This window comes from Podarcis tiliguerta, assembly GCF_965153285.1.
Source record: "Podarcis tiliguerta genome assembly, chromosome: 9".
Classification (NCBI taxonomy): domain Eukaryota; kingdom Metazoa; phylum Chordata; class Lepidosauria; order Squamata; family Lacertidae; genus Podarcis; species Podarcis tiliguerta.
Window position 1 is genome coordinate 40,613,816 of NC_139542.1, and position 133,644 is coordinate 40,747,459.

The following is a 133,644-nucleotide window of genomic DNA, read 5'->3' on the forward strand; positions in this document are numbered from 1 at the left end:
TGAACAAAAACTGGTGCAAATTATGTGATTCTGTTTGTACCAAGAGACACTTGTTTATTGACACTGATTATGTTTGGAGGCCAGAACTGCTAGCCTTTTCTGATGTGTTTCAGGTCCCAAATTATTTCCCACCCCACTTCAACCAATATAGCACAATTTAGTTTCATTTTCTGCACGTCAATGGCTGTAGCACGTCACGTGATGCAGCTTCTCCACATACTGCATGTATCCTATTCCTCATGTGTACAAGAGGTCTACATCAACTGCCTCCCAGACAACAATGTATTTCCAAGGTCACTAGCCCAACTGAGCCCTTTGCCATAGCATCTGGCTGTACATGCTCTTTTTAAAGCTACTCTGTGGTCTTTGCTTCTTCTCATGTGCCTACATAATCTAATTTAAACCTGTGTGCTTCTTCTTTCTCCTACTCCAGAGGCTAGGACCCGAACCAATGCATTCAAGTTGCAAGAAAGGAGATTCTGACTAAACATCAGGAAGAACTTTCTGACAGTAAGAGCTGCTTGACAGTGGAACAGACTCCCACAAGAGGTGGTTGACTCTCTTTCCTTGGAGGCTTTTAAGCAGAGGTTGGGTGGCCACCTGCCATGTATGATCTAGTTGAGATTCCTGCATTGCAGGGAATTGGCCTAGATGATCCTCAGGGTCCCTTCCAACTCTATAATTCTATGATTCTATAAATTGACGCCCACACTTAATTGACACCCACACTCTCTATCTTCCTCAGCCAACAGCATCCTTTGAAATCAGAACTGCTGGTCAAGAAGGACAGTTTACCCACACGCTTTCTCATATTATCTCACCCACTCTTCTCTTTTTTATTCTAGGCCTCACCGTAGAAAGGTGTTTAACATTCACTCTAGACTAACAAGCTTTGATTTGCTGGTGCCTCTTCCCTCCCGCTTGCCTTCTGTCCTTGAAGCTTCTCAAATTTCCCTTCTCTGGAAACTTCTATCTGTAAATAAGGCTGGTAACCTAGCAACAGCAAGTGAATAATACATCCTCCCTGCCGAGTAACACTGATGCATAATCAAATCACCCCTTTCTATTATTTGAAGCAATAACATTCTCTTTAAGCTACCCTGTGCACATTTATGCATACCTTCTCAATGGGAAGGGTCGAGTCGGGCATCCATTGTGTGTTCTAGGGCTGCTTTCCCCAAAGTTTTGAATGAGTTATATAATCCAGCGCAGCTCACAAGCAGGCAGGTCTTCAAAGCACTTCAGTCCCAGAGCTTTCAGGATGCCTCTTGGATTCCCCTTTGCTTCAGAATATGCCCTTCTTGTTTAGCACTAGTACAGCATGTATCCCCAAGAGAACTACTGCTGTGTCCAATTGAATAAGAGAAAGCAGAGATCAAGACATTGGAAAGCTATCATTCTTATTGTTGAAGACCACATATCTACGTGTAAAATGGTTACCAACATGCAACCCATATATAATTTCCAGATGGATGTGTCAAACGGCTAATGAGGCACAATGGTCATATGGGTTGCTTATAGACTATTGCTGTTTTGCAGGAAGAATTCAAGCGTATACCATAAAGGTTTGCACAGTTGGATTTAAATTCTGTCACCCTAGAAAAACAAACCCAGTTGAAAAAACAGCTTTGATAGGGATATACACTAAAATATAGCTAACAGAAAAACATATAAATAACACCCCATAAGCAAATCAGAATAAATGCTCATTGCCCTATAACCAACCTACAAAAAATCGAAACAAATGCTCATTAACCTAACCTTAAGCTTTCTGCAAGCAAATCAGGATGGATAGGATAAATAGGTCAATTCTGGTTCCTCTCAGTTTCTCATTTTTCCAACCATGCCTTTCAAAATCAGTTTGCGATTTTGTTTTTTAAAAGTCCTCATGAAAATTCATCAGAATTGGTGTACACATTCCTCCTGCCACACACATTTTTATATGCAATTGTGCCTAATATATACATTTTCAGAATGCCATTTCCCCTAAGATAAGACATGTTTGTGTGTTCATCTCACTAATATAAGCATTCATATTTAGGCTTTAGTATGTACATTTCTGTACACATTACTTGTCTGGAGAACTGCACTGAACTGCAAAAATTAGATAAGAGTGGCTGTGTTTCAGTTTGCATATTGTTTCAGTAGTGAGCTAAGTTTAGCATCAAATTTCTCCCCATGCCTAAATTTGCTCTCTCACATGGTTCTGCTTGTTTTATAAAGTTAGAAGGGGGCAAACAGAGCACCAAAGACTGCTTCCATGGCACAGTCATATGTAAACCCAAGACACCAATAGGGTGCATTTTCTTGAATCCTTACAGGATGGACGTGGAGTGAGTGTTTGCGGGAGGAGCAGGGGAAGGAGCAGAAGAAAACAGAGCAGGTTGTGAACAATTACACCTTGAATCATCACTTGCAAGGCGGACTTCATCCAGGCCAACAAAGGCCAGTTGTCAGAATTTTTAGAGAAGCGGCATAGCTCAGTGGTAGAGCAACTCCTTTACTTCTGATGCTTTTTGCCCTTGTATATTAAAATACCCAGAAATGGCTTTCTGTAGTACCAAAAAGAAATGACAACTTGAATCCTTATACTAAGGAAATTTCCCCTACACAATCCTTCACAGAGCTTTCATTCCCCAGACTGCCTTACATTCTTATGCTTTCATTCCTATGTGGGTTTTTTGTGGTCAGAGAACATCAGTATGACGACGGATGCCTTTCACACACTTTACAAAATTATACAGTTTCTCTCCTGTGTCTACGCTTTTATGTTCTGTAAGCAGTGAACTATGACTGAAGCTTTTCCCAAGGCCTGGTTAGTTATATGTCTTCTCTCCTGGGCAGGTTCTCTGATGCATTATCAAATGTGTTTTCTTTCTGAAACTTTTGCCATAATTGGAGCATTTATATAAGGGCTGCTCATGGACCCTGTGATCTGCCCTGTGGCCCCAAGAGGTGGCCCAAGGATTGGGCTGATGTGCCCTGTGCCACCCAGCAAGCCACTGACCCAGTAGCATTCATCCCTGCAGCATTTCAGGGGGTGGGGCTAAGGATTTTTAAAGAGTTTTTAAAAGCTGAGTTTAACATACGGTTAAAATGAGGTTTAAAAATATGGACAGGAAGGGGTTTTAAGCCGGGGGATCAGATCCTGCACCTTGCTGCTCCTTCATGAGCTGCTTCCTTGTACACAAGAGAAGCCGCTTGCAAAGAAGAAGTGACTGGCACTGCTCATGATCAGATCATCTTGCTTAACACCTGTTACATTGGAGAATCCAATACTGTACTGCCTGGTGTTGATTCAAGGGGGGGAGAGGAGGAGAGGCCTTGCTGGGAAAGTCACCTCCCACCTTCTCCCATGAAGATGCAGCCTGTTAAGTTATGGGTGAACATATCAGATGACACAGCGATTCTTCAAACAGCTCTTGTTCAAACAGGCCAGAACTGAACTGAACTGAAAGGTTCAGCCAACCTGCTTATATAGAGCTCCACTACAATGCAACTGTAACACTTTCCGTAACTATCCAATCACTGAACGTCACTTTCAATCCCTTATTTGCATATGTGGACCTGAGTGAAAACTATCTACAGTATCCCCCCTGCTGGCCCAGGGTGAGAACTTCAGTACATAACACAGCCACACTCTTTCCCACAGTTTCTCCTAATTGCTGACTGCCCAGGATGGCACTGGGCCACTCAACCCATCCGAGGTTGTGTCAACACAACTTGAAAGACACCTGGATACCACCAAATGGGCCTGATTTGGCTTCAGTTCTCAGCTGAATCCAGTGCAAAGGTCTAGTTTATAGAGTTCTTCTCATGTATGGATTATTTGTATAATATGGTTTGCATTTACAGCTGCGTTGCTCCTACCGTGTAACTGTGAGTAATCACCCAGAATGCCTCTATATGTTTTCCTGTTGCCATATAGATAAGATAATGAAGAGTATAGAGATGTCTCCCAAATGTTTTGTATGCAGAAGCATCCCGAAAGTGTGCTGATATTATGCAGTAGTATCAGGAGAAGAAAAATTTTTTTTATATTTATTATGCTAATCATGTGTATGTGTAGCCCTTCTGAGTTCCACTGATGTAAACAAGACAGGACAGCTTGTGAAACTATTTTGATTTTAAAGTGCATCAGTTGGCTGCATTGCATCCTTATAAATTTTTTGAAAGTCCTTAAATGTATGTATAGCTTTTAAAAGGGACAATAGTTATTGTATAACTATGTATGTATAACTATGTATGTATAGTTATTAAAAGGGACAATAGGTTATTGTTCCCAAACTGAACTTTCCTATTGAAGTATCACCCTGAGTTACGATAAATCAGGATCTGGTTTTCATTTGCAAACAATAGGTACCTACTTCATACAAAGAACTATTTGCTGAGCTTTTTAGAGTCCCCTTTATTGACCATGAAAAATAATGTTGGTTTTCCTTGCCTCCCTTCAGAACTAAGGGCTCTTCCACACTTCCAGTTGTCCCATACCTAGAAATCACAGGTCAGAGCAGTTTTCCACTTGACACATGCTTTCTAGGCAGTGGTCCAAGCGGTTTTCTCCTTGCCCCGATTCTTTCACAGGGAAAAGACTGGGGAAGCCCATGAGAGCAAAAATGATAGGAAGCTCCATAGGGCAAGCAGAAGCCCTTGCACAAATCATACACCTTGGTTGGACCACCAGTAAATAAATGATATGTTTGGTTCTTATATTCGCATTTCTCTCTCTCTGTTACACACACACACACACACACACACACACACAAATCGAATCTCCATACTTGTATCTGATTCCCTGGCAAAACATCATATTTCATTTGGATGAGTTATTTAACAAGTCTGAGCACATTCCATGCGCACTGGTTCAATTTATTTTGTTTCCTCTCCTGGATTATTGCCAGTCACAGTGCATATTTGTAGGTAGCTGCTAATTCCAGGCCAGAGAAGTGGAGCATGGATCTTTGCCACCAGTAACCACATTATATTTTGTTATCCTTTATTAAACAAACCTTTATACTAGGCAAAAGCACAGCATGCCAAATATAACAAGCCAAGAGCCAAGAGGGGCATCTTAGGCACTATCTACACAGGAACGTCTTACCTGCTTTTCTAAGCCTGTGGCTGAAGTGCACCTGAAATTGTGTGGGTCAGAGTTTCCTCCTCAGCCATCATTACTTTGCCAATGAAATGAATTGCACAGGCCTGCTAAGCCCATGATCCCTCTGTCAGCAGTGCCGATTTATGCATGAGATCATTGCAGGCAGAACACAGAGACTATGCAATATGCAGTGATCCATATTACCTGCAGGAGCATATTTGCGAACTCGGATTGCCAGATGATCCCATGTAGTTATGTGGATTGTTCTAATCTGCAGGCTACATTCCAGTGCCCTTGAGCATTTCCTCTTGACAAAAGTGGAAGTGCTCCTGCTTCTCTGGAATAATAGGCGATTCAGTCCCCCTGGTAGCTGTCCCTTGTTTCCTTCATGCAGGACTGTGTTGTTTTATGCTTTACAAAGCAACGTGGCCATCAGCCATCTCTAAAGAGTTGGTCCTCTTGTGAGAACACACATCATGGATAAGTGGCTCATATTGGAGGGAGATGCTAATTTGAAGTGAGAACTATGACAGGAAAGCCATAGCAATGGCAGCTCCTTGCCAGTGACAAGAGCATCTTCAGGCTTTGAAATCACTCAGACTAAGAAGGAAAAGAGAGGGAGCTGAGAAGCCAAGGAATAATGAGGAGAGAGGACGGTTCAACACAAATTCTGGGTTGGGGCTTGCGGTATAAGGAAGACTCTGGGGTTGCCTTGAAGCACAGGCAGGGCCAGATTTAGGTTTGATGAGGCCCTAAGCTACTGAAGGTAATATGTGATATTTAGGGGGCAGGCTAGCAGGCAGGGCCCATTACTTACATCATAGGAGCCTACACAACACAAAATACTGTTGCTGTATGTAGGTTTTATTGTATTTGTTTTTATCTTATATTTTGGAAATGTACATCCAGTTTTTTTCCCCTTTAAATTTTTTTTGGGGGGCCCAAGAGAGTGGGGCCCTAAGCTATAGCTTGTTTAGCTTATACATAAATCAGGCACTGAGCACAGGGGTAGGAACTTGGGACAGAAAACTAAAATGGCAGAACCAAACTAAGTACAAGGCATAAGGTAACCCTGCAAAAGGTGGTGCAAGATATACTCTATGTGGCATAAGAGATGCAGCCATGATTGTTAGATCAGGAGAATGACATCCAGTCACCCAATCACTCATCTCAGAGTCTAGGCTCACTGTTGCTTTTAAACAGAGTATTATGAACCAACAGGAAGGAAAAGAGCAAAGCACCAGTCATGTTGCATAAGGAATGATGGAAGTCTCAAACTCAGTGCAGAAGAGAGAAAACAATAAAAAAAACTGCTGAGACTGAAGAGGAAGAAGGCAAGGAAAAGCTGTAACACGTGCTATTATTTGTTATAGGTATAGAAAAGCAAGGTCACAAGAATACATATTACACTGTGTAAAGCACCTTTTCGTCAACACCATTTAACTCAAGGGTTAATTCTTTGGTGTAACTAGGCCTAGAAATCACCCTTTTTGATTTGTTTTGAACAGTAAATTTCACAGGGCGGCCATTTTCCTGTCTTCATTCTCCATCTTTAGGTTTCATTTGTAGGGGGGGGGCAAAAGCAAGGGGTGTCATTTGGACATCTGCTTTGTGCAAAGAAGTGTGTAAGACTGATAGTGTATTCAGTTTGACCTGCTAACTTCATTATTTAGACTGAGCGATGTTCCAAGACTAGATAAGATTTTAAAGGTGTGTTATAGATTTTCTCATAAAAGAAGAAAGCCTTAGGAGAGAAGATACGGGGGGAGGCAGAAATACAATGGAATCTGATTGTGCTTTCAAAAAAAAAATCAAAACATTGCACAGGTTAAAGAAAGATAGGTATAAATTGGGTCCCTCATCATGGACACAGAGACCGAGAAACATGCTGTGACTATAAATCTAAGCTGCAGCCTCCCATTCTCAGCTCTCAGTGGTAAGGTGGGTGGAACTTAGCAGGTGTTTACTTCAATAACATCCTCCCCCAAGCCTGTTTTTGTGTGGGTTTGTTTTTGGGTTTTTTGCATAGAAGGAAAAGCGTTCAAAGAAAATGAAAACGCTTGACGAAAAGAAACTGTATGAATTCCAATTTGAAAAGAAGCCAGAATGCTTTCATAGTTACTCACACCTACTCAAGCTACGTAAAAGCTTTAAAATGGAAGCTGAAACATTGCTTAAAATGAATGGTGATAAATTGCTCTTGTTTGTTAATGGGGCGCATCCCCCCCCCCAATCTTTATTATGCCAAATATTTGCTATTTTCTGGGTTGTTTTCTCGGCGCTGTCATTCTTCAGTGCTGCATCGCCCTCTAGTGGTTGCAGCTATGGGCTGTGGCTTCCATTATGCATGAACATTGAGAGAAAAGACACCATTTTGCACTGCGAAGAAATACGGCATGGAAATGCAAAGACCTTCACAACAATTTGCTGTGCTTCCAGCAAAACCTTTTCATCTGGACTGCAGAGTGCCAAATCTTCTGGTTTCCTTGCAACAAAGAAATCAAGGACAGGGCATGAGAAAATGTGTTACAGACCGCTTTGAAACAAGGCCACTATCAGTTTGATGAAACTTTTCCACATTATCCCAACAGAATTGACATCAGACAATTAAAAGTCTACCCAAGGAGCAATCATTACTAGACACTTCATTCAGTTCACTAGGACTTACCTCAGAGTAGACATTGCTAGGATTGTGACCTACCAATGAAAAGTCTTAACCTACAAGGAAGAAAATCTTAATTAGCATTGCCAAGAATCTTTGGTGAATGGCACTTACAACCAAATATTACTGGTGCAGTTTGACCATTAGGCTCAGTTAAGTAATTGTATAGGTCCACCATTTTAATTCCACTTCGAGCTAATTGTGGGAATGCAGTGCCTCAGCAGTACAAAAGAGCTTCAGGGTGAAAACAGCTTCAGAAACCAGAACATGTGGAGTTGCCAAACTAGGCCAGCGTGAAATATGGGACATAACAGTGAGAAAAGGAACTATGCTGCATAAAAAAGCTATATATGGGTGGTTCTAGATAAGGGCTTAGTTTTGCATACAGGTCATTAACAGTGCTTTTTTTTTCCAGGGGGTACTTGAGGGTACGCAGTACTGGCACCATTTTGTGGTTGTTAAAAAGTGTGGCACTTAGTGTAACAAATTCATGGTGAGTGCTGGAACCTATTTTTCGGGGAGTGGGGGAGCACCGGTAATTTAGATGTTCCAAACAGATGTGTGAACACTGCAAAACACTTGCTTTCCTGAGTAGCACCAATTGCACAATAAACACCCATCTGGAAGCACCCTACCTACAAGTCCCACTCTGACTTCTGTGCTGCGGTCAAAACCACCATTCCCTATTTTCTTCTCTAATCCAGATGCTCACATTACATGGCCCTTGTCATACATTCCCAAATGAATGTGGGAAGAACAAGGTTGACATGGATGTGCCACATTATCAAATATCAATGCACCCATCAGTCACACCACTGCCAATTACACATTTAGCAGAAATGTGAAGAAGAGGCCCTGCACAGAACTCTTCCGTGCATTCAGCAACCAGTGGCAGACCTTGGGGTCTCAAATTTCAGCAGCACCCTGTGTGATGCCCAAATTCTGTGCCCCCTGTCATTCTAAAGCATGGGTAAGCAAACCGGATGCAGCCCAATCGCCTTCTAAATCCAGCCCATGGATGGTCCAGGAATCAGCATGTTTTTACATGAGTAGAATGTGTCCTTTTATTTAAAATGCATCTCTGGGTTATTTGTGGGGCATAGAAATTCGTTCATTTCCCCCTCGGAAATATAGTCCGGCCCCCCACAAGATCTGAGGGACAGTGGACTGGTGAAAAAGTTTGCTGAGCACTGTTCTAATGCATAGGTGTGGGGTCTCCTGCGTCATCCCCCAAGACTCCACGCCCTGTGCAGCTGAACCGGTCATGCTCCCCGAAATCTGCCTCTGCAGTAACCCTGATGAACCCCAGTGGAGGTCTCAGCATGTACATCTGTATACATGTATCATCACACTTCTGCCAAGCACACAGCCAATGGATGGGTTGCTCAGGGTCCTCATTGTCATGCAGGAATGCATGCCAGCATGCAGGAAGTCTGGCTAGCAGTTGGGATCTAACTCCCCACTCAGATGTTCATTGAATGCTTGAGGCTCATCATGATGCAGGAACAGAAAGTAAAGGGGAAAGTCCTTTTAATAAGATGCAGAACAGGAAATGGGGTACTTCAATAACCTGGGTTGATATCATTCATGTAGAGAGAAAGAAGTGTGCTGAGAACACCACGGGCGACGATGGCTTTATTGTTCCATATTCAGTGCTCTTCAAGCTAGTCTCCATTTCCACTCATGGCTCCTCAGGTGCCCACTGAAATCAATTGGACTTTAAAAATACTTAACTTTGCCAGCATTGCATCTGATGTTCGGGCAGCATAGTGTCTGATTTTTTTTTTTTTTTAAATGCCTATTTTCTTCCACACAGCTGCTTTCATCCAGGGAAGCAGGGCATTATTCAGCACCTGCAAAATAGGGCAGTGTTAGTCACTACATTTTCAAATCTGTTCCATTTTTAAATGGGTCAAAAGAAGAAGACGACTTCCGAAACAATACAGATGCACAGACCTGCTTGGTAGAGGGGGCTAGGATGGGAGCAGAAATACCCCTCTGCCAGCGGAGAGACATTCCAGTGGAGTGAAGGTACCTCTGACCTGGAGTGTCCAGCTGCAAACAGATCCACAGGCATAAATCTCCTGTTGGTAGTAGCCCCCCAAATATTAGTGCTGCTGCAGGACAAGGGCATAGGTGGCCTAGGATCTGCTGAATCCAAAGCTCTTCAACTACAGCAACCTAGATCTCCCCTTGGACACAAAACCAATAAATGCAAATTTATAAATAAAGATGAAGAAAACACCCCCAGTTTTTACCCCATCTAGCATGAGCCTGTTGGGCTTCGAAAGTAGGAGAATTACCTGCCACTTCACTCTGCCCCCCTAACTCCATTGGACTGCTCTGTTACTCAGAATGCACCAGAACCTATGCCAAACCTCTTAGGCTACAGAACTATTAAAGGTGCAGGAGGCATTGTTCAAAGCTCCCATTGTTCTAGGCACATTTTGCGACAGGAAATTTCATTGGCGCAGGCAGTTTCTGAGTTCTGGGCGCACTACTGCTCCTGAGATTTCAGATTAAATCTGCAAAGTAAAGGAGGGCCTTTTTCTGCCTCCCCACTTCCAGCTACTCTCTGAAGACTGGAGAAGAGACCCTCTGAAGAATATTAGGGGGGTGGGCAGGGAAAAGACTAGACCATGGGGAAAATGAACGTAATATTTTAGCTGCAGTTCATTCATTTTCAGCTTTGTTATTTAAAAAAAGCGTGCCTAGACATTCCGTTATTGTGCCCATCACCTAGGTTGAAGGGGCTGTTTAGCTCCTAGCTTTCATATCCCAGTCTCTACCACGGACAGGAGTATCTCTAGAGATGCTGCGTCACATCATAGAACTGCAAGATGGATGCACAGCCATGTTCTAATCTAAAACATCATTCCTTCTACATTCCTAGTCTGCTCTGTGTGTGTGTGTGTGTGTGTGTGTGTGTGAGAGAGAGAGAGAGAGAGAGAGAGGGAGAGAGAGAGAGAGAGATTTTTTAGTTCATCCCCATTCCGAGGGATCAAGAAGGCAGCTAACAACTTAAAATAGCATGTTGACGGGGTTGTTGCCATCTTTGTTTCTGTGTTTTAAATAACTGTATGAGTTGTAGAAATGTTTCAGATGTTGCCGCTTTCCCCAGCATTGAGGTGCTTCGAAGAGGAAAGTGTCATCTCTTGCATGCATGCGTGTCTTGCAGCTGCCAGGTTAATATCAAGATGAGGTTAAAACCTGAAATCGATACAACATCCACCTAAAAACCAGCCCATGCAACATAAAATAATTCTAGAAACATTGTATAAGCCCCCACTAGAAATCGTTAGTATCCAGGACTAAACATGGTTTTAAATGGTCTGGGAAAATAAAAATTAGAAAGTCTTTAATGAAAAGAAAGGCATTAGCATGCACACCAGCAGGCAAGCCTTACTGGAAAGGAGATTCCATTATTGGGATGCCTGCACCAAAAATGTCTCCTCCTTAGTTCATAGAACAGCAGCAGCTTTGAAAGCCTCACACCATCCTGCAATTAAGCCAACTAGAAAAACAAACTCTTCCTCCACTTCAAAAAGCCGTATGGTAAAGGTGCTCTAGGTCTGTTTTTTAATGAGTCTCTCTTTCACCACTGACAGCATCTTCCATAAGTATCTGTCTATTTGCTTTTATACAAAGATGCAGAGGTACGTAGGTATGTAGGTACAATTACATCTGTGTGTGCAATTGGTAGAAGAAACTAACCAATATTTGCAACACTAGATGGCAGCAAACTTCATAGAAGGTAGACTGAGATATATGGCCTAAATTAAAATTTCTTTCAGCTGTGGTGTCTCTATGGGACTTCCACAGCTCAGCTGTTGTAGATTTCCTGCCAAGCAGAGCCGATACTTTTCCAATTCTGCACTTAGGGAGCTGCAAATTAAAGATTTGCCAATCATGTTGAGGAAAATGAGTGTTACTTTATTTCCTGTAATAATTATTAAATGGCATGCACTAATATCATACAGCCACGGTTACAGTAAAGGGCTTCAGACTACAATCTTAAACATGATTACTAGAGATTTATTTCCAAGTAAACATGTATAGGACTGTACTGGAAGCGAGACTGGTACATTTACATTTATGGCACAGAAGTAACTAGACCCTATTAAATCACATTGTAAGTGATGCACTGCAAAGAACCCATTATTCACATGATGTGAAAAACCAGGACTTCTATTAAGCACTATATAGCAACCTAATTTTATAATACAATGTATTTTATGCATAACCCCACCCAATACATTTCCCCCAGTCATCACAAAGCATTTACACGAGCATCTCTGCATGTAATCTTCCTAATAAAACTAATGTTTATATTTTTACTAAAGCAGAACTTTTATTTCAAGCTGCCAGCCTCCCGTGTAGCAATGAAGCAGAAGTGAACCAAGAGTGGAAAAGCCAGCTGCTTCCCTAAAGATTTGTATCTTTTAAATGTAGGTAATAATTTAGGACGTCTGTTCTGCACTCTTTTCGTTGCTTCATTTCTTACACAGTTTGAACATGCTGGGTTCATTTATCAAAGGACTTGTTTTCATGTGTGCAACAGCAGAGATGACCAGTCATGAAAGTTGGTCAGCTTCTAGATCCCAAACCCAGTAATTTTTAAGGAGAACAGTAATGTTTTTAATTTACTTCACAGAGCTTTTTTTTTAGGGCAAAGACAGTTACAAAACCGGGTTGGAAATCGTTATATAAGAAGCCACCAGACTCCACAAGTAGAGGAATAACGCAGCTGGAAAGATCTTCTGACCACTTCAATGCATTATGCAGTCCCAGCAGATGCAAAGCCAATCAGTTGACTCCAACATCATGGACTGAATTAGATTCTTGGCATGCCACCACAAACCATGCTAAGGCTACATTCCTCTTTACACTTACCTGGGAGTAAGCCCTACTGAGTGGTGTTATAGATTTATAACCCCCCCAAACCTTATAAATTAATAAATGCTAGGATTGGGGTTATTTGTGATATGAAGGGAGAATGCAAGCTGCAAAGGAATTCCTGGCCTAGTTTATGCAAAGCAACCTGGCTGAGCTACGGCTATCAAAAGAACAACAGAGGAACATTAACAATACAAGTGAACTCCTTCCATCTTGCCCCAGGTGTGAACAGAGACTGGAGATTTGGAAGGTTGCCAAGGTAACTGCTGTGGGGGGAGGATTGCTGGAAGGAAGAAGGAGGAAGAAGAGCTGAGATCCATCTTGGGCAGGCTGGCAGAAGGTTGCCTGTGCTGCTGTGGGCACCAGCGCCTCTGGAAAGGACTATGCTGTGATATTGGGACTCCCTCCATGCAGACTGAAGTTGTAAAAGCCACAACAGTCTCTGCAGTCTCTTCCATTCTCTAAAGGGACACAGACCCTGTGTGGGTGCTTGGGACCCCATGGGTTTTGCCACCGCTTGGCCAAAAGAGGGGCAGGCACCCAGACTTTTGTAGCTATATTTAGTTCTGAGTAAACATGCACAGGGGCGAGTGGGTAAACAGTAGTTTTCCCGAAAGTTGGAATTGGCACATTGTTCCTGGTAATCATGAAGACTAGCTCGGGTTAAGCAGAGACTAACAGAAGCTGTTTTATCTCTCCTAACACCAGAAACTAACCTTGTGAGTGCAGAAAATTTTACACGTAGGAAAGAGAACTTGCGGCTTTGCAGATTGGATTCTGACTCCCAACAGCCGCAACCAATATCACCAGTGGGTCACAGGGGCATAGCTAGCTGCTCCAGCACCCGCAGCGGCTGGGGCGGGGTGATCTGCCCACGGGGGCGCTGCAGCGGTCCTCCCAGGGGGGCACCACAGTGAGCTGCGTGGGGTCCTGAGCCACCGCGTCACTCCAACTTGAGACACATGGCTCGGGCGTGCTGCAGGCCAGGCCCCATGGTAAGTGCCGCCCCCCGCAGTGTGCCATTTTGTCACCCCCTCAGGGATGACACCCGGGCAGAATGCACCCCCCACACCTCTCCTTCCTATGCCCCTGGTGGGTCAGAGGGATGGGAGCTGGAGCCCCTCAAGCTAGAGAGCCACAGGTCTTCCACCCCTGATTTACACAGTAGCCAGGATTGGTTCTAAGGAGGCGGAGGAGTTTAACCTCCCATGCAGCCATCCCTCCTTGCCATCTGCACTCACTGCAGGCTTCTGCGCAACCTCTCTTCATGGCAGATGGAGGTGACTGAAAGAGCAGAGAAATTCATGTAGCGTGTATAAATGGCTTTGCAGTTTCAGCACAAAATGTCCAGGAGAAACTCTGCCAGCTTTTTAATGCTCAATCTCTGCCCCCAAACACCTTAGGGTGCTTCCAGACTGTAGCTGTTTTCAGGATGTATTCAATCACAGACTAGCAAATTCAGGTTGCAAAGTTAAAGCTGATTTGGAGCTCTTGCCAACAAACTTACTTTCCTGAGACTGGACTTTTTGCAATAAGAAAAGTGAGATAGAAATGCACTGAAAAATGGGTCAACACTTGCTTGGCAGCAGCATTTATCCTCCCCAGAAAAACAATTACAACGAATACTCACTAAACAGTCATCACTACTGGGCCAAGTTCAAGGTGATGTTAGTATTAGTATTATTATAGATTCATTTATACCCCACCTTTTTCCCTGACAGGGACTCAAGGAGTCTTATTAGCTGTCTTGGGTTGCCATTTAGGATCAAAGGGGGACATAAATATTTCAATAAATAAAACATACTTTAAAAAAAATAAAACCATAAGATGTTCTTCCAATCCATTTTGTCCTGTATTAGTGTGCAGTTAGATTGCCTAATTCTAAAAAGAAGCCTAAGAAGAAGACAGATTTGTAGTGAGGAATCGTCCAATGGTTGTTAGTGAGGAAAAGTGAGACAGACCCAGCACAAACTGTCTGCTTTAGACCTGGACATCTGGAAAGTCTACTTCAGTGTGAGGACAAAATGGGGCTTCAAAGATGTGTTTCTGGATAAATAAATCCCAGTGTCCCATAGCAGAAATTTGCACACAGGAAGCCATTCATGGCAAAGAGTGGACCCAGATGTTCCTTCAAAAAAAATATGTTGACAAGCTCCAGCAGAAAACTAGAACAGGGAATGTGGCAACAGTAAGTACATAATGGATATTGAAATACCACACCTATAGTGGCTAAGTTTTTGTAGTTTTTGTCTACTAGTATTTTCCTATCCTAAATATTAACCCTAAAGTGTTATGTATAAGAAACCATGTACATTTTAAATGTTAAAGCCCTCTTTCAACTTATTAATATTTCTTCAGCAATATTTTATAAAAATATGTGAAGTTAAATGCACTACTGTATGCATCTGCTTATGTGCTGGCTGTTTTAGGAAACCTGGAGTGTATATGCATATAGTATTATCTGATCATCATCATCATCATAATGCATATCATATGGGATAATCGTATTTTTAGCATAACTCATTTCTTGCTAAGATTAAGAACCAGGATGGAAATCTTAAAAATCTGTGTGGATAAGCCTGGCCTCATGATTTTCAAAGAATCCATCCCTTGCTGCTACTAAAAATGCCCTGTCCTACATACCTCTGATGCTGAGAGAACGTGGAGCATAACTTCCATAGATAACTTACGTGTATCAGACAGCAGAAGCTTTCTTGAGATAATTTCCAAGGTGCTATGATGACACACAGGCAGGCAAAGCTGATCAGTACAAATAAATAAAGAAGCAGAATTGGGAGTCTTCCTTCCCATTTGCCCACAGTTTCTGTCAGCTGAGAAAACACTCATCACCCATCTCTAGAAACTTGTCTCAAATGAATGAGACAGCCAGATTGAATGAAGGCCTTTTTGTGCTTCCTTTGATTCATAATATTGTGCTCATTGGTGGCAGGAGAATCTCAGCAGCATCTTCTTCCTGACAGGTTTGAATCATCAGATTCAAAAGACCATGAGGGTCATCTGCCTGCAATGCAGGAATCTCAACTAAAGCATCCATGACAGATGGCCATCCAGCCTCTGCTTAAAAACCTCCAAGGAAGGAGAGTCCACAATCTCCCCAAGAACTATCATCAGAAAGTTCTTCCTGGTGTTTAGTTTGAATCTACTTTCTTGTAACTTGAAGCCATTGCTTCAGGTCCTACACTCCAGAGCAGGAGAAAACAAGCTTGCTCCATTTTTCATGGGGCAATTCTTTAGATATTTGAAGATGGCTCTCATATCTCCTCTCTGTCTCTTCTTTTCTAGGCATGTAACATTAAACCATTGTTAAAAGTAATATATGGTTTAATTCAAATGAGTAGTGTGATAATACATGCTGCTATAAAGTGCTTGGTTTGCTCCTCCCATACTGCCCCTCAACCAGACTTGAGGAAACAAACTAGCTTAGCATTATACGTGAGCTACTACTTGTGGTTTGTTTCCTCCTCATGGGTTAATGGGATGAACAGGGGGAAAGCCAGCTTTTCACATTGATATTAAACCATAGTTTATTTATAACGGTTGTTCAACATTACATGCAAACTGGGGAATAGCTGGTCTTTTTTTCTGAAGGTTTTGCATTTAGCAGAAGCAGGGCAAGCACTGGTTGTTATATCTATGTTAAAGACACAGGAACCCTTCCAGAAAAAATAAATGCCAACCCTAACAGCTTCCATCCTTCAGTTGCAAGCTCCTTTCTTCCTTAGCCATGCTTCTGACAATTAAGTCTTTTTTCTCTCTTGTCATGCTAGTTTTGCATACACAGGGAGATTTTGAAGCTGGAGTCCTTTCAAACAAGCTATCCCTTGTGTCTGAAATGGTAGACTGTATCAAATGGTAGGTCTGTTTATTCTTTGAGCTTGCAGTTCATGAAATCTATGTGGGCATGCGGGAGAAACAGAGGCCCAGTTATTTAGTTTTTGATTGAAATATTTATACCCCACCTTAAGTATGAATCCTATAAGGGCAGCCAAGAAACAAACAAACAGATAAAATGATAATAAACTGAGCTGATTTAAAAGCAGAGACAAGTAAAAAAAAAAAAGCCTCGTGATAGAAAGACCCAACAGTCATATCCCCAGAAACTAGGCAAATCCTCCTAGAGGAGACCATTCAATGAGAGGGGCAGCACATCTTAAAAGGCCCTCTCTTGGGTCGCAGCTAGCGATGGAAGAATCTGTAAATTTTTGTTCTCTTAGTTTCTCAGTTTCCCGATCTTAAATTGAAGCCTCCACATATATGCAGCAATTTGTAATTTTTAAAAAATATAAAAAATAAAAATAAATAAATATAATCCAGATGAAAATTCTTCAGCATTTTAGTACAAATTTCTCCCACTGAACACATTTTTTCATGCAGGTTTTCACTAATGTACAATTTTTTGTTATCAATTTCTGTGGTGGCTCCCCATTTTTGGAATGCTCTCCTCAAAGAGGCACGTCTGGGGCCATCATTACATGCCTATAGGTGCTAGGAGAAAACATTCCTCTTTCCCCAGGCCTTCAGCCATTAAACAATCTATGGTATTTTAAAGTGGGGGGAGTGTTATTATGATTTTATTTTTCTATGATTGTTTTGTTATTGTTTTTATTATTCTATGTAAATTGTTTTTGATGTTGTACACTGTCCTGGGATCTTCGGATAAAGGGCAATATATAAATTGAATAAGTAATAAATTAATAATAATAATGACTGTTTTTCATACAGAATCTGCCCATCTACTGCAGCAAGGTGGTGGTACATTCAATTACCCTTCTGGGGCATGTGGCTTTGCTGGTGGGCCGTGGGGCCACACTCGTGAACCAATGTATGGCAGGCTGGATCGTTCCCTGCAGCCCAATTGACCAATGGTGGCAGGGCTTTGTCGGTATTTCTTTGAGCGGCAGGGCTTTGTGGGTATTCCTCTGAGCGCAGAATCGGCTACCCAATGGGGGCACTTGGCCAAGCACCCAGGGCCAATATAATAGGTGACCTGCAAGGCCATTCAGCCTCATCTTGGTGGATAAGCATTAGGTAAGCTTAGATCTTGAATGCAGGGGAGGCTGTAGCCTCCACCAGCTCCTCCACACGTAAGGGTATCCTGTTAAAAATATCCGGAAGGAGTGGCTCCTGTCCAACGCCCAGACGGGGGCTAGGGCCATTCCACTCTTCCAACGGGAACCATTTGGGGGACGCCTCAATTTGACGTAGGTCATAGGGCATTCCCTGTCAATTGGCTTCACCCTTACTGACACTGCCAGCAGATGGGCTAGAGCGATATTTGCAGTTGCTTTCCTCATTGCTTATGGCCAAAACCTACACATATGTAACCAATAAAGTTGTGGCCATAACACCAACCTATTGTGCACTGTCTAGTTATTTATCCCCTCAGGGAACAGGGTGGCCACGGGGCCTCGACATGCAACAGGGAACGGGGCCTTTGTATAGCAGCATCCTGTCTGCCAAACTCCCTGCCAAAACTTCCCCTTTCCCTCTCTCTTATTTCCTCCCACACTCACCTGCATTCCAGTTCTGATAAGAAACAGTCAAAACTTAAAAACTCCCACCAGGCGTTTAAAAGGATGGGTCTGAATGAATAGCTAACAACACTGTATTTGTCAGAGTTTACATTCTAAGTTCCTTTGCTTTATGTGGCAAACAATGCATTCAAAAAGCTCAAGGGAAAAAGTGACACTGATGCAGCTTCTTATTGCCAGAGCTATTTTGGGCAACACACTAGTATGAGGCATCATGATAGCCATAATATTTCCTTTGGAGGAATGTGATTGTGAAGATAAGTGCTATTTTCTTTTCCTTAGCTTTCATACATCAGCAACTTTTTAGCCTCGTAGCCTAGTAATCTTTCTAAGCATTACAGACTGTGTCTATTTTTATTTGGAAATAGACAGTTGGAAAGCAGCCTGCCTGGGCATTGCACTTTTTTTCCTTTCCTGCATAAGACCTGCAGAGTGACGTTTCCTGTTTAACATTGGAAAAATCCACAGCAAGCATGTTACCCACTTGGGTCTTGCTCTTAATAATTACTGGATCCGGTTTATTTCTGATTCAGTTTCAAGAATTCTCCACATTGAGAATCAAGCACAGAAAAGTGTTCACTTCAGAAAATGAAAACATACAAACAACTATTTAAATTAAAGCAATGATTGTACAGTGCAGGAAATAAATATCAACTCCAGATTATCTTGACTGACATTCATTTTTTCCGGTCTTACTTTACCAAATGGCTGGTTTTCAGAGTAAGGTCTGAACAGAACCAATGCATGCACAACTTGTACATGCCTTTTTCAGGGTCAATTGGGTATATAATCAATTGGCTATATAAGGAGTGAGATGATCTTTCAGGTATTCTGGTCACAAACTGTGTAGGGCTTTATAAACTGGAACCAGCACCTTGAAGTTGGAGCAGCAAAAAATGATGGTGTTATCCTGTCCCAGTAAGCAGTCAAGCCATTGAACTTTGCACTAGCTGCAGGTTTCTGACCAACCTCAAGGGCAACCCCACACAGAGTGCATTGCACTAATCCAAGCTGGAGGCTACTTAGCAGGAATGACAGCAGTCAGGCTCAACAGCATATGAGGAGTTCTTCTGGATCAAGCTAAAGGCTCATTTATTCCAGAATCCCATTTTCACAGTGTCCAACTAGATCCCCATAGGAAACCTGCAAGCAGTGAGCACAACAGTACTCACCTACCTTTGATTCTCTGCATCTGGTATTCAGAGGCATCCAGCCACCGACAGTGGGGACAGAACTTAGCCATCAAAGCTAGCAACCAATGTGGGGGGGTTTCTTCAGCTAATTGCCCATTGCTTTTTCAACGTAGGTAACATGTGTTTGTCAAGAGCTGGACGGTGCCAGTGCAGTCAACTCTTTATTCAAAGAAACCAAAACACCGCCGGCCTAGTGATCCCAGCAACTCTTCCCAGTAGGTCTTGCTCCAACAAGGCAGTTGTGAGGACTGAACGTCGCCGCCTTCCCACCACTCCCTAAGGTTCCTCTCCAGGGTTCTTTCTAAGCAGTCGCAAACTGCATACGCACACAATCATTCTCTGCTCTGCTTTTTTCATTTCTATGCATGTTCTAGGGGACCAGGCTTAGGGGAGCTGGTTGCAGCAGGAGGGGGAGACTCCCTGGAGCCTATCTCAACTCTGCCTCTTGGCTAACCTCCTCTCCAGCCTCTGCTTCAGCCTCAAAGTCTGAACTGCACTCTGCCACAACCTCTTCCTGCTCACTAAACCCTGTTATCTCTTCAGCTTCCAATACCTCATTCTCCCAGTCTGTTGCTTCTTCTCCCTCTGACCACTCATCACCGTCACACCACCACTCCCCTGGCTTTGAACCTTCTCCTTGGGATTCCCTTTGGGGTTCCCACCACACCTCCACATCCAGCCAGTCCATGACACTGTTTTAGGTCAGAACTTTAGATCTTTCTCAGAACTGCAAAGAAAGGACAAAATGATCTTTGCATAAGAGGTGGAAGGAACAGGGGCAGTGGGGACCATCCCTCCCGACTAACTAAAAATGTTGCAAGAGTTATGATCAGACAAAAATGCAGAAGGGGGGGACTAGCCCAGGGATTTGCCTGTCCCAAGCTTGAAAGTATCTGTTGCGGTAATGGGATGGGGAATGAAAACAGCTCTCAGCCTGATGACCAGGGCAACCAGAAATAAATGGAAGAGTGCTATTGTTCTAGAAAAACACTGGAGACAGATTCCAGGTGTTACTGCAAATAGAACAGGGGAGGTCAGAAAGATGCCACCCAAAAAGCACAGGTGTTTGTTTGTTTGTTTGTTTGTTTGTTTTTAAGTTACTGTTTTTTTAAGTGACTCATGGGGCCTATAACTCCTCAGCAGCCTGCTCTCTCTGCAAAGGTATATCCAAAATGCAATCAGGGAAGGATTAAAAAAAAAAAATCTTTGTACAAATGGTCCATTATTATGCAGCATCTGTTTGGAAACTTACAATGTAAACTTTTATAGGAGTTGCACAAAGTTCCTTTCGCAGCTCCATTTGTCTTGCCATTCCTCTGCATCAGGATTTTTGTTACGCAAGCAAGTCATGTTGAGGCTGCAGAGAAGGGACTAGGTTTGTTAGCACTCCAGCCTCATTGGGAGATTCCTCCTTAATAAGAGCTAAATAAGCACATACGCATAGGAGCAATCATCCATTGTGGTGCTTAAACACCAATAAATATCCTGTTTAATATGCCCCAAACTGTTGTGCATTGATGAAGAGGCCTGGACAAATCAAAATTTCATTTTTAATTCATGGCGCTGTGGACACTATCCAGTTAGGTGCCTGTTACAGCTGCACAATGATAAAAAACGGTGCTTGCTGGAGAAGGTTTCATCTGGTTTAGACATAGGAAGCTGCCTTATTCTGACTCACATTGTTTGTCCACCTTGCCCAATATATTGTCTATGGCTACTGACAGCAATAGCCCCCCAGGGCCTCAGTGCTCTAAGCAAGCATTGAAATGACCTGATTGTAAATATGGAGTGGCAATGGAAAATTGATTTATGTTGACCACATCCGCTTCCCAGTTTCCTGGCATTTTATTGTTGTCCCACTGTAACCCTTACACTCAGGCCTTGACAAAGAAAGAGATATGGGGAGAGGGGCAGCTGGGAAATCATTCGCCTCTCACACATTGCGCATGCATGTGACTCAAAATCTGCACAAATTGATTCCCCTCTCTGCGCATTGTATTCCTTATTCTTTTTTGAAAACAGAAATGCTAAACCAAACTCCTGCCACAGAATTTGTTCTTCTGAGATTTTCTGGTATCACAAAGCTACAACTTTTGCACTTTGTGATATTGCTTGACAGCCTTGATGAGGAACATACCTTCCGCATTCTCCTCAGATTCTTGTCACACCCTTTTTCCTGATCTCCCTTTTACACACTTGTTGAGAATGTGGATTAGGCGGGGGAATCATTTCTGATCCTTCTTAATCATAACTGTTAAAGTTGGGATAGGTAAAAGTAAAGGGACCCCTGACCATTAGGTCCAGTCATGGATGACTCTGGGGTTGCGGTGCTCATCTCGCTTTACTGGCCAAGGGAAGTGGCATACAGCATGTAGCCAGCATGACCAAGCCACTTTTGGTGAACCAGAGCAGCGCACGGAAACGCCATTTACCTTTCCGCCGGAGCAGTACCTATTTAGAAGGTATGGTAGACTGAGTTCTGGATAGCCTTGGTTTAAGTTGTTCCATGCATTCATTTCATCTTTCATCGTGCATTCATTTTATCTTTATTTAACTGGCATAGAACAAGAATCACTTACTTATTCTACATTTTACAGCCATGCAGCCTATGCATGTTTACAAAAATTAATTTCAGCAGGACTTATTCCCAAGTATGTATTCATAGGCTTAGAGTCTTTCGGTTTGTGCACACTTCTGCATGTCCTGTGGTCTGAGCAGTTTTCTACTTGTCCCATGCTAGGCACGGGCCTGGACGGTTTTTCGTTTGCCCCATCACTTTCCCCAGGAAAACCTGCTCTTTGCCAATCAATTGGAGCAAATGTCAATCCATGGAAAACCCAATTGACATTTGTTCTGACTCAGCAGTAAAGAGCAAGTTTTCCTGGGGCAAAGCAGCAGGACAAGAAGAAGTCTGGATGAGCCCTTTGTTTAAAGGCTGGTTGGCGAAGCAGATTCTTTCCATTACAGTGGTACCTCGGGTTAAGTACTTAATTCGTTCCAGCGGTCCGTTTTTAACCTGAAACTGTTTTTAACCTGAAGCACCACTTTAGCTAATGGGGCCTCCTGCTGCTGCTGCGCCGCCGGAGCACGATTTCTGTTCTCATCCTGAAGCAAAGTTCTTAACCCAAAGTACTATTTCTGGTTTAGCGGAGTCTGTAACCTGAAGTGTATGTAACCTGAAGCATATGTAACCCAAGGTACCACTGTATTATACAAATGAGAGAACATTGAGTCTTCATTGAACAGGTTAGCTAAAAAAAATCCATACTAAATGAAAAGAAAACTATCAGAAAATTGATCAAGTCTAACTGGATGGTCACTTTATATAGTATATAAGCAGAAAGCAGACAACACATTTGATTTCTGCCGCCGCCCCCTCCCCCTTACTGATACACCTCTTATATGTGGTGTCACTGCTTCAGGTTTCTAAGTGAGTGATACTACAATCTGTAAAATGTTGTTCTATATATTTCTTTTATGTGAACTATCCTGCTAGTAGTGTCTAGATGAGAAGTATGGTTCCAAGCTGTGATGCAGCAGATCTCAGTGAATTATCATCACGGCTTCTCTAGGAAAACTATCCCTTGTTTTTCTAATAAGTAAATGGATTTTCAAACAAATCTCTTTTGATTCCATTCCCCCAGGAACATGGGTCAACGCACATGCAGTGACCTAAAGTACCCATTTCTGAGAAATACACATTTTCTCCCCCAAAAGATTCCCACAAATATACATATCTCCTGTGAGTTCTGGCCCCAATCATTTGTCTCTGTCTGTTTTGAGATTTATGAATCCTTGTTATGTGTAACAGATGTGTCTAGCTACATAAGGCGAAATTAGATGTGAAGCATTGCAGTGGAATACGCATTCTTTATATGGAATGTTATAAAGAAAAAAGCCTTCCCAAATCTCATGGTATAAGGAATGTGACCTCTGTATGAAAATAGTCCACACTTTTATAAAGACAGCTCTGTGCATGGAACTGTGAGCCACACAAACCCTTACATACACTGTGGAGAGAAAGGAGGAATAACAAAATAATTACAGAATTTCTGCAGACATTTAAAGGCATTTCCCCATTAAACGGGGGCAAATCAGAGGTGAAGCTACAACCACAGCATTGTTTTCTGATTTGCTTTGTACTGTTCATCAGCTGCCCTTTTGACCCAAGGACAGTTTTCTGCTCTCCAATATTTCAGTCATCAGTTACTTACAAAATTTCTGGAAAGCATCCAATATCCCATTCATTGAACATATTCAGCATGTCAAGACACATGTCCAAGGAAAATAGGACTCACATAAAATGGGGAATGAAATCAGTTCCAGGTAATATGAATCTAAATGCATCAGGAAACTGAACATATGAATTTGGGGTAGTATTATCAGCTGAAATGAGCTTCTTAAAAGAAGAAAAGTTCACAGTAGACAGTGCAAAACATGATACACAGAGGGAAGAAAATGCTGTGCATCTCTAGCAAAGGGTGATATGAGACTGGACACTTGGAGCTGTTGACTCATAACTTCTGTTATGGTTTATTGTGAACATCTGAGCAAATGTTATTTTATGTTTTTATATGTCCATTCCCATTGTCTTATCTAGCGTCTGTTCCATGGCAAAGGCTAATGAGCTGACGGAAGCTGCATCATGACATGACTGGAAAATGAGGTAACTAGCCTTGTTTGGAACCTTTTAATTTAGAGAAAAAGCAATGATGAGGTGACATGATAGAAGTTTACAAAGTTATATGTGACATGGAGTAAAGCTTTGCTCCCCCTCTCGTGAAAATGCAATGAAGCTGAATGTTGGAAGATTCAGGACAGAAAAAGTAAGTAGGTACTTCTTCGTGCAGCACTTAGTTAAACTATGAAACTCACTCCCACAAGGGGCAGCAATAGCCAGCAACGTGGATGGCTTTAAAAGAGGATTATACAAATTCAATATTAATTTAAATATTTAAGGTTTATTTAATAGAATGGTAGATGGAGCTTCCAAAATATTACATTAAAATACATCATCATTGATAAATAAAGTTCATTAAGTTTCATGAAGATGTTCTTGGAATCAGCTACCTTGCAGTGTAAAGCCAGCAGAAAACAAAAATTTCTACAGAATATTCTAAAATATACCAGCTTTACATTGCCGCATAACAGTAGCCGCAAAAATAAGGAGCTACATGCACAGTCACTATCTTTTCAAAGGCAAACTTCAGAATCATGACTTTACAAAAGTCAGAGCTTGCTTAGAGTTTCATATCCTTTTCAAAAATATTTCAGTAGCCTCTGCATCTATCTGATATACTGAGGCCTATAAAGTATACAGGAAGAAACATGCCACTTAATCCAGTAGGATTGGTAATGCTTTCCTGTGTGCCCAATAAAAATAGATCAAAGAATTTAGCACTTGTACAGACAAATGTTAACCTGGCAAAAAATGAAACAATATTTGAGAGGCGCTTTCTGAAATGAAGAAGAAAACCAGTAACTGCAGATCAAACCAACACAACAGATGTTTCTTTCATCTTCCCATTAGGAGATCTGCAAGTACCATCTGCAGTAGAAAGGTTTCCCTTTTACTCTAGAGAAGGCAAGTAAACTCAAGTAACGCCTAATTTAATATTCCACATTGAATATAGGGCTTTCTAAGTGGAACAACATGGTAAAATAGGTATTATGACGCCATATGTGTGTTGGGTAACAGATGGGGGGGGGATTGATATCAGTCCACATTTTAATACAACTCCACCTGATGAAAATGATGTACAAAAATGCAGTAGATATTATATTACATGTAACATTATATTGCTTATTACTGATATGCTTGCTGCCCTGAGCTACAGAAGTCTTGCAATGTTCTCTTCCTTTGTTAGTAGCTAAAACACCCATGACGGGCATCATGCAGTCTCCTTGCAAACCTTCCTATTCCACTTTCCAGCTTTCTGTCCTCACTCCAGAGAACAACTAGGACTAATTGCTCTCTGACTGAAATTAGTTACGTTCATTCCTCACTGAGTTGTTTGTTCCCTTGCTGTTAAATCTTGGGAAGGAACCAGCAGTAGCCTCATGAGAACAGAAATAGCTAATTGGAAAAAAAAGTACTGTACAACATGTACAGGAAATTCGTGCTATGCATAATGGGATATTAATGTAAAAATAGGAAGTACTGCCTTGCTGTCAAGTTGGGGATTCATCAGATAAACTCATTTCTGAATCTTGGCCAGAAAAAAATCCATTTTTAACATTGCCACACTACTATGAAAACTTATCAACACCCTCCATTTCATCCTGCCAGTGCAACTTCTAATGGAACATTATCTATTTTCAGATACAGTGGTACCTCAGGTTAAGTACTTAATTCGTTCCGGAGGTCCATACTTAACCTGAAACTGTTCTTAACCTGAAGCACCACTTTAGCTAATGGGGCCTCCTGCTGCTGCCACGCTGCCAGAGTACAATTTCTGTTCTCATCCTGAAGCAAAATTCTTAACCTGAAGCACTATTTCTGGGTTAGTGGAGTCTGTAACCTGAAGCATATATAACCTGAAGCATATGTAACCTGAGGTACCACTGTACCTGTTTGGTTCAGAGCGTGACTTCTACTATGCAGAGATGGTAGATCATGGGCTCACATTCAGAACATTCAGCAACAACGAAAGTGCAATGAACAAGACCCCTTTCTCCCTTTCTTCAGAGCTGGCAACCACATTTAGTTCCTGTGCTAAAGCTTCCCATACCCGTTGTGTGAGCAGCCAAGGCTTTTGCAGAAGAAGGAAGGATTTCAGATCCAGGAACAGCCCTGCTCTTAAGGAACAGAGGCAATTGCCTCAGGTGGCACAAGCTGGGATCTGTGCCAGTTGGCATCCCCAGTCCCACCACTTGCCTCTCCTGACCTGACCAGCCTGGCTGCTACCCCATTGCCCCAAAATGCACTCCTCCCTCACTGGCTTGCTATAGAAAGGGCCAATGGGATCCTTCCTCAGAACAAAGCATTCTGGGTTGGGTGGCCAGTTTGGTGTGGTGGCTAATAAGGCCTAAAATTAATTACTGCAGTGTTGAATTCCCACACACCATGTCTCGTATGCATGCTCAAACCTTCCATAGGCTTGTTTGGTAGGCAGAACTATTTCAGTGAAGGTTTTTTTTCCTGCATACTTTTGGGATTCTTCCAACCTGCAAGGTGGCCAAACCTTCCCTCTCCCATCACGCCTACTTTCTTAAGCTCCATTTTACTAAGAGAACAGATTATATATTTCTTTGGCAATGTCTAACATACACAAACATTAAACTACACACCCTTTGGTGGCCTTTGAGTATGAGGAGAGACGTGACTTAATTTCCTATTTTCCCCAATCTCATGAACATTACAAGGTTTCTATTCATTAGCCAAAAAAAGAATTTCTTTTATAAAGTGCAGGAAGGAAACAATGTTTGGTGGGAAACCAAGTTTATTTTCCATGGAAACGGGCTGAAGAAACAAATAATTGTTTAGGGCAGGGGGAAGCTGTTTCTCCTGTTTTCTGCAAACACATACACAACTATTATTGTGCATTTTGATTTCAGTTTTGACAGTTTTATATACTGCACATATTGATTCTAACTGTTGTTGATGCTGGCCCAAATCTAGGGAAAGTTAAATAATAGTATCAATTATGTTGTATTGATTTCAGTGGAACTAAATTAGTATGCCTTTCTTGGGATTTGGGCCAATATGTTTTTATTTATTTTCATTTGTAATACAGTTGTGCAAATCATAATGGCGGACACTATGAATACTGGTACATATTCATATTAGCAGTCCACATGGCATGGATACATCAGTGGTTATATTCCCATATTCTAGGTTCAACTGATTCAGCCTTCTTCAACCTGTTCTTTGGGACTACATCTCCCATCAGGTTCAGTCAGTATGGCTAACGGTTAAGGGGGATGGGATAAATGGTTGTCCAAATACTTGGAGGGCACCAGGTTGGGCAAGAATGCATTAGTGTGTCATCAAAAGCATGCTACATACGATCAGCTTGAATACATGGAATTGTGGGGGCAGAAAAGTGATCCTCCCTTGTCTTGAGCAAGTCCTGACTCCATGAACAGATCAAACATTCTTGCTTGGAACCAATTTATTTCTTTTAAAAAATATTTAAATGCTATGGCAGTCATATTAAAAAGAATAGGTCAGGAAGCAGAACCAATTCAAAATGCTATAATCTGCAGCCAAGAGGACTAAAGAAAAGTGGTTGGGGAGGAGAGAAATCATCCAAGAATCTGCCTCTATAAAATATGAACGGATTATCAATAAGCCATGGTTCCTCCTTTCCCAGAAGTTACAATACAGCCTATGATTTCTTGCAACAATGCCCAGCCTACAGAAGGCATAAATGCTAGCCAAGATATTGCCTCTTACCCCGCTTTCCAAACCCTTAGGAAATAATGTGACAAGTGAATACAGTGGTACCTCTAGTTACAAACTTAATTTGTTCCAGAGGTCCATTCTTAACCTGAAACTGTTCTTAACTAGAGGCCTGCTTTCACTAATGGGGCCTCTTGCTGCCGCTGCGACGCCGGCACACGATTTCCGTTCTCATCCTGGGGCAAAGTTCTCAACCCGACGTAACTCTTCCAGGTTAGCGGAGTTTGTAACCTGAAGCGTTTGTAACCTGAGGCGTTTGTAACTCAAGCTACCACTGTAAAAAAAAATGGCATAGATTTCTAGAACTTTCTAAACAAATGTCTTTTGCTCATAAAGAATTAGCCTGCTTGTACCAGGCTGTTTCTGCAACACTCATAGAAAAAAGGGTGAAATAATAGAGAGACATCTGAAATGGCTGCCACACAGCTGTGGAATTCTGTCCTTTGAAGACTTGCAAAGGCCCAAATATGGACATTTCTTGGAAGCAGTGTAAAACTTTATAAATAAATTTGGTGGCACAGACTGAGACAATAAAGGGCAATGTTTCAATACAATTAGGTTTTCAGTCTTGAAACAGTTTTTGATTAGATCATTGATACTACTGTACCACATCCCAAGTCTTAATAATAATAATAATAATTTTATTATTATTTTTATATCCTGCCCATCTGGCTAGGTTTCCCCAGCCACTCTGAGTGGCTTTACAGCATATATAAGGCTTCTTAGAATTCCTAAGCAACACTGGATATGAAGCTAGCTAATAGTAATATGATGCCTATGCTGAACACATCAGCAAAATAAATGAAATAAATTAATGAACCTGCATGATTGATGTTTATTATCTCCAGTAGATTTACTCTGAGTAGGGCTAGCATTGCGCACAACGCAAAATTGCAATTTGATGAAGAAATGAGACACGCTGAATTTAAGATTGGGAAAATTAGGACCTGAGAAACAACAAAATTGGCATGATTCATCTATTTCTATATAAAATAAAGTCACATTAAAGCTGAAGGCAGGCTCAAAAATCCACAATGCATGAGAGACCAGGTGTTCTTCCTGCTTTGTCTTTCACGGGAAACCTAGGAGGTCCTGGTGGGCAAATTGGAACCTGCAGAGAATGAGTTAGTGACCCACACACTGGAAAGTGCAAGATTATAACCCAATTTTGTGTGAATAAACAATCCATCTGGAAACCCCGGTATTCATGCTCAAAATAAAACAAAGCAGAAAGTTCTGATTCTAAGGGGATTTAAACTTCCTTCTTTGCTCTTTTCTGGCACTTAAAATGCATCAGCACTTTGGCTCACATGAACTTTCTTCATCAGCTTAGTTTTGCTTGTGTAGCTGTTTAAACACATTGCTCTTTTACAACTAGAAGTAAATATGCTGGCTCTGTAGAGTATGCTACATGGGTCAAATATTCCTGAACTTAATCATTTCAGTGGCTTTCGATACCATCAACCATAGTTTTCCTTCTGGAGCGACTGTCATAGCTGTCAACGTTTCCGTTTTTTTAAGGGAAATTCCCTTATTCCGAATAGGATTCCTCACAAAAGGGAAAAGTTGACAGATATGATGACTGTCCGAACTCGGGGTGGGTGGCACCGCTTTGTGGTGGTTCAAGTCCTACTTGGATGGTCGTTCCCACAGGGTGTCCCTTGGGGAATGCTTTTCAGCCCTGTGGAACCTTCAATGTAGGGTTCCGCAGGGCTAAATCCTATTCCCCACATTGTTTAACATCTACATGAAATTATTTGGTGGGGTTATCGGGAGGCTTGGAGTACATTGTCAGCAGTATGCTGATGAGACTCAGCTCTATTTCTCCTTTACGTCTTCAGGTGAGGCAGTGGAAGTGCTGGCCTCAGTAATGGACTGGATGAGAGCCAACAAACTAAAACTCAATCCAGATAAGACTGAGGCACTGTTAGTGGGTGGTTCCCTAGACCAGATGGGTGGGAGATCACCTGCTCTTGATGGGGTTATACTTCCTCTGAAGGAGCAGGTTCATAGCTTGGGGGTACTCCTGGATCCTTTGCTGTGGCTCGAGGCTCAGGTGGCCTTAGAGGCCCTGAGTGCCTTCCCCTATCTGGAGAGGGATAGCCTAACTACTGTTGTCTATGCTCTGGTAACCTCAAAGTTAGATTACTTCAATGCATTATACATATTGCCTCTATAGACAGTTCAGAAACTTCACTAGTGCAGCCAGGTTGCTCACTGGAGCATATTACATCAGTCCTGGTCCAACTGCACTGGCTACCAATTCCATGCCCAATTCAAAGTGCTGGTTTTGACCTATAAAGCCTTAAATGGCTCAGGCACTCAATACCTGAAGGCCCGCCTCTTTCCATATGAACCCAGAGATCATCTTCTGAGGCCCTTCTTCCTGTGCCTCCTCCTCAAGAGGTCCATAGGGTGGCAATACGAAAATGGGCCTTCTCTGTAGTGGCTCCCCATCTGTGGAATGCTCTCATCAGGGAAGTTCGCCTTGCGTCTTCATTATACTTTTAGGCGCCAGGCAAAAATGTTCCTTTTTAACCAGGCCTTTAGTTGATTTGATTTACATCCTATGCCCTTTTAAAATGTGGTGTTTCTTTGGGGGGGGGGAGGCTATTGGGTTGTTGTTTTTAGTTTGATTATATTTTTTGTGGTTTTATATTTTGATTTTATTCTGTGAATTGCACTGAGACCTCCAGTTATAGGGTGGTATATGAATTCAATAAATAATAATAAAATCAATAAATAATTTCCAAATGACAAAGAAGCTGTGTTGGTTATATGCGTAATGTCACATGAACAAACATTTCCACAAAGGAACAGTCAGGGTTCAATGTCCTCATGAAATGTCTAAATACATAAGAGAGCCATCCTGTAAAGCAGGGGTGGTCCTCCAGATGTTCTTGGACTCCAACTCCCATGAGCCTCAGCCAGCATGACCAATAACCAGGGATGATAGGAGCTGTAGATGCGCAACATCTGGAGAATCACAGTTTCCCCACCATGGCTGTAAAGGGAGAAACGGAGAGGTGTGACAGATATGTTTTTCTGGTAGCCAATTTGTAGCTTACTTTCCTTGGTGTTTTTCCCATTTTGCACAGTTTTGCAAAATACTTTTACATTTTATGGGGAATACATTGTCTTTTCACAAACTTTCATTTTTTTCTCTTGATAGCTTGTTTATAGCTTAAAGGCCTGCTTCTTATATCCTTATTTCCTCTTATAGAATTTGATAACATTGCAAGTCCAAAAGTTAATTTTAGGTCACTGATATTTTCAGTTTTTTGGGTTTGTGCTTCCTTTTGGGGAAAACAGGAAGGCCATCATCATTTTCTTTTCTTTTCCTGAATTCTGTTGCATCTTCTTTTTCTGCTCTTTAGGGTCAAGGGGGTGCAAGGCCTAAGAGGATAACTCTGTTTTTTCAACATTCCCAAATTAAGAAGGCTTTGCGTAGGAGATAGCTCCCACCATCTGTCAGACATAGTTCTCACACTTCAGGCAACTGCCTTAAACACTGGCATACTTTCTTCTGTGTTTGTTATGAATTGCTGCCAAATCTGGACATGTTTCACATGGCCCAACAAAGAATATCACTGATAAGTCAAGCTCACATTGCTCGGATGGCCTTCGAGGAATGCCAGATTAATTCCTAACGGGAAAATATCATTCCTCAGATGACGCTAATATGACACAATGAGATCACAATTGCAGCACAAAAGTCTTGCAAGGAAAACTGGGAGGGGGACCATGGTTCATGGTATGCATGCAGAAAGTTCCAGGTTCAATCCCCTGGCATCTCCAGTTAAAAGGATCAGGTAGCAGATGACGTGTGCGATCAGAAATAAGTTTTATTTCTGACAAAGAAAACAGAAAATGGAATTGCTAATACATTGTATTTGGAGGGAACTGAAGATGATTTCAATACTAATTCTATATTTTAGCTTGCTCACTCCCCATAATCAATTTACATATTTATAAATAGCTAAAATTAAAATGCTGCAAGTCCCCAGACCATTTTCACAAAATTGAAAAAATCTGTCCTAGAGGTTCTTATCTTACAGGAAAACTGGAAAGCTTTCTTTCTTTCTTTCTTTCTTTCTTTCTTTCTACATTTCTGTTATAACATTTCTTTTGCTGGTCCCACTTTTATATTTGGTCAATCCTCCCTAAATCACTGATCATAAGTTGTCACTCTGAAAGGACAGTCAATGAAAGTATTATTTGACTGTGTCAAGTTATCCCAGAGCTAAACAGATTCTGGAATGCAAAACCTCTCCATGCTTATGAATGCAAATACATTACTTCACAAAGGCATAAAAAAAGAAAAATGTTGGCACGTTGTGGAAAGTAACAGCTGCCTTCATTTTGTCATGTTTCCCTTTCTGTTAAAAAAAACAAAACATCACTCTCTTATTCCATGCTGAAATACAGGCAGCTGTTCTATAAAGTGGAACTAAAGATCTGTTGGCAAACAGGGTTTTTTTCCTTCCAGAAAGTCTGCAATTTAGAGCTGCTTTAATATAGATTTTTCTGTGGGAGGAAAATCTTTTTTTATCAGTTTTGTAGAGGTATAATTTGTGCATATATCTGACTTGAAAAGCACTGGGGAATAAGCCAAAAGGGTGCTGTGTTTTGTTGTATTACTTATTATTTTATCTATTCCAAATGTATATTTTCCCAAGGATGTTTCCTTCCCCCAGATTATTGATTTACTGGCAGCCTTAATGTTACTTGGGAATTCTAATTAAAAAAACAACCATTGCAGTTTTGAAATCCGTGATTAACATCAGTGCAGATTTTGATAGGTTCAGTGTGCCATTTTGATTCAAAATGCTGTCCAATTATATCCAAACCTTGTTGAAAACCTGCTCCTTGAACTCAGGATCTGTATGCAAAAAGTTGGTTACAAGCTGAAGAGGTGTCCAAATTTATAGTGAACAAACAACTTTCCAAAATATATATATTACATTTTTCATGTCCCTGTTGTAACTTCTAATATATCTGTGGCATTCAAGCTACAGGTCAGTCATTCCAGATTTAGAAGATAGAATTTGGGTAGCCACAGCTCTGAGTACCACAATTCTTAGAAACTGGACTTCTTTGTCTTCTCCAGGTGCTTCAAAGCAAATAAGAAGCCCTTCATGCAGTTTTAACAACTTAAGAAACTTCTGGATCAAATCATAGACCAGATTGAGATTAAATCCTCATTTAATGTATTGGTGCTAAAGAGCAAGAATTTACCCTTTTCTAAAATCATCACCAAAGGGCTGGCACTGTAGGTTAAACCACAGAGCCTAGGACTTGGCGATCAGAAGGTTGGCAGTTTGAATCCCCGTGACGGGATGAGCTCCCGTTGCTCGGTCCCTGCTTCTGCCAACCTAGCAGTTCGAAAGCACATCAAAGTGCAAGTAGATAAATAGGTACCGCTCCAGCGGGAAGGTAAACGGCATTTCCATGCGCTGCTCTGGTTCGCCAGAAGCGGTTTAGTCATGCTGGCCACATAACCTGGAAGCTGTCTTCAGACAAACGCCAGCTCCCTCAGCCTATAGAGCAAGATGAGTGCTGCAACCCCAGAGTCATCTGCGACAGGACCTAATGGTCAGGGGTACCTTTACCTTTAATTATTGTTTTTCTTCTATGTTTTTAGTTGTTATTTTTATCTGTAAGCCACATTGAGTGGGGAAGAAGAAGAAGAAGAAGAAGAAGAAGAAGAAGAAGAAGAAGATTAAGACTGAATTAAATTTCTCCCCATCCCCTATCCCAAGCCTAGATGGCTGGTGTGTAAATCCATAACTACAGTAGAAATGCCACTAGCTTTGGGAGCAGTTCTGATTCAAAACACATGGTATTGTTACAATCCAGTCAAGATCTGTTTTCATAAAACAGTGCAGGTTCATTTAGTAAGGAAAGAGGAGGGGACCACAACACTCCTTTAGCAGCACTCTGTTTCATATGATGTCCTTGGCTCTTCAAAGAAAGTGGACACAAGAGGCTTACACTCCTCAGTTACACAGCTGCTCATAGTAGATGTTGTCCTTTAGGGGAAGATTGTTCTTCATTTATCCTGGTAGCTGGCCAGTTGTGGGGGGATAAAGGAGGCCCTAGTGAAGTCTGAGAGCCAACCTGGTGTATTTTCAAGACTTATTCAGGTCAGAAAACTAGCATATTTTTCAAGAAGAAGAAAAAACCCTGGCATATTGAAAACACGTTCTGGCCTAGCCAATGCACTTTTATTTATTTTTATTTACCTGGGAAAGCATTTAAACATGTGGCCTTCTGGCCAGAGCTGACCCTACCATTAGGCAGAAGAAGGTAGCCATCTTGGGCAGCTGATTCTGGGTGTCATGAAATGGAAGAAAATATTGTTGTATTATTACTGCTAGGGAGGAGAAGAGGTGTTTCTGGGATTTCCCTCCCCCCCCCCCTTGGGTGTCCAGCTATGCCCCTTCATGTGCGCATAAGCCCTGTTCTCCACCTGCATTCTTAAGTGGTACATTCCCAGAAGTATGACATGATTTTGAGCATCAGCCAGTTTGTGTTGTTTGAAGTTATTGCCATTGCTTTCCACCTCAAATACACAAGATTAGCTTTGAACCTAAATATGTCTGGAAGAGCAAGCACAGAAAAACCCAGAGGATATATTTAAAGGCAAGATATTGGCAACCATTACAAGTCAAATGAATAAACAACTAAAAATATTTCCATCAAACAAGGTTTCATAATCTATCTTGGGTTGTTTTTCTAAGCTAAGCTTATTCAAGTTTAAAAATAAATTAGCGACCTGTGCTTTTCAATAGAGTTAATATAATTACTTCAAAGCATCCAATATTTATAAAGCTGTGAAATACTGTTTTTAGCTTTTTATTTTTTTTACCAAGACAACAGCAGAGACATTTTTTTAAAATCCTCTTATAAAACCAAAAACATATTTAACATCAGCAGTGCAAGTGAAATATGCTAATGCTGCAAAAATATACATAAATTCAAAGCACAAACATAGATGGAATCAACTGCAAAGTTGTTACCAACAACACAATCCACATTACTCTGTATTAATATTCTAGTGAGTCTTGCTAATATTTCAAATACATGTTTGCTTGGTTTTTACTTTCATTGTTTAATTTCTATACATGTTTTCTTCTATCTTTAGACTAATTTCAGCAGAAGGATAGAGTTGCCTGCTCTCAATACATTTCATCTTTTACAGTAATGTTTGCCAGCAAGAGTTTCATTAAAATTTCATTATACTGCTGGTCTAATACAATGTGTTTTAAAAGGACAGTGCACATTCAGGTCAGGTTCCATGTTGACCACAAAGAAAAGTCCCAGAAAGTTCAGAGTCTGATTATAATTTCTGTTGTCTGCCAGTTCAGACATAAGAAGGGACTATTTCTTATCAAGCCTTATCTCCTTGGGTAGAATGTTTGAGAGCATGGAGGAATGAACACCCATCTCTCCAGTATATGCAAAGACTCCTAGCACCAAGTGTGCAAAAAGAATTTATTCACAAGTCTCTATTAAACTGGATGGGAAATATTGGGGGGGGGGGGGTTTTCGTGTGTGTAATGCTGACCTCCAAATTGGAGCATTTCTCCTTAATGTAATAAACAACAACAATAACAATGAACACAGTTTTGTAAATAAGTGGGCACTGCAATGGGGATCTGAACAGACCTGTTTTATCATTTGCAGCAAGAGAAAGCAGGGGATTCCTTAGCGTGAGAACAGCCAGCAAACATCCCTAGATTTTATAATTATGAAAATATTCAGAGTTGTTTAAAAGTTGGCATTTCACCCAATATTTTTCTTGAATATTTCTCCCACACAAAAGAGCTTGGATTCCTTGCTACTCCCATTGCTTCAGACTAGCCTGGAATGTGAAAATATGTCTGATCCCATGCGCCCATAAATGGAAAGTAGCCTGATACAGATTCTTACAAAATAAGTGACTGAAACAAGGGTACGCCACTCTGTGTTTGCCTGGGAAAGCTTTGTTTCATAGTTCATTTTGTCCTGTTTCCCAGGCTGGAATAAAAGCCTGCTGCTTAATTTAGCTGTCACCCTTGCCCCAGCAGTTAAGGTGAGCAGGAAACAAAATGTAATAGCATGTAAATGCCTGTGGCGAGTGCTTGTTTGGCACAAGCCACAGTTGTGGAAACGGGCACACAAAACACAGGGTTGGATTTATGAATACGAAAAAAGGGCGGTTTTCTTTCAGGGACAAACATAGGCCATCATAATATGAGCTATTCAATCATTTACATTCAGCATGCCGCTGTCATGCGTGTGTATAATTAGATACAGGAGTGATTGCAATCTCTCATACAAAGAACAACAGGGGAGAAGCTACTTTGAGAACTTATATTGCAGTGGTGTTGTGGCCTGGGGGGGGGTTGGTTTTATGCTTTCCATTGAGGCAGTTGACTCCCTTTTCAGCCAAGCCCTTCTGTCATTTGCAACTGAATGAATAAAGGGCAACCACCTGAGGATGAGATTCTGTACGACCTGAAACCTATGACCCAGAGACTTAGGTTGGTTAATGCATACTATAAAACACACTCATCAAACTATACATTTCAGGATTCTTTGGTGAGACACAGGACAATGCAGCTGGTCACTATGAAGCTATACAAATACTAAACACTCTTGGGGCAGACTCTATCTCCAGGATACTAGAGGTGCATTTGCCTCCATCCCATCATGAGTTCAAAGCCTATATGCTAACAATGAGATCAAAAAACCAGAACACAATGCTTTATGCCAAGCTTCCATACTAGTGACAATACCGATATTCATGTCCCTTTTAATTATGTTTTTATCAGTATTCTTAAGAATTTATTAACTGGAAGGAATGTCTTCAAAGTCATGCTTTATGATATCATAGAATACTCAAGAACTAAAGTTACAATTGCCAGTATTTTACATACTGAAAACCTGATTTCATTGGTTAAACAGCTAAACAAAGGTAGACGGTTCTCTGCAGAATTTTTGAACAATAATTGAGATTGTAGACAAGTTCTAAAAAGAACCTCAAAAGCAAGTATGAAACATAACTATGAAACATCTGCTTAGTTCAATGGATAACATATTTCCTTATTCTTTTAAAAAAACTAAATATAAAATATCATACTCCTAATTCCAAGAACACTGAATTTGGTCTTTTTACTAAACAATACTTGACACATACAGAAAAATCAACAGCAGTTGGGGTCTGCTATTTTTGTTGGAAAGAAACAGAAAAATCCTTCTATAAATGTTTTTCTGAAGCTAGTCTGCAGCGATCCTAAAAACCACCTTTTTTAAAATAGTCCCATTGAAATAAGTAGTCTAAGAGGGGGGTTTCCCCCCCTAAAGTGAGCAACATCTATTGAAATCAAATAAATGGTGAAACTTCTACCATATACTATTGGTGTCCAAAGTAGAAACAAAAATAGATGTATGTATGGTTTATAAAGCAAGTGATTTGGGATGCTTACATCTCTGGCTCCTTTAGAGAGTACCTATTTAAAAAATGTTTGAATATTTGTCCATGTGTGCTTTATAAATTAAAAGTATTGTCAACAAGTTTCACATCAGGTGTGCCTGTCTGAGTTTCTTATTTAATGAAACTATGTGACCCTTTCATTAGAACTAGTTTTTTTCTCATTCCCCCATTCAGCACAATCTTATGTGTGTTTACTTTGAAGTAAGTCCTGCTGTGTGCAGTGTTTCTTATTCCCATGTAAGTGTGCACAGGACTGAGCCTTCATTCATTCATTGGCAGTACTTTTGCCCCATGAGCATTAATGTAAGTAAGAAGAATTTTGGCCCTCTGTTCAATCACATCAATTAATTTATCAATGCCTTGACGACCACCTTGGCTTTCCCAAAAAATTCTGTCAAGGAACAAAGACTGTAGAATCTTCTCTCGCAAACGCTGGCTTTTCAGCACGGAGACTGCCGATTCAGGGAACCTGCAAGTAAACAAACAAGTCAGCGCTGATCAAATTTCACAGGAACGCTTTTTGTCAATGATTTAAGCCTTTCCTATTTTTATACAGCATGAATTCACTTGTAGTAAATGTAAAAGAGGCAAGGTAAATTCAGTCCTCCCCAAAACAAGTATGTCAAGTGAGAAGCAAAAAGCAGGTAGCAAGAGTGGTGAGACCAGTGAAAGGCTTGAAGATTCGAGAAGCAGAGTTGGAACAGGAACAGCAATGAGCAATATTTGTGAGATCTACATCTAATATGCTATGCATATAGGAAGGTAGGCATGAAGAGGAAAGGGCAGTGATTAATTAAAGTGTGGTGAGAAACATCAAGGTCAAGAGCCCACAATTATCCACATGGAAAGGGATAATGCATAGAGTCCACATCACTGAACTTAACCCCAGTGTTCTTACAGCTCCCCAGCCGTGTTGCTTGATGCCAATGTATGGTCAGACAGAGAGGCCTGGAGATCTGAATTCAGCCTTTGGGTGGCCAGGAAGCTCCCCACACTATACACATTGCTGGTATATTCTAGAACTTACTCATTTATGCCTTGTAATATTTTGAAATCCAGATTGTCTTCACTTCTGTCAAAGTAACCTTTATTATCTATAAAGACCAAATGCCTTGGATCATCTTTTCTCTGGATAATGTGTGTCAAATCAACGTTATCCTGGTCATCACAATTCAGGTTCAATCCTTTCTGGACACAGGAATCTTCTTTGCGAGGTTTGAACCCACAGCAGTTCTTGTCCAAGCGATGGTAGATCTGAAAATGAATTCAGGTAAATCATCAAGATGCAATCATATGAAAACATCTACCAGGTTTATGGGATGCCACCAAAGCACATGTGAACGTAAGGCATCACAACTGTTCATCAGCTTTAGAACTAAATTAAAATCCTTAATTCATACAGAGCTGCTGCTCCCTGACTCCCTGGAGAGTTGCTTTCCAGGCTTGAGAAGAGTCAGCTACAGGTACCATTTCTCTGACTCTGTAGAGGAGCTGTTTCACATGTTACAGGAAAGATAGACCCTAGCATTCCCAGAACCTTATTAACATTTGAAGACAAGACAGGCATATACAAATGTATAGGAAACTTGCACTTGACAACTACCTAGAGTTGTGACACTCATATTCCCAGCACACATGCATGTGGCCTGGAAATAAGAAAAGTTTCCTAAAATATGTTTTGCTTAGCTCTTATAATATATGGCATGTGGTCTACAGGATACCTATATATTCCATACTCAGCATGATTGCTTCTACATGTACAATTTTTGGCATGTTCATGTTTGTTATTATCATTCCTTCTTGGCAAGGATATGTTTGTTTGGGCCCAATCCAGCCACTTAGGTACAGTTGACTGCTTGCAACACTCTCCTCCAAAGAGCTGCCCATTTGTGTATGCCTGGAATGTCAATCAAAGGGAAGAGGTCAGTGGCAATCAGCTCCCATGCACAAGGGTATGTGGGAAGAGAGTGAGGAGGATACAAAGGGAGACTAGATCATGTTGCAAGTTGTGCAGCATTAATAGTAGCAGTACTATCTGACCAAATAGCAATTTACCATTCTGAAATGTTGCACTACTTGTGTCATTAATTTCCTCTGAATTATTATTAATAATAAAATAATAATTTATATCTCGCCCATCTACTGGGTTTCCCCAGCCACTCTGGGTGGCTTACAATATATATATAAACACAACAAAACATCAAACATTTAAAAACAAAATACCCTACACAAGCAACAAGGTAAAGGTAAAGGTACCCCTGACCATTAGGTCCAGTCATGACTGACTCTGGGGTTGTGGCGTTCATCTCGCTTTATTGGCCAAGGGAGCCGGCATACATCTTCCGGGTCATGTGGCCAGCATGACTAAGCCGCTTCTGGCAAACTAGAGCAGCACACGGAAACAGCGTTTACCTTCCCACCGGAGTGGTACCTATTTATCTACTTGCACTTTGACGTGCTTTCGAACTGCTGGGTTGGCAGGAGCAGGGACCGAGCAACGGGAGCTCACTCCGTCGCGGGGATTCAAACCGCCAACCTTCCAATCGGCAAGTCCTAGGCCCTGTGGTTTAACCCACAGCGCCACCCGCGTCCCTTGTCACACAAGCAACAAACAAACCAATAAATCAATAGAAACTAACAACAACAATAAACAGTTTACAGTTATACCCAAATTATAATAACCGCCAACCCCAACTAAACATTTAACCAACACTAACCCAACAAAAATAAAAGAAAGGAACCAAAATTAGAACAGCTTAAAACATTTTAGCCAGTTGCCCCAACCCAAGAGTTGTTCCAGCAATGTCCCGGTGGCCTCCTAGGAGCCTCTTTTAACTCTTCAAAGTGAGTCTAGGCTCTGCCCCCTAAGCCAGGTGGAAGTGGGCCGTGCAGCAGGGAGCAGGTCTTTCTTCCAGAATTCGCTTCCTTAAATTTCAGTGTGGTAAACTCAGCATGTGCTCTTCCCCAAACATAAATCTATATCCTGTGTCCTTTCATCTTGCTATGACTGCTTCAGTTTACCAACACACTCCAGCTACTATTTCTGAATAATGATAATGGTGCCATGCTTTCTGCTAAGCTGCAGTGTTTACGCTACAGGCCCCTAAATTTCAAAGCTAATGTGGCTTAAATGCGGTTCCCTAGAGAGAAGACCATTTACTATATACTCCATTACTGAGAGAGAAATATTAATGGTTCCACATGAACACATTGAGACTGCTACAGTCTCTATGCTATTCCTGTATGGCTGTTGCTATGTTTAGTATCCGTACAATAAATACCGTGACTTTCAATTGGGTGCCAAGCATGACATACTCAGGGATATACTGAGAGACATTAGACGTGACAATCTATTTTTAGTTTAGAAATCAATGTCCTGTAATAGCCATACCTATAGTGTTTACATATGAATTATACTTAAATTCTGTATGTACTACCTACGTGCCATTATGAAAACCGGCAACTCAATGATTTCTGCAATTTACAAGTGTGCAGAAAGCTGAATTGTTTTAGAAATCAATGGGGAATTTATACATGTAACTAGAAGTTACAGACAACCAGAACCTTCTCCTGGATTTGCACCAATGGAATGACTGAAAGCTCCATGTGTAGAAATGGAACTCTAATAGCGCCCTGATGCCAGCATCACATGCTCTGGATAGTATATTTATTTAAGAATAACTAACCAGGCCTATTTCATGTTTCTCCTTGTAGTAATAGGTAATGATAGAATTAAATATTGCCTCCCATTATATGGGTTGGAGCTATGACTCCACCCTTTAGCTTGTTCTTGTGGTTGCTTTCATTTCCCCATAAGTAAAGGTAAAGGTACCCCTGCCCGTACGGGCCAGTCTTGACAGACTCTAGGGTTGTGCGCCCATCTCACTCAAAGAGGCCGGAGGCCAGCGCTGTCCGAAGACACTTCCGGGTCATGTGGCCAGTGTGACAACGCTGCTCTGGCGAGCCAGAGCCACACACGGAAACGCCGTTTACCTTCCCGCTAGTAAGCGGTCCCTATTTATCTACTTGCACCCGAGAGTGCTTTCGAACTGCTAGGTTGGCAGACGCTGGGACCGAACAACGGGAGCGCACCCCGCCGCGGGGATTCGAACCGCCGACCTTTCGATCGGCAAGCCCTAGGTGCTGAGGCTTTAACCCACAGCGCCACCCGCGTCCCCCATTTCCCCATACAGTTGTGTGTTAAACTGTTCATCCATAAACAGCCTCTTGTTCCAGGCTTACAAAGTGAGGAATCTTACCTTGTAAGAACTTAGATGAATGAGATGAATAAGGTGACTCCCCTACATGGTCATTATTTGATCAGGGGGCAGGGAAGGAGATCTTCTGTGGATCATGGTAAAACTCTGAGAATTTCAAGCTCTAGACAGTTTCATAATGATGTGCTTGAATTGCCAAGCCTGTGACCTAACATTGCTACTTCTGCCCTAGTCAGGAACACAAAGACTTTGCAGTTCTTAAGAGTAAAGAATTGACACAAATGGACCAGAATTTCCTCAGTTATTTCTAAAGTGAGTGAGTTATAATGGAAGGGCTAGGACGTGTCAACCATTTGCCCTCTGGGTAAGAATTCTCTATCATACTTAGCTTTGACGACTAATTTCTGTAACACTTTTGCACTGCAGAGGTTCCAAATGTGGCTCACTTACCACCAGCATTTTTTATATAAATAGTTTATTCAATAAAATGTGTTGCTATAATTAATCCTGTATACCGGCAATTAAGTCCATTTGCCTTACCTGTAAAAGAAAATCAAGTAGTGCCATCTTGGACCACTCATAGTGATGGATATCTGTACATCCCCACTCTGTTTTGGGTACTCTGCCATTTTGCCAACACTTTTGCTTTAATTGTTGCTTGTAAGCCCCCCATGTTAGCTTCAATGACGAGTGTGTCTCATTATCAGTCTGAGCCAAGGAGGTATCCCAAAGAATAATAGGACATGGTTGATCATCTAGCGAGAAAAAAATAAAAAGACCAAACAAAACCATTAATGTACTTAAGATTTGCATTTTTCAACCCTTGATCATTCTGTAGGCATTTCCTAAAATCACAGTAGTTTTCCACACATGTTTTTTAAAGAGCTATTTTAAAGATGTGGTAGGATGAATAAGAAATCAGCAATGATTTGACTTCCTTTGGTTAATGTGGTCATACTCCACATGTAAAGGAAGCCACCACAGGAAAGGAAGAACCCTGGACATTATAATTATCATCATTGTCTGAGAATAACTGCTGACTTTATGCTACAAACCGCTTAAAACAATCCATCTCTATGAGAATATATATTAAATAGATTAGAAGTGGTTTGACAGATCAGCAGCTGATGTAAATCTCTGTAGCACATTCAATTTCAACAAAGCAATATTCGTTTATGAGAGCGTCGTCATTAAATGATATATGCATGAGCAAGCCATGAATTCCATCTTATAACAAATAGATTTATAGCCTTATCTTTACCACTTTGGGGTTTTTTTCCTCTTTAGCGATGTATGATTTTGTAACTACAATATCTTAAGAGAGACAGGATGTATAAAATATATGTGGCTGAATCACTCCCAAAGGTAAACCTACAATGAGATTGTTCAGGCTATCCAAGATAAAAGCTGGGTAACTCTTAGCACATGGCATAGAGTGCTTTCATGCATTCTTGGTGCATACGTTATACAGCACACATTTGAAAGCGTAAGTTTTAAAATCTGCTTAGCTCTGCATTTGGAAGCAGAGGTGACTATGCCTAGTTCTCAAGATCAGACTAAACATGGTGGGTATCTGCTTCCCCCCTCCCATAGAATTCAAAGGGTACCCAAGGGCCAGATTGGACATAGTTTGTGACATGATCCCTGACAGTGTTCAGATGAGGATGAGGTTCAAGCCACTTTTCCCAGGGCAGGACCTGCAGTAGCTTCTCCCATGCCCTCCCAACCAAAGGATATGGCCCCTTTCCTCTTTCTTTGGACTCAGGTAACAGTCTTGAACAGTTCCTCTGTTTCCTAGAGTCTAGGACACACACCATGCAAAAGTCAAAGGATACAACATCAGGCAAAGGCCCTTTAAGGAAAACAGCTGGCTTCAGATGGTGCCCTGTTGGAGCAACATCTTTCATAGCTCAGTTAACAAGGCCCATTAGGAGCTGTCCAGGGTCCTGATTCTTGCTGACTGGTACCTTACCCAACTAGATTTGACCAGCCTTGACCATGCCTAATCTGACCTTCCTGAAAGAAACTTAACTTGATTAGACCTTTCCAACGTCCCACATTAGGATGAAACCCTGAGCACAACGGATAAATCTGGTCCAATATAACAGTTTTGTCTTAAAGTAATAAGCCAGCTAGGGAAGCCTCAAGCTGGATTGGAGCTGTGATGTGGGGAGAGGGGGGATTAAACCCGTTGCCCCCACTGTGGTGCCAGTAGGAACTGGATGCCTGTCACACCATGCTTGCATTTTCTTACTATTGTGAACTGGAAGTGTGGTGGTGGTGGTGGGCCCAGCCACACAGGAGCAAGTGGCATCACAAACATAAAAGAAATGTGCAGGAGAAGGACACTGAGCCTTCCTTCCCTGTTGCCCAACCCCACTTTACCTTACATTCTCTCAGTCTCTTTCTCCAGGCATTTGTCTCTCTCTTTCCTGCCTACTTCTGCTATGGAAAGGAAGAAAAGCATTTGGAGCAAAGGACTATGGGTAGTCAGCTGGGAGAGAAGGAAAGCATCAGCAAACCTCTCTCCCATTTCACTGTTAAAATGAGTCTTGCCCACCAACTTCCATTTTATCTATGATCAGAACAGGGAATACTCCCTGTGAAAAACATTTCCCTACACAAACAAGCCTAGGTGTGTGGGAGGAGGCTAGGCTGGAAGCTTTCTCTCCAGTTTTCAGGGAGGATTTGTATGTGCAGAAGAGAATTCTCTCATATTAGCTCACACCAGCTTTCCAAAGTGGTTCAGCCACAGCAGAGATTTCTGTTGGTTTATTTTCATTATTACATTTATATCACACCTTTCCCTTTTCCCCAATCATGACCTACAGCTTTCCCCTCCCTAGCATTTTCCCCCATCTGGGTCACATCAGGTATATGAATGGGCATTTGGAATTAGGAGATTAAAGCAGGGTGGTGAGGAAGGGATTGCTGTGTCTAGTAATCAAAGTACATCCCTATTTCCTCCCCCACTTTCTAGCCAAACCAGCCAGTATGTCTATAGTCACAGGTCATGGGATGTTTTTCTCCCTGCAAATCAGAGAAGTACATGTCTTCCTTATTCCTCTCCTCTGTACATTGACCCAGCCTTGCTTTACAAAAGCACATTCCTCACGTGAAGCCCTTCCTGTTTTTCTTTTTACTTGCTTCCTCCCATGGGCTCATGATGGGGAAGGCGGATAGAAGAGAGAGAGACAGAGATACAAAAGTTTTGTCTTGAACAAATGTGAAAACTTGCCATTTGGAAAGAACAAAATGCAGCTAAGGTGAATCAGCGGAAATGTGTGTGATTCACAGGAAACAGACCTAGCAAACATCAATCATCCCAAACAGTGCTATCTGCAATGTGTTCGGCCAAAACAGACTCAACTGAAACAAATAAACCTTGTCCAAAGAAATACAGGAGGGGCAAAGCTGGAAGACATTTCAGTGTCACATTATAATGTGAATAAAATGAACAGAAAAATAATTTCTTCTGCAGCCCATCCTAATGGAAAGCTATAGCCAAACTGCAATACATTTCCTACTGATTAAGAGTTCCTCCAGGTCTTTTTATTGTACATCCATGATTCTTTGTGCTCATGATGTTACCAAGGTAGTCATATGTGATGCTGCTTTCAATACTGCAAAAGTTTTGGTGTAGCCACACTGTTTCATCTCCTATCAGTGCATATCCTGCAACTTTCTGCTAAGCACCCCATAACTTTTTATAAACAAAAATATTTGTTTATTCTTGTCCTGCTTTCATTGCACTACAGTTCCTTTGGTCGGCAATAACGAGGCAGCATTGGGGAAGAATTGCAAATGAAAGCAGAATAAATCCGCCATTATTTCACTATTATTGTGTCAAGAGCATGTTGAAGAAGACTCTCAAAATAAAACGCCTGTCTGGAGGGGCCCTAAGTCACAGCTACATTAAAGGATCCCTTGAGTGAACAAGGAATCCCCTCAGCAGAAACAGCAAATATAAATATTTAGCTAAATGACCCAACAGCTCACATAGCAGATCTACCAGCCAGTGTGACTGAAAGGCCATGTCTCTCACCACAAAGAATGTCATCTATTTTATTTAGCCTCAGCTGATATAATATAAACCTTGAGCTAGAAGCAGAAGCCATTAAGCTTCCACACACATATACCGGTCCTCCCAGCAAGCAGACTCCATTAGCATCTAGCCACACTGTAGGTGGGGAATGAAAAGGCAATGGCAACTCTGTGGCCTGCTGTTTTGAGATGCCCCAGGATTGGGTAGGAAAAGCTATTACAGGAGCCATGGGAATGCTTGTTCTGCACTGGACCTGGAACCTCTAGCCCAGTGTTTTTCAACCACTGTTCCGTGGCACACAAGTGTGCCGCGAGATGTTGCCTGGTGTGCCGTGGGGGAAATGGAAAAATTCGAAAGATGTTAAAAAAATATATATGTCAAATTTTCGCCCACTAGGCGGGCGCTGGACTGTGTCCACCCTATTTTCCATCCGTCCTGGGTGGGGATCAGATCGGATGGGATTGGATGAGAGTGGACAGGCGGTCCGCTCTCATCCGATTCCCCATAGAGAGCAGCGGGGCTCTGACATCTCCCTCTCCGCACACAGTGGTGGTGTGCCTCGTGATTTTTTTCATGAAACAAGTGTGCCTTTGCCCAAAAAAGGTTGAAAAACACTGCTCTAGCCAACCTCCCATCATCCCACCCTTTTGACTCTCCATTTCCATTAGAAAAACCATGCAGCAGATGGATCACACAGAGGTCATAGGAACATAGGAAGAAGCTGAGTCATCTAGCTCAGTATTGTCTACACCAACTAGCAGTGACTCACACAGTGACACGTAGGATTTCTCATCCCTACCAATGTCAGGGATTGAAGCTGGGGCCATCTGCACAACAGATGATCTAACTCTTGTCCTGTAAGTAGTTGAGCAAGAAATAAAACTATGGGGAGGGAAGGAGGGGAGATAAGAAGGGGAGGGAGAGAGAGGGAGAAGGAGAAGGAGAGAGCGCAATGCAGAATCACTAGCTTGGTGATAAACACAGCATTGCTGACATACCAGCTATTTTTACCTAACTTGGTTTCCATCTCCATAGCAACTTAGTGCCTCGCCTACACTAATGTATCCTCCAGATTTCCTAATGTAAGAATTGCAGTTTTGTTACATTCTGCTACATAGTCAGAACATGAAAAAATCACCTTCGAGAACTCTTGCCTGGCTCTTTTCCCTTAAAGGCTTTAATTCCCTTAAAGGCTTTTCCCTTAAAGCCATGTTCTCTTCTGCAGGTTCAGTCACCTGGTTCTTCAAACACAAGACTCATTAAACCACAGACTATAAAACCTCCAAAGGATCCAGAACTAAAGTTGCTCTCAGAGGTCCATGCATGTACTTGTAAAGGATGGCAACGCATCAGTAAGATTTTGGGAGTGGCCTAAGCAAAGTAAAAAGGCAAGAGGAACCGAAAAGCCCTTGCCAAAACCCCAGAGTTGCTGCCATAGACATTTCCATTATAAAACTATAACAGTATCCCTCACATCCCCTGTTAAGTTTGCAGGCAGGGAACGACATAAACTGTAGCCTTTCTGTAGCTATACATTCAAAAATTATTTCTTCTGTAATAATAGACCCCTGCCCTCCCTTGCATCTGGACACATTAAAACAGTCACTGATACGCCTTTGATAATATAGTATGGGATTTTATGCTGAAAAATTTAGAGTGTATGGATGGGGGAAAGAGTTCTTCAATGGAATTAAGGCGATATACACAGAACAGAGAGCTAAACTGCTAGTCAATAATGTAATTACAGAGGATATAAAAATATCAAAAGGAACAAGACAGGGTTGTCCGCTCTCGCCATTATTATTTATAACGGTCCTAGAGGTCTTTTTAAGTGCGATTAGACAAAATAAATCAATTAAAGGGGTAACAGTGGGGCAGAATGAATATAAGGTGAAAGCCTTTGCCGACGATCTGGTTATAACAATTGAAGAACCACTGGAAAGTGTAAAAGAAGTCTTGGAGGAAATAGAACAATTTGGAAAAATGGCAGGATTTAGATTGAATAAGAAAAAGACCAAACAACAAAAAGGAACAGAACAATTATACTAAAATTAATCCCCAACCAACTATCCAGTTAAATCTGACCCAGGGCATGCAATAAAACTGAATGCTTCAGCAAGGACAGGTTTTCTCCTTGTCCTTTGCCCAAACATTAATCATAATGATGACGTCCAATTTTAAGCGAGGGGGGGGCAGCATCATAAACACGTTGCTTGCCGGCTGCTGCTTCTTTTTTTAAAGGCGGCACTCTGACTACGCTTATCAGCATGTGGCGATCGCTAGAGTAACATGGTAAATGGAATCAATGGAGCTTCCCCTTCTGTCTGGGCCAAGTTCCCAGCCTCTGTTGGTACAAGACCAATTACGGAGTGAGCAAACACAATGAGGCTAAAAGTCAGTCAGATGCTCTTTCATACTAAGTATATTTCAGATGAAGGCAACTCTGAATATGAGCTCGTTCCTTAGCCAGCATTGCTGCGGTACTTTTGCCAGGAACAACAAGGGTTAAAGTTCTGCTTCTCACTTGTCTGCAGAGGACGTGAACAGAGGCAATGTTTCTAAGAGAGCTTAAGATGTTTTGTTAGCTCTCGTCCAACAGGGCTTGTTCACATGTTACGCTGAACACAGCTGGAAAGCTGATTCTACACACATACAAGTGTTTGCATGACAGAAGGTACACGTGGTGATTTGCAGAGCTCAGTTGCTATGTACGCAGACTGGACAGTCGTTGAACATTAACGGGTGGATAACTGTCCATGAGTACAGCTAAACTAGTAGGTACTTAAGATAGTACATTTGTCAAGTGTAATGTACAGCCAACTCTCTTCACGGGTTCAAAACCCTGCACAGCGCATTTGACTAGAGAAGATCACAAGGCAAGAGGATCTAGTGTGGCAATGAAGACTGCCATAGTTAATACCTTCCAATCTGAAGGTAATCACAGCTTGGAGCAAAACCTGCTGTTGAGCAAGTGGATGGCTCTTCTACTCATTAATGGTGGCACTCAGTTTCTGCCACTCCCCCTACCCCACAAAGTGCTACATCCCATACTGTCCCCCCAAAGTTCCCAAATATTAAGGAACGAAATTCAGGAATAGGGCCACGGGGTACTGCAGAGAAAGAGGAACTTGCTTGTAATTCCTTTGGATCCAACCTATTAGTTATTCCCAACTCTTGCCACCAACTTTTTTTTCCTGACAACATTTGTGTTTCAACACCGCCAAAGCAACCTGCTTCTTCACCATTTCAGTGACTTGCTCTGTTTGTGGATAAAGAGACTTTGCCAAATCAAGTCCCTGTTGCAAAACATAGCGCTATAAATAATGAAATACTCTGCGTGTCAGGAATCTGATTGTGCCTTAACGTTCCTGTCGTACAGCTAATTTTATTATTTGCTTTTAATTCCCCCATGTTAATTCCACTTTTCCACCCAAGTGGCCCTCAGGATGGCTTCCCTCACATTTATACACACCCCATAGTTTCCCCCACACATCCATCATTTCCCTGATTATTCATTTCACCGTTAACAGAAAGCTCTCCTTTAGAGTGGAATCTTTTCCTTCCTTACGAATGAGTGGCTCTGCTAAGTAAAAGCATCAAACCTGAGTGCTGGAATAGACCTGGGGAGAAGCAGGTTCAGACTTCTACTCAGTTTGACACTCCTTAGGTAACCTCAGGACAGCCCCTGTCTCTCAACCTAATCCATCACCCACAGGTTGCTGTGAGGAAGCAGCAAGATAAAAGAAAATATATAATATATAAAAACTCCTGCTTTCATATTTCCTCAGGCTAAGATCTAGAGAACCATGTAACTAGTTCTGTTCATCTAAGGTTTGGACATTTTTATAAAAACAAAAACAATTTCCCCCATGCACTCTCTTCTTTTAAAACGTAGAGGTTTGGGGGCAGCCAGCCAACCAACTAAATAAAGCCCCAAACAGATCTTTGACTCCTGGACCTATTCCACCCAAAGTATACATATATTAGAAACCTTTATTCTTATCTTTGCCACTGCTCACAATCCAGGCTCAGCAAACACAGATGGCTGAGGAATTGGATCTATGCACTTGCTGCAAGTTTGTCTCCCTTAATACATACCTATTTGTTCATCCTCCTCCACTGCCCCCCCCCCTTGGGATGAAGGGCCTTCATTCAGCCAACATCGCATGTGAGCTCAGGGACAAAAGCAGCAAGTTTGCAACTGACATTACGAATTATGGTTTGTTTGCTTTGCAAGTCAGAACTATGGGAGGCTTCCCTCCCTTGCAGCCCCCATGCCTTTATAAATTTTGATCTGTCAACAGTAATGAATCTTAGGGGGGAAAGTTGTCAGGAGTCAGCTTTCCCTTCTAATAATGCAGACGTGTCACAGAACAATGTGAATTAATTCTCTTGATTTAGAAAGGTTCACAATTCATTTGGGCAACTGCAAACAGAGTGCATTTTGTTAGCCTGTCAAATGTGAAAAGGACTTCAGGCAGGAGAGGGGTAAGGGGGGAGCAAGGGGGAATGCAAGCGAAAGTTGCTTTATATGAGCTTCCTAAGTGCATCTCCGAAAAAAGGCTTCCACCAAATGAATGACAGCTTTGAGGAGCTTATTTTGTGAGATGTTAACATGGCAGCAAATTTGTCTTTATATATCACATTGGTGCTGAGGCAGGCTGAAACGGGGAGACATCGTGTGGAGATGTCAGCCCCAAAGCTGGATTTCAACAGACAGAGAAAGTCACTGGGTGCAAATGTTTCTGTAACCTCACCTGGAAATACATTTGCTGAATAAGAGAGAACTGAAGAGTCCAAATGAGAATTTATTGATTATATCATGTGTTTGATTTTCTTGATTTATATGTACTCATTTGTGGGGGGGGGGTTGTATATATTGCTTTTCTATCACAGAGATGCGGGGATCCAAAAGAGCTTGGTGAATAAAGCTAATTGACAGCTCAATCCTATGCATACTCAGAAAGAAATCCCACTGAGTTCAGTGAGGCTTAGCCCCAGGCTAAGTGAGTACAGGATTGCGGCCCAGATTTGCTTCTGACCCCAAAATAACAATAGACTATTTCCACTTCACCACAAAAGATTCTCCAACACAAGGCCCATTAGAGATCATTGGAAGAACTCCCATTCATTTGAGTGGGGCTTGTGTTCCATGGATAAAGTCCACAGTAACTATTGATGGTTAAAAGGGGATGCTTCAAATCCAGAACATTTCTGGGGAAAGTGGTGAGCTGTGGCTGTTCTGCATTCTGATCTCATCTGTAGCTAAGAAACTGCTTGTCGAGAAATAACCAAAATGAAAACTGGCTATTCACTTCCACCTACTCATTGCATAACAACAGCTCTTCATGTCTGGAACATCACCAAGGACAGAACACGAGAATGAGAAAGGGAAAAAGAAAGAGAAATTCAGTCTGACAATCTAGAATAATAATGCAGACTGAAAGCAACGCTTCCTAACGTTAGGCTAAGAGCTGTCCGCAAGGGGCCTGCAGTCAATCATCTGTGTGATCACACTGTCCAGGATCCCTAAAATGGATTACCTCATTCCTTCTGAAAGCTCTGCAGCAGTAAAAGCTCTCACTAAAAATAACATATGCATAATGTGCCTTCTATGCTCTGCTAACCTGAATATCTCTTGGAAGCAAGCTAAGAAAGCACATCGCTGCTTCGAGAAATCTATTGACACTCTCGTAGGGTCTGCCACTGGGAAAGCTTACAAAATGTAGATAAACCTGAGACTGTTATTTTATCTGCTTTCTGCAGCCTGCTGCCAGTGAATTTTTATTTTATTTTTCCTTTACTCGTCTTTTAATGCTGGTAACATATTTTGTATAAAATAAAGTAATGATTGCTCTAGGTCAAAATTAGAACATAAATAGCAAGCCTGTTTTAGCACTGATTCATTAAAATGCAGTGCTACCTTTTCCAGCTATCACTACAGTACTGTGCTATATTATATTATTCTGACTGAAACTTCTGCCCAAGCCATAGTTTAGCGCAACTGTGGCCTATGAGACACATATACCGAGGGGGTTTTATTTTGGTCTTATTTTCATTTCATTTCCAGATTTGCCTAATATAAGCAGTCTTGAAGTTCAATGCCTAAAATATTCAGCATCTTCCCTTGGCACACTGAGAAATAAAAAAAGTTAAAAGCAAAGTCATTGTTATATTTTTTCATTGTTTGAATTTTGGGGACTTTGCTACTCTCCCCCCCCCCTTTTTTTTTTCTTTTCTCATTGATAGTAGGAAGCAAGACTAGATAATGGCTGGTTGTCCTCTAGTCTGCCTGTGACAGAAACTGTCGGTGCTATGCATCTGTGATAACCAGTGGTGTTGGAAGAAATCTAGCTTTTATCATATTGAGGGCCCCACAGTTCACCTTAATCAGTCTGAAGAACTGCCTGATGTTTCTTAAATTAAACTCTGGGCACAAACCACCAGGCACTGCTGTTTCACATCTTCCATTAAATCCACAAGTTTGCCCACAGAAGTGAACAGATATTGCACAGCTCCATCAGGGACACTATCTTTGGCTCATAAAGTTTTCTAGTATAAAAAACCAAAATCCAATCAAGGCCTCCTGTCCAAAACCCTGATGTGGTTTGCTATATCTGATGACAATTTCAAAGCTCTGCCACACTATCAATTTTCCCTTCTCATCAATTTCTGCAACTTTTATATTAACTATGGATAATGAATCTAAATAAAAATACCACCCCCTGTGCTTTACATTAATTACCATACAAGCAAAATTGGAGCCTCCCCCTTCCCACATTTTATATACATGCTGATACCTGGAATATTTATACATTCCAAAGAGCGAAAGTTTATCTGGAAACCTGAAATCATTTTTTCGCTTATCTGAAGGATTTTCTGTTTATCTTTTGACTCTACTCTTCAGGGTATTTGTACTGCATTTATTTCTGGGTATTGAACACACATGCCCAATAGTTGGGCCGGGAGTGCGGGTAGGAATGCCCTGGGTTCCTATCCATTATGTAAACCAATTACCTTGTACAAATTCTGATTTCCTGCTTACTGTAGGCAAGGTCCGGTTCAGCCCCAAGATCCTGTCCAAATGGAAGGCAAACACTTCACTCATGTCAAGAGGTCTCTTCATGAGGCCACAGTGCCCTTGGCTGCAAACACCTCCTTTGGCTGACCTGTTAACCGTAGCAGCCCCTTCAAGTACCAGAAGTACTCCATACTGAGAAGGTGCCTCTTGTATATTCTCTATTTTGGAATCCGCCAGATGACGCATACTTAAGATATCATCTTTGCTCAGCCAAGATGGTGTGCTTTCACTGTACATCCTGATATTGCTCTCCAGAGCACTGGGCTGAACATTTGCTCCTCTGACCAGAGGTCTCCAATGTCTCTTGTCTTTCTTGGGTGTTTCTTTCTCTTTGAACTTCTCCTGGTGGTCCCTTGCTCTCTCTGGGACTGCTCCTGCTCTCCTCTTATTCATAGAATTATTAGTCCCATGAAGTGGCTTTTGGATTAAGCTCTTCTCCTGGCCAGCGACAACCAATGGGTCCTTATTTTCGTGGTGCAAAGGTACTGTTTGCTTCTTCCTTCGCTTGGGCTTCACGGTGCCTCGGATGTTGGCAGGTTTGCTGCGCTTGGACCGCAGGGTGATATACACCACATTGGGCAGTGCGGAAGTATCATTTGTTCCCATCTGGGGTCTTTCCAGATCAGAAAGCAACAAGGTGTCATCCAATGGGATTTCGAGGGAAAGAGTCTGGGCAGCATCTTGGAGATTCTGGGAATTTGCTTTCAGGGGTCTCACTCTGTGCTGTGGGACAATGTGACCTACTTGGCTGACAAGGAACCCCAGATATATCACAAAGGCTGTGCCCAACAACAAATTCCTTCTGGTCCTTGGGCACCTGCCACTCCAGAGTCTTAGCAACTGTGGGGCGCACAGAGAGCAAATGAACCAGTTTAAAATTTGGCATGTCTGATCCAGGAAGCTCATTTCTCCAATGAATCAACATGATGAACGTAGCTTAGGAATTCACTGGTTGCCTGCTAGGATGATGATAGTGATGATGCATGCCTTCTAAATTATCGGATTTCTCCTCCTCTTTTTCCAGCTCTTCGTGTGTGTGTGTGTGTGTGTGTGTGGTGTGTGCGCACACACAAACACACACACACACTGGAAATGCCCAAGGAATGTGAATGTTCAGTTGTAATTAATCTGACAGGCTGCCCCAACAAGCTGTTAAAATCTTATCTGCCACCACAGAGGGTGTGAGTTTGTTTCAGAGAATGAATGGAGTCGGCTGTGTAAACACAGTTAACTGAGTCACAGTAGGAAAAGTCTGGGAGTCCCTTCTGGGCTGGCGCAGGGCTATAGAGGAGAGAATTATAAATACCATTTTATAGTCATCATCATTCGTGGAGTTATTTTTAAACCCATGTAAATCTTTATATTTTAAAGCTACAACTAAGGAATATATATATATGGGTATATATTATATGCACACCGAAAGGAAAAAGATATTAAAATGCCCCATATTATGTATATCAAATTAATAGAAACCCATGAAAATACCCTTCCAAACACAGCACAAAATGAATTTATTATCTACAATAACTGAACATGTAATAACAATTGTGAAAAGAAGACATCTTTCCGTGATTCAGTGAAATCAGAGTTTCCTCTTCCCATGCTAAAGATAGGGAAGATAAAACCATCTTTGCCTCCTATAATTATGCTCAGATATTGCATTAGCTAACCTACCCTACCCCAATCAGGCATGCTTACATTATTTTATAATTCTCTTAGGCCTAACTTGAGCTAAACATCCCCGCCAACTATTAAAATGCTTCCTGGCCCTGTGTTAAAGGTACATTGCTATTAATTGCATACATGAGCAGTGTCTCCAAAAATGGTCTGGATGTATTCACAAAACTATGCTACTGCAAATAACAATTGTAAGCTGTTCCTTGTTGCAGCAGATTGGTGTGAGTGCTCGCAAGCCTTTATGTTTGTGTACACACACACACAAGTCCAAGAGCAACAGTTATATTGATAATAAACAAATGTGTACAAGTCCGTGAACTTTATTACACAATCACACACACACCCTGCAGTGGAACAAGAAATCACTTATGTTCAATTATAATAAGTTCATTATTTGGAAAAAGCATCTTACCTACACAGCTTGTCTCAGTCTTTGTCTAGTAAAACTTCTTTTAAAAACACAAAAGAAACTGTGCTGGTCTATGCAAAAAAGAATAAAAAATCCAAAATCCACAGTTGGGCAGTATCTTTCTTAGGACCATCCAAGCTGTCACAAAATAGGGAGCAAGCTTTCAAGTTATCCAAACCTGTATTTCTGTGTTCAAAGTCCTGGAACACACAAGTCATACATGACTCTACAGCTCATGTTTTGGAGATTTCACTGCAAACTCTACAGACCTTCAGAATGCTCTGACTGTACAGGGCGGTTGTTTCCAGATAACTGCTACACACTTACATGAACTTTTCGTCATTATTTTTTAAGCTATTTTAAATTCTGCATTGGAAAACCCCAGTGTGATGTCTTGTTTCCAAAAAGAACAGCCTTCTGTCTGTTTCTTTCTAACTCCTGGGAGCCCCCTAGTGCAAAAAACAGTTAAGAAATACCAAGCCTCTTTACTGAGAAGAAACATCTGGGAAGTCTTGACAGTTTACAGCAGCACACCTCCGCACATCAAACTAGGCAGTCATTTCCACTGAACTGAGTGAGGCTAGCTGTGATTCATTCATTTTATTGGGCCATCAATGCCCCAAGAAGATTGTAATCAAAAACGCATAAGACAGAAAGGGGCAAGAAGGAGCTGGTAGTGAGGGTCACAAGGGAACAATATATGTTCAGTTCAATTCAATCCAACCTAACTTTGAAGATGGGCACTAAGGGATTAAGCCAAAGATGAGGTAACAGCAGCCGTACAAGTGTTGTTAGACTCCATCAGCCCAAGCCAAGCAGGGATAAGTGTCAGGGATGATGGGAGTTGTAGTCTAGCAATGCATGCAGGGCTATAGGTTCCCCATCTGTGGGTTAAAACAAGAACACCCTGTTTGAGGAGGGTCCTGTATGTTGCTGAGGCCCAAAGGAGGAGCCCACCCACCATGAAATAGCCTTTTTATTACTGATGCTCCATAATGTTGTACACAGCCCTGGGATATTTTGATAAAGGGTGGTATATATATATATATATATATATATATATATATTGAATAAATAATAATAAACTGAACTGAACTGGGGTGTGCTGCTGTCTGAACAGCCCTCTAGTTGTGCTCTGAGGCACCTTGGCAGTTAAACTAGACTGTTGGTCTCTATGAAGAAAACCTGACGGAAGACATAAAATAAAATTCTTCAAACTGACAGGATTAATGATAGCGAACTGGTGAGGTGTATTAACAACCTTGCATTAATCTTCTTAGCATATTTTTAATATTCCTCCCTGCTTGGCAAAGTATTTTCTTTCTTGGTGAAAGATGCTCTGGGGGCTGCTTTAAAATGTTGATGACAAGAGGCATACGGAGGAGCCAAAGTCCTGATACTCTTCTAACCTAAGTGGAGAAATTCACTCCTGACAAATCCCATAAGCTTCCCCCATGTATGAAATTCAACCTGATTATATTATGATCAGCCTCTGCTGCAATTTTCTGTTTTGATGAAAATGCAAACAATATATGAGCTACTGATATTTTAGTGGGTGCTTTTGTACTCAAGTTTGTTTTAGGCCAGGCTTGGAATGAATTCATTCCGTTGAACGAAGAAAAAAAATGCCTTGTGCCTTTTTATAAGCTGTATGGCTGGCACAAATTAAACAGGGCAAGCCTTTTCATGTATGGAAATACAATGATGAGAAAGCTTCACCAGTTGACACTCTGTATGCCAGGCATCTAATTATAAGTCTGTGGCCTCTGATTTAATTTTGGGCCCTAAACATCAGCTTGTATCATTCTGAATGATGGGGAAGATGACAGAGGACAGACTTTTTATGAAAAGGTTCATTTGGGTCAACTTGAACTAAACTAGTTTGCTTTTTAAAAAGGCAAACTTGAACTAGATTCATTTCAAGTTAGATCAGAGGGTCAGTTACACCTAAGGGGGGGAGATGAGGGTTTTTTTAAGGATACCTGAAAAGAAGTACAACTTCCCATCCCACCTTAAATAATGTAACCTGGTAACTGGAATCCATGTGAGAACTCCTTAAGGGCTTGCTGCATGGTGTCAGTAACAATAGGAAAAGGCAACTGCCTGTATTCTTCATGCACAGGATGAAGCCCTGCTTCACCACCTCTTTGCGTCAAGATTTCATGGTGGCCATAGAGGGATGGAAACAGCAGGTTAGTGGCTGCAAGAGACCCAACCACCAACAAGTCAGAGGCACTGCATGATTCCCAGTCATGAAACACCAATCCTCCGTATTTTTAAAACTACATGAAATAATAACAATCGAATGCAACAACTCATCTAAACAGAATGCCTGCTAGTTGTAAACACTCTAGGACTGCAGAAACAGGTAGGGTATTTTCTAAACATGGGAAATAAAGTCAGTTTCTCTAGATTGCATAAGGGAAAGGAAGCAATGGTCTGGAATAGAGCTGGACTAGGCCTCCTCGTTCCTAATATTTTTAAACAGACCTGCACTGCAGTCTCAGAAATCAGTCCAATTGTACTCTTTGGGGCTTACTTGCAGGGAATTGGATAAAGACTACAGCCCTACTGTAAGTGGACTGTTATGGCATAAGCTTTCCAATGACTAAATCTGTAAGCCACAAGACTGTTGTTTTTGCTACTACATTCCTTGCCAACTTGAGTCTGAGCATTGCTTCATCAAGACCGCCAGAGGGCAGTCAAGACATTCAATCATGATTTAGTATCTTCAGAACCACAATAAATATGTAGCCATGCAATCCAACCACATCTGCTCAGAAGTAAGTTCAACTGAACTGAGTGGGGTTTACTCCAAGGTAAGTGGAGTTAGGGTTGCATAGGCCACTGTTCTGGAACAAAACCACAAATCTAGCCTACATTATCCTGGATCCAAAATAGTAGTTCAATTGTCCAGCCAGCCAGCATAATCAAACAGCTCACCTGCACGAGATAATATTCCACATACCAATACAGCCAAGTTTGCATGTGCTACTTGCTTCCCCTATATCCACCTCTCTTGTCGCTACAAACACTGGAATTCCCTCTTCCTCATATCTATTAAAAGCACAGGAGTGAGCCTCGTCCGCTTTTGCAACCCATGGGTGTAGCCCCCTCTAGATCCACAAAAATTATTGAAAAGTACAGTGGTACCTCAGGTTACATACGCTTCAGGTTACAGACTCCTCTAACCCAGAAATAGTGCTTCAGGTTAAGAACTTTGCTTCAGGATGAGAACAGAAATCGGGCTCCGGCGGTGCGGCAGCAGCAGGAGGCCCCATTAGCTAAAGTAGTGCTTCAGGTTAAGAACAGTTTCAGGTTAAGTACGGACCTCCGGAACAAATTAAGTACTTAATCTGAGGTACCACTGTACCCAGTTAACTGATGTTCTGCCCACCCCCAATCAAAGCCTTCCCCTTGTAATTTCCTGTTGGGGGGCGGTGTAATTTCCCCCAAAAAAGCTGATCAACTTTAGGGAGAGATCTCCTTTAAAAAGGCTGCTCAACTTTGACAGATCCCATTTAAAAAGTTGAACAACTCTGGCAGATCCCCTACAAGAAAGCTCAAAAACGTTGGCAACACCCTCCCAATAAAAATTCTGGCTACGTCCATGTTGCAGCCCCTACTCTGTGGTGGCCTTCAGGTGACTCAAGGGGGTAATAAGTTGTTAAAAACAGCAGAACAGTGGAGACACTTGCTGTGTATAAATACAGTGGTACCTTGGTTCTCAAACTTAACCCATTCCGGAAGTCTGTTCCAAAACCAAAGCGTTCCAAAACCAAGGTGCACTTTCCCATAGAAAGTAATGCAAAATAAATTGATCCATTCCCGACTTTTTTAAAACAGCAATTTAACATGAATTTTACTATCTAACAAGACCATTGATCGATAAAATGAAAGCAATAAACAGTGTACTGCAGTCACACAATCAAGCAATCAATAGCTGAACTGGGTTCCACACAGCCACAAAAACAAAACAAAAAAGCAGTAAAAACAAAAACGCAAAATAAATAGCAAAAGACATGACAGACCTCAGCTAAACACACAAAATGGAAGTGTGGCGCTCAGAACGGAAGTGTTCACAAACCTAGAACACTTCCGGGTTTGCAGTGTTTGGGTTCCGAGTTGTTTGAGTACCAAGGCGTTTGAGAACCAAAGTACCACTGTATACCAGACAAGTAGTCTTGCTTTCTGTTTGATAATCATAACCATCATCACCACCTACCTCTCAATTTAGTCGTGGCGAGGGAACAAAAAGAAGAGGCCTACCTAGACCCTGGTGGGCTGGGTTTGGCTCAGTGGGTCACAAATTTCTTCAAACAGCAGCAGACCATGTGGATTTACTGATGCATGAACATAATGGCTTAGATCCTAACTTCCCTTCCAGAACAAAAGGAAGGTTTCCTACCTTCCCCTTTCTTCCGCAGCCCCTGAATATCTGTTTCTAGGGTAAGGGGAGCATTAGTAATGGTATGTAATGATGCAGCAGGCTGAAAGTGGAAGGAAAGTGTGATTCACTTACAAGTAAAAATGATTAAGGGTCGGTTGAGAAGCACAGCTATAATGGCTGTTCCAATCACAAGAAAGGAAACTGACATGTTAGTAGAAGAATTTTGGGCAGAATACAGTCCCAGCTCAGTTGGAAGCAAGGTTAGGTAGAAGGGGTTCTAATAATAGAAAGACAATTCTAATTAATTGCAGGAAACCAAAGCTGTCAGAGGAAAGTTAAAAGAGGCAAATCGTTAAGGAAATCAAGGCTGGCTGACTCAAGTTTGAGTCAGCAAGGCTGTCAAGAACGTCTGACAGCGCTTTAAAAGTCACCTGAAGCTACAGACTGCAATGCAAAATGCCAAGTTCTTCTGTATTATAAGAATTTCAGAACAAGCCTATTCCTGGGGGAAAGTCAAAGCCTCGGGAAAGAGCCACAGCTCAGTGGCTGCCACTTGTGCCTATGAAAATGTGATCATCCTTTTTTGGATGATCCCTGAAATATACTCAGAGTCGCAAAGTGATTTCATGCTCTTTATTCAGCTCATAGCGGTGAGGAGGAATGAATAAAAGTCCCCTCAAAGTATCTGCCTTATATACATTATTTACACAATGGGCTGCACATGATTGGCTAATTCCGGAATTCTACTGTAAGCCAATCAGGTTGTGGATTTACTTCTATCTGGAGCATGATTGGGTGGTTCCTGCCAACCAATCATACTGCTGCATTGTTCTAGGACCCATCAGACTGCTGCATTCTGAATCCTATTGTTCTAGGACCAATCAGACTGCTGCCTTTTGGATCCTATTGTTCTAGGACCAATCAGACTGCTGCAGTTTGGATCCTATTCAACTCAGTACATATCCTGTTTGGACTTCAAACGGGCTACCTTTTTTCACGTAGCTCATCCTCATTCTCAAAATTGCACGGGCAGAGGGTAGGGTGGGTCTGGGAGGAGGAGTCTAAGAGAGAAAGCTTTGGCGTTGGCAGAGGGTGCATCACAGAGAGTGAGAGAGGGAGTTCGCAATTCAAGGGCCTGTTACGGTCGAGTCTTGGGTTTTGCACAGACAAGGGGCAGCAGGTGGATCAGAGTGTGAGAGAGGGGATTTGCTGGGGCCTGTGCAGGAGAGAGGGGTTTTGCATGCACGGGGGGGGGGGGGGCAGGGGGGGGTCAGACTCAGAGAGTGAGAGAGGGAGTTTGTCAAACCAATTCACATTGCAAAGCCCAGCTATGCAGGTAATATGCAATATTTTTCTTGCAGTTGTAAATCATAGTGCTTTTGTTGTTGTTTTCACTGACTAAAGCACTGCAAACCTTGTGTACCACTGTAATGGATTGAAGTCATTTCTGCAAAAGGGAAAGTAATTTTCAGTCCCTCAAACTCCACCCCAATGTGACCCACATATTTTGGCACGAGTCTTCCCTCTATGAGACAAAACATTTGCTCTCATAGGCCTGGTCACAACCATTCCCCCACACAATTTATTGAATGAGCACCAACATATGGTTTTTTCCTGAAAATTAACAAAAATCTATCAAGCATATATAACAAAAGTTAACAAAATGCAGGCCGCATAGAACAGAGCTGTCACATTTACAGTGATAAAGAATTGCTTGCACTACATATTTCAGTATGGTTGGATAGCCCAGGACACAGACACACCTGTCTGCTTATTTATCACCATCTACAGATGCACATTTACATGAATCTTATCCATGGGTTGGCAAAACTGTCCATTTGGGGATCTTTATTGGATACAGCTGCATACCCCAGATATTATTGCACTGGATCTCATTACCTTAGACCTAGCAGGCATCCCCAAACTCGGGCCTCCAGTTGTTTGGGACTACAATTCCCAGCATTCCTGATCACTGGTCCTGTTAGCTAGGAATGATGGGAGTTGTAGTGCCAAAACAGCTGAAGGGCTGAATTTAGGGATGCCTGCCTTAGAGACACTCAATGTCACATAGCTCATTGTTGGAGAAATTAGCCCCAATACATTTCAATCTTTCCCTGTTTGCATTACTTGCATTAGATACACCACCAGCTCCAGGGGATTAATTAAATATATGCAGATTCCTGCCTAAAATCCTGGAAGCAGGAGCAAGACCTAGATGCTGCAGTCATATGTTGTTTGACTACAATTCCCATCATCCCCAGCCAGCTTACTTGGTGACCAGGAATGATGGGAAATGAAGTCCAGCAAAATCTGAGGACTCAGTGTAGCAATATGGACCAATGCTCTGACTTGGTATAAAGATATCATCTGCCTATGGCCCTATGTATATTGTATCTTGCCCACAAGCGCTGATACATCTGTTAAGTCTTCAAGGGGTGGGTGAGTGTGGGTGTGCAAGCTGCAAGGGCACACACACAATTACCATCCAGGAATTTCTCTTCTGGTCGACTTCAAAATAACCTTAGCAAGTCTGCCTTAAATAAAAGCCATGTCTTCCTTTTCCCCTTAGTTCCTAATCTCGTGATCACGTCGAAGCGCACACGGGGTATTAAATCCATGGCACAGAAAAGGAGGGGTGCAGAATTGGGTTTAAACACAGCGGTTTCTCTCGCCCGCCGTCCCTCTTCCGCTCTCCAACGTACCCAAAACACAAAACTGGCCGGCCAGCTTGCAAAACGCCTCCCAAATGAACGAGGCACATAGTGGGAGGGAAGGTGGGTTGATCACATGAGGACAGGGTGGAGCTCCTCGTTCCCACCCGCAGTTTAGCGTTGACCAGGAAGCAGGATCCGCAAGGGAAGCTCTGTAAGTAAATTCAGGAGACAGGTTTGCATTTCTGATTGAGAGCACTTGAGCAACTTCTGGGCGAAAGAGGCTGAAGGGCAGAGGAGCAAGTAGGAGCTAAATTCCTCCCGCGTTGCCGGTTTGCAAAGCAAGATTTGGGCGAAGGAGGAGGACCCTGCGGCTGAACTACAGCTCCCACCATCCTTTGCCACCGACCGTGCTCCTGGGAACGGTGGGAGTTGGAGTCCAGCAAGGTCTGTAGGGCCGCGGCTGCCCCATCCCACATTTGGGGGTGGTAAATGGTATAAAATCTGAGGATTTTAGTTCAGTAGCCACTGTGGTGGTTTGTTGTCTGGAAACAACAAATATTACCAGATTGGGGATTAAATAAAATGTTCTTGTCTAAATGAGTAGACACTGGTGGAACTCCTCTGCATGCGAACAGGTTTTCAGAGCTGCTCTTGCTCATGCAATTCACTCCCACAGCATTGGCAGGTTTTAAAAAATCGCATGTTTGGACAGGCTTTTCCTGACTCGTAGTTTTATGATCACACACTGCTTTTTCATATTACGTGTTTACTTTTTGTTTGTAATTTTATTACTGCAGTTTGTGCGAACCGCTTAGAGATTTTCTAGCAGTAAGTGATGGCTTTCTACTCAGCATCCGTTTATTATTTCATTTTTGTGTGCCCGCAAAACACTGTAGCCCCTTTCAGACGTTATGAATGGGGGGTGGCATTGCAGTGAGCTCCCCTCTCTCCCAGAGCCAGCTCCATGCAAAGTGCCCCCTCATGGTGTGTGGTGGAGGGGGTCATCTGTCAGTAGTTCACGGCAAGCTTACCTGGCTTCACTTGGAGGCTTGGTCTAACCATCCTTTAAATTCCCACAATGCCTCAGAATGATGCTAAGCTGGGGGCATTGTGGGAAATTCAAAGGGTGACTAAATGCAGCTGCCCGATGCTCCATGGAGTAACCCCTCCCCCTTTTTATGGGTGCTCTGAGCAGGGATCAGCAATTGGCCCTGCCAGCCCTCTGGAGCTCTGGCAGGTGCCTGAGGGTTCAAGTGCTGGCTCCAGCCCTGCCCTCCTGAATGCATTTGTTATAAGATGTTAATGTTGCCCTCCACCTGTTTGTTTGTTTGTCCAAAGAGGAAAGGAGATCTAATCCCAACATTGCTGTGCCCACTGTGCTGTCCCACCATGCAGAACTTCTGAAAGATGAGTCTGTGATGTGTACAACTGCATAAACTTAAGGTTAGGAACCCTGCACTTCTGCAGTTCATGGTGGCGTGGAATGCCTGTGCTCATACAACTGCCACTGTGTAGGCAATCACCATGATGTTCAATGCATGACAGTCAGGAGTGAGACTGCCTGGTGCATCAATGATGAGGAAAAGGCTAAAGGGCAGAGTTCCACTTACCCCTCCAATCATTGAATATATGCAGTGTGTGTGTGTGTGTGTGTGTGTGTGTGTTAGAGAGGGAGAGAGAAGTTATGTATTACCCTAATGGACGACATCCTCCTAAATATTAGTGTTAATTATATACAGTACATCATATATACAGTGGTGCCCCGCAAGACGAATGCCTCGCAAGACGGAAAACCCGCTAGAGGAAAGGGTTTTCTGTTTTTTATGCACTTCGCAGGACAAATTTCCCTATGGGCTTGCTTCGCAAGACAAAAATGTCTTGCGAGTCTTGATATTTTTTTTCGCTCCCCACCCCCTTTTTCTAAGCCGCTAAACCACTAATAGCCTTTTAGCAGCTAATCCGCTAATCCGCTAAGCCTTTAATAGCCGCTATTAGCCGCTAAACCGCTAATAGCGCTAATCCGCTAAGCCGCTAATAGGGTTGCTTCGCAAGACGAAAAAAACGCTAAACGAAGAGACTCGCAGAACGAATTAATTTCGTCTTGCGAGGCACCACTGTATGTGTGTGTGTGTATATGTGTGTGTGTGTGTATATATATATATATATATGCAGGTTTTGGTGTCCTCGGGTGTCTTCCCGTGTAAAAGTTGGGGTGTCTAGGCGACGTTTCGACGAGGTCTCACTCGTCATCAACTAATCCACACCTAATGACCCACCTAAGTGGGATTCAGGAAATCACTCAAGAAATCACTCAAGATATCCCTCAAGTAATTAAGGAACAAAAGAAGAAAAGGCACACTAGCCTGGGAACCTCCTCTCTGCCCAGAACATTGGAGGCTATACACCACACCTCCTCAACAGTATTTATAGGAACTCAAACACTGAGATCCTGCTCTGTTCCAGTAACAAGAAGCCGAAAGCACCAGCCTGAAGATGACGAGTGAGACCTCGTCGAAACGTCGCCTAGACACCCCAACTTTTACACGGGAAGACACCCGAGGACACCAAAACCTGCATTCCTGTACCCGTGAAAATCTACGAAAGCATATATATATATATATATATATATATATATAACCTTCATCCATATTATACATTGCTACAACCCATGCTGCATTTAGATTTATTGTTCAATATCCATAGCAACATACTGGAACAGAGATCATAGAAGAATTCTAGAATGATTCTTGCATAAAACCGTTGGGAATACTTTTGCCAAAATGTGTTATTTGTTCCATTTATTTCTCTGGTTCCAGAGCTGTCAGAAACGGGATCCAAGTAGCTCCGTAAAGACTTCCGAGTCTCTCTTGAAGAACAGAGATGGACAGCTGGCAAGGAACCACCAGCCCTGTCAGCAGCAACGCGACAGATCTAACAATTGGTTTCACCTCCTCAGCAATAGCTGTCATCTTGTTTGGAACAAACTTTGTACCAGTTAAGAAATTTGACACTGGTGATGGTAAATGTTTATGCTTAAACTGAATTGCTATTGTTATACTTTACATGGTACATGTTGCAAAATTTCCATACTCTTTAAAACAACAGCCACTTTATATTAGGTTGATGATAGAATCGCAGAGTTGGAATATTTCTATAACTAAATGAACATTGTTATAAATTGATTTAGTATTTGACTCGCCCACTAAACAAGCTGAGTAGCTGGTGTTTTCTAGATGTTATCACATCATTGGCTCAGTTGGTAGAGCATGAGACTCTAAATCTCAGAGTTGTGGGTTCAAGCCCATGTTAGGCAAAAGATTCCTGCATTGCAGGGATGTGAAAAGTCAATGCAAGACACCAAGCTTTTTATAAAATCCAACAAAGCATGCTTTGAATGTTGTTTTTCAGTAAACTACATGTTAAGGTAAATGCGTGGGTTTTTAATTTTTTTTAAAAAAAAGCATGCTAAAGCTGGCCACTTCTGTTCTGAATGGAAAAATAGCCATGGGGCTCTGCACTAAAGTGGGGTCCTTTGCCAGTTTTCCTGCTGAAAGTCCTACTCTCTACCGCTGGCTACTGATGGGCTGTGGAAGGTGCTGTTTATTACCAGCCCAGAGCCCTGAGTCGAGTGAACAGTTCATTCTGGGTCATGAGTTAGACATAAGGAATAAGGGAAACATATTTATTGCAATACATAGTTTGGTTCCCAGTTCAGTGGTCTTGATACACTGAAGGGCCATCACTCAGGGGAAGGACTGTAACTCAGTGATGGAGGGTCCCAGGTTCCATCCTTGGATGTCCAGGTTGCACAGGGAGTGCCCTCTACCTGAAATCCTGGTGAGCTTCTGCCAGTCAGTGAAGACAACACTGATCTGGATGAACTAATGATTTACCGTATTTTTCGCTCTATAAGACGCACCGGACCACAAGACTCACCTAGTTTTTGGAGGAGGAAAACAAGAAAAAAAATATTCTGACTCTCAGAAGCCAAAACAACAAGAGGGATCACTGCGCAGCGAAAGCAGCAATCCCTCTTGCTGTTCTGGCTTCTGGGATAGCTGCACAGCCTGCATTCACTCCATAAGACGCACACACATTTCCCCTTACTTTTTAGGAGGGGAAAAGTGAGTCTTATAGAGCAAAAAATACGGTAATTCAGTCTAAGGCAGCTTCCTATATTTCTGTGCTCTGCCTTATCATGTTCTCAGACTATCCACATCTTTTCTTTCTAATTAGGCCCTATCTACCTGCTCTTCCCTTAGATTCTTGTTCTTAATCTACTGCCTGCGGTGCATTCTCTTCCCCACTTTGAGAGGCCCCTTATAACTCAGTTTTCTGTCTTCAGCTTCCATACTTTTCTGTATCGTTGCCAAGGTGAGGTTTAACACCAGCCAAAGTGATGTTTTCCTTCTGTTTCTTACATCTTCATTTCCCAAGTAGTTTTGAAACAGTCCGTGATATGGCAGCTGCTCAGCCACAGATGTCACCACCACCACCACCAAATCTCCCAACGCTTCTTATGATACAGACTAAAACTAAACAGCCATGACTGCAGAATGATCTGTTGTGCTTAATTATCCTTGGATTTATTTGTGTTCTAGGAATGTTCTTCCAGTGGATTCTCTGTGCCGCTATCTGGATAGTTTCTTTGATTGTTAACCTTATTCAGAACAGCCCTAGATTTTGGCCTCTTGCCATGGTTGGTGGCTTTTTATGGGCTACAGGTATGGCTGAAATAACACTTACCTTGTTTACAATTTAACACCCATGCACATGTGAATCTATGCACCATTTGCAGATTGCAGGAAGATTGTAAAATGCAATTGTTAATACAGTGGACCCTCGGGTTGCAAACATGATCCGTGTGGGAAGCACGTTCGCAAGCTGCAGCCTTTGCAACCCACAGCGCCGCGTTTGTGCACGCGCAGGTCACGATTTGGTGCTTCTGAGCATGCACAAAGCATGATTTAGCACTTCTGCACAGGCACCGAAACCGAAAGTAACCAAAATCACACAACCTGAAACCGAAAGTAACCAAAATCACACAACCTGAAACCGAAAGTAACCAAAATCACACAACCTGAAGCGTCTGTAACCCGAGGTATGGCTGTACTGAGACATATGCATGTATTGGCCCTCTTCAAACAATTTTTGTCTTAAGGCAGGATGGGTGGGGCTTTAATGATAACAAAAACAATAGTAATGTTATTATTTATACCTCACTTATCTGGCTGGGTTGCCGAAGCCACTCTGGGCGGCTTCCAAAACATATACTTTACAGGTATTTTGTATTACAATAAAATAGAACACAGTTAACATTTGCTTTTCATTTTGAAGTAAAACCTGCACTGCCAGCTACTCTGCAGTGTAAACACACCACTGATTTGACCTCAAGGTGTGCATCGTGGTTTCAAATAAAAAGCAAGGTACAAAGGCAACACTTTGGCAAAGCTTCATAATAAGCAACAGGGGGAATAACACTCAGCACGTTACAAGCATATTAGTTCTGCCCACATCCACGCCTTGGTTTGCATTCTGATCACCCGCCACAGACTGAAAAGCGATATTCTGCAGCACGGCTCCACCTGTGCTCCAGCAGGCTTCCTGCACATTTTCGAATCTAGGGGGGGGAATTCATGGAGGGTTATCAGAAGTGCAAAGCCAGAGCACTTGTCCTCATGCCCTCTTCCCACCTGTTTACGTAACATGACCAGAGAATGTCTGAAGAGGGCTATTACTTTTGTCTCACATCCACTGCTATGTAATTCAGCATGACAAGAATACTAAATGCTATTGCGTGGTAGAGTTGCATTAAAAACAATATCAAGTGCTTGATCCTACAAGGACTTTCAGAGTTCTTCCAGCTGTGATGTGTCTGTCTGTTCAGTGGTCTTCTTTCCCCTCTCTGAGATTTCATGTCAAATCACTTAAAGGCTGGTAGAGCTTTAGTGTGACTGCTTCAGAAAAGAGTGCCAAGTGCGGCATACAGTTACTGTGTTGGAAACACTGGGCTGACCCAGACTTAAGTCTGAATCCAACCCACGGGGAATATTTTGTTTACATTGACTCAGAGACTGTAGTGATGTTGCTGTGAGGTTGTACTGGGCTTCCATCCCCAGATTAGTGGCAGATATGGCTGCTCAAGATGGTTTCACATTCTCCTAACACATCGGGTGAATATGTGGTGGGAGTAATTTGTACCCCCAGCATGTAAACGTACAGTATGTGAGTATGGAGGAATGACAAATTGTTATCCTCCAGTGCCTTATATATGTTAAGAGGCATGTAATTTGAACAGTTAATGTACATAAGAGTTGGACGCTGTGCATATTCCCCAAGCCTCATGGCAAATGTGCACATCATCCATCCGCAGGGAGGGAATTGTGCGCAATTCCTGGTCAATATACAAATTCCTCAACGGGTTTCAGGAAACGGTTTATATCTCGGTTTAGTTTTGTACATTCTCTGGCCATGATGCATAATCTAGCACACTAAATGTAGTGATTTATTGTCGATTATGCTTATTAGCAGTTGTATTAATAATACTGATATAGAGCTACTGTAGTAAGATTATACTGTATTAATAATCAGCTAATTTTGCTTTTGTTCTTTTCATACTGTGCAGGTAATATAACAGTTGTCCCCATTGTCAAAACCATTGGGTTGGGCCTTGGTCTCTTAATCTGGGCTTCTTTTAACTTGCTAACTGGCTGGGCAAGCTCAAGGTAAGCACCCTGTATACTTCATCTATAGTATGAGTCATCATTTATGTATTTGTAACATCTAATTAAAAATTACTATTAACAAGACCAATGTCTTGACAAAAGCATTTTCTCTCTCTCTGTAATGTACTTCATCGTAATATACCAAAATATTATCTGGATACTTCTATCCTGATGTAATTTCCTCCCTGAGGTAATTTCTCAATCTTTATACATTCACAAGTTGACTTCAAGATGTTATTATATGTGTGTGTCAGATATAATGTCAGCTAGGCCTTATAAACCATGTGAGGATCCTTAATAGGCTGAATTAAATGTTTCCACGAATAATTAATAGTTGCTTATATTTTTAAAGAGTTGTTAAAATTTTTGCAATGTACAAGACTAGCCTCAACTACTAAATATTTTTCAAGATAGTATTTTTATTGTACAGATGGTACATGAGATCGAGATATCTTTACTTCCAGGAATGGATTCATTTATATTTTTATATACATCCTTTCAGCGTGAACAAGAACAAGTCAAACTGCAATGCTGTGACCCTGGAAAAGAAAATCAATGTTCTTTGTCAAGCTATCATTCCCTTGTATTTGTGATTGCCACATGCAATTTATTTATGCAAGCTAGATAGCTTTCCCTGCACTTTTCTATGCCCTTCTCATTTTGGAAACAATTTAAAAGAGTTTTTAACCTTTCTGTTCACAGGTTTGGCTGGTTTGGGATTGATCCAGAAGAAGTAGCAAAACCAGCTTTAAACTACATTGGAGCTGGACTTTCAGTATTAAGGTATTAATAATCTTACTGTATTTCTATTTTGAAACACTACTTATGCATATAAGTATGTGTTTGTATGTGTGTATATACATATATGCAAGTGAATCAGAATTTTAAAATGACTGGGGCATCTTAAAACTTTTATTCTTTTGAGTCTGCAGGTAAGCTGTTGAAGGCTGCAATTCCTAACCACATACTAGGTAGAAAGGAAGTCCCATTGGCCCAGTGGAATTTACTTCTTAGTAAATATGCATAGGATAGCACCATTTATGAAGGAATGTCGTCACTCAGCCAGAGATATTAAAGCATAATGTCTTAACAAATGATTTTTAAAATCAGCAAAATGACCTAAGGAAGACTAAATCATGTATGATTTAGCTGAGATTCCTGCATTGCAAGGGATTGGACTAAATAATAACAATTCTATGATTCTTTAATACACACACACACACACAGTCGTGCCTTGGAAGTCAAACGGAATCCATTCCGGAAGTCCGTTCCACTTCCAAAACATTCAGAAACCAAAGCTCAGCTTCTGATTGGCTGTAGGAAGCTCCTGCAGCCAATCGGAAGCTACGGAAACCGCATTGGACGTTCGGCTTCCAAAAATAGTTTGCTAACCAGAACACTTCCAGGTTTGCGGGTTCAGGAGCCAAAACATTCGAGAACTAAGCTGTTGAAAACCAAGGTACGAGTGTGTGTGTGTGTGTGCGCGTGTGTGTGCATAAAATGCTACAACATGATGGTGTTTAGTTCATGATGATATTTCATTTGCAGTGCCATCCTATTTCTTTTCATAAAAAGTGACGTTGAGAGCTCTTCACCGTCATCGGAGAGCACCCCGCTATTAAGACATGTAAGTTTTTGCCTTTGTTCGTGTCACACTTCCGCACTAGAAAAAAGCATTATAACACAGAACTTATTCCAACCACTTTCTTTTCAAGGTAGCCCCTATGAGGCCTCCCACATTTTTTCACAACTGTAAAGGATATTGGAAAGAAGAGAAAGTACCATTATTTGTGCCCCCTAGGGTTAGGAAGCAAGGAAGATTTAGCAAGACAAACTTATCAGGATATAGATTCCAATGTTGTTCAATTATCAATTAAAAAATGAAAATAACTGGGGCATTGAGAAATCTATTTTCTTGGACATCTCAGTGTGTGTGAGTCCTTTTAAATGGTTTTTTGTGTTTTCGGTGCATTTTTTTTAGAGGGTTACTTATTTATTTGCTTTTTAATATCTATATTTATTGTGTATTGTTGTATCTGCATTGATTTATGCTGTGAGCATCCTTGGGTCCTGCACTAGGAGAAAGCGGGGGTATTAAGAAATGAAGAGCAATGAAATGAATATTATCCACAGATGCACCAGCTGCAAATTCTTTAGTTATCAGCTCCTAGCTGTCCGACGTCCTTCCTCATCCCCAAGTGAATGAGCATACCTAGCACAATCCAGGTCTGAATGTTTTCAGAAATCTTAGCCTTAATGGCTTTCCTTTTCACCAACAGTCAATCAACAGCTCTGATCATAGCGCTGAAAACAGGACTGATGCTTCGTGGGTAGACCATCTTTCTCCATTAGGAAAGAGAATGATGTAAGTTGTTCTGGTGAATTACCTCTAGCCTACCTGGCTACCTCCTGCTTCATGCTTCCTTTGGTGAACTTCACAAAGCAATAAAGACGACAAACTGTAACCATTCTGTGGCAGTGATGAGTGCTCCAACATCTCTTTCGAGACAGCAGTTTCTAGAAAACTACTAGCAGTTCTCCAGCATGTTTTCGGCCGCAGCTCTGCAAACCTGCAATGAATGTTGTAGTGCAATGGGTGTCTTTGAGTTTGTAATATCTTGATCTTCCTTTCTTTTTCCTGGAAGAGGCTGCTCCCTGGCTGTGATAGCTGGAATGTTTTATGGCTCAAGTTTTGTGCCAGTGCTTTACATCAAGGACCACGGCAGAAGGAATGGAACGAAATATAGCGGAGCAAGTCAGTTTGGTAAAGGCAGATGAATTGTTTTAATATCAAATCTAAACCAGTGGGAAATTTTGCTCATTCATGATGGGTGAAAGGGGAGGGGAAAGTCTTTCCCCCTTTGCTTATCTATCCCTTGTTTGTTTGTTTGTTTGTTTGTTTATTATATGTATTAATCACCTCATAATATAGTTTCTCTAGGTCATTGGTGAGGCGTTTCTAGCTTGTAGGCCTAATTTGCTCCATGACATGGTTTGACCCAAGCCACACCTATCTGTCCATCACTTGAGGTCATATGGCATCAGGTGCCAAACAGATAAAGTCATGGCAGCAAATTTAAAAGGAAGAATTAGGAGCATACTTTCCCAGCCCTAGGCTACTGTGCCTTTAAATCACAGTCTTTCCCTCAAAGAATTCTGGGCACTGTAGTTTACCCCTCACAGAGTTACTGTTTCCAGCAATCCTTAACAAACTGCAGTAGTTCATCCATTGGTGTCATCAACATTGAATTACAGCAGTGCACTCTATGTTGGGCTTCTCTTGCGCTTGACCTGAGAACTGCAGTTAGTGCAGAATGCTAGTGCAGTTGCTGATTTCTTACTGGGTAAAGTTTTAAGTTGCTACTATTGTTATATCAAGCCATTAATGGCTTGGGACCAGTTTACTTGCAGAATCGCCTTATCCCATACGTACCCACTCAAAGGCTTTGATCTGTGAAACTGTCATCTTCACTGTGTTCTTTCCGGCGCTTACAGTCATACCTCGGAAGTCAGCCGTCTTGCTAGATGAACGTTTTGGCTCCCAAATGCCGCAAACCAGGAAGTGATTGTTCCAGTTTGCGAACTATTTTTGGAACCCGAACATCCATCGCGGCTTCCAGCAGCCAATCGGAAGCCACGCCTTGGTTCCCAAATGTTTTGGAAGTCGAATGGACTTCCAGAACAGATTCTATTCGACTTCCAAGGTACCACTATACTTGAAAACCTTTTTCGTTTTGGCAAGCCTATCCAGACACCAGACACACAGATGTTGATGTTTTTACATATTTTCTACTGTTATTTTTAATTGTTTTAAAATGTTTTAGAATGGTTTTTAACTATTTCTATTGATGCTTTTAATATTTGTTGTAAACCACAAAGAAATCATTTAGTTTAAATCAGTGCGACATTTAGTATAGTATTTACAGTCATGTTTACATCGCACATATATACTGAGCAAAGCCTCTTGATCAGCTAAAACCGGGCAAGGTATTGAAGACCTTATATGAACAAACGTGTGGCTAAGGTATGAGCAAAACCTTACCAGAAGTAATTGCTGCTTTTCTAGAATATTGTTAATTTCCTAAACATATTCTACATATGCATATGCCTCCCATTTTTGTTTCAGATTTAGATTACGTCTTTGCCCATTTTAGTGGCATCTTCCTTACAAGTACCATCTACTTCCTGATCTATTGTGCAGCGATGAAAAATAGACCTAAGGTTTATCCTGAAGCCATCATCCCAGGTAGAATTCTGAAATACATGTGCATTGCAGATCACTATCAAACATACTTCGTTCTGTTGCTATTAGACATATGTAGGCAATGTTTGAGTATCGGTATTTTGGGGAGGTATTATATTAATAATGTCGTAGTGGAAAAGTAGCCAACACGGTGCTCTCTAGAAGTTGTTGAACGCCAGTTCACATCTGGATCATCTGGAGAGCACTGCACTGGCTCCTCATAAAAAGAAACCTGTTACATATGGAAGAATACATCTGATTAGCTCATTCAACAAAGAATATGTTTGCATTTGCAAGGATACATACAGCTGTGTCTGCATCCAGGAGCAGGTGGGGCGTTTCTGCTGCAGGGAAAGATCAGTGCCCCACCAACTTAGTGCCCCTTAGCTCCTCAAGGGACACAAAGGCTGGTGTTAAATAGTGGCTTTCACCCGATAGTCCCTGCTTTGTATTCATTTCTGACATGAACTCCTGGTGAATTTAAGGTGAGCTGTTCGCCTTCAGCCTCAGTTCCGCCCATTTACAATAACCATTACAGGATTGTTGTTAAGAATAGGAAAGTAGCCAATGCAGGCTAAGAGCTTTGAGCCCTTGAAAGCCCTTTGCAAATGCAGCATGGCCTTAGGATTCGAGCTGGGCAATATATTGGTAAATTGTCTGAAACCTCTATGCCATTTCAGATCGCAGTGCCCGTTTCAGACATTTTGGGCTGGCAATACATCACACCAGCTCAAATTACTTGCAGACGGCTCCTTCCTTGGAGGTTTTTAAGCAGAGGTTGGATGGCCATCTGTCATACACGACTTAGCTGATATTCCTGCGCATAGCTGGCAACGTTTCCCCTTTTTTAAGAGAAATTCCCTTATTCCGAATAGGATTCCTCGCAAGAAAAGGGAAAAGTTGACAGCTATGTTCCTGCGTGGCAGGGGGTTGGACTAGATGACCTCCTGGGTCCCTTCCAAGTCTATATTGCTATGATTTCTCTGGGTAATAAAATATGCTTATTTGTTGTCAGGATTTGTTTCTGGTGTATTGTGGGCGATCGCCACTTCCTGCTGGTTCCTAGCAAATCATTACCTCAGTGCTGTGGTCAGCTTTCCAATAATCACAGCGGTAAGTACCAAAGAAGGACCTGCTCATAAACATAGGTTTCAAAGGGGTTTTTTTGCATATCAAACCACATATACACCCCACCCCACTCCTGCCTTTGTTATGGAGGTTTCACGTACAATAGAGTGTCATGAAATTCTACTCAATATTGATCCAGAGCAGAACTCTGACGTATAGTTATCAGATCAAAAACTTAAAATACTTTGCAGGATTCCCAAAAAACACATCAGAGGCAATTATATTTCATCCAGCAGAGCTTTACTGCTACTGAAGGCAAATGAGCATAATGGTCACAAATCAAATACATTCAGGATTGGCACTGTCCATAAGGAATCCAGTTGCAACAGACCCAACTTAAGCTTACAATAACTTATAAAAAGTCTAAAACCTTGACACTATATACAGAACACCACATCAGAATGAAAAGAGATAGAAAGAAAAGTGAAACCTAGGCTCCTTCTGGCCTTAGTTTTATAGTAAGCATGACCTTGACTGAAACAGAACCAGTTTAAGCCAGCTGTACCTAGTTTCTCTGAAGGAATAACCCAAACATCATGAACCTTCTGCTTGTTTCTTTCACACAGAAAAGCTTCTAGAACCCTCTTGAATTAATTAGAATAGGAAAGATCTCTACATATCAGATCAATACTTTCTAATCTAAGAAATGCAAACTGACACAGAGGTGGGCAGACTTCAGGCTTGCGGGATCTACTTTTGCTTTTTACTGTAACCACAAGATCTACCAATCAGGCTTGGTGCAAAAGAATTCTGAACCCTGGAATTTGGTTTGGGCACCAAACCTGAATAGCCTGAACCCATATAGACTGAATATCTCAGCTGACTAGAGTGTGGTGCTGACAGTGCCAAGGTTGCAGGTTCTATCCCCGTATGGGACAGCTGCATATTCCTGCATTGCAGGAAGTTGGGCTAGATGATCCTCAGGGTCCCTTTCAACACCTACAATTCTATAATTCTAACTGAACTGAGCCCCCACAAAAAATACACTCCTGGTTACACACAATTTTCCATTTCGGTGGTATGATTTAGGGTTGGGGAAGTCATTTTGTTTCTCCCATTGTTAAATCATTGGCAGTCGGGAATCCTAATAGATCTACTACAAATTGCCCAGAAATCCAGATCTGGCCTCTTCCAGCTCTGACATACGACATTCATTATGTTCTTCTCATTTTAAGACAATGTGCTTTCATCTCTCTAGCATCTACAGTGGTACCTCGGGTTACAGACTCCGCTAACCCAGAAATAGTACCTCAGGTTAAGAACTTTGCTTCAGGATGAGAACAGAAATCACATGGCAGTGGTGTGGCAGCAGCAGGAGGCCCCATTAGCTAAAGTGGTACCTCAGGTTAATAACAGTTTCAGGTTAAGAACGGACATCCAGAACAAATTAACTTCTTAACCCCAGGTACCTCTGTATTGAATTCTGCTTGACCATGCTCATTCTGATGGAAAACAAGGTGGTCAGAATCGTCATGCTGTTAGAGAAGGATGCTGACCTGCACATCTATGAGGAACCCCTAAATGGGAAAGGAAGCGGTGGGCATTACTTTCCATGGGAAAGTGTGCCTTGGTTTTGGAACGCTTTGCTTTTGGAACAGACTTTTGGAACAGATTAAGTTTTAGAATAACACGCAGTTGTAACATAAAGTCTCCTTGCAGTGTTCCAACACACACTAGGCTCTGGCCAAGGGCAAATTGACTTCAAACACATGTGCATTTTTATACTTTCGATTGTGCTAAGTCACTCTCACATGCTCAGCTAGTTGCCAGTGCAGGACAAACACACCCAGAATTAACCAGCACACCTAACGTAACCCTTTTTTGTCCCTTTTCTCTGCATGCATAAACCCTGGTACATTGACAGAACTCCTCAAAATAGCTCTCTCGAGCAAATGGGGGAGCTCAGAGAAGAGTGCACTGTTTCATAGCCCATTGACCCCTTTAGGCACGAAGGAAAAGTTCAAAGCAGCCCTTGAGAGGAACTGTGTCAGGGGAGGGGGCAAGCTGCTCTCCTTCTTCTCCAGTTGAGAAGAGGGAAAGGATAAAAAGTCCTTCCCACCACAAGTGCCACTTTTCATCATGGCAATCTGCAGTTGCACCTGTCCTGTTGACTTATAGGGTGCAGTAAATTATAACAAGCTGCAGAGATGAGGAGCACTCAGCACATATATCTTGTCCTTTTCCAAAAGGAGGAAATTGGAGATACTTCTGAGCCGTTTTGAGATAAAATGTGCAGGGGCAGCTGAGGTCAAAGCTGGCAATAGAAAAGAAATTGCAATAAATATTCTGGCTACCGCACAGCAGGGTACTAAAAATAGGAACCTTTGTACTTCATTTATGGAAATGGATGTCTGGGATGAGCAGCAAGGTAACTAAGATTGGAAACACCTTGAAAAGCAGTGGGGAAGTTGTGCTCTAGAGATAGGCGGGGAGGAGAGAAGGAAAGCCAGTTTCAGAGCAAAGCCTATTATAGATGTTGTGCGTGGGCATAGTTCAGCCTGGATGTCTGTGACCTGGGTGTCTGTAATATGTGCAAAGAGTAACCCTGTGGCAAGCTTTAAATCCACTTTAAATCAGTGGTGCTTGCTTCTGAGTAGACATATATAGCAGTGATGTCCAACCGGTTGACCACAATCGACGTGTCCAGAGGAGGGCAACCAAAATGGTCAAAGGCCTGGAAACGATGCCTTATGAGGAACGGCTAAGGGAGCTGGGCATGTTTAGCCTGGAGAAGAGGATGTTAAGGGGTGATATGATAGCCATGTTCAAATATATAAAAGGATGTCACATAGAGGAGGGAGAAAGGTTGTTTTCTGCTGCTCCAGAGAAGCGGACATGGAGCAATGGATCCAAACTACAAGAAAGAAGATTCCACCTAAACATTAGGAAGAACTTCCTGACAGTAAGAGCTGTTCAACAGTGGAATTTGCTGCCAAGGAGTGTGGTGGAGTCTCCTTCTTTGGAGGTCTTTAAGCAGAGGCTTGACAACCATATGTCAGGAGTGCTCTGATGGTGTTTCCTGCTTGGCAGGGGGTTGGATTCGATGGCCCTTGTGGTCTCTTCCAACTCTATGATTCTATGATCACCTTCATGTTCCCGGTAGATCATGGTCGATTGCATGCAAGTAATGTCCCCACCTCCCGCCCCAGTTGCAAGGTTCCTCCGTTGGCATCAGCAACAGTTACCAAAAAGCGAAAGTAATGTTAGTTTTAGTGCTGCATTCGATAGTCAGTACATCAGTTTCTTGTGAGCGTTTGTTGTATTCCCTCCCCCCAAATAAGCTCTACAAACACTGTGCCTTCTCCCCTAAAAAAGAAAAAAACTCAACAACTCTGACCCCCCCCCCCAAAAAACATACAGAACAAAGAAATTGAGGGGGGGGGAGAGAATGGGTAGATCAATGCCAGTTATTTTATACTGGGAGTAGATCACAGTCTCAAGGGCAGCCTTTCTCAACCTGTGGGTCCCCAGATGTTGTTGAACTACAACTCCCATCACCCCTAGCTAGCAAGACCAGAGCTCAGGGATGATGGGAGTTGTAGTCCAACAACATCTGGGGACCAACAGGTTGAGAGCTGCTGCTTTAGGGAGTTGGACATGCCTGATATATAGGATTGCAACTGTAAATGTATCTTTGCATATAGAGTCATAGAACTGTAGAGTTGGACGGGTCCACGAGGGTCATCTAGCCCAACCCCCTGCGAAGGAGCTTCCAGGGTGTTTCTAGTATGGGATTCAGTTACATATCAGCATATTCGGGTTGTGCCATTGCAGTTCATTTGGAGCTCTCGCCAAACAAACCTGATTCCCCCTCAGAAAAGGGGGGGGGGGTTGCGGTAAGGAAAGTGACAGAGAAGCATAGTGGGAAATGTGGGTTAACACTTGGTTGATGAAACATCCTCTATCCTCCCAACAACAAACACATCCAAATGGATTCTCAATAAAACACAGGCCTCCCTGCAAACAAATCAGGACGATGGCTCAATAAAGCAGGTACCGTATTTTTCGCTCTATAGGACGCACTTTTTCCCCTCCAAAAATTAAGGGGAAATGTGTGTGCGTCCTATAGAGCGAATGCAGGCTGCGCCGCTAAGCCGAAAGGCAGAACAGGGAGACGGAGCGCTGCGGAGGGCTCCATCTTGCTGTTCTAGCTTGGGGACGGCTGCGCGCAAAGCCTCTCCAGGACAACGGGGTGCCTTCACCCCGCTCTCCTGCAGAGGCTAGCGAGGCTGTCCCTAAGCCAGAACAGCGAGACGGAGGGCTCCGTCTCGCTGTTCTGGCTTGAGGACGGCTGCACGCAAAACCTCTCCAGGACAGCGGGGTGCGTTCACCCCGACCTCCTGCAGAGGCTAGCGAGGCTGTCCCCAAGCCAGAACAGCGAGACGGAGCCCTCCGTCTCACTGTTCTGGCTTGGGGATGGCTGCGCGCAAAGCCTCTCCAGGACAACGGGGTGCCTTCACCCCGCTCTCCTGCAGAGGCTAGAGAGGCTGTTTCCAAGCCAGAACAGCGAGACGGAGGGCTCCGTCTCGCTGTTCTGGCTTGGGGACGGCTGCGCGCAAAGCCTCTCCAGGACAGCGGGGTAAAGGCACCCCGCTCTCCTGCAGAGGCTAGCAAGGCTGTCCCCAAGCCAGAACAGCGAGACGGAGGGCTCTTCTAGCTTGGGGACGGCTGCGCGCAAAGCCTCTGCAGGGCAGCAGGACGCTGCGCTCCAAAGGCTTCAGGGATCTTTGAGGCTGGGGGTGGGGGGAAGCAGCGCTTCCCCCCACCGCCAGCTCCACACGCTTGGGTGAATGCACCTTGAACGCACCTTGTTTTACGGGGGAGAACAAGGAAAAAATATTTTTTCCCTGTTCTCCCCCTCCTATGGTCCGGTGCGTCCTATGGTCCGGTGCGTCCAATAGAGCGAAAAATACGGTAATCTGTAAGTGCCCCCCAGAGGTTTGCTTTGTTTTTGCGGGATTGGCATGCCTTTTATTATAGGCCATTATCTTCTCACATTCTTCCTTCTGTCATCATCACGAGCAACAATTTAGCACATGATTACATTTTAGTGAAGGCAAGATTGAATTTAAATAAGATAATTGGGCTCTAGCAAATCCTCATGAACAAATGCTATTATGATTATTCATCGTGTCTTAATCTTGTTCTCCAGGGTCCTGGCTTTATAGCTGCAATGTGGGGAGTCCTGGTATTTAAAGAAATAAAGGTAAGGGCTGCAACATGTTCCTCTCATCTTTGATGTATCCGCATCAGAAAAAATGATGCTTGGGAAGTTCTAAGTATCTTGGGGGGGGGGGGCAGGCAAATCTAGAGATTTTTTATTTCTTTCTCTCTAGTAATACTAGGTCATCCATTGAAGCTGCAAGGTGGGAGGTTCAGAATGATTCTTCCCACAGCACATAGATAACCTATGGCGTTTGCTGCTGTGTGACCACCAACTAAGATGGCTTAAAAAGACCCCATTTAGACAAATTTATGGTGGATAAGTCTTCTCATAGCTACTAGTTTTGGGGGGGCTATGTGTGTAACAAAATTCCCAGTGACAGCTTCTGCTAAGGAAAGGAATTTCCTTATGTTATGCATTTATATTACCGTATTTTTCGCTCTATAAAAAGTAAGGGGAAATGTGTGTGCGTCTTACGGAGCGAATGCAGGCGGGAGACTCTGCTCAGTGCTCCCTTTAAAGAGCCGCGTGGAGCCCCCAAGAGCCCCCCCCACACTCCGCGCACTCTTTAAGGGGAGCGCGGCTCTTGGGGGAGCCTTAGCCCTGCGCAGCCTCTTCCGGGCAGGGGGAGCCTTCATCCCACTGCCCGGGAGAGGCTGTGCGTGGCTATCCCATAAGCCAGGACAGCACAGTTATCCCGCTTGCTGTCCTGGCTTCTGGAATTCAGAATATATTTTTTTCTTGTTTTCCTCTTCCAAAAACCAGGTGCGTCTTATGGTCTGGTGCATCTTATAGAGCGAAAAATACGGTATATTGTTTGTTGTGTTCTATGTTGTAAATCGCCCTCTGGTCCTTTAAATGAAGGGTGGCATACGCATTTTAAACATTAAAATAAATAAATAAATCCAAGCTTTTGGGAGGGGCAGCTTGTAGTGAGGCAGCATTGTGGAAAAGCAGGGGCTTAACCAGCCACTTCCCTGATACATACATACACTCACACACACTAATACACCACTATTCTCCTTACTGGTTCCGGGTTTGAAAGCGTAAACCCCCACCTGAAACACTGTGGGAGGCTAGTGGGGAAAGTCCCGAAGAAGGATGTTGTGGCTGCCAAGTGGGGAGAGGCAAGGACCTCCTCCTCCTCTGCACCCCTTTCCAGAACTTCAGTTTTCCTAGAAAGAGCAGCTGCTGGAATTTGTTGCCCCATGTCCATGTATAACGTCTAGTCCTGTCTTTCCTTGCTGCATTGAACCAGCCTATTTTCCCTACATGGGTGTGTTTGTTTACATTCAGGAACGGGTCATCCAGTGGGGCAGAGACAAAGCAATAGTCTCCTGGCAGCAGCGTTGCTGCAACTCACTAGAAGGGGGAACAGCAAAGGTGGGTGGGTGGGTGTGTACTGGTAGGAGTGCCAGATTGGCTCTATCATTGTGCCCACCCAGTTCTGACCTTTCTGCCACCTCAATTCTCCACCTCTGGATGAGTGTCTGCAGCTGATACTGCTGCTGCGAGGCTGTTAGTGGATGAGCTGCCCCTCAACACATTATTATCACATTTATATCTCACCCATGCTCCAAGAAGCTCAAGGCAGTGTATGTTAGGGTGAGAGATAATGACTGGCCCACCAAGATCACTCTGTATAAGAAAGGGACCCAAGTGTCTCCAGTGCAAGTTCAGCACTCAAACTGATGTTACATACTGTTTCATACAGGTAATTTGGCCAGATAAATTTAACTAAGCAAATATTATCTGACCGCTACCATTTGTATAATGTGTTCCGACAAACGCATATCTTACTCTACAATAAAGTTGTCGGTGTGCAGCATTTTGCAAATAACGCAATACCAAGCCTGACGTCTGGAAAATTAACACCACTTCTCTTTCTTCCCCACACATCCCAGGGGGTGGTCTGAAGGTACAGGAGGGCACAACCTTGCTGAAACCAGGCAGGTCTGGGTCTGGTGAGTCTGGGACCCCCCTAGGAACCAGAGTAGGCCATCTTGGAGGTCATAATGGTCGAAAGGCAAGATATAAATGTAAGAACATTTGAAAAATAACAAATAATCCCTTTCTATGTCTATGCAGGGGCTGAAAAACTATCTGTTGCTTCTAATAGCATTTTGTGTTATTTTGGCTGGGTCGCTCTCGACAGCTTTTTCTAAAGTCTGAAGAACCACTGCCTGAACCAGCAGGTGGAGCTGTGGCTTAAGACACGAAAGAGAAGATAATATCTGGCATTTTCTTGGATCACTAATATCATCACTCTCGCCAGAGAAGCAAGGGGCAAAAGTCCATAGAGCAAGAACTTTTTGTGGGAAATGCAAGGCATTCATCATGTTTTCCACATTTGGGAAGATAAGGGAAAACCTTTTTATGTTCTCTCAGCTGGATGATTATGGGCTGAAATCCAGGTCAGAGGTTTTAATGATCCCATTATGTTTTGTATTATGGCTTGTTGTTTATTGGGGTGAGGGTAACGTATAAAAGGAAGAGTTCAGTGAAGTGTAAGTGCTGATTACTATGCAGAGGAAGTAATGTTTGTGTTGGGGCATTGCATCTTTCTTTTATTTCTAATACCGGGCCTTTTAATAAAGAACATCACCCAGATACTCCACCTTTAGACAAAGACACACAGAGTTTGCTCAGCAAACAGTCTGATGAAGAGTTCTAGAGAACTCGAAGAGTTTCCTCACCACTTTATGACATTCTGGTTTACCCTTGTAGATTTTGTGTTGCTTTCTTTGTAATGAACCCAAGGTAGCTACCAAAAATTTTCTGGACCATCCTGTTGAGGGAGCACAATGCACCAACCCTGTTGAAGCCAAGCAGGTCTGGTCATTGCCTGGATGAGAGTCCATCTGGGAATCTTGTGTAGGCCATCTTGAGCTCCATAATGGAAAAAAGATGGGAGATACAGTGGTGCCTCGCAAGACGAAAAGAATTCGTTCTGCGAGTCTCTTCGTCTTGCGGTTTTTTTCGTCTTGCGAAGCAAGCCCATTAGCGGATTAGCGCTATTAGCGGTTTGGCGGCTATTAAAGGCTATTAAAGGCTTAAGGGATTAGCGGATTAGCTGCTAAAAGGCTATTAGCGGCTTAGATCAGCTGATAAGCGGTTTAGCGAACAGCTGATAAGCGGCTTAGTGAACAGCTGTTAAGCGGCTTAGGGGCTTGGGAAAAAGGCTGGGAGGGGGGGAAAAACCCCAGGAATCGCAAGGCATTTTCGTCTTGCGAAGCAAGCCCATAGCAAATTCGTCCTGCGAAGCACCTCCAAAACGGAAAACCCTTTCGTCTAGCAGGTTTTCCGTCTTGCGAGGCATTCGTCTTGCAGGGCACCACTGTAAATGTACTGAACAAATAAAGAATTATAAGCTTGCCCAAGGACCTGCACTGGAGGCCATTCCCAGTGGGCAATTTCAGGGGAATTGACCAGCTCAAACATTGGGATGAGCATCCTAATGGTTTGAGATATTCGGCAGTGGAAGAACCTGCCTTGGGAGATTTTGGGCTGTCATTCACTGGAGTTATTTAAACTGAGTCTGGACAGTCATCTACAGATTGAACCCTGCTTCCCCTCCAAAATGGGATCGCCTCTATACATTCCTCCTCCTAGCAGCAAAGCTGTTATGATATATATGCACCGTATTTTTCCATGTATAAGACTAGTTTTTCCCCCTAAAAAATAATGTAAAAAATTAGGGGGAGTCTTATATACGGAAAAATATGGTATATTGTCACGATATGGAATGTTGTAAATAAATAGATGCAAATAGGTGAAAATATATTTTTAATTGGATGAGGCTGAGTAAAAGGATTAAGAATGTTTATCAAAGTACAGTGGTGCCTCGCAAGACGAAAAGAATCCGTTCCGTGGGTCTTTTCGTCTTGCAGTTTTTTCGTCTTGCGAAGCAAGCCCATTGACGGAGTAGCGCTATTAGCGCTATTGGCTAAAAAAGGGCTAAAAACGGCTTTTTAAAGGGGGGGGGATTAGCGGTTTTGCTGCTAAAATGCTTTTAGCAGCTTAGCGATTCAAAATAAGGGGTTTTGGAGCAAAAAAAAAAACCCGAAAATTTTCGTCATTTTTCGTCTTGCGAAGCAAGCCCATAGGGAAATTCGTCTTGCGAAGTGCCTCTGCAAACGGAAAACCCTTTCGTCTTGCAGGTTTTCCGTCTTGCGAGGCATTCGTCTTGCGGGGCACCACTGTACTGGTGTCATGAGAAAGATGAACAGGTATACTCTTGACTTGGAAGAGTAACAGAACATGGCAGAACAAGGGCAATTGACCACACCCTTGGACCGGACTGAGAATTGCATTTTGCTAACCAGAAGGAAAAATTAGGATTAAAAACACTTAGCAGGGCCTTGGATCCGGTCGAGCGGTTTTTATCTGATTTTTAGCTTATCGTTGATTTTAATTATTTTTTGGATATTTTATATGGATATTTTAAAACTGTTTTTTTTTACTGACAATTTCATTTTCTAAATGACTTTGAGGTTTTATTACAAACCAAACAATACAGAAACCTTGTGAAAATAAAATCATAGCACAATTTCCAGTGAAATTATTGAGTTTGCCAGTTTGGACCATGAAACTGCCCAGCCTTGTTCGACAGGCCTGGAGAAGGAAGAAGATGAAAGGTATAATAAAGATGCTTTCATTCCTTGTGCATTACCTGTTCTGTTTCCAATTCTAGTCCATCTGCTGCCCTTAATTATTATGTTCCAGGCAATTTCAAGGTAGCAAACATACCATCTGTTGTGTCTGTCACCCCGCTGACTTTCTGTATCAGTGGTTTAACTAACAAAGGTCTAGCTGTAATTAATTTTGGCTCCATGAGACGGAAAAGCATTTCCTTATGGAATCCCATTCCGTCTATAAACAGCTTGATATTGGCCTGTATTCAGGCCTCCCTTTGGGTAGCATGTGTTGACAGAACAATCCCTGGTAATCTTGGATAAAAAACAAACATTCTTCCTCAACCCTTTGAATCCTGGTTTTTGACTTGGTTATGGGACGAATATGCTTTTGTAATTAGGGTGAATTATCTGGGCTGGGAGATTGACAGAGGGAAATACATCATCCAAGTTGTTTCTGTTACATCTGTCCATAGCTTCTTTTGGATCATCTGGTGGAAGCATTTTCATTTTAAGTGAAGCTCATGCACTTGAGAAAGATGCAGAGTAAAGTAGACTGAGGGGGGGGCGTGTTCCACATTTGCTTGTACAAGTGGTGAGGTTTTTTTGGTTATTTTGAAATTCATTTTTATTTGATTTTACAAGTGCAAATTAGTTACAATACCAAATGCATATCCATAAAATGAGATTTCTCCGAATCTCGCAACTCCCCCTCCCTCCCATCTCCTCCATGGGTCCTATTGTCAACATTACCAACTGCATATTACAGTAGTACCTCAGGTTACAGACGCTTCAGGTTACAAACTCTGCTAACCCAGAAATAGTACCTCGGGTTAAGGACTTTGCTTCAGGATTGTGCGGCGGTGGTGGGAGGCCCCATTAGCTAAAGTGGTACCTCAGGTTAAGAACAGACCTCCGGAACAAATTAAGTTCTTAACCCGAGGTACCACTGTACTTCATAGTCTATATTTTGTATCTATCCGTATTATCCTTAATATTTATTACATTATAAGTGGTATTAAAATCCTGTTAATGTTTTCATCTGCTTACAGTGGTCTCCTAAATAAATTATAAACTTTCCCCATTCTTTCTTGAATTTCTTGTCTTCTTGGTCTTTGAGTTTCCTGGTCACTTTTGCCACTTCAGCAGAGTCTAACAGCTTAGTTTGCCATTCCTCTCTGGTGGGGCTCTTTCTTCTTTCCATCTCTGGACTAGTAGCATCCGTGCTGCTGTTGTCGCATACATAAAAAGTCTTTTCTGTTCCTTTGGGATGTCGCTTTTTTAACAAAAGCTATTTTAAACATTTTTTAAATTCAGTATATATCATTTCCCAGAAAGCCTTTATTACTTTATAAGACCACCACATGTTATAAAAGATACCTTATTTTTCTTCACATTTCCAGCAGGTATTTGTACTTGTTTTATACATTTTTGCTAATTTACTAGGAGTTAAATACCACTGGGAAGGGACGCGGGTGGCGCTGTGGGTTAAACCACAGAGCCTAGGGCTTGCCGATCAGAAGGTTGGCAGTTCAAATCCCCACGACGGGGTGAGCTCCCATTGCTCGGTCCCTGCTCCTGCCAACCTAGCAGTTCGAAAGCACGTCAAAGTGCAAGTAGATAAATAGGTACTGCTCTGGCAGGAAAGTAAACGGCGTTTCCATTCGCTGCTCTGGTTCGCCAGAAGTGGCTTAGTCATGCTGGCCACATGATCCAGAAAAACTGTCTGCGGACAAATGTCGTCTCCCTCGACCAGTAAAGCGAGATGAGCGCTGCAACCCCACAGTTGTCCGTGACTGGACCTAACGGTCAGGGGTCCCTTTACCTTTACCTAAATACCACTGGTACATCAGTACAACTGTTTTTAAGGGCTGTGCTGCCAGTCTTCTTTGAGACCATGACAGGACGTATGCAAACCACACACTTCTGGGCAATGCATGATTGAGGTCAATCCAAAGGGGGGCTATCCACATACACCAGCTCAGTGGGGTTGGGAATCCTGGTCAGTCAGGATTCACATCCCCATGGCAGAAGCCCTATGCACACATACTGTATATCTTATCTGTTTGTTAGTCCCAGCCAACTAACACCAGTTGGCACCAGCCATCTACCAATCATCATCTAGCATATCTGTTATCAAATGCTGTTTATCTATTACTTTAATGTTTCACTTCAAATCTAACTCAAGCAGAAAGAATAGGAGATGCAGTATTGCAAAATAAGTCAGTTTATGAGCTGAGAGCAACTCTGTTCTTCACAGGAGCCTTTACTGAAAGGTTAAATAATTTTTGTTATATTATTATTACTGTCCTGCTCCTCCACTGTATTTTGTAAACCAAATTTTGCCTTCACTGTTTTACTCATTCCATTACTCAGTAGCCCAAGCATTGTTCTAAAACTGGAGCAATCAATACTCCTTCAGTTGCAGGGCTGCCTCAAGCTGCATGTTGCTTTTTCCTTCTAAAAGCATACTTGTACAAAAATGAATGCTGCTGATCATCTGATTTATTTTGTTATTATTTTCTGTTCCTCTTGTCTAACCACTCAAGCTGAGGGTGGGAGTCTGTCTTTGACCTTTGTGTCTATGAATATATGCTGCTACATCTCATTTGTGTATTGTGGGATTGTCTTCTTAAACCATATTTTTTAAAGCAGATCTTAGGGCTGATTCATCATCATCATTTATTATTTGTACCCTGCCCATCTGACTGGGTTTCCCCAGCCACTCTGGGCGGCTTCCAACAAAGATGAAAAATACACTAAAATGTCACATATTAAAAACTTCCCTGAACAGGGCTGCCTTCAGATGTCATCTGAATGTCAGGTAGTTGTTTATCGCTTTGACATCTGATGGGAGGGCGTTCCACAGGGCGGGCGCCACTACCGAGAAGGCCCTCTGCCTGGTTCCCTGTAACTTGGCCTCTCGCAGTGAGGGAACCGCCAGAAGGCCCTCGGTGCTGGACCTCAGTGTCCGGGCAGAACGATGGGGGTGGAGACGCTCCTTCAGATATACTGGACTGAGAATCTTGGAGTTGAAAGGGATCCAAGGGTCATCTAGTCCAACCCCCGGCAATGCGGGAATTTCAGCTAAAGCATCCATGACAGATGGCTATTCACACACTTGCATCATTTCATGATTCTGAACTGAATGTTTAAATCCTATTGTCCTGCATTGTGAGATAGTGAAAGTTCTGCCTAGTGATACTAGGTTTGTGATGGCTGTGTCTCACAGTGTTTCAGCCCTGTTGTGATAAAAGACACCTGTGAGAACTCACCATTTATTTGCTTGTCATCAGAAGCCAAAATTCTGCAGCCAAATAACCAGTCTCTTCCAATTCAATTCAGTCATAAAATCTGCAAATTACCGAAGTTTTGTTTTCAGCCTTCATTTTCTAAACCATGAATAATTCATGCAATATGTTTCAGAACAGAAACAGCAGAAATTCATTCTAAATTATAACATGACATATATGATTTCCATTTCCACCGGTGCCATTTTTTAAAATAATACTCATAAAGCAAATAAGAAAGCAAATATTTGAAAAGGGGGGGGGGGAATGTTTATGTCACGGCTGTTGGTTTCATTGGGTTGAAACCAACATCAGTGACATCATTGTCACAGGGCCAGAAATGTATGAACCAATGAGGCAGAAAAGCATCCCTCTTATCTTTAAATGTGCAACCTTTAGATAATGGGAAAGAACTAGAATGGTTATGCTACTAAAATGCATAATGGAATAGGCTTGGGGGTGTTTAAAGATAAACAGAAGTTTATCAGAAAGGGTTGACTCATCTACCAGATTACCAGCAAAGTTAGTCAGGGAATTTGTATTTATTCTAGCCTTTTTTAGCATTTACTTACAAAATGCTTAGACCAGTTTTATTCCATTTTTCCTATACTTGGAGAGCAAAACACATCGCCAAATACCAGATACGTATCAACTTCAAGTTTAATTGTCAATCCTGCCTTAAAATTAAGGTCACTTAAGGAAGAAATGCAGAACTGTGGCCCTTTAGATATTGGATTCCTTTCACCCCTGACCATTGGCCATGCTTATCTGGGTCCAAAAATATCTGGAGGGTCACAGCTTCCCAGTCACTGATTTAAAGGCATAGTGAACCTAGTCCTAGCCTAGGAATTGAGGTGCTGCAAGCAACTTTCTCTGGACCAAGTTGAGCTGTATTCTTGTGCAGTTCATTCAGCCACAGAATGCATTGTATGTATAAGCTAGTGTACGTATGTATGCATATGTATATGCTATGACCAAATCTACTACAGATACCCTTTTCTTTCAATAAAAATAGCCAACAAGCTAAGCACAATGAAGCATTTTATCTGTAAGGACTCAGCTATACAGCTGCAAATAAAACGTTTTAAGTGTGTTTTAAGTGTAATATACAGTGTGACACTGGACGTGGGTGGTGCTGTGAGTTAAACCACAGAGCCTAGGGCTTGCTGATCAGAAGGTCATTGGTTTGAATCCCCACGACGGGGTGAGCTCAGGTTGCTCGATCCCTGCTCCTGCCAACCTAGCAGTTCGAAAGCATGTCAAAGTCCAAGTAGATAAATAGGTACCGCTCCGGCGGGAAGGTAAACAGCGTTTCCGTGCGCTGCTCTGGTTCGCCAGAAGCGGCTTAGTCATGCTGGCCACATGACCCGGAAGCTGTACGCTGGCTCCCTCAGCCAATAAAGCGAGATGAGTGCCGCAGCCCCAGAGTCAGTCACGACTTGACCTAATGGTCAGGGGTCCCTTTACCTTTACAGTGTGACAGAAGATGGTGATGGTGAGCCTTATAGAAAATTCGATGTATTTTTAAAAATGATTTATTTTTTTAAAAAAGCATTTTCAGAGCAATTTTTATATGTGTGTAGATTCCACCTAAGATTGTAAAGCAAATTTCTTTATACATCAGCCTAACTAAACATATCACCAAGCTTCTTGGATGAAACCACAGAAATCACTGTTGCCTCATAGTGAACTGGGTCTCTGGTTGTCTTACAAAGTAGAAAATACTGTGTTTCTTTAACCGTAAGGAATATCCTACATTTGCCAATGTCGAACGTTTGTTCCTTAAGCACTGAGACAAATAGACAAGTAGATAGAATCTTGCCAGGGCAAGGGCAGTAAGTAAGACTTGGAAATGAAACAGACATTCCTCATGTTGAAGAATCCTTGAAAAGCAAATTAATTAACCAGCTACCATCCTTCTGAAGCAGGGATGGGGATTCAGTGGCCCTGGACACCCAAGTCCCAGCCATTGGCCGCATGGACTAGGGCTGATGGGAGCTGGAGTCCAACAACATATGGAGGGCACCATGTTAGTGGTAAGATGTCTGTCATTATGGATAAAAGGCACTGTGTGTCTTAAGTTTACTTGTACTGTGGGGGGGGGGGACCCACAAGTGTTTTTAAGGTCCTGTCCTTTTACATAAAGCACTGCTAGTTTCCTTTGAGTTTGGAGGGTTAGGGGCCCCAGAAGAGAAAAGATGTGAAAACCTGGCGATTGTCCTGACATCTACTGGCAGGTGAAAGGGAAGCATCTGGGATGAAGGCCATTGCCTAACTGTTCTCATTCTGTAGTTCCAGAGTCACTCAAGCACATTCCCATTAGCTTCCCTGGTCATTTGCCCAAGCAAAAAATAAATAAAGTTTTAAGTCCCTTTCTATGATTTAGTCTGAATTTGAACTGTGGTTCAAGAAAACTAAGAAAAGAATATTTTGTTTAATCTTGAAAAGCAGAAGATATAGACACAAACGTTTTCTTTTCAGCACTGATTTGTGTTGAGGGGGAAATATTTAAGCACATTATTAGTTATAATGTGCCAGTGAAGCACATTAAAGCATTAAGCAATGTCCTATATTGCAGCAGGTGTGAGTTTAGCAGTTAACCTTGGTTAAGTGACCTAAAATTAAACTGCCCAGAAAAATATATTCATACCGTTGGATTGACTTTTCCTAATAAAATTTGTTCCTAATCTAATTAACCCCAATTTAGAATTGCCACTTTTAATTCACAAAAAGGAGAGATGAACCCAATGCACCAAGCAGATAGGTTAGGGAACTCCCTTTCATTCTAAAAATGAAAGCCCATGATGAGCAAAGACATTATGGTTTTATTCCAGACATCAAAGTGAGCACAGACCTGGAAGACATCACTTTTGTATCAATGGCCAAGACTAAAGAGTTAGTGGATATGTTCTGATTTATATTCATGATGTTCTGTCCCCTGATGGTTGCCCCAAATAACTAGATCATATCTTCCCATAGTCTTCCAAATAACTTGGAAGAACTGTGATTGTACTGCCAGTAATCAAATGTTCTTGATGTGGGTTTCATACAGCATCTGAATCATGCTCTACCACTGAGCTATGGCCCTTCCTCATACCTGGGACTTGGCAAAACAATTATGGAATTGTCTATTGGTTGCTAGCTAGCAAAGAAGGCTGGCTATAGCTTTGATTCCACTTACAAGTTTCTGCGACAGAAAACTCATTAAATTGTCCAACTGAAATAAATGGTAGTGGAAATCAACACATTTATTTATAACTTGATAAAGTATCAAATATTCCATCTATTCCAATAATCATTCTGAAAAGCCTGACATTCTTGCTGCATGTATATCGGAATCTCTTTCCAAATATTTTGTTTCTTTGCTTTGTTACTGGTTGATGAAAGGAATCATTTTAAAATTGAATGGCTAATGTAACAATACATTTCAGCCAACATAATATTGGTGCCCAAATTTAAAATAAAAAAATTGGTTTAAAACATTCTTCCAGCTTCAGAAACAAAGGATCATATTTTTAGAAAGTGTGAAATTATTCCTTTCAGTATTTTCCATGCTCTCATCTCTAAACACAACATGTACCAAAAGAGGAACCTCTCCAAATTTACACTATGCATGAACCTTAAATAAATCTTTTTGGACTTTTATAAGATCATGACCTGGCTAAACTAAATAAAAATATATCTAAAAACAAGCAATCAGTACTGGAGATACAAAACTTCAAATGCAAAATATATTTCACAAACTGAGCTAGCTAAGCCAAGAGGGTCAAGCCCTTCAGACAAATTAATACGCTTTTGTTGTTATTTGAACCAGTGTTACTACATGAATTCCTTATTACAGACAACCACTATGTGGTTGTTGGGTGGCCATTTTGTGAAAGGCCCTACAACACCATAACAGTAAATATAAACACAGCCTTTGACATATTTTACAGGGTCAATTGTTATATTGTCAGAGGGCAAGTTCTAATCAGTACAATTATAAAGTGGTGTAAAAGAGCTGAGCCCTCAGCTGTTCTTTCTGTGAGAGGAGAAAGTATTCATTTGGGAAGGCAAATAATCCTCAAAAAAATCCTCCTCTTATTTTTCAAGGCACCTCCATTGGTCTTGCTCCCTCTCTGTTTTTTGCTCATTTGTCTAGCCTTCCACTTTCCAGGGATAGCTTAGTTGGTAGAATATGCGACACTTAATCTCAGGGTTGTGGGTACGAGCCCCGTGTTGGAAAAAAGATTCCTGCAATGCAGAAGTTGGACATGGTGAACTCTGTGGTCTCTTCCAACTAGTCAATTTTATGATTCCTGTCTGCCTGTCTCTTCTCTTTCCCTCTGTTACTAAAAGTTTGGGGAGGTTGTGAGAGCTGGCTTCTTGGTGGTGGCGGGGAGTTTAGAATAAACCCTGGTCTGGAGAGATTCAACACATGCATATTCATCACTCACTATCTAATTTCTTGAAGTCTTAGCTGAAGAGTGGCAGCTGAAGAGTGTGCTAACAGCCTCCACTGTTATTGTGGTACACAACTTATGTGAATGGTGGCCTGTTTCTCACACACAGGAGGCATCACTTGATCTTGTAGTCAGTGAGTGATGAACATGAATGTGGTTAGCACTTTACTCCAGGGATTTCCGTATGTTATGAGTCCCTTTGATTCTCTTCACCCTTTCTCCCTCTGTGCATTTTGCCATGCTTCTTTGTGTCCTTGAACATGCTTCTCATTATTTTCCAAAAGGCCCTTCATTCTCAAGCCCTCTTAATTTAAACCCAGCTTTTGCGCAAAACATTTCATGGGCAGCTGTATTATATTGAATCATAGAAACACAGAATTCTAGTGTTGGAAGGGACCATAAGGATCATCTAGCCCAGGGGCCGGATGCGGCCCAATCCCCTTCTCAATCCGGCCTTATTTGTGGGGCATAGGAATTTGTTCATTTCCCCCCAAAAAATATAGTCCGGCCCACCACATGGTCTGAGGGACGGTGGACCAGCCCACAGCTGAAAAAGGTTGCTGACCCCTGATTAGTCCAATCCCCTGCAATGCAGGAAGCTTATGTGGGGCTCGAACCCATGACTTTGAGATTAAGAGTCTCATGCTATACAAACTGAGCTCTCCCAGCACAAATGAGTTAAATCCAATCCAGTCTGTCTGTAGTGGCAGCAATTCATATCTGAGACAAAGGGTGCTTCCACCTGCAACTTAATATTGCAAGCAGGGTGTAGGCAATAAGTGTGTGTGTGTGTGTGTGTATTGGAGGGGGTGGGAATATGGACTATCGTTTTGATGCCAATAACATCATGCTGTGAAAAATGTGTGTGCATTAGAAGCACTGATCTCATCAATGAACATCTAATAAATGCACCTAAAAACTACAATACATTTCTGGCCCCATTAAACTCAATAGGAAAAATTCCAGTTGGCTTTAAGATAAGGCTTCATGTACAGTATGCAGGTTCCAAGTCTTTGTAAAGACTTTTTTTTAATGGTGTTGGAGTAAAAGAGGAAATTCTTCACATGCCTGCCGTTGTTGTGTATAATGCAAGAAAAACATTGTTTTTCGCTCTGAACCAGAAGTTCAAGCTTGCATATAAATAGCCAGAGCTAGTTATTGTGTGTACACTATTAACTGCCAAGGAAACAGCATTCTTTCAAATCCTTCCGCTGATTTTATCATAGAAAGTCTCTTAGAAAGTCTCTAAAATCTCACAATTTGTTACATTTTATCAATCCCCCCCCCCTGTTTTTTAATCCTTCAGCATGGGTTTCATTTCGATCACTTAAACAAAAAAGCAGAACACTTAAGCAACTTCATAACATTGTGAGTTTCCTTGTTCCTGCCACTGGTAGCCAAGGCTGTGGAGGCAAGTGTGAGAGAACACAAAGTGATGACTTCATAATGTGAATTAAAATTCATAAATTTCATGGGGAAGCAAAAGAGAATCTGACATGGGACATGTCTTCCCATATACATAAAAATGTGAGGGCATCATGTGTCTCCAAAGGAAACTGACAGCACAATTCTATGCATGGCTACTCAAAAGTCCTATGGAATATTGAATAATTGCACAAATCAGCCAGTGTTGCTTAGAATTGGGGAATTAGGATGTGGGTGTAGGCAAAGTTGATTATATGTCACAATTTTAGTTGCCTTTATTAGTTTTTGGAAATTAATAGGGCATAATTTTTTAAAAAAAATCTTGCATAAGGCCCTATGTTATTTTATTCCATTGCTTGAACAATTCCTTGGGCCTTTGGTTGTACTTTTATAATTCAATACCAGATCTCTTCTCTTGCCCTTAGGGTGTCCCTGCTACATATATCATACATCAACTTTTCCTAATCTAGGTGGCTGGGGAAAGAGAGAGAAAATCTCTTCATTTTTTTATACAACATCCAGAGCAAGCAAAGGCACGAAGGCTGCAAACTCAGTTTTCCAAAGATCCCCCTTCCTTCAGAGAAGCTTCAAAGAAGCAAAACCCATCAAAACGCCAATGGTGGTATTGCAAGTCCATCTGTCCAATCCAATTAACTTTTCAGCCACATTTTTTACCAACAGGAGGCCCAAATTTAAAAATGTATCCAGTCTTTCATTTTTTTAAGCCAGGAAGATAAAATGAAGCCAGCTGTTGAAACTTGGAAGCTCTGTACTGTACGCAGCAATTTCTTCAAAGATTAAGTGCATGCAGAAATTCAGCTGGGCTTCATAATTTATCCATTTTAGATATAGGGCAAAGGCACACAGACCATTTTCTGGTTAGGCGCTGGATTATGTAGGTTAATCCAGGACAGTAATGATGGTGCCTGATTCTCAGCAGCTTCTCAGTAGCTTATTAAAAAAAAAACTTTGTTCAGTCCTCATCAGTGGCTTGGAATAACACAACCCCACAAGTCTTCCAGCTAGCATAAAGAAGCAGATTGCACCGGCTACCAATTAGTTTCCGGTCCCAATTCAAAGTGCTGTTTTTGACCTATAAAGCCTTAAGCGGCTCAGGACCGCAACACCTCAAGGACCGCCTCTTTCCATATGAACCTACCTAGACCCTGAGATCATCTTCTGAGGCCCTTCTTCATGTGCCTCCCCCTCGAGGGGTCCGGAGGGTGGCAACACGAGAACGGGCCTTCTTTGCAGTGGCTCCCCATCTGTGGAATGCTCTCCCCAGGGAAATACGTCTGGCGCCTTCATTATACATCCTATGACCTTTTAAACTGTGGTGTTTTGAGGGGGGCTATTGGGTTGTTGTTTTTATTTTTATTATGTATTTTGTGGTGTTATATCCTGATTTTATTCTGTGAACCGCCTTGAGGCCCCCAGGTATAGGGCAGTATATAAATTCAATAAATAAATAAACAGATCTTGTGATGTTCCCCCTCTGCTCTATGAGACTGAAATTGTTAGAAACGCATGAATTCTGAGTGATCGTGGTTTGGTGCCTGTGGAACAGCAGTGGAAAGACCTCTGCTTGGTACAAACCTCCAGCTCAATCCATGCCAAATTAGTCACAACTACGGAAATCTGCTGTTAAAATAATGAAATGAACCTTATTTGTGACCATTTTAAGACTGATTTAAATTAGCAGCATGAGTAATTATTCCTGGATAGTACTCCACAAACTTTCTCACAACTTGATTGTAATTCTATATTTCTCCCCATACTTGTCTCCTCCTGCTGTGTGAGCGTCTCCAGACTGTCAATTAAAAACAAAATAATCATATAGCTATTGTCCTGGACCCAGGCAATGACTTTTCTTAAGGTAGCGCTCCTGTGGGAGAGACCACATTTTCATTGCATTCAAAGACTGCAAAATATAATCCTGGCACGGTATATTCATTATTCTCTTCCTCCTTATAATACTATAGCATTGCCAAGCTCAGATTCTGGAAGAAGTCGCTCTGCAACTCAGGAGGATGACAACAAATCATGCCTCTTAATGAAAGGTTGATTTGGGACCCATTGCCTTCCAATTGTCACTGATTTTTTTAGGATGAAAGGGCATTTAAAAAACAAGCAGCAGCTTGCATGCAGACCTACAAGAAGTCCAAATGGCCTTCTGAAATAATTATTGCTGCCCTGTGTTAAATGATGCATTTAAATTCCCATTCAGCTACTTGACAGGAGGGAGTCGTCAAAATAAGTTTCACCTAACAGGACGCCCCTGTTCAGAAGTCAGCCCAGTGTAAAACAGCATTATTATGGGATGTTTCCACCTGAGTTCTGGCATTCATCTCCTAGGTCCATATTGTATTTGTCAAGTCACTGGAAATCTATGCTATTTGGCATCTCAGGCTCTTGAAATTGCAACTGAGGGATCAGCCACTTTTTCAACTTGTACTGCTGTTGCTTTAAAGAAAAGTTTACAAACCACAGATCAGGTATAATGGGTCTCAAAACAGAAATTATTATTTATTAAGGAATTAGAAGATTTTGGTTTCAAGGTGCTTTCAAATGGATGTTTATTGTGGGCAGGGCCAGGCCAGGCCATTTTGGCACCTGAGGCGGACCCCAAAATGGTGTCCCCTTCCCCTCCAGAGAAGACCGGGTGAGGGGAAATCTACCTCAGAAACAAGGGGAAAGGAAGATCTACATCAGGACCTGCTGCTCCCGTAGACGCCGCAGCCTGGGGTGGTCGCCCTACCTTGACTCATGGGTTGGCCAGCCCTGATTGTGGGATCAAAGCTGCTCATGCAAGCAGGTTTGGTTTTTTTGTTGTATCCACACAACATTGAAACCTGTTTCCATCTGCCTGCTTTCCAATATGATCTGTGCACCATATTAGGCCCCCATCTGGCAGCACATTAAAATTACTTGCATTACTGAAAATTCATTATTTTATTCCATTTTAAAAAAACAAAAAAACTTAAAAGCAAATGCTGGAGAGTCAGTGTGGTGTAGTGGTTAAGAGTGGGAGACTCGTAATCTGGGAAACTGGGTTCGCATCCCTGCTCCTCCACATGCAGCTGCTGGGTGACCTTGGGCCAGTCACACTTCTTTGAAGTCTCTCAGCCCCACTCACCTCACAGAGTGTTTGTTGTGGGGGAGGAAGGGAAAGGAGAATGTTAGCCGCTTTGAGACTCCTTCAGGTAGTGATAAAGCGGGATGTCAAATACAAACTCTTCTTCTTCTTCTTCTTCTTCTTCTCCTCCTTCTTCTTCTTCTTCGGTGCCTACTTTTTCTGATTCCCCCCACTATTCTGTCCATTTCTTCACCGTGTTTTCTAGACCTTAAATTGTCCACAAAGCACATTTCAGAGCTGTTTCCTGGTTACGAAAAGAAGCATTTCACACCATCATTTATTGCTATAAATGCATCACCCCAAGGATGAGTTTTGTAAAAGGGATTTGGATGCCACAACTATGGCTCGCAAAATATGTGGATCCCAAATTCAGAACAGCATCCAGTATTTCCAGTTCTGCCATCCCTTCCATGAGAATAAAAAACACTAATTACAGGAGAGCACAACTCAGCTAAGGTATCGTATTTTCTGGAGGGTTTTATTGACCAATGTGACTGTTGCATCCTTCAGGTGTAACATATATGCTTCTATAATTTTTTCTGACTTTTATGTGTTAATATGCTCAGTGTAAACCCCAGGTGATAAATTTTAAAAGCCTTATTAAAATAAATAATCTAGCAGGTAGTGTGGTTTTAATGCAAGTTTAAATCATTGTTTTATAGTTTGTTCTGTGCCCTCTAGCAACCTGCCTTGGTGATATATGTGTGCATTCCTGAAACATGCCACTGACCCAAATGGTTTCTCTGCTATAAACCTTGCCTATCTTTCATCAAAACGAGGAAACTCTAACTGGCATAATTCAGTTTGTGCTCAAGGGACATACAGTACTGGACATCTCGAATGCCTGACTAATCAATTCACATACAATCTCTCACTTGACAGTGATGGAAAACTAACCTAATCTGGCTTGTTTTTACAAACTTAACAATGGCCAGATTTTCTCCTAAAAATATGCCTGTAAGCATAAGCATTATCACTTAAATAACAAGTTGTTATTGATGACTTTTGACATGTAGATAACACAATTCCATTATATCATTCAGCTATATTTTATGGTGCTGGAGGAGACTCTTGAGAGTCCCATGGACTGCAAGAAGATCAAACGCATCCATTCTTAAGGAAATCAGCCCTGAGTGCTCACTGGAAGGACAGATCGTGAAGCTGAGGCTCCAATACTTTGGCCATCTCATGAGAAGAGAAGACTCACCGGAAAAAGACCCTGATGTTGGGAAAGATGGAGGGTACAAGGAGAAGGGGACGACAGAGGATGAGATGGTTAGACAGTGTTCTCGAAGCTACAAACATGAACCTGACCAAACTGCGGGTGGCAGTGGAAGACAGGAGTGCCTGGCATGCTCTGGTCCATGGGGTCACGAAGAGTCAGACACGACTGAACGACTAAACAACAACAACAACATATTTTATGGCTGAAGCATAACCAGCATGTGATCTCGCCTGATCTTTAAACATATGCCTGTGATACCTCAGTAATTAGAATTTAAGACTTATTCAAGCCCTACCCATGGTTAACACCAACATATAAGCAGGAAACAGAGCTATATCAAGTAGCCCCACCAGAGAATGCAGATTACCAAAGGGCTTCCACACAATCTGGAACCCCAATCACTCAGGACTCCTGATTGCTTGGATGCCTGTACCTGTAACAGCTCCCCACTTCAGATCTTTGCACTGAACTGGTGAATGTCAGGGATAGGGGCTGCTCAACACAGACCTGTGTGTGTCTCTCTCTCTCTCATGTCCAAACAGGACTTAAATATGGTTCCACCAAATACAATTCTGTGCAGGCAAGTGATAATGAATGAGTGCATTAAGAGGCACCCTCACAAATTGAAAAGGTGCCATGCTTTTCTCTCCCTGGTCCCAGAGGGGTTTCTGTACTTCAAAGTCCTTGCTGAACAAAGTCCACATGCAACAGCTTATGAGTTTTCCAAGTCTTCTCAGACAAGCTCTTCTCAGAGTGTTCAGATAACTTCACATTTTCCCCATTAATGGGTTAGGAGAACTGAAGATAATGCCAATATATTCACAACCGGCAATCAATGTGCCCCATCTCGCTTTATTGGCTGAGGGAGCCGGCATACAGCTTCCGGGTCATGTGGCCAGCATGACTAAGCCGCTTCTGCCGAACCAGAGCAGCGCACGGAAACGCCGTTTACCTTCCCGCCGTACGGACCTATTTATCTACTTGCACTTTGACGTGTTTTCGAACTGCTGGGTTGCTAGGAGCAGGGACCAAGCAATGGGAGCTCACCCCATCGTGGGGATTCGAACCGCTGACCTTCTGATCAGCAAGCCCTAGCCTCTGTGGTTTAACCCACAGCGCCACCCGCGTCCCTGTAGTACATGGATAGAAGAGTCTAAAAAGCCTGGGACACAAATTTTCACAGCCCTCTAGCGGCTATGGTGGCTCATTTACCAGCAGTAATGTATTTAGTGTTAACTCTGGAAGTTTATACTCAATACTGACCAAACTAAGCCACCTAGGAGGCTTTTTAAATTTTTTTATAATAAGCTAATTTTAGAAAATGAACGATATATATCACAATTCTGGTGGTATGGTGTAAACCGCCCCCTAATTAATACAGGGTAGGAGTTTCTTGACTCCCTGTGGTTACTTAAACCAACACAATCAGCAGAGGAATGCCTTAACTTTTGGCTGACAATGAAGCCATTTAACCAGCAAAGAATTTTTGACACAGTACATTTTGTGATAATATGAGGCTGATTGCTCAAATGACCCAATCTTTCTGTACAGTTGAGTTCAGTTGGATTCACTTTAAAAGTTCTGTACAACCCAGGCCAATATGTCCTGTTGCAGAGACAGGAAATTATTTGTCCCAAATATTAGATATACTGAAACAAGGCTGGACAAAAAAAGGCATACATTATGCATACTGTAATAACCAGGACTGGTGCCAAAATAGGTTCCCAAGGAAATTATCTACATTGGCAAGAAGGCAATATCCCCACAAGTCTTCACAATAGTTTCTATTATTAACATTAATAAAACCATTTAAGTGTTTGATATTTTGCAGATACATTGTCATGGTTATTTCCCCTCTTCCCCTGCCCACCCAAAGTAAGTTGTTTCTCCTCTTTTAAAAAAGCAAAACAGAGCAATTTAAGTTCTCAAGAAAGTAGACATTTACAACAGAATGTGCGAGAGGGTTCAGAGCAAACCACTTATGCCAGTTTTGGTTTGGACTTCTGACCTGTGATTATTCACAAAATATGAGAGATTTATAATTGCATAAGCTTTCCTCTTGTTTTATGAAGCCATTTATACACTGAAATGATTGGTTACTGTTCAATCCATTATAATCCTGGATTTCCCTAGTTTCTGTTTGCCCGTGCAAATACATGCCAAATTTACCCGTTCCTCTGTTGTGTCCCTCAGAAAGGGCTCCGGGTCCTCTTTTGAAGAAAACTCCTCCCTCTGGGGCATAAACAACATCAACTGATACTTCTCTGAAACCTTGAACATTAATTTTTTTAAAAAATGTGTAATTTTATGATTCAGTATAATTCCTACTGCAGTTTGATTTTATGGTAAGGTATATTTTTTATGAATAAAATAATGAGAAGTACTTATACATGGCCACCTACACAGCCTGTTCATTATGAGGTTTATCCAATCAATACAAAAGCTTAGTCAGGGTGTACTTTAAAATTTTACTTTGAAAAAATATCTCCAAAGCAACTACTCAGGGAACAGCAGATAGGTGGAGCTTTTTTAATCCATCTTTCACACTCTTTTCTGCTGCAATTAGAAATTAATTTTGAATAATGAACACACGTTGCACAAGAAAATCACTTGCAGTCTTAGTCCTGGATAATAACCAAGATTAAGTGTTTTATGTTATTTTAAATAATAACAAATTAGCAACTTTAAACCACGAGAAAAAGTAACAGCCAAGTCTTTGGAGTTGACCCAAAGGATGGTAGAATATAATTGTAAGGGACCTCAGAGGTCATCCAATGCAACCCGTCTTTCTGTGTAGGATCTCCATGGAAGATCAAGGTGGCATGTATGGTTCTCTTCCAATTTTATCCCCACAACAACCCTGGTAGGTTAGGTTGAGAGACTATGCCTGGCTCAAGGTCACCGAGTGAGCTTTGTGGCAGAGTGAGGGATTTGAACCTTGGTCCACCAAGTCCCAGTCCAATGCTCTAACCACCACACCACGCTGGTTCTCATGCTCCTTCTCATAGGTTTCCAGATTAGCATGCCACCTTGAGCCACTCAGAAATCCCAAGGCAACCTACTCGTCTTCAACAACACAGACTTTATTAATCAAGAAGACAATATAGGATTCAAAAAAGGTTTATTCAAATTTGTAGAAACAAAGGTTTATTCAAATTTGTACTTTTAAGGATACTCCCCACAATGACCTAAAAGTCAGAGAAACACAAAAATATAATTAGTAATATAAATCCTTCTCCTCATCTGTACCTGGGATCTGATGTCATCATGCATTGTTATACAAGGCTACGCTGTTTAATTGTGTTTGTACTGTATGTGCTGTTTTGGAAAATCCTGGGTTTTAGAAGGATAAAACTAGGAGTATGAGATTTGTGTGTGTGTAAAAGTGCTATTGCAGTGCCTCAGAGTTCTACAGCCCTACATGTCTCCAACTGGGCTTGTCCAGTAGACTGCCCACTAGATCTTATCAGATGATAATTTACCTGTGTGTTTGGAGTTTTAATTTTATGCCACTATTTCCAAGCAGATAAGGAATATACAACTGTGGGTGTATTAATACCTAACTTAGATTATATATCTCTGACAGAGGACAATGCCAAACAGCAAGCTACGTTAAATGCACTATTGCATTTAGCATGACTATTTTTAAAAAACAAAACAAAAATAGCCTCCAGGTTCTGTGATAAAAGAGCTCCTGAAAAAGAAACAACAGAGGCAACAAATGTCATTCTATATTACCCTTTTCACAAAACTTATCTGTTGTCACATTAGCCACCGTGAATAGCCTAAATCTAATTTTATGGAAGAAACCATTTTAAAGAATAAAATGTTATCAAAACTAAAGACAAACTCGGTTTAAAAAAAATGTTTTAGTACGCGATGATCTAGCCCCTTGTCATTCTAATAAAAAATTGTCCGATGTTCTTACTCCTTGTCATTTGTCAACAACGAATTGGCTAGTATCTGTGCCAGCAACTTCAAGCGCTGTTTAATGTGCGTTAGAATTTCCATCTTAGTAACGGTTTTCCGTTGCCAGGTTGCTACAAAGCAGCTCCCCAAAAGCCACTATTATTCAGTACCCTGTCAAAGATCTCATATCTACATTAGGTGTTATTATCAACAGTGGCATGTTTTCTATGCACTCAAAGCAACATTTTCTTTCAAAATAGAGGTGTAAAATTGAAGCTTCAAATGCATAGGAGAATAAATGGCCAAGATTCTCATCATATGATAACATTCAGTGGATAATCTGTGGAGAACCTCCATGGGGACAACACCAGCTAAAGATGGAATCAGGGATGCTGTTTGAAGAGGTCAAGGTTTAGGCAATGATGGGGAATGTGGGACTCTCCAGAAGTTGTTGGACCCCCAAGTCCCATTATCTCTGATCATTCACCATGTTGTTGAGAGGTGGAATCCAACAATATTTGAAGAGCATAGACTCCTCACCCCTAGTGGAGGTGGATACTGTACACAATTCTTGGACTGTGAGTGTACATACCATGGGTAGGCAAACTAAGGCCCAGGGGCTGGATTTGGCCCAATCGCCTTCTAAATCCGGCCCTCGGACAGCCCAGGAATCAGCGTGCTTTTACATGAGGAGAATGTGTCCTTTTATTTAAAATGTGTGGCATAGGAATTCATTCATTAATGTTTTTCAAAATATAGTCTCTCCCCCCCCCCTTCCTCCCTGCTGTAAAAGTTTGCTGACCCTGGTATATACCAATCCAAGATTTGTGTCCAGCTTGATAGGGTTTCTGGGTTAGGACACACTTCCTGGGATGCAGCTGCTTAACCAGCCTATTGCTTAGTTTCCAAGCTTGTCCACATCAGAACAGAATGTAGATTTGCAGCGTGCTGTCTACCCCGTTAACGTAGGATTATCCACATGATGTCTGTGACCCCCTTATTCCGATCATTCTCCTGGATCTTTTTCCTTTTAAAAGGGTTTTTCAATCCTTGGGAAGTTCGAAATGAAAAACTCCACACACTGAAATGGAGGGAAGGACTGGGACAGCACTGGGATGGAGAAGATGTCATGGGGATGCCCCAAAATTTATGGAGAGAGAGGCAGGTGCAAACCCACACTTCATTTGTAATTTAAGTACAAGCCGACAATGCATTTTCAGAGAACCTAGCACAAAAGATTTTCTTTGTAGTAGAACATATTTTCCCCTAAGTCATTTTTATCCTGTTAGTCATTGAAAAACATGGCTGTGTTTATTTATTACATTTATATGCATCCAAGGAGCTCAAAGGGCATACACGCTTCTTGCTCTCTCCATTTCCTTTTCACAACAACCTTGTGAGGTAGGTCAGACTAAGGGATAGCGACTGGCTCAAGGTCACCCAGTTGGCATCATGACTGAGTGGGAATTTGAACTCTGGTCTCCTAGGTCCTAGACCAACCATCTAACCACAGCACCACACTGAGTCTGGAGCACACACTGGATTGTACCCTAAATGAACTACAGAACACACTGATTAAAAGAACTCAGCCCTTCATCTATGCAATGCTGAGTGGGATGTTAAACATTCAAGCCAATAAATCATTCTTTAAAAGCAAACGTTTTATTCAAAGTGTAAGCAGGAATAAATGATTTATAGTTGTGACTTGCCAGACATCCTATGCAATCAAGCATGCTCAACCGCTTCCATATCTGAACCATTTTCCTTACTAGTCATTAATCTATGGCTTTCATTTAGTTTCCTACAGGTCACAGCAAAGGGAATACAGCGACTTTATATCAGGAAAAGAACAAAATCCATAGAGAGTGAAATATCAGGCATGCATTGGACAATTGCAGTGAGCCAATGCCTTTTTGCCCATTAGACACCACCATTGTGAAGCAAACTGGGATAGCTCAGTCTGTAGAGCATAGCACGTTTGGAAAACCCTCACCCTGATCAACTCCCACCCGGAAACCTATGTCCCCACCATGGAAGGACATGTGGATCTAGAATTGGCCTCCACAGTCACTTATGTTAAGACAGTGTTCATGGAAGACAATCTTACTCAGCTATGAGTGATCACCAAAGAAGGAGAAGAATAATCTCAGGGTCATGTGGGTTCGAGTCTTATTCTGGGCAAAAGATTCCTGCATTTCAGGGGATTGGAATAGATGACCCTTGTGAGCCCTTCCAACTCTATTCTATATGGAGAGTCAACTTACAATTCTATGATTCTATGAATGCTGCCCTTTTCTTTTCTTTTTTTCTTAGTAGTTAGCAGCAGAGGTTAATCATGTAGGTGTCTTTCATTTCTATGGAACCTGAAAAGCAAAAATCAAAGGCAGCCATGTTCACCCATAAGAAAAATGCCCTCATTAGAGCAATACCATCCTTAGGCCAGTCAACCAAAATGTTAGAAAATGTTCTGCAAAATTTTGAACACTTCATCCAGATAGAATTCCATTTTGTCTGCCAAACAAGAATGAAGGAGGGGGAAATAGGAAGGGAAAGATTTGGCTGATGTTGAAACCATAGGTGGAGTCTGCATTTATGCAGTCTTAAGGAAGAATGTGGGAGGAGGTATCAGACATTTAGATGAGGCTTCACTAGGTGCTTTGCAGATTTCCTATTGCACCTGGGGTTGCTGGGGCAAAGAAACATACAATGATTGAGCCCCCATTCACAGAAATATAAAAGCAATATAAAATCCAGCTGTTTCTCATCTCAGTCTCCATCCTTAGTTGAAATGCACAAGTTCCTTGGTTGGTGGAAAGCAGAGAAGTAAGCTGTAACACCTCCAGAGCTTTTTGGCACTTACAGGATCACAGGCATCCTAGCAGCTTTCATCATTTTAGACATGTAAGTTCAGCTGCTGTTAATAAAGTAGTGTCTCTTTTCCATCAAACATTTAAAAGATGGACTTGCAGCACCCCATATAATGGGTTCATTTGAATGATCTTATCCCTGTTGAAGAAGTCAGTCCTGCATTGGCAAGGCCTGTCAAGAGCATCATCTTTCTAATCTACAGCAAGATTCATAGGCTTTATATAGAAATTGTTGTTTACTATGCTTCTAAAAGTTTGAAGTGAGAACTTTTTAGATTGCTTTTCTGCTTCTGGGACAGCTGTAGCTCATCATAAGGAATATAATGTCACCTTGGAAACCAAGCATTGATTCCAGATTCAGTGACTCACTGACTCTCTAATGCAATTGAGTTGTGCTGAGAATTCAACTGCTACGGTGGGGAAATTTTTTTTGCATTAAAAATTCCTCAGAGGTTTGGAACAGAGATTAGTAAAATGTATGAAACCAATGTGAAGTTAGAAAAATTAAATTGGTATCTTCAAAGTCCACCTTGCCTACAGCTAGCCTATGGCATACCTCATTTAAGGCTAGTTTCTCAATTACAAGCAAGATGCTGTCAGCAATTTGCTATTTTGTTTTATACAAATAGGTGCAAATGATCAGTCACTATAGTATTCATCAGCCTGCTGTATAGGAAAATATATCTAATGCAAAGCAGAGAATCTAATTTCAGGCAGCATGGTTATTTTCTCTAGGCTGAAGCAAGCACATCTTAGTATAATTCTTATTCTGAAAAGATTCAATATCCAAATGAGTTCTGTGGGGTGGGGGTCATTTACATACCAAAATAATTATATGTAACCAAGAGTATAATATATGAACCAGATGCACTGAAACAACCAGCTTAAATTCAAGGTGTGCTGTTGAGTACAAACTATGTGTTTGTATAACTAGATGCTTATATAGCATCTTGCGCGAAATTATTAACAATAGTGTCTTACTAGATTATGAAAGAAAACACATCTGTAGCTGCAGACTATAAGTACATATACTTCTAGAGGGTCCTGCAGTTCCATATCTGTGCACAACCAGGTATCCTGATTAAACAGAGCCCTTACATGCGAGGAGGTACTGGAGCATTGGAATTTTCTGCCAACGATTGTGTCCAACATATGTTTGTTACAGAAAGAAGAAGGCAGGAGCAGGACTAAAACTGTGGATCTGCTCCCCTGCCACTACAGATGTGCCTTACATGGGAATAATGCATGAATTGGGCTATACTCTGCTGGCAATGTTTCAATTCTTTACTGACTCCTGTGTCTGCATCCAGCCCCTGCTTCTCTACACCTTCCTCTGCTCAATCCACTATATCTTCCTTCCGTGTCTACATGAGGCTTCCCAAGACAGATCTCTTCCAGGCCTTTTGAATGATAACTCCCATCAACCCTGATCATTGGGCTTGCCAGCTGAGGATGATGAGAGCTGTTGTCCCGAAGGATCTGGAGGGTGCTAGGTTGGGAAAGGCATACTGTTCATCCTGTTCCATACCTTTTTCTGACTCTGGTCCATAAGAGCCAACTCTGAGTGTCCAAGGTCCTTCCCCCAAAATAATAATAATAATAATAATAATAATAATAATAATAATACATTTCCCTAAACAGGGCTGCCTTCAGATGTTTTCTAAAAATCAGATAGTTTATTTCATTGACATTTGATGGGAGGGCATTCCACAGGTTGGCCGCCACTACTGAGAAGACCCTCTGCCTGGTTCCCTATAACCTCACTTCTCACAGTGAAGAAACCGCCAGAAAACCCTCAGCACTGGACCTCAGTATCCGGGCTGAATGATGGGGGTGGAGATGCTCCTTCAGGTATACTGGGCCAAGGCCGTTTAGGGCTTTAATGGTCAGCACCAACACTTGGAATTGTGCTCAGAAATGTACTGGGAGCCAATGTAGGCATTTCAGGACCAATGTTATATGGTCCTGATATAAAAATATTTGAGGGGGTCAGCCCCCCCACCAAGTTGGTGGGCATTGATATTCAAATGGTGTGCATGCACTGCATCTTGTGATCGATTTTGTGGGGTGGGGGTCACCCCCCTCCCAATATTTTATTCAAGTTGGCACCCCTGCTCTGGTCCATCTCTTACCTACATTACAAAATATAATTGGTGAAACAGTCATTCCTACTCACTCAAGGAACTCTCAGAACTCTCATGACCTCTAACATAAGTCTCATCATCCTTCACAAAGACCACATCTGCACTGTACATATAAATAAGTACCATAACCACTTTAAACAAGGGTGGCTTTCCCCCAAGAATTCTGGTGAGTGTAGTTTGTTAGGGGTGGTGAGACCCTGTTCCCCTCACAGAGCTATACTTTCCAGAGTGATTTAACAGTCAATCCCTCTTTCCAAAAATCTCTGGAAATTGTAACTCTCTTAGTATTCTTAACAGAGGAGCATAACTAGCAAAAATGAATACATAATATATTGTACATTTGTAGGATAAGTGTACCCATACAGTTGTTGACTTGTCCCTGTGTTCCTGCTGTCATCTTACAAACTCAGTGGCTGTTGACCTCCGCTAATCTGTAATCTTGTTTTAACCTCTCACTTTTGGATCGCATATCTCTCGCAATTCCAAACTGCCCCACGGTCATAACTCTGGAAAATAAAAAGAGGCTGACTACACCTTGGTTAGTGAAAGAATTTGACAGCTATGATTCATAACTTCACGGCCGCACAGCTAGACTATTTCAATGCCCTTTAGGTAGACTGTCTTGCAGATTCAGTAAGCAAACAATATGGTGAATCATCTTTAATCTGTGACCACATTCTATGAGTGTTCCTGCATATTTTTCTCCCTTAATGTTGGTGGTATGGAAAATTACACAAAGCTATAAAAATATAGGGTGGCGCTGTGGGTTAAATCACAGAGCCTAGGACTTGCAGATCAGAAGGTCAGTGGTTCGAATCCCCGCCGGCTCCCTTGCCCAATAAAGCGAGATGAGCGCCACAACCCCAGAGTCGGTCATGACTGGACCTAATGGTCAGGGGTCCCTTTACCCTTTACCTATAAAAATATATAAATAAAATTTTAGGAGCTACTTTTCTCTCATGTTGGTGAACCTAATATCAGAAACTGTTGGCTTTGTTACAGAATATTTGGAACTGTCCTAAGAGGCAGCAAAAAGAGGGGGAGGAGATTATATATCCTGCGGCAGCACTAGTGGTGAAAAGGAATGATGTTTTACATAGAAGTAAGAATTTTGTGTGCAATTACGTTGAGCAAAGGTTTCACAAAGAAAAGGAAACAGCCTGTTGCTGTTTAAAACAAAAATCACAAAAATAGGAAACAAGGCTGTCAATTTCTCTTCAGGAAAAATAACAGCACAAAAAATCCTGTTGTTTGGCTTAAGGAACACAGTATATGACAGGCGGGGAAAGTTATCCCTTGTCTCAGTTTAAGAGAGAACAAAGATGTTAAACAGGCTTCCTTGGATGAAAAATCTTTGATTAAAAGTTTTATTGCACTTGTCCAGATTCATATTACTTAGCAGTAAATTTAATCTGTCATAGGGGATTTGAGAGTTTGAAAGTGGTTCACTAGAAAGGTTAAGCAGAGAAAATGCAGTCCAGGTAAAGGAAGAGAATCTGAACAAAAAGAAGATCTGGTTATTATCTGGGGTTCTTAAGGCCGTGCCTGAACTTTATGTTGTACACTGCCCTGGTATTGATGGCTACAAATCCCCCCCCCCCCTCTCTCTCTCTCTCACACACACACACACACACAAAATAAGCATGCAGCCTCATACCTAGGGATCAGCATTCCCACAACATTTGCAGGAACATGCCCTTCTGGACCTTGTTACAAAATGTTACCTTGTGCTCTTATGATAGTATTGTACCTCCAATATACTTCACATCAAGTTTCCCTCCTGGCTCCAGCCCCCAAGACATTTTTGCATCTGGTCTGCATATCCAAGTGATCATTTTGTTCCCTTTTAATAGAAGGCCCCTCTGATTTATTTTAATGAACTTTGAAACCAAATTGGGTTTTTTATTTCCTTAATTACATTGAGAAGAAAGGCAGCCAAATGAGCCATCATTAGCATCAGGCACAGTTTTCTGGACTATTTTCCAAAATGTCTGAATGATCTTTTATCCTCTCTTCAAATTGTTTCATGGAGCCAATAAATAAATTGTTCGGGGCAAAGATAAAGGGCACATTATTATTTAAATGCAAATTGCTTCCAACAGAAAGAAATCTATGAGTTGGGGATTTGAAATTCGGCACAAAAAAAATATTGAGATTTGCGCTTGGAACGTTTAGGCTGTGCACATGATATACCTTTAAAGCACATTCAGAACTTATTTCCCCCCTCAGAGAATTCTGGGGGCTGTAGTTTGTTAAGTGTTGGTGGGAATTGTAATTCTTTGGGGGGTAACCTACAGTGCCCAGAATTCTTTCAGAGTGAAAATATGCTCTGAATATGCCTTAAAGGTAGATTATATATGCCACCTTAGTGTCTGCAACTGGCTATGTTATGTAACCTGGACACATTTTTGCATTGATTCTCTTTTTAAAAAATTTTTAGTTATAGGTCCTATAACCCATGTTGGAATAATATAAGAGATGGCCGAATTTTATATTTTTTTTCAATCTTACTTAGGATCAGGCTATGTCACAGTAAGAGAACATAAGAAATGTAAATAAAAGTCAGGTTTTGCTCCTAAAGAAAGCTGCTTAAATAACAGGTGGCAGCAAAGGGAACTAACTGAATGGACTTCGTTCTTATAAATCCAGAGCTCTCTTCCATTCAGGTAGCAGGTAACTGTAGCCATGCACCCAGGCCAGGACTTTGCGGCAGAAGTCAAGGCCCATACACAGCAGAAGAAGCATAGGGTTGGTTTGAAGAAGATAGAAAAGTTTACCACAGTGGGGACAAATTACTGACATGTGTGTGTGCTAATTTGGCTCACTTGGTAGAGCATGGGACTGTTAATCTTAGGGTTGTGGGTTCTAGCCTATGATGGGCAAAAGATTCCTGCATTGCAGGGGGTTAGACTAGATAACTCTTGTGGTCCCTTCTAACTCTACAAGTCTATGATTCTATGTGTAAAAAGAGTGAGAAAGAAGAAATAGAATCCTGAGAGTGGGCACGGCTGGTTGGCTGGAGCCCTGAACAGGAGCAATGTTTTGTTGGAGATTCCACTTGTGCTCATATAAATCTGATGCAAGTTTGTTCTGTGGATATATATATTTGCCTTATAGCCTGAGATTTCTTTCTGGTCTAGACCAGCAAAGCTGAAATGAAGCTTTGAATCTGCTTCTTGTCATTGATCCAGTTGCAAAAGCAACCTGAGGGACATATAAAACTTGCTGGGAATTTGGCAATGTTCTCTTGAATCAGCCTCCAGAAGAGCTGCATTCCCGAATGAGAAAACCATTCCTTGCACAATTTCTGCTGGTATCTGTCTGCAATATTGCTTACCAATTTAAATGCATTAGCCCCAGCATATCATATATTCTAGGTTTGACACAAAGCAGATTCTGGGGATAAGCCCCAATGAATTCTGGCTCAAATTAATCTTTAAGAGGTTTCGGCTGCTTTTTCATCTCAGTCATGTTAATACAGTTTCTGCAGTTCTGCTGCTCATCTCCATATATTTTCTTTTGCTGGCAAAGCATGAAGGATCACTGGGAAAGCGATGCCAAAGTATCTGAATACATTTGGTCAGTCATTCTGACTCTGTGTCCATAGATATCAGTACTTTCCATGCTTTGGAAAGCAAACAAGTTAAACTGTGGTGCTCTTGTACTAGAGTCAATTAATTTGGATTAAATTGTTTTGTGGATTTAACTATTCAAGCATTGCTCTTGGTGGCTTCTACATAAGTAACAAAATAATTGTTGAATGTTGGTCACTTACATTAGCAATTATTCTTGTAGAATCCATAAGTGCTGTCTATCCCAAGCAGGTTTCTAAGCCTCTGACTATATCTGCCCTCATAATTGACAGGATCAGTCAATTTACAGGTGGGCAGGGATGGAGGAGAATTTTATTTGGCCCACCTTCCTATGCAAACCTACCAAATTCACACCTCCCAGGTGAATGCATGAATCAAAAGAAAATTATCCTCTGGATTTCACACTAATCTGAATTTGGTGATACAGTTCATGGCTCAAAACATATACCCAAATGTGAGCAAATTAAATATTCTGGGATGAAATACATTTAGAAATGTGTACATTGTTGCGTGCTGAGATCCCCCAAACACCCCAAGCCCAATAACTCACACATCACACGTTAATTTTTTGTTTAAGGTTTTTGGCATAATTTTGGCCACAACTTTATTCAATATACAAATTGTGAGTGGTTGCTTAGGCATTGGTTAAGACTAGCTGTCCCCCCCGCCTTGGGGGACAGCACTGAATTCCGGATTCCAGCGGAAGACAGTGTGGAGGAACAAGATCAGGGATGACTGGAGCTGCGCCACAGACCCTCAGCTTCTCCCCGCATGCTCCTAGGGGCAATACGCGGCCCAAACCCGATTCCAGGGGTTTGGACGAAAGAATGGTAAGCCCCTGAATTCCTTTACCGGAATTCCCATGCAGCAGCAGCATTGGAGGGGCAGGCACAGCCAATCCATACCCCTCCACCAACCAATTTAAACCAATGCCTAACCGCCAACCTTACAAGTTGTGACGATTTGCTACGCAGTAGGCAAAAACCAGATGGCACACACTAATCAGCCAAATGGAAAAATTCCTACCAGGCCCTCGCATAACAGCGAACGACCCCTAGACAGGCATAGCAAGGTCAAAGCGCAAGCCCAAACAAGGGAGGGCGGGCGGGCGATCCGATGCCCACAGCGAAAGAGAAAGCAGCTAGCTGTGGGCCAGACTTAAATAAGCTCTGATCCCACCCCCAAATTGGCAACATGCTATTTGCCCCAGCAACAACACCACCAATCCACGCCAGGCTCCCTCCTTCAATTCTGCCTGGCAATTAAAGGGTGCTTGTCAGGTCCCAGCCGCAACACGTGCTCTCCCTTAGTGAGAACACGCTGTATAAAATATGCATTTAAGTATGGCTTATAAAATGCATATTTAAGTTCAAATTTAAATATTGATTTTTTAAAAGGTATTGCTACTTGTCTAAAGATATACAAAAGTTCATACCCAATGCAAAGTACCGTATTTTTTTCTCTATAAGACTCAGTTTTTCCCTCCAAAAAAGTAAGGGGAAATGTGTGTGCGTCTTATGGAGTGAATACAGGCTGCGCAACTATCCCAGAAGCCAGAACAGCAAGAGGGATGGCTGCACAGCGATCCCTCTTGCTGTTCTGGCTTCTGAGATTCAGAATATTTTTTTTTCTTGTTTTCCTCCTCCAAAAACTAGGTGCGTCTTGTGGTCTGCTGCGTCTTATAGAGCGAAAAATACGGTATATTTTTATTACAAACTGAAGTAAAATAAATACTTAATCTAAAAAGGAACAGAGGTAGAAAGAAGAAGGAAACAGAGGAACAATGAAAAAGAAAAAATACATTTTATTTTAAATTATTATTATTACTAAGCTTTCAGCAGGCATCTAAAACAACACTAATCAACAAAAGGCAAGACGTGGGCAATATTTATGAAACACTATCAATTGTTTCTAAATTCGTAAACAAAAGCCATATAATAAGTGCAAGAAGTCACGAACTAATCGAAGTCAAATAAATATTCCATCAAGAGGCTCCAGTTCATTCTCAACCAAACTTTGATATAGATATGAGCTGTGGAAAGGCTTTCTGCCTCGACTTCAGTGTTTCTTTGTGGTTACACACCATTCTAAGCATTCCTGTTGATGGAATATTTATTTGACTTCTATTAGTTTGTGACTTCTTGCACATATTACATGGCTTTTGTTTTTGACTTAAGAAACAATTGATAAGTGTATCATAAATATTACCAATACATTTTGTTAATCAGGTTGTTTCGTGTTGTAACACAGGGGATTTTCTTTGTCTCATCTAAAACAACACAGCAAATGTACATGCCTGAAGTCAACAGGCAGGGAGCTGCCAGATTAGAAGAGTCATTGCATACCATTAAGTGGTGCTTGTAAGCACACAAGTTCTGCAGATCGAAGCAGAAGTAATACAGAGAATGGGGATGGCTGTCATCAGCATAATACAGAAAGTGAAATGAGTCACAATAATAGAAGATCAAGCACAGCATAATCACATGTTCTAAATGTCCCCCAGAACATCCAGCTTACACAGATTTTTTTTCAAAAGAAGGAACTTCTAAAAAGTTAAAAGGAAGTTGAAAAGGTCAAACCACTTCAAGTTAAGGGGGTCAAATTGCTACAAGGGGCTTGGATGGTACTGGAAATCAGAATAATAGAGGTTTAGTTACATCAGAAGCAGAAAACCAGCCACTGATCTGCTTATGGGAGACGGGAGAGAGAGTAATTTCATTAGTGTTTTATCTAAAAGGTTTGGTTTTGGTCCTTCTGCAGATCTTGGAGTTCTGCTGATGCCTCCTTCTTGGGGTATGGATGTTGCCATTCTGGCTCTATAGGGATCAGCACTTGGGAAGGAGTTCAGCATTTGCCAGCCTGGTGCTGTCCAGATGTTTTGGGCTACACCTTCCGTCAGTCCCAGGCACTATATTCTGGTAGGGACTGGTGGTATTTTAGTCCAAAACATCTGAATGGCACCAAGCTGGTTAAGACTCGTTGAGGATCAAGGAGGTAGAATGTAATTAATAATGCCAGTTGAAAAGAGCTATGCACAAGCTTAAGAAACTGCTGGATGAGATCCCAGAAGTACTCAAAGAGAAGGGAATCCAAGATGGATGGGAGTTTCTTAAAAGTAAAATACTGAAGGCACAAATGAGGACAATTCCAACAAAAAATAAAAGTGGGAGCCATCTAAAGAAACCGGTGTGGCTGCATAAGGAGCTTACAAATGAGCTGATATTTAATAAGGGCATATTTAAGAAACAGAAGAAAGGGGAAATCATTAAGTAGGAGTATATATGAGTAGCCAACAGTTGCAGAGTGAAGGTCAGGCAAGCCATAGTTCAGAATGAGCACAGGCTTGCAAGATAGGATAAATTCATTTAAAATGTTTCTTCAGCTATGTTCAAAGCAAGAGGAGGAACAAGCAAGTAGTAGGTCCTCTGTGTGGAAAAGACAGAGAAATGCTATTGGGTGGCAGAGAGAAGGCGCAACTGCTCAACGCCTACTTTAGCTCTGTCTTCATCCAAAAGGAAAGGAAGGCCCAAGCTGGTGATAACAGAATAAACGATGCAATGAGGGAGCTGCAGCCCAAGATAAGAGAAGAGGTAGTAAGGAACACCGAGTTACTTTAAATGAATTCATATCTCCAGGGCCTGGTGAGTTCTACCTGTATCAAGGGTACTAAAGGAGCTTGTAATCTCAGAGCCTCTGTCTATAATCTTGCAGAATTCTTGGAGAACAGGAGAGGTCTTTGCAGACTGTAGGTAAGCAAATGTTGTCCCCATCTTTAAAAAGGGAGAAAAATAAGACCCAGGTAACTACCAACCAGGGATCTTGGCATCAATACCAGGTCATAGAACAGATAATTCAACAGTCGGTCTGTGAGCACTTAGAAAAAGGATACTGGAATGTCTCAAGCCCAGCATGGGTTTCTCAAAAATAAGTCATGCTAGACAAATCTCATTTCTTTTTTTCTTTTTTTGATGGAGTTACAAGCTTGGTGGATCAGGGGAATGCTGTAGATGTACTTTATCTTGATTATAGTAAGAGTTTTGACAGAGTCCTTCATGATATTCTTGCGAGGAAGCTGGTAAAATGTGGGTTGGACAAGGTAACTGGCAATATCATAGTCATCTTCAAATATCTAAAGGGCTGTCGCATGGAATAAGGAGCAAGCTTGTTTTCTCCTGCTCTGGGAAGTAGGATCCAAACCAATGGATTCGCGTTGCAAGAAAGGAAATTCAGACTAAACATCAGGAACAACTTTCTGACAGTAAGAGCTGTTTGACATAACAGACTCCTTCAGGAAGTTGTGGAGGTTTTTAAGCAGATGTTGGATGGCCATCTCTCATGGATGCTTTAGTTGAGATTCCCTCATTGCAGGGGGTTGGACTAGATGACCCTCAGGGTCCCTTCCAACTATAATTCTAGGATTCTAAGTGGCTTAAAAGACATGCACAAGGTGGCAATCAACAGATATGTCCAAACATTTGAATATCTATTTGTTTTATACTCTGTGTTTAATTTAAAAGCCACGGCGCTTTTTCTAAGAGGCCCCAATGCCCTAAATAAACACGAACCAACTATATTCCTGTATAAATAGCAGTCTTGCTACAAAACATAAAACATTTATATCTGGATTATGAAGTATTTGTCAAACATTTCAATGCTGCCCTCACAGCTAGGGTGAATTCCTTCTTGTTCAAATATGGCAAAGTGGTTCAACTGCAGATATAGTAAAAAACATTTTTTTCCTCAGAGTGCAAATATTACCCACTGTATTGTGAAGATGATTGGCAGTTGTTTGTTTTGTGTAATGGTAATAGGCATTTCTTTTTAGCTATATTAGAGCTCAAATTAAGATAGGGGCAATTTTAACCTCAAATACAAATGCAAATATTTGGGTATTGACCTTTAGTCCTTTTTTCTTTTCTTTTTTTCCTTTGCAGGTTCACAGGAACTGAAAGTTCCAACGGTTATAGGTAGCTGTTAGATAAAATGCAAAAGTCATTGTAGTATAATACCTAAAGATCCCAAATGTCACAAATTAGCAAACAAGTTACAGGTGCCCAGAACTACTTTTCAAGCCGGATGTTGGGCAAAACACCCACACGAGCATGTTTTTGGGTTATGCTACAGGTTGCCTCAGGGCTCTAGTCTATCCCCAGTGTTATTTAATATCCAAATGAAGCCTGTGATGGCCTGGGATTCAGACTTGGATGCTGAACCTGAGGGATCCCAGCCTGCACAGGATTCCCCGCCTCCAGAACCAGCTGAGCCGGGGCTGGGGCTTGAGCCTGAAGGGTCCTCACCTGTGCTGGATCCTCAGGTGCAGGCACCAGCTGAGTCTGCTCTGGCTCTTGAGGTGATGGAGGACCCATTGCCTGCAGGTGCTCCACTCTCAGCCCCGTCAGAGGAAGCTGAGGTTGCCTCTGGGTCCGGTAACCCTCCAGCCTCTCATGAGCTGCAGAAGCTCAGGGCAGAGAGGCGGAGGGAACTAAGTTCCCGCAGGAGGAGTGCTCACCTCCAGGCCACGAGAGGCGAGTCACCAGAGGATCGGGGCCGCCCTGTGCCTCGGGGCAGATAAAAGCTGACCAGCCCCAGCCTCTAGTTGCGGGAGCAACATTGTTGGTTGCTAGGCCTTGCTTGAACCCTGTCCTGCCTTCGCTCCTGTTCTGCCCTGGCTCCCTGCTTGCAAGCCTGTTCCTGACTTCACCCAGCTCCCTGCGCTGCACCCAGCTTCAGCTTCTATGGATTGCCTCCACGTTGCACATTTGACCACGGACTTCAACCTCGCCGCTTGGGTAACCCACAGGACCAGCACAAAGCCACTGGGAGTAGAAATTAGAGTTGGGGGGTCAAGGTGCCATCAGTATTCTGGTGACACTCAACTCTATTTCTCCATAGCATGTGATTCAGAAAAGGTTGTGTGGGCTCTGAGATTGGTCAACTGTCTGTTCTGGACAGGGTTGCACTCCACTGAAGGAGCAGGTCTGCGGGTGCTTCTGTCACTAGAGGCCCAGTGGCTAGAAGCATCTTTTACCTGCTGGGACTGGTGCAACAACTATAGCCGTTCCTGTTCTATTATTTTGCAACCAATGAGCTAAGAGAGAGGAGCAAAATGCACCCATGAACTCCAGCTCCCATCTCAGATATTTTAGGGCAAGCCTATAAGCTATAGCATTAGGAGGGTGTTCAGCAGTTCACTTCCACGTAAACAATCACACATATTTATTTATTCAATTAATTACTCTGGCACTTTTCGGTGTACAGTTCTTGTAATTCTTATTTGTCTTCAGAGCAGCATGACAGGGAAAGATTAGGGTGAACATAATGCTCTCATGCCTCTTCAGTGACCTTCACGGTGGAGAAGAAATTCCAACCTATTGTTTCTCATGTCAAAAACTGCAGTGCACCACATGGGCCCTCAAACAAGAATACTGTTGCATGCACCCCCAATCTCTGAGTGGTGTGAGATTCTAGGTGTTCCAGGTGTGCTTACCTAGGGTTCGTGGTTCCTTTCAGGAATGAAGCACAGTGAAGACTGTACTATATTATATGTGATTTAGTTACACCTATACAGTGGAACCTTGGTTAAGTACTTAATTCATTCTGGAGGTCCGTTCTTAACCTGAAACTGTTCTTAACCTGAAGCACCACTTTAGCTCATGGGGCCTCCCACTGTTACCGCGCCGCTGGAGCACGATTTCTGTTCTCATCCTGAATCAAAGTTCTTAACCCGAGGTACTATTTCCGGGTTAGTGGAGTCTGTAACCTAAAGTGTATGTAATCTGAAGCGTATGTAACCCAAGGTACCACTGTATACAACCTGAGCCTACAATGGAGGGGTTCACAGCATTAACACCCCAAAAGGGCTGCAGCCTTGGGTTCAAGCATGCTCTCCCTCTGCCTTTTCTAGCCTGCAACCTTTTCCCACCTGGGTCACATCCTGTTATGTACTGAAGTTCTCACCCTGGACCAGCAGGGGGATACTGTAGATAGTTATGCAAATGAAGGATCGAAAAGTGACGTTCAGTGATTGGATAGTTTTAGAAAATGGCCACAGTTGCATTGTTCTGGAGCTCTATATAAGCAGCCTGACTGAGCTCCTCAGCCTTGTTCTGTTCTGGCATCTGAATAAAGAAGAGCTGTTTAAAGAATCGCTGTGTCGTCTGACATGTTCACCGACAACTTAACACTGGCGACGAGGATGGGATTCGATGGACATCAGAGCACAGCCAGATGCAGCCACCCTCTGAGCAGAGCTGAATCACTGAGCGAAATCACTGAACAGAACCAATTCAGAGCTGACTGTTCTGGCTAGAGCACGATGTTCCATCCATCGCCCTTCTCGCCGGCATCGGAATCATGGCTTCACATACTTTCAACTCTAAAACTCTGGCTTTTTGATCTTCTAACTATCTCAGAGCTGAAGGAAGGGCCCTACCAATTTGCCATCTGACACAGAGCTCCCTCTCATTGGCTTTCTTAATAGCCTATCATATTCCTTAATGGCTCATCTCCCAGGTGATTACCTCATCAGGGAACTGGCCTGGCTTATATGTTAACACTTGCTGAATCCAGGGGTTCAGTGTCTGGCATCCAGTTTAATACTCCAGGCATTGATTAAATTCTAACACTTACTAGATCTGAGGATTATAGTCACTGGCGGAGGAACGGGGGTGTGGAGGGAGCTGACGGCCCCGGGCACCACTATTCTGTAGGGTGCCATCGTGGCGCCCCCCCAGACACACGCTGTGCACACACACACACACACCCCGTGTGCTGGGCACCACGCCCCCACAGGCAGCGCACCACACCCCCAGAACATGTGCCATGTTACTGCAGGTGGTGTGCCCCCGGGATGCATGCCATGCCCCCCGGGGCGCACATCACGCCCCCAGGTGGGTGCCAGCCATGCCCCCACCTGCTCTCTGCCCCCAGCAGCAGAGCATGCAGCTTTGCCGCTGATTATAGGTGTTTGGCACGCACAAACTCATAGCACTACTGATACTGTATTGATAAAATATTGAACAGTAAATAAATGGTAGCGATTACTGCGCTATGCTGGAACTCATAGAAACTCAGGGAGCTGAGATACTTTAACAATCAATATTAATTATATGTTAATGCCCCATAGTAGCTCAAATAACAAGTTCCTTTATATATATTTTAAAATCCTAATATTTCTGGATAGAATGTGTTTCTTTTTTCCTGTCCTGTCCACATATGAATCACTGCTCTGTTATAGGAAATGAATTCACGATTGCACATTTCTATAGCCAGATGAACATTTTCCTATTATGAAGTTGTTTGTTGTGAGTTGTTTTGTGTTTTGTTTTGGTTTGGTTTGGTTTTTTTGAGGAAAAGAGGAGAAAAAATCTCTCCTATGAAAGTTAGCTCATGCTTTTGGTTAGAAAACACCTACTTAAATGAGATTACGCTTGTCTAATGACTTCCCAGTCAGTAATTTAAAATAAATCAATTTTAGCTGTATTGATAAAATGACTAGTTTGGTCATAATAGCTTTGATCAAAGCACATGTTTCCCAACAGACACAGAAACGGGAACCTGGAGTAAAGAAGGAGAGACAGTCTGTTCTTTGAAACTTCCCACACACACCCCTCTTTTTTCTGAGTTGGATGGCTCTGCTCAGACAGAGAGAGAGGTTGCAAAGGAGAATTAGAGACAGAAAGCAAGGAATGGAATGGAAAGGAAGCTTCTTCTAACCAGAAATAGAGACTGCTGAGGTTTTGTATGAAACCTGTGGGACAACACTAGCTCTTTATTTCTCTGAAGCAAGACAGAGATGCCATTTAGTTGCTTCTTCTTATTCTTAGCTATTGAAGTGAATGGTGAGTACACTTACTGTTTTCTATGTTGACACTGATAGGTAGGAAACTCCAGCAACTGACGTTTTGTTAATTAGTCATTATGATTTTCTTTTTTAAAAAAAAGAAAGAAAAGAAACCCTGCACAAAGATTGCCACAATTCTCTGATGGATATCTGGAATTTTGAGAGACCGACATTTCAGATGTATTAGAAATGCAAATGTTAGGTTTGTTCAGCAGCTGTTAGCACACCAGAATGCCAATACACACCGTCTTTTTAATGATCTGTAAGTGTATGCTCAGCTCTGAATTCTAGAATCCCAGCACTGATCTCAAATACAGCTTCAGACTGGCTGCAGAGCTGCATTCAGAATTCGGTGCTGCTGCTAAGAATTATACCATGGTAGCTGTGGCTGATTTTGTATTTGACTCTTTGCTTTTTAGAAGTTTTTAGTTGTTCTAACATTCTGTTTCAGAGTAGTATGCATGTTCACTTGGTTGACGCTTACCACAGGATTTTTATTCCTGCCATGAGAAGTAATAGCAAATGGAGAAAACTGGCAAAGTTTTGATCATCAATCACTTCTGTGTGGCTTCGTTGACTTAAGATATGCTAGCAGGGAGGGTACCTTGCAGGTCCTCTAAGGCATGTCTAGTTGTGGGATAGTTGTGCTGCATGATAATATTAGCTCTGGCTTATATTTGGCATAGCAAATAACTGGTAAATGTGATTGTGAATGCTTGTGGCTGAGATGGTATATATAAAATTCTATAATATTCCGGCTTGTTTTTGACCAATATATTTTATTTTACTTTTCTTAAACTTTAGATAGATAGATTGATAGATCGATAGATATAGCTATAGTTGAAATACATATTTATGGGGAGGGAGAATACCTTTCTTAAACACCATTAAGGTTCTGTATAATGCAAAGTGCTCACTGGAAGGACAGATCCTGAAGCTCAGGCTCCAATACTTTGGCCACCTCATGAGAAGAGAAGACTCCCTGGAAAAGACCCTGATGTTGGGAAAGATTGGGAGCACAAGGAGAAGGGGACAACAGAAGATGAGATGGTTGGACAGTGTTCTTGAAGCTACTAACATGAGTTTTACCAAACTGTGGGAGGCAGTGGAAGACAGGAGTGCCTGGTGTGCTCTGGTCCATGGGGTCACAAAGAGTCAGACATGACTAAATGACTAAACAACAATAAAACAACAATAATGCAACAGCAACTTAGAAACATTTTAATCAACTGAGTTGTCTCTTTAATCATATGCCTGTAGATCCTTTGAAAATATTCAAGTGACCTGTGCTGTCCATTTACCTGCTTAGAGACATGGGTTGGATCCAAAGGCACAAGGTGCTTCTTCCATTATAGAAAGGCTTCCTTTGGTGAAGAAGGGAACCTCTGAAGCCAATCCAAGGCTTCTCCACAGACATCTAAACAATATTAGGCTCCCCTGTGGCAGTGAGGCTGCAGCCTTCCTCTCCCTTCAGTTGCCTCAGGCATCAAATGCTGTGGGCTGCAGGATCTTCGGCCAAGCTGTCTAGTTCTGCTGAGCTGGGTGTATCATACAGCCTGTCAGGCACCCCTTCAACTAGCCTGCTGTCCTCGGGCATGGTGGAAGATGCAGTCTTAATGCCAGTGTTGAATTAAGATTCTTCAGCCAGTCCCAGCAGCTTCTATACATGTAGTATGAAGTGCAATGTTGTCCTTTGCCTCAGGCAGCAAAAAAATGGAAAGGATAGGGTGGTGATGGCAGGCACTGTGCGTGCTTTGGCCATATACCTTAGACCAAGCAATTGTGGATGGAGGAGATAAAGTTGGCAAAGCATTTTGCACACCAGAGTGTTGCTTAAGGAGTGGTGTTATGGATGACAGCAGTGCACCTTTTTGGGTAGGTGAAAATGCACAATGGAGCATTGGTCCAATGTAAGGCATTCATCCATAATCCTAATCATGCTGCCAACACACCAGCTTCAGTAGTCAGCATGTATTAATGAGCACACTGTTGTCCTTGAGTTGCATGCTCTGCTACACAGAAAACGTTCTGAGAGTGCAAACAGCAATATGGGAAGAAGAGGAACTAACATCAAACTGTAAGAAGAACAAGGACTTAGGTTGTTTATTAGAAAAGCAAGCAGTTAGGCAGCTATTTGCTGTGGAATTTAAGTCTCTTGCTTCTCTTCATACATATCCACAATGACTAAGATATTAGAGAATGTCCTCTAATATTATGCAATAAAGCTGGGGGGGAGGGAAATAAAAGTTTTATCCTTCCCTTCAAAATAAGTTATTCCTGATTCATGTCAGACTATTATTATCATTTCATTATATTTATTTATATCCTGCCTTCTCCCCATACTGGGACTCAAGGCTGCTTACAGATAAAAGAGAGAAAGCTAAAAACATAGAAAATATAGTCATTAAAGAGGAAGTCAACACTAATAGATTTAAACCAATATAAAATATGTTAAAAATACACATATCAACAACAACAACAAAGCATCACAGCAGTAGCCCTTTCCTTTCAGTTCTTAAAGGCCTGTTGGAATAAAAGGTTGTCACCTGCCAGCTGAAGATCAACAAGGAGGGAGCCAGTCTAACTTCCCTAGGAGTGGCATTCCAAAGTCTCTGTTCAATGTTTCCAAACTGCATTTCTTTTTAATTGCACTGTTGTTTCAGTTTTCTTGGTCTTTCCATGTATACACCTTTCATTAGTTAGTTAGTTAGTTACATTTCTATCATACTTCTTCCTCTTGCCTTCCCCCCCCCAACCCTGTGAGGTAGGGTAGACTAAGAGGCAGTGACTGGTCCAAGGTCACCCAGTGGATTTCATGGATGTGTGGGGATTCGAACCCTGGTCTCCCAGGTCCTGGTCCAACCACTACAGCATTGTGACTTCAGTATCAAAGCGATTCACATGCAAAAGTTTGCAGCTAACACTGAACATCTTTTTATAAGAGGATATTCTAAGTTATCTCAAGACAGCCCAATGAACATCAGATGATCACAGATTATTGAGGGTTTGTATATTTTTAACCTTCCTGGAGAAGCGATCTTGGGGTATGAGGTCCAAAACCTGCTTGCGCTCTTTTCTGTGACAGTTTGATTTCCATGGTCTCTGCTTTTCCTTCGGCAATTTCCAGTATTGTCTTAGATGACTCACCTAGCATATTTTTAACTTTAGAAAATCTTGCTTTAGGTCCTAAAGCTCCAGAAACGTGGTTGTTATTATAAATGAAGTGCCAGCATGATCAATGTCACATATAAAGCTGGTGGCTGAACAAAAAGTCTGTATCTAAAGTGACATTAGAAGAGGGAGAAGGAAACGTCACTTTTGCGTACGGAAATACACGGCAAAGGCTCTATTTCCTCAGGAAAGGCATTTTTAATAAGGCTGGGATGAATTCTCTCCCCTGTTTCTCAAAATTCTCTACAAAACAGGAGCCAGTTTTCTGCTGCTTCTGTAGAGGAGGTGGAGAAATTTCTCTTTAAAAACCAGGTGTCAGTTACTGCTTAGTTCACCAGGAAGTGCAGTGCAAACAATGGGAAGCTGTGGAGAGTATGGTGCCCTGCCTGGAATGCCTTGCGATGCAACAAAACATGGAATAAAAGATGCTAATGTTTTTCAGTTCTGTTTATGAGCAACATTTTGTTTAAAAGTGTGCCAAAAGGGAAGGAGCAAAGCCATTCCCAACTGATTATGAAAACGCAAGAGTTATGTTCCAGATGTTTATTTCAGGAGTCAAAGTCTCATTTCTGTGCTTTCACCCAGAACTATATCTCTGGAATGAAACAAAAACAGTGAATACTAAATATGTGAATAAACACAAATGACCACCCAAATATAGGAAGGACACAAGCTGTTATAAGAGTATTCCTCTAAAAGTGTATAGTTTGAACATAGCTAGCTGAATTAACACTTTTTGTTCACTCGGCACTGGCTGTGAACTCTCTCCATGTGGTAGAAGAGGAGACAGGACTGCTAACAAGATTTTCTGCAACCAACATATTGTGCAGGGATGGAGACCTCTGCCCCACTCACAAAAGCAGACACAAAGTTGTAGATGCCTTGTGTCGTATCTATATTAGTATCCTCTTTTGCACATGGGGTGGAGGGCCTAAATCAGAGGCCACACATGAGTAATAAGATGTCCAGCAGACAGCACGTCAACAGGTGAAGCTCTTCTCATCATTGTTTTTCAGTACTGCCCCCAGAAATGCTCAACCTGCTGAATTTCTCTCTACCCACACAGCTGTCAAAAACATGAACCCTGCTGTTCTCCAAAGCTAAGCCTACACCAGGAAAAGAATTCAAGTTTCATGAGTTGCAAATCAGTTGTGTTGCTGTAGGGCTTTCGTCAATGGATCTTAAGCTGACAAAACATATGTTCAGCCTAAGATTAGACATGGTATTTCAAGAGGGGTGGTGGTAATCAAGAGAGATTTAAGAGCCACAGAAGCAAGGTTCAGGTGCCCATGCTTGGATAAATGCAAGATTAAATTGTGAAAAAGCAAGCAGTATATTTTAAGAGCATTTGTTGCTGTTTTTTATTATGTGTACTTAAATGTTTATTAAGTAAATATTAAGTAAATATTTATTATTAAGTAAACATTTTTAGAAAGCGCCAAAAATAGTACTGTGAAGGCACTGGCCTGATGACGATAGTCAAGGAGTCCCAAAGTAAGAGTGCCTAAAAAGAAGAAACAGACTACTTTGCTGTGCATGCACCATAAATGTGCAAAATTGAAGGATTGCTCATGTAGTGCTGCAACTGCCCTTGCACAATGAGACCCAATATGTGCATATCAAGGCTGTTTTCAGAAGCGATGTGAAGAACGCGTGCCATGATTGCATCTGTTCTGTGTATCGTTCATGTGATCAGGGAGAACAGCAACAGAAGCTGCTGGCAGTTATGTGGGATATACGCAGAACTTTTGGCTCCTTAGCTTGAAGAACCTGCTTTTCCTTCCTCTGACCAGCATTTGATGTTGTAGGGACTAGGAAATCAGCTCCTGAACCTGCAGCAAGAATGCAGATCTGTTCTAAGCTAGTAAAATCAATTTGGTTTCTCAACTGGAAACTGAGGAAGTTCATGAAGGAACAATGTGTTCAGTTGTGACCCCATGTGAATCAGAGTTTCATGCATTACTGAAACCACTTTGGGTGTAATCACAGGGGAATGGAAAGTCTGCATTTGTTCTACAGTGTTCTGAAGAGCTACTGCAAAAACAGGCATGCATGTTTTAGGTAAAGGTAAAGGTACCCCTGCCCGTACGGGCCAGTCATGTCCGACTCTAGGGTTGCGCGCTCATCTCGCTCAAGAGGCCGGGAGCCAGTGCTGTCTGGAGACACTTCCGGGTCACGTGGCCAGCGTGACGAAGCTGCTGTGGTGAGCCAGCACCAGCGCAGCACACGGAAACGCCGTTTACCTTCCCGCTATAAAGTGGTACCTATTTATCTACTTGCACTTAGGGGTGCTTTCGAACTGCTAGGTGGGCAGGAGCTGAGACCGAACGACGGGAGCTCACCCCGCCGCGGGGATTCGAACCGCCGACCTTGCGATCAGCAAGTCCTAGGCCCTGAGATTTTACCCACAGCGCCACCCGCGTCCCTATGCACGTTTTATTTGTGTATATATTATACAAAAACTAACAAAAAATATCCATAACATTCCAAACTCTATAAATTCAGTTGTGCACTCACATTTGCAACAAATAGAGTGATCTTTAGCACATTTACTCCTAGAAGAAGGTTCCAGTGATTAAGTTAAGCTTACTTTTATGTAAATGTTTGCAAAAGTGCAGGCTAAGGATCACTACAAATATTGTGTGGGAAATTAAAAGAACTGATGCAAAATTGTAAGTAACCCAAGCTCTAACACTCTTAATTCAATGCGTTTGAACAGTTCAACAATGTAACCTAAACATTGAAAATCTTTCAGTAAAGCCTAGCCTCTTTCTGGTGTTTATTTATTAATAGCTCTTCATGCTGCTTCAGGAACTCAGGATTTTGGATTTGGAATTGCATGTCCTCTTGGCTATTTCCCTTGTGGGAATATCACAAAATGTTTGCCTCAGCCCCTTCACTGCAATGGGATAGATGACTGTGGGAATCACGCAGATGAAGAGAACTGTGGTAAGTTGACAGTTTTTCCACAGTAGATCTCAGTGTGAGTTAACAAAGCCTTTGGTACTGCATTACAATTCTTGTTTTCTCAGGACTATTCTGTCCAAAAAAACACACCTTGGTATTGGGTTGGGTTGTTTTTTAAAATAACTAAGTATTTTTTAAGCATTCTCTTAGCATCAGTCTGGTATAAGCTGCTTGATTAGCAGGACTCTACAATTACCTCATGTGCTAAGAAGAACAACAAACTGATTCTGTATATATTGAACCTTTCCTATCTATCTATCTAGACAATATTTTCCCCCACTTTTTCCACTAAGTGGTGTACAAAGAATACAACACAACAAAAATGAAAATAAGTTAAAACTATAAATTCTGAATTCAGTTTAATGCCTGCTGGAATGATGGTGATGAGGATGAGGATGATAATAGTGATGACGATGATGATGTCTTCAGTATGTGCTGGAAGTTCAACAGAGAGGAGACCTATCTGACCTCAACTAGAAGGAAGTTCATAAAATTGGGCCCATAATACTGATCACACAATACTAATCTATGGTGGATACAAGCGATGCATCTGTGGCATGGGGGACCACAAACATTGACTCCACCGAAGACCTCAGTGATGAGGCAGAGCTATAAGGGATCAGGAGGCCCTTGAGGAATCCTGCACCCAAGTTGTTAAGGGCCTTGTAAATTTATACACGAACCTTGAACCTGGCCCAGTAATATATGGGCAGCCATGATGCAAGGTTTTGAGCATGGAGCTATATAATGGGAATAGGATACAGAAAAGATGGGAACTCACTAATGTCAATGTAATAGGACATATGTCAAGGAATTGGAACAATAATCCCATTTTTTTCTAACACAGGAACTACATATGGATGGATGTTAGTATATATGTAAAGCACACTGTTCTGTGTGCTCAAGTGGTGATTAAACAGTGGATAGATATCATTTGCTAATGAAAATCTAGGCTGGAATCCTAGACATACTTCATGGGCCTTGTTGAACATTGCAGGACTTCAAAGTAAACATGCCAAATTACTTGGTAAACTGAATTGACTTCACTACTACTAATGCCTGAATCAGTGCAAGACCATAACCATAGTGGGGGGAAAACCAGGATTTTTTTAAGGGTGGTGGGTTGCTTTAAATATATGGTGTGTAAGCAGCCTTGGAGGGGAAAATAGTGGTCCAAAATGGCCCCAGTTGTGGTGATTAGAGACATGGCTTCTATCCCATCTTTTATTGTAATTCTTCAAAATTGCTTCTTGGCAGAGAACAAGCTGTTTCTGGCAGAGTGCACACTCTCCCCTTTGAATAATTGTGTCATAGCAGAGGAACATGGTTAGAACAAGAAGGAGAGAAATACAAATGGTTTTTCTCTAGGGCAGTGTGGCCAGACTTTTAACTGAGCACAAAGATTTGTGTCTAATACATAGCAAATCCATAGCTGAATAATTATATCTTTTTTACAAGTGAGGTTGTTTTTGACAGTGACAACACCCTAAAGGGCCTTCCTGCCCTCTAGTAGTACTGTAGCTGGAAAGGAGGCGCAGTGCAAATGGGGAAAATGGAGGGGAGCATCATCAATGGCATATCATTGGTGAACTAAAAAAAGCAGCAGTAAATACCAATCACATTCACTGGATTCCAGACATGGGACACATAAATGAACACAAGCAATTTCAATTGGAATTCTCTGAGACATGTTTAGAAATAGTAAATGATGATGATGATATTTCTACTGTGTAACTTCTATTAGGTGATAACAGTGGATGGTCTCAGCAGCTGGATGCAATTTATGATAAAAAGGCTTTTCAATATTCCTTGGACTTGGAAACAGATGAATGCTGTAAGTAGGAAGAGAAATAAATTGTTTACTTGTGGAATTAGGGGTTGCTCATGCGTAAGCCGGTGCCGACACCTGGCTGGGTTGCCTGAGTGAACCTTTTCTGTCCGGACAGCCACTCACCTGTGGCTGTCTCAATCGCTGGCAGAATCCGTCAGTGGGCGTTTCTTAAACTTCTTCCAGCAAAGAAGCTCTTTGACGCCAATCTCCTCCTACTCTCCCTGCGTGGAAGCCTTCTGCGCAAGGAGGGTGTAGGCAGCGGAGGACCCTTACTCTCCCCGCTGGTCCCCGGCAAGGAGTCATGGGACCGCCTCGCCGCTTCCCCCATCTGCCCCCCTTCTCCACTGGTGCTACGCTGATTCTCTTCCCCAGAAGATGGGCTGCCTCTCCCAATCTCGGGACGCTCTCTGGAATCCCTCTGGAGCTTGCTCTCTCCCTCTGGCACTGATGGCAGTTCCCTGACAGAAAGCATACCACAGATCTGGTGACTGCAGAACCAAGTTTCAGTGGGCATGTGGACATTTCAGTTCTCTTTAAGAAAGACACTGGGACACAAAGCTTTAAAACAATATAACTTTAAATTGCTTTAAATCACATTGATCAAGTGAAAGAATGTGTGTCCTCAACAATCCTGAATTAAGCCAGGATCGTGACATAATAATAAATCATGGTTAATGCAAGCCACAGTTCATAAATGATTTCAAACCATGGTTTCAAATTCTAGATTGTTGGCTACAGACCAAATCAAACATATGAACTACAATAAGCTAAACAAACCACAGTCTAAGTATTGCATGTGGACCAGGCCAGTAAATTTTGAAGTTTACAGCATGACACAAAAGGTTATTTGAAAACACTTCTGACAGGTAGAAGAAAAGCTTTCTGACCTTCCATTCCCCTTTCCCGTGTGTCTGAGCACTACACTGTTGATTTCCACAGGCCTTACAGAGTGAAGAAAGAAGCATGCCTGAAATTTTATGCTTATTGCTGCAATTTTTTCAGTGAAAATTGCCTGACATGTTTTAAGGAAAGGTCTTCTTTGGGTGAAAAGGTCTTCAGGTGTCTTATTCTGCTTCATTCATTGAGGCAACTTATTTATAGGTCAATGCACATTTAGCAATATTTACATAACAAATTATTGCTTTCAGGCACTGGCTTGCCTCTTCCTCTGCCCTTCCACTTTTCTGGCTGTGTGTCTACATTTGCACGTAACTGTAACCCTTTTCAAAAGTTTAAAAAACCATTTCCTGTCATCTTCAGAAAATGTGAAAATAGAAAGCTGCAATATACTAAGTCAGACAATTAGTCCATCTAGTTCAGTATTGTCTACACTGAGTGGCAGTAACTCCTCAATATTTGAGACAACTTCCTTTCAGGAGATGCCAGGAATTGGACCTGGACCTTTTTATTTGCAAAACGTGTGATCTCCCACTGAGCCGCATCCCTTCCTTACTTGTGAATGGGGAGCAGAATCTTGCCAACAGCCCTCACCTTGTTCTCCATGCAATCCATGGGCTACAATGGATGAAGTATGAATTAATTGTCCTAAGCCAGTGCTTGGGGAAAATGTGTTCTCCCTAGCAGAGAGCACGTGTTGCGGTGGGGGATACAAGCCACCCATTGTTGCGGATTTGCGGAGGGACCCAGGCAGTGAATTGGTTAATCGGGTTGCTGGGGAGAATTGCTTGTTGCCAATTTGGAAGGAGGGGTCAGAGGTTTTAAATACTGGACGCCCAACTTTGAGCATCCTCTTAGCTGCTTGCATCGGATCACCCGCCCACCCTCCCTGTATTGGGGGGGTTGTTCACTTGACCTTGCTATGCCTGTCATGGGGTCGTCTGCTTTGAGGTAGGGGTCTGGTAGGAATTAGTCCATTTGGCTGATTGGCTGGTGCCATTTGGTTTTGCCTACTGCGTAGCAAATCGTCACAACTTGTAAGGTTGGCGGTTAGGCATTGGTTCAAATTGGTTGGTGGAGGAGTAAGTGCCTACCCCTCCAATGGTGGTGTGGGAAGGGAATTCCGTTAAAGGAATCCAGGGGCTTGCCATTCTTTTCATCCTTGTCCCAGGCATCGGACCTGGGCTGTGCAAGCCACCAGGAGCACGAGGGTAAGAAGTGAGGGACTGAGGCCCAGCTTCATTTTCTCCCCAAAAATTGTTTCCCTGATGGCTTCCACTGGAATCCGGAAGTCAGTTCTGTCCCCTGGGCAAGGACAGATAGTCGGAACCAATGCCTAAGCAACCACTCACTTGGGTGTATTTAAATAAAGTTGTGGCCAAAATCGTGCCAAAAACCCAAACCAAAATTGGTGTGTGATGTGTGAGTTATTGGGGGGTGGCTTGGGGACCTCAACACGCAACTAGTGGTCCTCCAGATATTGTTTGCCTATAACACATAATCCTTGATGGCTGTGTTCTAGATGGGGCTGTTGGGACTTGTGGAGTTCAACATCCTCTGGAGGGCCACATATACCTCACCCCTATATTAATCAATGAGTTGATTTTACCGCCTCTCTTTTCTCTCCCCATCACCATGCCAACATCTGCCTCATCTATGGCATTGTCTTTATCCAGTGGTTGGTTCTGTGCCAATAGAATGTTTGTGCCGTGGTTTAGAGCTTGACTGCGATGGTGCTGGTTTGCTCGTCATTCCTTCGGTCTCTTCTAATGTAACTTTGATGTAAGTAAAAAAAAAAACGGTAAATTCTTTGGATCTCTGTTCAGCAGGTGGTAAAAGTTATCAGGGCTAGGTTACAACTGATATGTAACCCACAAGGTGTTACTGGCAAAGCATGCAAAGATGCTCCTAAGCCAGTTTCTGAGAACCAGCTTGAAAGTGGATGTGAACAGAAAGTCTAGGATGCTGCTATCACCCTCAGATGAGATTCTTATCTAGTGCACACACAGTACCATTTTGGAAAAGGGCAAAGAAAGGAATAATAAACATCAATGCCCTCTAGTGAGAAACAGGAATTATGTTTTAATTTTAAACCTGATTTTTTTTTATGCTGGCACCTGACTGCAAGACCAATCTCTGATCATTAGCCATGCTGGCTGTAGGCTTATGGGAGTTGATGTTCAACAACATCTGGAAAGCTGGGTTACCCAGCTCTGTTACATGCATAAAAAATACATTTTGTAAGGACTCTTACAGTAATGAAGGAATTCAGAGAGCGGGGGCGAAATAAAAGTTGCTCAAGTATTGTTCTAGGGATAACCTCATCCTACCTAAAACAAATGGAAGTACCCCTTTTAGCACATCGTTAAACTATGGAATTTGATGCTACACGATGTGCTGATGGCTACCAACTTAGATGGTTTTAAAAGCCTGGCAAGTAAGAATATAAGTGCTACTATAGCCCCAGGATACTTGAATACTTATTGCTGGGCAATAACCATGGGAAAGTGTTATTGTGCTGCTGAAGGGCTTCCCATAGACACCTTCTTGGCAACTGTGAGAAAGAGGCTATTGGACCAGTTGAGGTTTTGGGTCTGATCAAGTAAGGCTCTTATCATGTGCCTCTGTTCTTAATAATAGCTTAATTATTAGTGTTGAAATTTCTGGACCCATTTTTAAAGTTGAGGATGCTTATGAATTTGTGAATAAAGTTTGTTTGAAAATTGCCATATTTGCTGCTCAGGATGCTTAAAATGAGCAGTGCTGAAGGACAGAGAAATTATCTAATTTAATGGCCATAGCACCACTACATTAAGAATCAACCTGAGCTTTCTAAATTGAGGCTTATTCTGTGTGTGAGCAAGTTTTCAGCCTGCAGTTGTCTATCTGTGACTTGATATGTCCTTTTTGCAAAGAACCGAGTTTAATTTTTTATGCTCATTAGGTTGCTTAGTGAAAGGTGTGCTGAAGATCTGTTCCATTCATGGAAGAGTAATTGTCTCATACGGCACAATTAAGAGACACCATAGGAAAATCCCTTGCTGAGTTCTGTGAATAAAATATTTCCTGTATTGTGAGGACCTCTAGGGTTTATATTGTTAAGTGCAGAAAAACTAAAGAAAGTCTCTTTTTCATGAACCTGTTCTGTATGGTGAATGTCCTTAACAGGTTAAGTGAAGATCTTCACAATTAACTATGTTTATGTTACGAACTAATTGAAGGATGTTATTAAGAACGTAAGACGATCCCTACTGGGTCAAGCCAAATATCTAGTCCAGGATCTGTACTCTTAGTGTCATATGCTTATAGGAAGTAACACTGCTTTGCTCACTTGCAATTCTCAGCAACCATTCAGAGACATTTTTGCCCCTGAAATGGGACATAGTACATAGCCACTTCAGCTAGTAGCCACTAATAGCTTGATGAATTCATCTAAAACTGCAGTTGTTGAAAAAAACAGGCTGTTAGCAAAGAATGCTCATGCACATATATACATTTATTTACATATTGATTGATTTATTCTGATCACTTGTCTCCCATTCTTTAGTGTTTCCACTAACAAGGTGGCTTACACTAATACTGAGCAAGCAATAAAATCAACCTACATAGAATAATTTCATTTGTGGAAATGTTTGTCAACTGTATAACCTGGTATCAAAAAAATGTGCATGTACTGTATGCTGTGAGTCATTCATCTTTTGTCTGTTTGTTGTTGTGTTACAGGTCCCTAAAAGGGAACCAGCTGAGAAAGCTTATTGCCAATGTTTTCAAAAAATATCAGGATCTTCAATACCTGTAAGGCAACATTTTAACTTCAAATTACCAACCTATTGCAACATAATTGTTTTGTGATGTAGTGACCAAGGATGAGTTCACACCTTACATTTATCCTGGGAAGTTGGAACTATGTTTGTTGGAACTATGGTTTGATCACTTGACTGCCTGACATGCTACTGTCATGGATCAGCTGACTGTGCAATTAACTGACATTGGGAGGCAAGTTGAGAGGTGATAGTTGTATCAAGTGTTTGTATGAACTCAGTCTGAAGCTACAATCCTAGCCACATTTACTTGGGAGCATGCCCCATAGCATAATCTCTGAGATGACCTATGTAGGATTGCAAGCACAAGGTTATGCTTCTAATTATGTCATGCACATGTAAACTGTTGAAACTGGTGGTATATGTATACTCAGAGGTATATATTTTCAAGATCCGGAGTAGAAAGGCTCCTATATGAACTACAAGCTCTAATATGAACATATTTATGTTGTTCATTTAGGCTGTTCATTCAAGCCTAACCAATTGTTTTATTAATATTTGAGTCTAACCAATGGATGGTCAAGAAAAACCACTCAGATTCTTACTGGCAGTAAACTTATCCTAAAGTCAATCTTACTGTCCATCATATTATAAAGAAGTACAGTTTAGAACAGAGCAATACAACAAAGAACCAAAAGTAAGCTTAGCAAAACAGGATGAGACTATATATGGGTGGGTATTCTTTGTCCTTTAAATAAATTTTCATTTAATCATGATTAATTTGTTTTTTAAATGTGATCATTTATGAAATAATCTTGTACTGATTGAAATTTAGTTTTTTGGATAGAAAGAGACCAAGCATGTTGATTTTACTTTCCTTTTACAATATTTCTTCAAATACCATATAGTTCAACCATTCTTGTATCTTGCACCCTCTTCTGGTCACACATTTAAGGACATTTATGACTGTAAATTTTGTAGGAAAATATAGTACTGTCATTAAAGGAGGCAAATAGTGGGAATGCAGTTTTTTTATTTGCTTTGTTGTTTGATTTGCTTTGGTCATCTGCTCAATTCTCTCTTGAAAGCCACAGTCAAGTGTCCTATATTTTAATTATAGAAGGGATACATTTTTAACATAAAAATATTAAAATGTTGAGGTCCCTAAGAAGGTGGACTAAATTATTATTATTAACATTTTATTGGTGGCCACCTATATCATTCAGGCTCTGTAAATATTTTTTAATGACCTTCTATTGTCATTATCTTCACAGGTACCTTCAAAATAATAATATAAGTTTTGTGTCAGGACATGCTTTCAAAGGACTCTACAATCTGACAAAGCTGTAAGTACTTCCCCTGCAGTTCTACAATATTTTCAATATATTCCCACATTAATAATTGTAATAATGACTTCAGTAGGTTCGTTGTCACATACATAAACAAAAAATGTCATCCATCATCCCAGTAAGAGTCTCCAAAATTGCCCAACTAATCTACAACCAGAAGCTGTCAATGGAAAACCCAGGGTATAGTGCTGCAGACAAACAGGTTTATAAACTCAGTGTGATATATGCCTAAATCTGACTGGTAGGGCAGATCCTAAACTCCCCACCTCACCCCTGAAGGCCATTTTGACAGGTAGGCAGGACAGTCAACCACCTGATGTTACCTGGTGTCACATGAGTCAACATCAAAGGAAGAACTGGCTTCTCATTTAATGTGTGATACTGATACTTCCATTGCTTGCAGTGAAGCAATGCCAGCTAAGGAAGACTTGGGAGTGCACTCTTGTGTGCTCCTGATTCTTCTTTTCCAGCTGTAGGTCAAGGCTCTACAATGTTAGGCAGGGATGTAGAAAACCCAGTTGGAATTCCCACTCAACTACGTACTCACCTGCGCTTTTCCACATACAAAAATCATGCTCAAAGGGCCGTTCTGAAAGGCCCTAGGGTTTCAAACACAACTCTGAACAATTCAATAGGATAGGGAAAAAATGAATGGATGAAAAACCAGACATTGCTCAATGACCTTCCATTATGTTTTTTTGGTCTTGTTTCAGATATCTGAGTCACAACAAGATAACCTTTTTGAAACCCCACGTCTTTGAAGATCTACATAAACTTGAATGGCTGTATGTACCACCTTTGTATCTCATTAAGGCTACAATCCTGAACATACTTACTGGGGAATAAGGCCCATTGGATTCAATGGGCCTATAAATGATAAAGTGAGAAGAGGTCTGTTTTAAGGATTAAATCCTATATAACAATATGGAACATATCTGACTAGACAAACATGCATATGATTGTTCTATATACAATGCACATCGCCACCTCTTCCCTATCTCTTGGCAAATACTTTGCCAAGAGAATGAGAAGAATCTCAGCTTTGCCGGGGGGGGGGGGGGGCTGGGTTGCTTTTTTCCAAAGGGAAAACTACTTTTTGAAGAGAACTTTGCACCTCATGAAATGGAGGGGAAAAGAAAAAT

The 133,644-nt window shown here is 41.9% G+C and overlaps 3 protein-coding genes across 6 annotated transcripts in view; 2 read left to right on the plus strand and 1 right to left on the minus strand.

Annotated features, from left to right (window-relative positions):
- Window positions 1-34,647: 34,647 nt before the first annotated feature.
- On the minus strand, window positions 34,648-55,288 carry GASK1B (golgi associated kinase 1B). The gene is made up of 5 exons (XM_083457460.1): window positions 54,719-55,288; window positions 52,566-53,910; window positions 42,044-42,258; window positions 38,314-38,540; window positions 34,648-37,755 (listed from the first exon to the last, which is right to left on the minus strand). Exons 2-5 carry the CDS (start codon window positions 53,533-53,535, stop codon window positions 37,548-37,550), a joined length of 1,620 nt encoding a protein of 539 aa, XP_083313586.1. The 5' UTR covers window positions 53,536-53,910; window positions 54,719-55,288; the 3' UTR covers window positions 34,648-37,547.
- A 6,582-nt stretch (window positions 55,289-61,870) lies between these two features.
- On the plus strand, window positions 61,871-81,519 carry TMEM144 (transmembrane protein 144). 4 transcript variants are annotated; one of them, XM_083457506.1, is made up of 12 exons: window positions 61,871-62,059; window positions 64,576-64,778; window positions 66,361-66,483; window positions 68,385-68,484; window positions 69,187-69,267; window positions 70,033-70,111; window positions 70,764-70,849; window positions 71,130-71,239; window positions 72,611-72,730; window positions 73,743-73,840; window positions 79,008-79,061; window positions 81,108-81,519. In XM_083457506.1, exons 2-12 carry the CDS (start codon window positions 64,640-64,642, stop codon window positions 81,189-81,191), a joined length of 1,074 nt encoding a protein of 357 aa, XP_083313632.1. In that variant the 5' UTR covers window positions 61,871-62,059; window positions 64,576-64,639; the 3' UTR covers window positions 81,192-81,519. The 4 variants fall into 4 exon arrangements, with proteins under 4 accessions (XP_083313632.1, XP_083313630.1, XP_083313629.1 ...); XM_083457504.1 differs by having other exon boundaries at window positions 61,872-62,203; window positions 71,130-71,248; XM_083457503.1 differs by having other exon boundaries at window positions 61,872-62,059; window positions 71,130-71,248.
- Window positions 81,520-118,266: 36,747 nt separating this feature from the next.
- RXFP1 (relaxin family peptide receptor 1) overlaps window positions 118,267-133,644 on the plus strand; it is a 24,321-nt gene continuing 8,943 nt past the window's right edge. Inside the window, exons 1-7 of the mRNA XM_083457728.1 lie at window positions 118,267-118,524; window positions 124,491-124,646; window positions 126,409-126,498; window positions 129,069-129,174; window positions 131,116-131,187; window positions 132,428-132,499; window positions 133,216-133,287. Of these exons, the coding sequence (XP_083313854.1) occupies window positions 118,479-118,524; window positions 124,491-124,646; window positions 126,409-126,498; window positions 129,069-129,174; window positions 131,116-131,187; window positions 132,428-132,499; window positions 133,216-133,287 (614 nt within the window). The 5' untranslated portion in view covers window positions 118,267-118,478. The remainder of the gene's footprint in view (window positions 118,525-124,490; window positions 124,647-126,408; window positions 126,499-129,068; window positions 129,175-131,115; window positions 131,188-132,427; window positions 132,500-133,215; window positions 133,288-133,644) is intronic.

What these genes read in the sequence shown, in the direction of transcription:
- GASK1B (XM_083457460.1), bottom strand. Translation starts at nt 53,535, where the DNA reads ATGAGCTTCCTGGATCAGACATGCCAAATTTTAAACTGGTTCATTTGC. An exon ending in GAAATCAGAATTTGTACAAG is followed by an intron (nt 42,259 to 52,565) that starts GTAATTGGTTTA and finishes TTTTCTCGCTAG; the next exon opens with ATGATCAACCATGTCCTATT. An exon ending in ATATTACAAGGCATAAATGA is followed by an intron (nt 37,756 to 38,313) that starts GTAAGTTCTAGA and finishes GTTTACTTGCAG; the next exon opens with GTTCCCTGAATCGGCAGTCT.
- TMEM144 (XM_083457504.1), top strand. Translation starts at nt 64,640, where the DNA reads ATGGACAGCTGGCAAGGAACCACCAGCCCTGTCAGCAGCAACGCGACA. An exon ending in GAAATTTGACACTGGTGATG is followed by an intron (nt 64,779 to 66,360) that starts GTAAATGTTTAT and finishes TTTGTGTTCTAG; the next exon opens with GAATGTTCTTCCAGTGGATT. An exon ending in CCATTAGGAAAGAGAATGAT is followed by an intron (nt 70,850 to 71,129) that starts GTAAGTTGTTCT and finishes TTTTCCTGGAAG; the next exon opens with AGGCTGCTCCCTGGCTGTGA.